Source organism: Eurosta solidaginis, chromosome 3 (genome assembly GCF_040869045.1).
Source record: "Eurosta solidaginis isolate ZX-2024a chromosome 3, ASM4086904v1, whole genome shotgun sequence".
NCBI lineage: Eukaryota > Metazoa > Arthropoda > Insecta > Diptera > Tephritidae > Eurosta > Eurosta solidaginis.
Window position 1 is genome coordinate 49879668 of NC_090321.1, and position 121896 is coordinate 50001563.

Genomic DNA, 121896 nt, shown 5'->3' on the forward strand with positions numbered 1-121896 from the left:
TAGGATAAGCCCTATCCATTAAATAATGTTAACTATTATATCATACGTCCGATTTTCTGAAATTTCAAAAGAATATATGGTTTTCACTGCGAGTTAAATGCGTTACAATATTTGACTAATTAATTTAATGGAAATGTAAATTTTACTTAGATTTGTTTATATTTAACTCTAACTGGTCGTATTATTGTAAAATAACTTTAAGGAAATAAATATTTTACGACTATCATTTTATTAAATGATTGAAACTATAATCGCCGAAATGTATGTCAAAAATCCCCATTTTCAGATCTATTCATTTTTGTTTAGAGTGGCATCATTGATAAATGTTATAAAAAATGTGCATTTTGACAGCACTCTCTCGAAACAAAGAGTTGCAAATCCATTCATCTATGATTTCAAGTTTACATTCATTAAAGATTGGGAATGGTTCCTACATTCACACTCTATATTGAATTATATTTTACCATTCAATAACACACACACTTTAGCTTTGAGTTGAAGTATTTTAAGCCATTCAGGAATGGAGATTTATAACATGCAACCAAAAAATTACAAATTTTTAAAAGAATGCTGAGAGAATGCACACTCAATTGGTTCAATCTTTTTACAGCTCTGGTTACGGGGTACCGTTATGCGAACAAAATTAATATACTCTCTGAGCTCTGCTCAGCTGAGTATAAAAAAAAAGGAAGATATAGAAGACAATGGAATAGATAGTGAAGAGGGAGAGCGTGGAACAGTATTTAAATGTAGGCAAACCAATTTTTGGGCAGAAAAAGGTACGATGTACTCATCACTCACCAAGATTGCGCATTCACGAGTTCAAAATTTGTTATGGTAACGCATTTACAGTGGAAGCAGTAAGGAAGGCGGTCGGCATGATGTGTTGGTGCACAGTGGCTAGTCATTGTCGGCTGGGGCGGGTCCTTGCCAACCTTACTGTTCCTGCGCCATAAGCAGAAAAAAGTTCCTACCATGCCTATCAAAACTGAAAGCTGTCAAAATCAAAACCCTGACAGAAGCGCAGAGATCGACTCAAAACGCTTATCAATACAAAATAAAACAACATCCGGCCGAACCGGATGTCACGGACAGACCGTTAACATTCAAAAATTTAAATTCAAATTCAAAAAAAAAACTGACGCAAAAAAACTACCGAACCGGACATGGCCGGTTACTAACGCTGAAAATCAAATTCAAAAAAAAACTGCTGAAAAATAAAATTGCAAAAAAAGAAGCTGAAAATTAAAATGAAAAATAAATGGGCCGAATATACAGAGGGGCGCCGCGGGTGTTGTTGCGACGCCCGATGCTTAGCCCACCCTCAAAAACCATGGCCACCGACGCACCTAATTTTCGGTGGCCCCTTACCTGTATGCCCTAAGTGCCTTCTAAACAAATAAATAAGTCAGCATTCCCATTTTAAATACAATTTATTTATAATTCATGGCAATTACTGCTTATTCCTTATGATTACGATTAAGTTTACATAAGTTTAAAGGTAGGTACGTTAAAAGTGAATGAAATGATGCCGTACAAAAAAAGAGATTCACCAGGAGTGATTAGTAAAATAAACACATATATTTATATTTCTTTCTGTTGACGTAAAACTTGTTTTAAATCAAGGTAATATTTACTCGTGTACTAAATTCAAGAATGATTAGACCATCACAACTTAAATGTATGCATGTATATAAATGGAAGCTTCCTTATACTTGCTCACTTCGTTGTGGGCATATGTAGAATATCATTGTTTTTATTTTTAAATTCCCTCCTTAATAAAATTTCGTAATGGAGGCAGAAAAAAAAAATTTCATTCGACAACTAAACTAATAAGGTCATTGTTAACTTTTGTTTCATTTAAGGATATGTGCAAGACTTATTATTAATACAAAATTAGATGTTAAAATTTACAGTGATGCTCACTAAACTAGCACTCTTGTTCTGTACATTCAAATTTATAGTAGTGATCACCGAAGCTACACTTTTTTTTATTCTTTACAACAGTCAAAACTTTTATCCAACTGGTATATTACTTTAATATAATAATGCCGAGCTGATAGCCATAGCGGCTAGTGCTCTTTTTGCGTTATTCTTAAAATTTATTTTAGACCTAAATATATAGAGATAATAATCGTAAAATAGCTAATGAAAAGTCCCAAATCTAGTTAACCGTATAAAGCTCGTAAACATACGTTGAAACCCATCTAATTTACGAGATTTCCATGGTTAATGATTAACTATCATATATATAATTTCGTTCCATACAACAATGAGAATTTTGCTTTGAAAATGATAAAAATTGCGTATCATTTTTGCTGCAATTTTATTGCTCGCAGGTGTATGTACGACATCCTACATTCTACGAGCCTTTACATATTACAATCTAACCCACGGTTCAAAACAATTTATCTAACCTTTTAACTCGGTCAAATATGTCGAATACAAAATCAAAACATTTACAAGCGAATTATCTAAATGTTGTACATAGTTTTGCTTGCTTTAGCTATATGACCATTTCATATAGGGTGGTGTGTATTCTTTGGTTATTCCTCATCGACCTGGTGCCGGTGGCAAACCTTCTTGGTTTCGTAAAAAAAAACTTGTAGAGCTATTCATAAATTCACTCAAACGTAGGCAAAATATAAAGGAACGGACTCACCGCTTTACCCGCTGATATTCACTGTCGCAGTTGGCCTGGCCGCAGGCCTAGGTTCGCTGCCCGGTGGTTGTCACGGTAGCCGATATATTGTAGCCCGTATGGTCGTAGCTGATAAAGATTCGGCTATATTGTTGTAGCCGTTACAGTCGTAGCTGATAGGATTGCGCTAGTATTATTATAGCCGTTATAGTCGTAGCTGATAGGATTGCGCTAGTATTATTATAGCCGATATGGACGTAGATGATGAAGGTGCGGCTAGTATTGCTGTCGGTGGTACCGCCTGTTGTAGGTGTTACATTAGTGGCCGCAGGCCTATGCTCGCGGCTCCGCTGTGTGCGTTGCAGCTGGCGGTGGCGGTACGTCTGGTGGTTGTGCGCTCGTGGTTGGCGCTAATGGATGGGTTGGGGGAGACACTACTGATGGTGACGCCCGTGATAATAGTAGGCGCCGTTGGTGTTGTCGAACGCTTTTCCGCAGGTGGTAGTGTTCTTAGTAAACGTAGAGGAAGAGGTTTATCTCGCTAAGTATGACTGCGAACGCCGACCTACTTCAACTGGACCTTGTATTCACACAACATAACCTGTACAGCGTTTATTATCACCCAAAATAGCCGCGTAAAGCGAGATTTATCGCAAAGAACTGTTTCGGTGCTTTGCGCTATTGACTATTTCCTCGTCTTTAGACAGTTCCTTGGGTAAGTGCACAGCCGGCGAGGATGTTTTTCGATTCTTAAAATTTTTACGTACCTCCACACACTTATCTTGCCGGAAACTCAATCCCATCTTTTTCGCTAGTGATGGCCGGTCTGTCTTTTCCTTGTTTTTCGATATTTTTTTATCGCAACTTTCGCCACATCGCTAGGTGTGTTCGCGTGAACACGCTCCCAAGTGGATCGTAGCCGTAGACCGTAGCAGCAGACCGTAACAAACCTGCTTCGCTTTGAAGACCTGACGATGAAGCGAACAGGAAACCGGATCATCTGTGGGAAGCCACTGCCAGGGATCTCCGACGACAAGCAACGTGGGGCACGACTCACCCCTGAGATAAGAGTCTCAAAGTCCTACTACGAAGCTAGCCGGGCAACATAGGTCCATCAAAAAAAACTAAGTCAAGTTGGGAATTAATTCTTTTTCCTAGTTTAAAAGGGCTTTGCGGCAATTAGACATTTGTTATGGAGAACTCGTCAAAACTCCGAAAGATGATTTCTAGTGGGTATCGCTCCCACAGGAATGCAAAACAAAAAGTGTAGACATTTTGATCTGGAGAACTCGTCCAAACTCCGAAAGGCTAGTCCGACCTAAGCGTGGACTGCCAGGGTGTGCACGGTCCTCGGTGAGTACGCGTGTGAACAACCTATGAGGTCATTGCTCGGGGAGAATACTGGGCGAGATGTCCCCGACCGCCAAAACGCCCAGACAAAAAAAAGTCCGATTGGTAGATAAAAAAAAAGATCCAATTGTAATTTAGCCAAAAAACGCCCTTGTTGGTTCATTGCGGACGAATATCCGAAGCATGGAAGCGATCTATCAATTTCCCGTTTAGGTCCTCGAGATCATACAATGCATTGCCTATTTTTCGGAGCACACGAGTCTTAAGGTATTTTGGCAGGAATTTGGCGTTAATACCCTGTTTAAAGTTACTTAAGGCAAAGTTTCTTCGGAAAACTTCCTGACCTTCCTTGTAGTTGACTTGCCTAGAGCGCTTGTTATAGGTGGTTACTCCCCTATCCTTGGCCTGATCTAAATTTCTACGGATCTGCTCACGGATATTAGTCAACTTGTCAGCTCTGCTTACTACCGTAACTTGGTCTTCCCGAAGGCTGCCGAGCTTCGCTAAAATTTTGTACGTTGCGGCATGTTGGACCATATTTTGGCCATATAATGCAAAGTATGGAGAACATTGAATCGCCGATGAAAATCACTTCTCAAAACTGATAAAATTTCGGGTATATGCTTATCCCAATCGGTGTGGTCAGGCTTATCCTTCAGGAAAATCCTAATCTTAGAAACAATTTCTCTATTGACGCGTTCGGATGCGTTCGCTTGGGGAGAATATAGCCCCGTCCTCACGTGCATCACCCCGTAATTTACTAAAAATTGGTTAATTTCCTTCGAGATAAACTGTTTACCATTGCCACTATGGATAAATTCAGGAACCCCTACAGTCGGAAAAATTTCGGAGGCGAAGTAATTTATAACGTTAACAGTGGTGGCTCCTTGCATGGGCTTTAGCCAAACGTATTTTGAAAGATGGTCTAATACTATAAAAAGAAATTGATTACGCCGCTTAGATCTTGGATACGGCCCTAGAAAGTCGCAATATAACCGCTGAAATGGCCTTTCGGATTCAAAGGTACTCCCTATAGGTGGTCTCGACTGCTGATTGGTGGGTTTTACCGTTTTGCAGGTGTCACAACGCTGGACGTAGTCCCTGACGTCCTTAGCCTGCTGCGGCCAGAAGTACTTCTGCCTAACACGTTCTAAGGTTTTCTGCCATCCGCCATGGGAACTCCGGTTAGCGTCGTGTGCCAATCTCACTGCTTCCTCAGTCAACCCTTTTGGCAACCATAAACGCCACAGCGAGTCTTCTTCCCCTTCCATCCCCTTACGAAACTTAACTCTTTTGAAAATTACACCGTCCACAACTCGTAAATCCGGAAGTGATTCCTCGTTTTCGGCGACGGTCCGAATCAAGTCTAAATACTCGTTGCTGCTAAATTCGGGAGAGACTAAATCTATTTCTCCGGGTGTGGTAGTGAAAGTTAACTCGTCAGCATCAAAACGCGACAGCGCGTCTGGTACTACATTCAGGGTACCTTTACGATGTTCCATTTTAAAGTCGTATCTTTGCAGTAAGAGCGACCACCTCGCCAACCTCCCGCTCAAGTCCTTTTGTGTCATTAACCACTTGAGACTGGAGTGGTCCGTGATGATACGAAACGGTAATCCCTCATCATAGGGTCGGAAACGCTTCACGCTGATTATGGCGGCGAGACATTCCAGCTCGGTTACCGTGTAATTGCGTTGAGCATTATTCAGTTTTTTCGACACAAACGCGATCGGATGCTCAGCGCCCTCGTCATCGACCTGGAACAACACTCCGCCAACACCTATTTTGGAAGCGTCGCATTGTATTACAAATTCCTTCGAAAAGTCTGGTTGGGCCAAGACAGGGGCCGAACTCAAAGCTACTTTTAGTTTTTCGAGGGCCTCTATAGCTTCAGGGGTAAGCTTGAACGGGCCTGATGACTTACGGAGACAGTCGGTCAAGGGACCTGCCAAGTCAGCAAAATTGGTAATAAACGCCCTGTACCAATTCGCCATGCCCACAAACCTACGCACTTGCCGAGGGGATTTAGGGATCGGGAAGTTTTGCATTGCTTCTATTTTTCCCGGATCCACTTTCAGACACCCGCTGCCTATCAAGTACCCTAAGTAGCGTATTTCCTTCTGACAAAATTTACTCTTCTTCACGTTTATTGTCAGCCCTGCGTCTCTCAAACATTGGGCCACTTCCGCTAGCAATTTCAGGTGGTCTTCAAAATTAGTGCTACATACCATCAGATCGTCCAGGTAGACAAAGAACGCGTCCTTCAGATCAATGCCACAAATAAAATGCGTATCTTTCAGTCTGCTCAATAAGCCGTTGATAAGAGGCAGGGGGTACGAGTCTTTCTTAGTCACTGCGTTGACCTTCCTGGAATCTATGCACAGCCTAACTTTACCTGGCTTCCGGACCAGTACTACAGGACTACACCACGGGGAGTTTGATTCTTCTATAACTCCTAATTCGAGTAACCTGTCTAGCTCGCTAAAAGCTTCGGCTTGCCTCGGTGGCGAAAGAGGGAAATGTTTGCTTTTTATGGGAACGGCATCACCGGTGTCGATGTGATGCTCCACTAATTTAGTTTGCCCTAGGCCTAACTTCTCGTACGAAGGAAACGTCTCGATGACCTTTTGCAATTCTAATTTTCGTTCTGGTGACAACTCATGGAGGTTAAGTTCCTCTTCCTTTTCAAGTCTAATATCTATGTACTCTACGCTTGGGAATATTTCGGGAGCTAACGCAAATGCTCTCCAAAAATCTACCCCGAAGTACGCTTCTTGGAGCAATGAGGGAACAAGGTAAAAACGAATAACTTTTGTGATATTTTTGAAGGTGACTGGTAGGGATACTGAGCCTAAAATTTTTTTGCTTGTTGCCGCCCACGGTATATACGAACGCATGTAAGGGCTGATAATCGAAGCCGTTATCCTTTAGGAATTCTAATCCATTTTTCCCTAAGATGGAGACGTTGGCTCCCGAGTCCAACAGCCCTACAAGAAATCTATCTCTAATTTTGACCTGTACTAGAGGCCTTTCATCCTCTGTAAGCGTTAACGTGGTGGCTTGCAGCAGTCTACGCTCCTGTACTCTCCTGTGGTATCTCTTCCTACACTTCAAAATATTGTCCGATACCGGGTATTGTTCGAAAATGGTATGTCTTATTTGTTCATACCTATGTTCCCTTTCTTCTAAGTTTGGTGGAAATTGCATTTGGCAAGCGACATCCCTATGCTGGCGTTGCAGAATTCTGGTCGGTTCGCCCATCGCGGATGAGGACGTTTGACTCTCGGATTCAGAACTATTCGAATTGTCCGTACTGTCGGGGTAAGTTATTATCACGTTTGAGGGCTCTCCTGCCAGGGTACTACTGCACCTCGGAAGCGTATCACCTCCATGCAGAGATTCACCCTCTGGTTCAGCGCACGGGACGACGCCTCGAGCACTGGCTGATGTGGGAGCTATGAAGCCGAACGAGATTCCCCCGCCTTCTCGCTCGGGTACTGGTTTCCCTGCCTGCGATGGTCCCTAGGGCATTTAGGAGTAAATACACCCTTATACCCACATTTAAAACAAAAAGGATTTTTTATGGGTTCCTCAAAATATATATAGGAGTGCCCTATTGCCTGGCAATTCCAGCATTGGATTCCCGAATAGTCCGGTCTTCTGTTGCGTCGATATTCCAGCGCCTCTATTTGTGGATCCATTTCGCCGTCCTCGCTTTCCCTCCTCATGTCTGGGGTTGTCGCGCGTGCTTCGTTTACATGCCGTCCTGGATAAGTGGCTCCCAACAGCTTGCTTTCTTTCAGCACTTGTTCACCTCTGCGTGCTACATCGCGTAGATCATGAAGGGTCCTTACATCTGCGTTGAAAAGCATCAGCTTAAGGCTACTGTTGACGTTTCTTTTTATTATGTCAATCAGTAGAAGCTCCGACATTGGCTCTCTTAAGCGCACGTTCAAGGAGACTATGTCCGTGTGAAACACGTCATAGCACTCACTTGCTTTCTGCTTCCGCATGGAGATCTCCATCATGATCTCGTGGTCAGTTTTCAAAGTGCCAAACTCTCTTTTCAATGAGTAGCACAAAAAGGCATAAGTCGCGTTTGGGTTTTGTTTCGTGAAAAGCCAGTACCATTCTTCGGCCCGCCCGGAAAGAAACAGGTGGAAACTAGCCATTATTTGTTCGTCCGTGCATTGTGTGCGCTCACACAAGGTGTTCAGTTTAAAAAGGAAATCGGCCCCGCTCCCAGTGCCGTCGAACGAGATTTTCCACTCCTGCGGTTTCACTGCTATGCTGCTTGGAGAGGGTACATTGGTGGTACTACCGTTGGCAATGGGTTCCTATCCATCCTACTTGCGTTCCTGTTTTGCTGGTTTGATTGTTGCGCGGATTCGAGAGCGGCGTTGAGCTTGTCCATATTGGTTCTAATTGACCTCATCTCTCTCCGCATTTCCTCCTGCGAAGCCTGGAACAGCTGGTGTAGCACGTCCAACCACGAGCCTCCACGAGTAGCTTCGTTCTGGATCCCGGGAGTATTCGTCCGGTCACTTGCAGCTTCTCTTATATTTCCCATTCAATAATTAGGTGGTAAAGCACAAGCGTAGGTCGACACATTGGTCATTATCCCCGAGATATCATGCGCGTTTACTAGGGGCGCGTTCAATTGACTGTTGCTTCCCGGTCTGTCCAATTTTTCGCGAGGGTCAGTCAGGTCCGGGCCCATATTCGGCCCCGCGGGATCTACATATGGTCCACCTACTGGGGTGTGCACCACCAAGGGACGCCTAGCTTTGGGGAAAGCCCCCCTATTACTACCGCCCCGCTTCTGGCTCCCACGAAAGCTTCCCGCACTCCCAAACGGAGTAGACCGGCCCGGTTGGCCGTACGACTGCTCGCGTGACATAATAATTAAAAAAATTTTTTTTTTGTTAGGTCGTAGTTTGTTAAATCCTAGTATTCGGAAAAAAGACTTATTTACTGCCAAACGTAAGGCCGTTAGGGGTTAGGTAAAAGGTCTGAACTCACCCCCCTTCCACCCTATATTTTAGGCGATGATTTGTCAAAAAAATGTGTATATATATATATGCGAAAAAAAATGTTTTTTTTGCGGGAAAAAAATCGCGCGAACAAGTAATATTGTCCTTTGTTTGACTATCGTATCGACAAAGAAATTCAAAGCTGGGAAAAAAGTAGTTAGTAAAATATACAATATAGGTGGTGATGGGAATACTGACATCCCATCATTAGAAGGCAGCAGGGCTACAGAATAAAAAAAAACACAGACACATTCATACATGTCCCTAGTGCTCCTAACCGCAATGCGAGGGGGTCTTAAGGCCCCCCTCCGAGACTGGTTGGGGCCACTAGGGTCCGCTCCAGGCACACACGGGTCGGTCTCAACACGCCCAGCCGCAACGCAGGGGCAGTCTCCAGGGGCTCGCCCCTGGGACTGGTTGGGGGTGTTGAGGCCGCTCGTCCATTCTTACCGGACACCCCTCCTGCCTCCGCCGCAATGGGTGGAGCGGTTTCGGAGCCGCTCCCCCAGTCTGGTGGGGCAAAAAAGGGTTCAAGGGGTTCAGTCACGTGGCTCCTTCGGCCACTGCCCCCGATGACCAGCCCGGACAACCTGGTCCGTCCAACCATCCCACCGCAACGTAGGTGGCAGCTTCTTTGGCTGCTCACTCGGACTGGTGGGATGGTCAACTTCACAGGTTGACCCGACTGACCCTCGCGGCCAGCGCCTCAGGCGCCACGTTGGGCGCCATCTGTTATGGAAACGCATTTACAGTGGAAGCAGTAAGGAAGGCGGTCGGCATGATGTGTTGGTGCACAGTGGCTAGTCATTGTCGGCTGGGGCGGGTCCTTGCCAACCTTACTGTTCCTGCGCCATAAGCAGAAAAAAGTTCCTATCATGCCTATCAAAACTGAAAGCTGTCAAAATCAAAACCCTGACAGAAGCGCAGAGACCGACTCAAAACGCTTATCAATACAAAATAAAACAACATCCGGCCGAACCGGATGTCACGGACAGACCGTTAACATTCAAAAATTTAAATTCAAATTCAAAAAAAACTGACGCAAAAAAAACCGAACCGGACATGGCCGGTTACTAACGCTGAAAATCAAATTAAAAAAAAACTGCTTAAAAATAAAATTGCAAAAAAAAGCTGAAAATTAAAATGAAAAAGAAATGGGCCGAATATACAGAGGGACGCCGCGGGTGTTGTTGCGACGCCCGGTGCTTAGCCCACCCTCAAAATCCATGGCCACCGACGCACCTAATTTTCGGTGGCCCCTTACCTGTATGCCCTAAGTGCCTTCTAAACAAATAAGGAAGTCAGCATTCCCATTTTAAATACAATTTATTTATAATTCATGGCAATTACTGCTTATTCCTTATGATTACGATTAAGTTTACATAAGTTTAAAGGTAGGTACGTTAAAAGTGAATGAAATGATGCCGTACAAAAAAAGAGATTCACCAGGAGTGATTAGTAAAATAAACACATATATTTATATTTCTTTCTGTTGGCGTAAAACTTGTTTTAAATCAAGGTAATATTTACTTGTGTACTAAATTCAAGAATGATTAGACCATCACAACTTAAATGTATGCATGCATATAAATGGAAGCTTCCTTATACTTGCTCACTTCGTTGTGGGCATATGTAGAATATCATTGTTTTTATTTTTAAATTCCCTCCTTAATAAAATTTCGTAATGGAGACAGAAAAAAAAAATTTCATTCGACAACTAAACTAATAAGGTCATTGCTAACTTTTGTTTCATTTAAGGATATGTGAAAGACTTATTATTAATACAAAATTAGATGTTAAAATTTACAGTGATGCTCACTAAACTAGCACTCTTGTTCTGTACATTCAAATTTATAGTAGTGATCACCGAAGCTACACTTTTTTTTTATTCTTTACAACAGTCAAAACTTTTATCCAACTGGTATATTACTTTAATATAGTAATGCCGAGCTGATAACCATAGCGGCTAGTGCTCTTTTTGCGTTATTCTTAAAATTTATTTTAGACCTAAATATATAGAGATAATAATCGTAAAATAGCTAATGAAAAGTCCCAAATCTAGTTAACCGTATAAAGCTCGTAAACATACGTTGAAACCCATCTAATTTACGAGATTTCCAAGGTTAATGATTAACTATCATATATATAATTTCGTTCCATACAACAATGAGAATTTTGCTTTGAAAATGATAAAAATTGCGTATCATTTTTGCTGCAATTTTATTGCTCGCAGGTGTATGTACGACATCCTACATTCTACGAGCCTTTACATATTACAATCTAACCCACGGTTCAAAACAATTTATCTAACCTTTTAACTCGGTAAAATATGTCGAATACAAAATCAAAACATTTACAAGCGAATTATCTAAATGTTGTACATAGTTTTGCTTGCTTTAGCTATATGACCATTTCATATAGGGTGGTGTGTATGCTTTGGTTATTCCTCATCGACCTGATGCCGGTGGCAACCCTTCTTGGTTTCGTAAAAAAAACTTGTAGAGCTATTCATAAATTCACTCAAACGTAGGCAAAATATAAAGGAACGGACTCACCGCTTTACCCGCTGATATTCACTGTCGCAGTTGGCCTGGCCACAGGCCTAGGTTCGCTGCCCGGTGGTTGTCACGGTAGCCGATATATTGTAGCCCATATGGTCGTAGCTGATAAAGATTCGGCTATATTGTTGTAGCCGTTACGGTCGTAGCTGATAGGATTGCGCTAGTATTATTATAGCCGTTATAGTCGTAGCTGATAGGATTGCGCTAGTATTATTATAGCCGATATGGACGTAGATTATGAAGGTGCGGCTAGTATTGCTGTCGGTGGTACCGCCTGTTGTAGGTGTTACATTAGTGGCCGCAGGCCTATGTTCGCGGCTCCGCTGTGTGCGTTGCAGCTGGCGGTGGCGGTACGTCTGGTGGTTTTGCGCTCGTGGTTGGTGCTAATGGATGGGTTGGGGGAGATACTACTGATGGTGACGCCCGTGATAATAGTAGGCGCCGTTGGTGGTGTCGAACGCTTTTCCGCAGGTGGTAGTGTTCTTAGTAAACGTAGAGGAAGAGGTTTATCTCGTTCAGTATGACTGCGAACGCCGACCTACTTTAACTGGACCTTGTGTCCACACAACATAACCTGTACAGCGTTTATTATCACCCAAAATAGCCGTGTAAAGCGAGATTTATCACAAATAACTGTTTCGGTGCTTTGCGCTATTGACTCTGTCCTCGTCTTTAGACAGTTCCTTGGGTAAGTGCACAGCCGGCGAGGATGTTTTTCGATTCTTAAAATTTTTACGTACATCCACACACTTATCTTGCCGGAAACTCAATCCCATCTTTTTCGCTAGTGATGGCCGGTCTATCTTTTCCTTGTTTTTCGATATTTTTTTATCGCAACTTGCGCCACATCGCTAGGTGTGTTCGCGTGAACCATACCCTGGGCATCCAACAGACATCTGATCCACACAAAATAACCTGTACAGCGTTTATTATCACCCAAAATAGCCGCGTAAAGCGAGATTTATCACAAAGAACTGTTTCGGTGCTTTGCGCTATTGACTCTTTCCTCGTCTTTAGACAGTTCCTGGGGTAAGTGCACAGCCGGCGAGGATGTTTTTCGATTCTTAAAATTTTTACGTACCTCCACACACTTATCTTGCCGGAAACTCAATCCCATCTTTTTCGCTAGTGATGGCCGGTATGTCTTTTCCTTGTTTTTCGATATTTTTTTATCTCAACTTTCGCCACATCGCTAGGTGTATTCGCGTGAACACGCTCCCAAGTGGATCGTAGCCGTAGACCGTAGCAGCAGACCGTAACAAATTGCTTCGTTCTGCGCATCTAAAACCAAAGCTAAAGGAAAAGGGCCAATTCATACATCATAAAAAACAGCTGATCTAATGTTTACATGCGCATTGAGCAATCTTCTGATGTGATTTGTGCCGAAATACACACGCATTTTAGAATTTATTAGAAGCATGTGTTAGGACCATAAGTCTCATGTTCCAATGAAAAGCCAAATTAAACTTCCTTAACCCTAACGCCATAGTCGTAACCATACCCATATCCATAACCATCACAATGTGATCGATTAATTGTGCCTTAACCTAAAAATCGTGAAAAGTTCATAAAAATGATGAAAACGCAAAAAATTACAAACATATTCCACAAAAATAAGTCTTTTAGACATAACGTATCCAAAACAATGAAGAAAATCTAAAAAAAGTTATAAAGTCACCAACTCAAATATTTTTAGGTTATGGATATGGCGAGAAACCAAAAACCAATTGATTGGCTATGGCGTTATCGTTATGGTATGGCACCATTAATCGATTACATTCCTTTCCATAAGGTAGGTTCGATCAGCTGATTTATCTGGTTATGGCTTTATGGTTATAAGTCACCATTAATTCGCCCTGAAACGTGATCCCGATATGGATAGAGATTTAACATGCAAATGCAACCATGATGGAATAATAGAAGGTGGCGCATTGCGCATGTAAACATTATCTTAAAGGCAATTTTTACGACATTTTCCTATAGCACTTGTTTTTTTCTCTCTTTCTTTCAGTCGCTGAAGAAGTCAAGTGTGACGTAGATGCGCAGAACGAAGCAATTTTGAGCTCGTGAATGCACAATCTTATGTGTGTGAATTGTGAATGCAACAACTATGTGATCCATTTTGATCAATTTTTTGTTGCATTTATATGTTAAATTTCTATCCGTATCTAGATCACGCTCCACTGGAACGCAGCAATTGGAACAAAACAATACTTCGTATTCATCGACTCTGTTATATGGTATCGCTCAATTATATGGTTAGCTGATCTCAACAGATATCAAGGCGAATCCATACCAGGTGGTTCAACCAATTCGCCGTGCAGAAGAATGTGAAGTGAAAAGAAAATTTTCATTCATTCCGATTAACTGACATTTTGTTGTACACGGCTTTGTATGGAAAATTATCAAGAAGAAGCCATCTGCTGTTGGGATAACACCACCTGTAATGTATTCGCCTTGTCAGCTATTTTTATTAATTCATTGCATAGTAGATTGGATTGTCAAAAGGAGATGGCAAACTCAAAATGAAACCAACACATAGCCAACATTTTCTTACAACATGCAAAAACTGCTAAGTTTTATGTTTCTATTCCATACCATTCGAGCCAACACCAACACGCAGATTTTGACAATCTGAACAAACATATTTTGTTTTTGTACACATGAACCAACTATATAGTTGAAGCATGATCCCTATATTGAATATCGAAATAATTCGATACTAAATTTGCATCCCTACTTTTTGCGAGTTTTGTTTAACAATTATTGCTTTGCATTTGCATTTCTCTGCAATAAATAAATGAAATGAAATGTGCTGTAAGTGGCTGCACAAGTTCTCACCAAAAAGGGGATCCATCTTTAAGCTTCCATCGTTTTCCAATAAACCAAACATTAGTTAAAGCCTGGGAAAAATTTTGTGGAAGAAAATGTGAGAAAAACTTTTCGGTTTGTAACAAACATTTTCGTAGAGAGGACTATGAAAATCTTCTAAAATATGAACTGGGTAAGTAATCTAAAGGGACTTTGGCACTCTTCAGCATTGGGCAGAGTGCACAAAAAATAAGGTAATAGTGTAGAAAAGGGTCGACTGCTAATACGCTACACCCAGCGGGTTAGGGGGTGTAAGAATATACCCGCTGTAGGTATGCCTCTCGTATGAGGCGACTAAAATACCAGATTCTAGGGGTTGTGTAGTGCAACCTTTTCAGGTCCAGCGCAATATATAGCTCCTCCGGTAATAGTCTAGTTGAGGGCTCGACTGCTAATACGCTACCAAAAATATCGAGAGAGGTGTCAAACGACGCGTCTTGACATCAGTATTAATAATCCGAAGGCGGAAAATAAAAATTTTAACTCGTTCAAAAGATTAACGAAAACCCGAAAAAGACCTGCGGGTACCTCCGAAACCGGGGGTGGGATCCATAGTATTTTTGCGCAAAACACCTTTCTGCGTTGGCGGCCTTCGGCCGCGTTTATAAAAAATAAACCTGGGCTACGCCATACTAAGTCCAGGTGTGTGGTATAACCGTGGCTACCGCCACGGTGATGCGCAATTTTTTTGTGGGTACAAACACAACAACAACCACATGAAAATCGCCAACTTCAACTGTAAATATCTCCGGACAGAGATAAAATGTTTCTTTTCCGCATCGGATTATTGTTCTCGAGATTAATATGTGTATTTTGACACCTCTCTCGATATTTTTGGTAGCGTATTAACAGTCGACCCCTCAACTAGACTATTACCGCCAATTGGGTTTGGCGCGTCTTGACATCAGTATTAATAATCCGAAGGCGGAAAATAAAATGTTTAACTCGGTCAAAAGATATTAACGAAAAACCGAGAAAAGACCCGCGGGTACCTCCGAAACCGGGGGTAGATCCATAGTATTTTTGCGCAGAACACCTTTCTGCGTTGGCGGCCTTCGGCCGCGGTTAATAAAAATAACCCTGGGCTACGCTATGCCAAGTCCGGGTGTGTGGGATAACCGTGGCTACTGCCACGCTGATGCACAATTTTTTTTTGTTGGTCCAAAACAACAACAACCACATGAATATCGCCAACTTCAACTGCAAATATCTCCGGACAGAGATAAAATGTTTTGTTTTCCGCCTCTGATTATTGTTCTCGAGATTAATACGCGTCTTTTGACGCCTCTCTCGATATTTTTGGTAGCGTATTAACAGTCGACCCCTCAACTAGACTTTTACCCAATTGGCAACCTCACCTTCAAGCGGCGAATCCCGTTCCACTAAAAGACGTAGCTCTGGCGACCCCAAGCTCCTCATGAAACTTTTAGGTGGGGAGGGAGGGATGGCCTGAAGGTTTAATGAGGCCATATAAATCGTTCCCGAGATGGTCGGGCTAGCACCTTAATGGAGATGTGTTACCGGAGTGTACCGGATCTGTATCCGGCAAAGGACCATCACATCGATAACACTCCACAAAGCCTTCGGGGAGTAACCTTATCGCAATAACAACAACAACAGCTGCTAATACGCTACCAAAAGTATGTTGTTGTTGTTGTAGTTGTAGCAATGCTCGCCCCACCTAATAGCCGCGACCGATCACAAATTGTCATCAATATCCTCTAACGGGAGTCCAAGGAAACTTGCCGTTTCAACAGGGGTGGACCATAAGGAAAGGTGTGTTAGAGGCGTTGGTTCCACATTACAATTAAAGAGATGGTTGGTGTCATGTGGGGACACATTGCAAGCGGGGCATACATTTTGTATGTCGGGGTTGATTCTGGATAGGTAAGAGTTTAACCTGTTACAGTATCCAGAACGAAGTTGGCCAAGAGTGACACGCGTTTCCCTGGGGAGTATGCGTTCATCTTCCGCGAGTTTTAGATACTTTTCTTTAAGTGCTGGATTTACCGGGCAATTCCCGGCATAAAGGTCCGACGCCTGTTTATGGAGTTCACCAAGGACCTGCTTGTGTTTTTTCGCTTCATACGGCTGGGTTCTCAGGTGCCATATTTCCTCAAAATGCTTACGGAGATGACTCCTTAAGCCCCTAGGCGGTGCTGGTTCATCAATCAGATGTCTGTTGGGATGCCCAGGTTTATGGGTATTCAACAGGAACTGTTTGGTCAGCATCTCATTTCTCTCTCTGATGGGGAGTATTCTCGCCTCATTATGCAGATGGTGTTCTGGGGACATAAGAAGACAGCCCGTGGCGATTCTGAGAGCAGTATTTTGGCAGGCCTGTAGTTTCTACCAAAAGTATCGAGAGAGGTGTCATCAGTAATAATACCAAGGTAGAAACAACGTTCAAAAGATATTAACGAAAGACCGAAAAATGAACCGCGGGTCCCTCCGAAATCGGGGGTGGTATCCATATAGTACACCTTTGTACGTTGGCGGCCTTCGGCCGTGTTTATAAAAAATTACCCTGGGTGGGTCCAACACCGGTTTGGATACCAAAACTATATCCGCGCAACATAAGTGCAACATAAGTGTTGTTCGCGGATATAGTTTTGGTCTCCAAACCGGTGTTGGACCCACACAGGGTAATTTTTTTATAAGCGCGGCCGAAGGCCGCCAACGCGCTTCCCAAGGCAGTCGGTTCTATGTACCGGAGCGACTCGGGATTTTTCCGACCAAGGACTGTCATTTCAGTGTGACCCCATTTAATTTGTTTCGTCCCTCCCACAAATTTTCATCCTCCCAGCATCTCCTTGCAGCAGGACTGCTCCATATTCTCTTACTCCGGGAAGGCATCGAATCCAATCCGGGTCCCTCTCCTGACCCCGGTCCTGAGGAATTCTTTTGCTGCATGTGCCGGAAAAGAATCTTTTTAGGACGGTCATACTCTGTTCAGTGTGTGTCGTGCAAGGGATGGTTGCATCGGACAGGTTGTTCTGGGCTTGATCCCAAAACCCGACATCCACGTAACTTTTATAAATCTTTTGTGGCTCCCTGCTGTACACGCCCAAGGGCGTCCCGTAGTCTACGCCTAAGCGCCCCCCTACCTTCCAGCAGCCCCGCTGCTCAGCAAGCCACAAAAGTACCCGCTGCTGCTCGCGCCCCACGGCGCCAACAACTCAAACAGCTGATTCCACTCATAACTACTACCTTCGTAGTAGATTTGGTAGCAATGCTGAGCATCAGCCCCTGCCCCCGTCTTCTCCCCCCTCTTTTCCTGCAGCAATCGTGCAGGTCAGGGAAACAGACTCTTAGTCCCTACTTCCGTTTGCACCGTCTGCCAGCACAGAATATATAGGTTTGCGACATCCGCCCAATGCAGCTCCTGCCTTGGGTGGTGCCACTTTCCTAGATGTTCTGGTCTCCGCGACGGCAACCCCCCGACGGGTTTCATCGCGTCATGTTGCCAGGTCGCAAACCCAAATCATCCGGGTACCCCAATGCTTGCGCAAGGACGCCCAGTCCCAGGGCCACAACAGCAATTGCGTCCTGGCCTTCCACAACCCAGGCGTAGTCACCCGTCACTTACCCCCAGAGTGGCGGCGTCTCCCCTTATGCACTTCAGAATTCTGCAGTTAAACTGTAACGGACTAACTGGGAAGATTACGGAGATAGTCGATTTCATGAAGCGGCCCAACATCCGCATTGCTGCGATTCAAGAGACTAAACTCACAGCAAGATCTGCATTGCAGACCTGCTCTGGGTATAATGTCCACAGGAAAGACCGCGAGAGCGGAAATGGAGGCGGTCTCGTGTTTATCATACACCACTCTGTGCAATATTATATATTTGATCCTGGCAGCGACCGCAGGGACAATGTCTTAGAACGTCAAGGCCTATCTGTCCGGTCAGGCGATGCAAACCTAGAAATCATCAACATCTACATCCCTCCTGCCACCTGTTGCCCCAGTGGATACCGTCCTAATATCAGGGCCTTACTGTGGTTGACAGTCCCATTAACTTTGGTGCGCTGACTCTATCAATTGAAGATATGGTCGATGGAATCCAGAATATTAAATCATCTACCCATACTGATGTTGACGGCTTATCGTCTTATCTTTTGAAAAATTGTTTGGCTCTGGCATTTCCCCTCCTTTTAATTTTCAACAAATCTTTAGAGTGTGGCGAATTTATTGATGCGTGGAAGATAACCTTCATCAGCCCTATTTTCAAGTGCGGTAGCAAGAACAATGTCGCGAATTATAGGCCCATTGCAAAATTATCATCTGTTTCAAAATTATTCGAGTACATTGTGAAACAAAAAATGTACTTTGCCGTCAAACCTATAATCACTGACAATCAGCATGGTTTTATGGCCGGTAGATCCACTGTAACAAACCTATCTATCTTCTCTGATTTTTGCATATCTTCTTTTAATGACCGTTGTCAAGTTGATACTGTGTACACCGACTTCTCTTCTTCAAAGGGTTGTGTAGCGCAATATATAGTTTCTCCAACCCAATTGTCAATCTCACCTTCGAGCGGCGAATCCCGTTTCACTAACAGACGAGGCTCTGGCGACCCCAAGCTTCTCATGGAACTTGGGGTGGGGAGGGAGGGATGGCCTGAAGGTTTAATATGGCCATATAAATCGTTCCCGAGATGGTCGGGCCAGGACCTTAATGGTGCTGTGTTACCGGAGCGTATCGGATCTGTATCCGACAAAGGACCATCACATCGATAACACTCCCCAAAGCCTTCGGGGAGTAACTAATCGCTACAACAACAACAACAACAACTTCTCAAAAGCATTTGATAAAGTTAGTCATTCTATCCTGATTTCTAAATTGACTCGCGTGGGCTTCCACTCGATGTTTTTATCATGGATTAAATCATACCTCCACCAGCGTAGCTGTGTTGTGGTTATAGACAATAACTCTTCAAACACATTCACAGCCACCTCCGGGGTGCCTCAAGGTAGCATACTTGGCCCATTACTTTTTGTAATTTTTATAAACGATATTTCCACCTGCTTCCAGCACTCTAATTTTCTATTATACGCTGATGACCTAAAGATTTTTAATACATACGACGTGATTAAAATGCAATCTGATTTAGATAACGTTGCTGTTTGGTGTCGTGCCAATAACTTGCTAAATGTTAGCAAATGATTTCTTGTAAGCTTTTCTAAATCACGTGGCCTCATTCCCACTTCCTACTCTCTCGATGGTATCCACCTCTCAACTCTTAACGAGATAAAGGACTTGGGTGTTGTCTTCGATTCGAAATTTTCTTTCACGACTCATATAAATTCTACTATTGCTAAGGCGTATTTACTTCTGGCTTTTATTAGGCGTTCCTGCACAGACTTCACGGATCCCTACACCCTCAAGTTATTGTTCACTGCACTAGTTCTTTCGAAGCTGGAATATGCCTGTTTTATTTGGAGGCCGTATCATGAATGCCATATTGTTAGGCTTGAACGTGTGCAGAAAGCGTTTGTTCGGTTCGCGCTGCGCTCGATGAACTTTTCTGAACCGATTCCATCTTATAAATCCAGGTGCTCACTTATCAAATTAGAGTCCCTGGAATGCAGAAGAACTGTCCTATCGCTCATATTTGTTTATGACATCATTAATGGTGTAGTTGATGCACCTTGTCTCCTCAGGAGTCTCCGATTCCATATCCCTATAAGGCCTCTTCGTAATATACCTATTTTCTATACGGATTGTGTCCGAACCCTCTATGCCTCAAACGCACCTTTGCTTAGAGCTATGACCGACTTTAATCGCATCTCTGATTCTTCAGCTATTGATTTTGCTCTTTCTAAGTTTACTTTTAAAACAATACTTACTGATATCTTTTCAAACAGATAAATGTGCTTGTCAATCTCTTCATAGCATGTAAGTTTTATTGTGTCTATCCTCAACTCATGTACTATACTATTAAATAATTATCTAATTTTAATTTAACATTGTTATCTAGTCTGTAAGGGCTTTAAATGCCATATACTGAAATAAAGAAATATGAAATACTCACTGGCAACAATCGCATTATCTTAGGGGATTTCAATGCCCATCATGATCTATGGCATTCAAACTTGCGGGCGGACAGTAGGGGTGAGATGTTGGCGGATCAAATAGAAGAAACGACGTTCTGCAAAATAAGCGGAGACGCCCCCACACGTATGGTAGGAAGCTGTCACAGCTCGCCAGATATCTCAATCGTGAGCGCAGAACTCGTAAACTGCGTCAACTGGCAGCCGATGGTAACATTGGCATCCGACCACCTGCCCATACTTATTTCGCTCGAGCGTGCCGCCGACTTCATCGTCACTGAAAAACGCACTTTCATAAGCTTCAAAAAAGGAAAGTGGGAAGAATATAAATCCTTTACAGACAACCGCTTTGCTGCCCTCCCTATCCCGACTGATGCCCGCCAAGGGGAGCGCGCCTTCCGTAAGGTCATTGAATCCGCCTCGGCACATTTCATTCCCGCCAGGAGAATTCCGGAAATCCGGCCCCACTTCCCGGCGGAGGCCGCAAACTTAGCGAGAGAACGTGACCTTATAAGACAGCTTGATCCAGGCGACCCCCAAATAAGGGATATAAACCAACGCATCAGATTGCTTGTGGATGAACACAAGCGGGCGAAATGGGAGGAGCACCTAAGAGGTTGTAACCTCTCTACCGGTGTGGGTAAACTTTGGTCCACCGTAAAGTCCCTATCGAATCCGACTAAGCAAAAAGACAAAGTTTCCATCGCCTTTGGCGACAAAGTGCTGTCGGACGCGAAAAAATGCGCGAGCGCTTTCTGCCGACAATATATAATGCATCCTACGGTCGACAAAGATAGACGGAGAGCCAATAGACACACACATAAACACAAATTCAGCGCGTCACCAATCACCATCACCACTAAAGAGGTTGAGGACGCCATTGGTCGTGCTAAACCATCCAAAGCAGTGGGCCCAGACGGCATAGCCATGCCGATGCTTAAAAGCCTAGGGAAAGAGGGTTTCAAATATTAAGCGCATGTCTTCAACCTGTCTCTTTCCACCTTTGTCATACCCGAGAAATGGAAAATGGCCAAGGTGGTCCCGCTACTAAAGCCTGGGAAACCAGCTAACATAGGTGAGTCGTATCTAGCCCATCATCAGCATGGCTTCAGAAAACTCCATAGCACTACCACCGCGCTAAATGCCATTAGCACCCAGATAAATTGCGGTTTAAATCAATACCCCCACCATAGAACAGTACTCGTAGCGCTAGACCTATCAAAAGCTTTTCATACGGTCAACCATGGCTCGTTACTGCAAGACCTGGAAGGGTCTACCCTTCCCCCATGTCTTAAAAGGTGGACCGCAAATTATCTGGGTGGTCGGCATGCATCGGTGCAATTTAAAAACGAAACATCAAAACCAAGGAGAATTAAACAAGGGGTGCCACAGGGTGGTGTCCTATCCCCACTTTTGTTTAATTTCTACATATCTAAGCTACCTTCACCACCGGAAGGAGTCACAATCGTTTCCTACGCCGATAACTGCACAATAATGTCCACAGGCCCAGGCCCAAAGATCGATGCGCTATGCAATAAAATAAACGGCTACCTCCCTGATCTCTCCAGTTTTTTCGCCTCGTGAAACCTGGCATTATCACCGACTAAATCTTCCGCGACCTTATTTACAACATGGACGTCCCAAATGTCGACCATTTTGAACATCCACGTCGATGGCACTACGCTACCGACTGTCCTACACCCCAAAATCTTGGGTGTGACGTTTGATCAGGATCTACATTTTGGTGAGCACGCAGCCGCAATTGTTCCGAGAATTCAGAGCCGTAACAAAATCATCAAATCCCTCGCTGGCAGTACCTGGGGAAAAGATAAAGAAACGCTCATGACTACATACAAAGCAATTAACCAGCCGATTACGTGCTACGTGTCACCCATATGGTCGCCAAGCCTAAAAATCACCCACTGGAAGAAACTACAGGCCTGCCAAAATACTGCTCTCAGAATCGCCACGGGCTGTCTTCTTATGTCCCCAGAACACCATCTACATAATGAGGCGAGAATACTCCCCATCAGGGAGAGAAATGAGATGCTGACCAAACAGTTCCTGTTGAATACCCAGAAACCTGGGCATCCCAACAGAGATCTGATTGATGAACCAGCGCCGCCTAGGGGCTTAAGGAGTCATCTCCGTAAGCATTTTGTGGAAATACGGCACCTGAGAACCCAGCCGTATGAAGTGAAAAAACACAAGCAGGTCCTCGGTGAACTCCATAAATAGGCGTCGGACCTTTATGCCGGGAATTGCCCGGTGAATCCAGTACTTAAAGAAAATTATCCAAAACTCGCGGAAGAGGAACGCATACTCCCCAGGGAAACGCGTGTCACTCTTGCTCAACTTCGTTCTGGATACTGTAACAGGTTAAACTCTTACCTATCCAGAATCAACCCCGACATACAAAATGTATGCCCTGCTTGCAATGTGTCCCCACATGACACCAACCATCTCTTCAATTGTAATGTGGAACCAACGCCTCTAACACCCCTTTCCTTACGGTCCACCCCTGTTGAAACGGCAAGTTTCCATGGACTCCCTTGACAATTTGTGATCGGTCGCGGCTATTGGGTGGGGCGAGCATTGCTACAACAACAACAACAAGGCCGCCAACGCAGAAAAGTACCGCTAATAAACAACCAAAGCAGTTTCTCCGGATGTGCTCCACTTAACGACCACTTATAGAGACAATTTTCAAAAATGTAGCGTGTGTAATTTAATTTAATTGTAAAGTTGGTTAGCGGGAAGACCTCCATTATCTATATAAATAAATCTACACCGAGTAGGTAAACTACTTTTCTGGCACACGCATGGTAAACCTCGCTACCAAAGACAAATACTCAACTTACGTAATGAAGAAACAAAACTTTTCAAAGCATTCTTAGCAGACGAGGCTCTGGTGGCCCTAAGTTCTTTGAGCAAAGATCTTAGAACGAGAAGGGGCTGTGGAATGACATGAAAGTTTTCATTTTGATGTCAAATCGTTCCCGACTTAGTTAAGCTGGTTCCATTGGGTAAAAAACCTTCGGGAAATACATAGTCAACGTTGATTTATACAAAACGTTATATAGTTTTCGTGCCGACTCTTGAGTGTCTGAGCATATTGCACATGGCTAAGTACTGTTGATACAACAACAAAATAAGAAAATTCGTAGGCAATGGTATATAATAGTAACTACTTTCTTATTTACTTAATTGGCGCTTAACCGTCTAAACGGTTATGTCCGTCCAACAAGGCGCGCCAGTCGCTCCTTCGCTACGCCAACCAGCGCCAATTGGTCACACCAAGGGAGTTTAAATCGTTTTCCACCTGGTCCTTCCAAGGGAGTGGGTGCCGCCCGCTACCTCTGCTTCCATAGGCGGGTTCCGATAGAAACACTTTCTTGGCCGGAGCATCATCTTTCATTCGCATAACATGGCCTAGCCAGCGCAGCCGCTGCGTTTTAGTTTTAATAGTAACTACGTAAGAGGATTATGTCCAAAGACTAAGCAGCCTTTCAGAGGAACTTAATTGTCGTACATATTAGTCTTAATTAAAATGGTGATATTTTCATTTTAGGTTTCACTGATAAACTAACTTTAAAAAAAGATGCTGTGCCATCGATCTACGAAACAGATGAGGAAAGTATTCAAAAAAAGCAACGTGAAGAATACAAAAAAATTGTTGATGATTTACTACGCCAACATGAAGGTAAATAAAAAAGTTTGTTTTTTGTAATAGTTATTTTTAATTCTAGTCCATTCTTGTTTATTTTTTTTTTTTTTTTTTTACAGAAGATGTGCTTTCTACCGAATTAAATTGCGATGTGAATTATGTTTACCAGGAAGCTAAAACAACATTGTAAGTTGATAAACGCCCAGTTGTAAATGTATGCATGAAACATCGAGATTCGACGAAAGAATTGGCGTTATGTATGCATGCCAGTAAAAATGCCCGTTTATTTCTTTTTAACACGTGTATTTTCTCTGTAGCATACACACTCTATTACTCCCTTTGTACAACTTTTGTATGCTTGTGGCTGTATTAATACCGAATGCATACAAAAGCACTAGAAAAACATGTATACATTCATACGTAGTACGTACATATGTTTCATACGTACGAAAGCACTATCCCTTCATTGATAGGAATTTCTTATTTATGTATGTAATAACAACAGCAATAATATTAATATGATGAAAGATGGCGCAACTTGGATTATATGGGATATTAATAGACGTACAATTCTTACCGGTTTGGTCAAACCCCACCGCCCTGAAATTGTATTCACAACAGTTCATTGACTGTGAAGCATTTTGAGCCAAGCGGTCGGCGGTCGTAATTAATCCTAGATATATTCCAAGTTGCCTAAATAATTGTTTGAAGTACATATGTACATTTCGCTAATATTTCAAAAATTATAAACCTTATATACTTTTTCATGCATTTAACACACGTACAATTTATTTCAACAGGGTGGTACATATATCGTATATCGTAATAGCAGAATACCAAAATAATAGCCCAGCAAACACAGTTTCTAACGTTAGAGAAATATTGTAATTTTACATTAGAATTCTAATGTAGTTCTCTAATGCAATTCGAATCAAAAACTAGGTTAGAGAACGATTCGAATAATACCAGAAATGCGGTGTTATGACTATCGATTATTTGCACGACATGATCACTCATTCTTAGTGTCATACAAACAAAATGAAAATAGTGGAAATATAATTGTGGGCTAAATCAGAAGCCCCGCCATAGAACAGTACTCGTAGCACTAGACCTATCAAAAGCTTTTGATACGGTCAACCATGGCACGTTACTGCAAGACTTGGAAGGGTCTACCCTTCCCCCATGTCTTAAAAGGTGGACCGCATATTATCTGGGTGGTCGGCAGGCATTGGTGCTATTCGGAAACGAAATATCAAAGCCAAGAAGAATTAAACAAGGGGTGCCCCAGGGTGGTGTCCTATCCCCACTTTTGTTTAATTTTTACATTTTAAAAAATACCTTCGCCACCAGAAGTAGTTACTATCGTTTCTTACGCCAATGACTGCATAATAATAACCACAGGCCCGGGCCCAAAGATCGATGAGCTTGGCAACAGTATAAACGGCTACCTCCCTGATCTCTCCAGTTTTTTCGCCTCGCGAAACCTGGCATTATCATCGACTAAATCATATTTACAGTTTGGACGTCCCAAATGTCGACCATTTTGAACATCCACGTCGATGGCACTACGCTACCGACTGTCCTACACCCCAAAATCTTGGGTGTGACGTTTGATTAGGATCTACATTTTGGTGAGCACGCAGCCGCAATTGTTCCGAAAATCCAGAGCCGTAATAAAATCCTCAATTCCCTTTCTGGCAGTACTTGGGGAAAAGACAAAGAAACGCTCATTACCACATACAAAGCAATTGGCCAGCCGTTTGCGTGCTACGCGTCTCCTATATGGTCGCCAAGCCTAAAAACTACCCAGAGGAAGAAGCTACAGGCCTGCCAAAATACTGCGCTCAGAACCGCCACGGGCTGTCTTCTTATGTCCCCAGAACACCATCTACATAATGAGGCGAGAATACTCCCCATCAGGGAGAGAAAGGAGATGCTAACCAAACAGTTCCTGTTGAATACCCAGAAACCTGGGCATCCCAACAGACATCTGATTGGTGAGCCAGCACCGCCTAGGGACTTAAGGAGTCATCTCCGTAAGCATTTTGGGGAAATACGGCACGTGAGAACTCAGCCGTATGAAGCAAAAAAATACAAGCAGGTCCTTGGTGAACTCCACAAACAGGCGGCGGACCTTTATGCCGGGAATTGCCCGGTGAATTCAGTACTCGTGGAACAGTACCCAAAACTTGCGGAAGAGGAACGTATACTCCCCAGGGAAACGCGAGTCACTCTGGCTCAACTACGTTCTGGATACTGTAACAGGTTAAACTCTTACATATCCAGAATCAACCCCGACATACAAAATGTATGCCCCGCTTGCAATGTGTCCCCACATGACACCAACCATCTCTTTAATTGTAATGTGGAACCAATGCCTCTAACACCCCTTTCATTATGGTCCAGCCCTGTCGAAACAGCAAGTTTCCTTGGACTCCCGTTAGAGGATATTGATGACAATTTGTGATCGGTCACAGCTATTAGGTGGGGCGAAACTTTGCTACAACAACAACAACAACGGCAATTTAATAGCAACAGGTGCGGCAGTGATAATCTTGGATTTAATCTGCAAGCCAGACACACTCAGGCTAGGATGAGAAAGAGTCCGCGTGCAGGAGTACATTCCAAATCCCATGAGGTGTCAAAACTGCCAAACGTTAGGACAGACGAAGAAATGGTCCAAAGGCGTGGAGGTATGCAAAGAATGTGCAGAGCCACCACCTCATGAAACTTGTCAGAAGAAATTCTGTGTAAACTGCAACAACGACAGACACGGTTCAAACGATCCCACATGCCCAAGCTTCCTTAAACATAAAGCAATAAATAAAATAAAAATTGAATACAGATGTAGAGTTAGGGAAGCATGGAAAACATACAATACTAATCCATCAGCCTTGAAAATAGCACCCTTTCAAAAAAACAACAAACAAGCCAACAACAACAGAAATCATAAAAAACCATATCTCTAGTACGAAAGCAGCAGAGAGATTAAACATAAACACCAACCTTACAACTCCGAACACTAACAAGTCAAACAATGAAAAGCAAAATGAATCAAAGACCAACAACAACAAACATACATCATCTACTTCTAACACAACAAGAAATACAGGGAAAAAAACGGTCCAAACAGAAAGCTACGCGCCATCGTTAGAAAAAACAATAACAAATACAAACGATACAAACAATACACGCATCGAAACCAATGACATTGAAAAGTCATCGATTGCAGAGAGTAGTGACATAGAAATTTCTCCATGCTCTCAACTTTATAAGCGATTTCCAGATCTCAAAACTATCATTACACCTAATACATATAAAAGCACCCTTCCAGACTCAAAGCAACAACAATAAAAACAATAAGCTCAAACATTCAATAAAACCTCAAACAAACTGTAACTTTTAACTCAAATTGATATTGGTATTAATTTATCAATCGTACAGTGGAACATACAAGGAGTCTCTTTCAATAAATTTGCACTAAAATATCTGGTGCATAAACATAAGCCAGATGTTCTTCTCCTACAAGAGACGCACATAGTACAAAAAAATCTAAGTTTTTTGCACTTACCAAACTATAAAGCATATCATCACAACGAACCCACACCATACGCCAAATCCGGCATAGCGATTTTGGTAAAAAAATACAATCAACACGTCCAACCATAGAACTTCCACCAACAATCTTCTGCATCAGACAATCACACTGCACGCCAATGCTGGAATTTACATTGCAGAACTGGCAGCCTTACGGTTCGCAGCTCACTATACTGCAACAAAAAGCAATGTTGTTGTTGTTGTAGCGATAAGGTTACTCCCCGAAGGCTTTGGGGAGTGTTATCGATGTGATGGTCCTTTGCTCCATGAGGAGCTTAGGGTCGCAAGAGCCTCGTCTGTTAGTGAAACGGGATTCGCCGCTCGAAGGTGAGGTTGGAGAAGCTATATATTGCGCTACACAACCCTTCATCAGAATTCGTTTTAGAGGTATGGTTCCTTCGGCAAAGTTTCTTATTTTGATCCCTAGAATATGATTTTCACAGAGCAATGGGCGATTTTTTTGCCTCCCCACAAATCGACCCGCCCTAGTGAACAGTATATACATATATCTCACAAATGGACTGCCAACCCAACCAAATATCACAGTGTTATGGATACCAGGACACGTAGGGATAAACGAAAACGAGTTAGCAGACGACGCCGCCAAAAAAGCAAATAAGTTGCCATTAATATCAGAAGTTCCATGTTTAAGAACGAGTATCACAAACTTTTACAAAAAACCCAGTAAAGAGAAAGCAAACAAAAAATTGTTCCTATCAGAATCTTTTTTAAACAAACTTAACAGCAACATCGATCGTCCAAAATACAATCAAAACTTCACCAGGAACGACTGAATCATCATAGCTCGCATGAGAGTCAGTGTAACAAAGTTCTCGTCAGAGCACCACTTTCTACAGTCACAGCCAAGAGAATGCACGTGGTGCGCAACGATCCTGAGCGTCGAACATATACTCAAATTTTGCACGGTATCAGGAGACCAAAATATCAATTTAACAAAAGCTCTAGACTACAGCCAAGAAAATACTATAAAACTTCTCAAAGACGCACTAAATGTTCACGAAGTATAAATCAGTTTTCCATGGGGAAATATGGCCTTAGTTGCCCAGCCCCAAAATATACTTTATAAATTTATTTATAAAGTATTTATAAAGTATAGAATAAATAAAACTTATTTTAAGAATCTTCTTTAATTTATATAAAAGCGAAATCAAAAAATACACAACAAATTTCTAAACAAGCACTTATCTGACACTACTATTTATAATTACAAAAATAAGACATTTTTGCACAATGCGAAAATAATTTATGCGGCTAGTACTGATCTTAATAAATTAGGAAGGAAAATTTAAAGTTTTTTTTGGGATTATAAGCCTAAGAATTTAATTTCAATTTACCGCAGCCATCTCAATCAGATTGGTGGCGTAAAGACTGACGACTTGCGGTGGATGGAGACTGGTTCGAGGGCTGCAAAGTGTCGAAGATGATGTTGTTGTTATTGTTGTAGCGATAAGGACACTCCCAGAAGGCCTTGAGCCTAAGCCCCCTAACCCGCTGGGGGATGTCATAGGGTATCAAGGTACCAAAAAAGATCCACAAAGAACATCAACAATAACTTCAAATGCATCTATTTAAACATAAAAAGCCTAGTAGCTAACAAATCAGAGTTGGAAGTGTTGGCGGAAGTTCATAGACCAAGCATCATACTGTGGCGAATATTAGTGACACTAAGTGATACTCACATCACTAGTCTGATGCTAAGTAAATGAAGCCATAACAACAATAAAGCAGGCAGTCACTTGTATCTACATAAACGAATCAATCATTATGTCTACCCATATGTACGTACACGCAGAGGAGAGAGACGCACAAACACATGCATATATGTTATCTGAGATACTCCCAAAAGTAGGCAATCGTCTGTCGAAGTATCACTCACATATACACGCGCATGGGCTATGCAAGAAGCTATAAAATTCGTGCATCTGTAGTTATAGCTGAAAAATTTATAGCTGGTAAACAAATAGCAAATTCTAGAAATAGAAACGCCTAGAAATATGTCAACGAGGAAACCAAAGAGTATAAAAGCAGCAGCTGAGGCACGACGAATCAGTTTGATTTTATTTATTCATTTATTATTTAAAGTCGATGACAAACTATGGTCGACTGCATAATATAAAAGATATATAAATATACAACTCAAAAGATAAAATTTAAGATATATCGAGATTTCAACAATGTTATATTACAAACAAAGAAATATTAATGAACATTACTATTTAATTTCAGAATATAATAATAATAAGAAATATGAGTAGAAATAAGATCTTATGCCGAAATCTTATACTGGCGGAATGCATCAGATTCCGCTCAGCATGATTTCGGAATGCAGTGGATTCCAATCTCCCTGTTGGAATGCAACAAGATTCCAATCAGCATGTCATGGGAATCCGGCAGTGCTAAGAGTAGTGTAATGAGGATACGCCATCACAAGGCATAAAAAAGTAACATGACCTGTGTTGTTGGAATGCACCGGATTCCAATCAGCTCGATGCCTGACCCATAAGATTATACTGCCGGAATGCATACGATTCCGGTCAGTGACTCGTGAAAAAGCATGTTTTTACGTTGTTGGAATGCACCAGATTCCAATCAACACAGTACTGTCTTGTTTCTTCTTAATGATACATGTTGATAAATGTTCCTCCATCCTTAAGCGAGATAGTTCCTGTATTTTATCGGAGGAATAAAATGCCGGCAAATTAAATTAGCTTGTATCTCTTAAATTAGATAGGCAAGTATTGCATTACGTATAGTGGCAAAAGTACATTCAAGCATCAGTCATTGTAGTGCATGCACTAGATAAGAAGAGGATTATTTTTAGCAAAGTTTCGTCGACAAAGGGGTAAATAGAAAGGAACGTAGTGTCTGGATACTCTAGGGGGACCCGCAAAAAACAAGCGGCTGAGGAGGTCCGCGGAATCAATTTCTCCAATAATGAGCTTATAGATGAACAATACCCCAGTAATATTCTCCGATTTTCCAGAGTGGGTAAGTTAATAAGAAGAAGTCTACTTCTGTATGGAGGAAGGTGGAGACTTGAGTCCCAATTAAGGCCGCGCAATGCAAATATCAAAAATTGCTTTTGAACTGACTCAAGACGCTTTATATGCTTTTGAGAAACAGGGGACCAAACGCATGAGCAATACTCGAGTATTGGACGAACCAGCGATGTGTAAAGAACCTTAGTGAGGTACGGATCATCGAACTCTTTAGCCCATCTTTTAACAAATCCAAGTAAACCCAACGCTTTGTTGGCTATAGATGAAATATGCATGTTAAAATTCAATTTCGGATCAAAAAGGACACCTAGATCATTTGCAATAGATATACGCTCCAAAGGCGTACCATCTATTACATAAGATTTCAATGCTGGCTTCACTCGGTGAAATGTCATATGCTTACATTTAGAGCAATTTAAAGCTAGTAAATTTGTTGTGCACCAACATTGGAACGAGTCCAAGTCGGCCTGAAGAAGATCCAAGGAACTCAAATCGGTAGGACAGTAAGTGTAGCAAAGTTTTATATCATCCGCATACATTATAGTATGGGAATATAATATTGTCTGTGGCAAGTCATTAATGAAAAGGGCAAAGAGCAAAGGGCCTAGATGACTTCCCTGGGGTACGCCGGAGGAAACTACGAACGATTCCGACAGATTGCACTTGAACAGGACTTTTTGGGTCCGGTTAGAAAGATAGCTTTTCAGCCACATTAATAGGTGAAATGGAAAGCCCAGTAAATCAAGCTTATGAATAAGCAACTCATGGTTGACGGTATCAAATGCTTTGCTGAAGTTCGTGTAGATGACATCCGTTTGCTTGTTCGCTAAAAATCCTTCCATAACTATAGAGGTGAATACAAGCAAATTTGTAGTGGTTGACCTTTGACGAATAAAACCGTGTTGGCATGCAGATAAAAGACTAGAACACTGATATTGCAGTTGAATGGTGACAATCTGTTCAAAGACTTTAGGAATGACTGAAAGTTTAGCAATACCCCTGTAGTTTTCAACTTTTGACCTACTACCTTTTTTATGCAGGGGTATAATAAAAGACTGTTTCCAAAGTGCCGGGAATGACGCAGATCCCAGAGATAGCTCAAATAATTTTAAAATAGGCTCATACATGTTTTCGGCGCAGTACCTAAGCACGCAACTAGGAACACCGTCCGGTCCCGGAGAAAAGGTGGGCTTCAAAGATTGAAGACTCTGAAGAACAATATTACCATCAATATTCCTAATGTAATTCGAGCTATCTAAGTGATAGGGATATTGACCGGAATGAAAACCACTGGATGAATACGTGGACTTAAAGAACTCAGAAAATAGTTCAGCAACGTCGTCATCAGTACAAGCTTTTTTACCTCCAAAGGTTAATGAGGAAGGATACCCAGAAGTTTTCCGCTTTGAATTTACGAAACTGTAAAACTTTTTTGGATTTCTAAAAAATTGGGATTTACAACAACTCAAGTAATTTTTATAACAAAGCTGATTAAGACGGTGAAATTTGGAACGTGCTATTAGATATTTAGAGAGGTCTGCAGATGCTCCAGATTTTACTAATTTTCTATTCTGCGTCACAAGGTCAACCCATCTACCGAGCTTCGTCGTTTTATCCGTCTTTGGTAATGAATTATCGCACTTTTTCTGTTTTTAGAAATTTTCGATATCGAAAAAGTGGGCGTGGTTGCAGCCCGATTTCATTCATTTTAAATAGCGATCTGAGATGAGCGCCCAGGAACCCACATACCACACTTCATCAAGATACCTCAAAATTTACTCAAGTTATCCTGTTTACGGACGGACGGACGGACGGACGGACATGGCTAAATGAATTTCTTTTTTCACCCAGATCATTTTGATATATAGAAGTCTATATCTATCTCGATTAGTTTATGCCGTTACGGATTGCCGTTATGCGAACAAAGTTAATATACTCTGTGAGCTCTGCTCAGCTGAGTATAAAAATGCAGCGGATTGGCATAACTGAGACTGAACTTAAATGGTTCCGCAATTCTTTGAAGCAGAGAAAGCAGAAAACAGTTAGAAATGCTGTGGCGTCTGATGAATTAGAGGTACCCATAGGGTTACCTCAAAGTATAGTATTGGCACCTATACTATTTCTTATATACATAAATGATATCGAACCCTACCCGCGAAAAAATGTTGATTACAGGAGAACGTTTTTTTTTACTTAGTTCGGCACTCAAAGCTGATTATTGTCTGAAACTCGGTACCATTCCTTTTTATTGCATTAGAAAAGCCATGCAATGTGTAAAATTTTTATATCAGTGAGATATCACAATTTTTTGTCGCTTATATTTTTTTCGCCGTCACCATAAATTGCTCGTTCTCAAAGATATGGCGGTTACCTTAAAATATAGACATTAAAAACACTATTGTTAGTATTTGGCAGTTATTTTAATTTTTTCATTTTTAACCAGTTAACAAAGTAAAAAAAAACATCTAAAAAAACTTAAATTATTTCATATAAATACATTCGTATAGGTAGTTTCAGTTCAATTTGAATTAATTGCACTTATGTATAGTAAAAAATAGGAACTTCATTTCTAAGTCTTAAGAACATTTTGGAACTTCAAAATAAATTATTTTACATTATCTTCCTCATCTGTTTCTGGTAGAATATCTCTAATATCTTCATCGGATTTCAGATTCAAATATTCCTTTTGAAATTTGTGTGGGATTATGTTCTTATCACAGAGGTCTTTCAAGTTTTTGTATTTAGCTAATGAAATACTAAGCTCCCTATTGTATAGTGGAAGAGGGCCATTGTTTAATAATGAAGAGTTACGTCTGGATCGTGGAATTGATTTTACATCATATTCTTTGGTTTCAGAGCATTCAAAGTATCCATATTTAAATTTAATAATAGAACTGTTTTTCTCGAATGAAGCGGAACGTAATATTTGGAAATTAATTCTAAATGTGGGTGGAAACATTGCACTTGCAAAACTTTTCCAATCCTTAAAATGAGAGTGATGCATGGCGATACACGTATAACTTGTTGGATTGGTTCTAGCACTACCAATCATGGTATACCATTCTGTTGGAGCCCAAACAGTTCTTTCAAGAATAAAATACTCAATAGTGCTATGAATCGAATCCACTGGCATCATGGTATGTCCAGGTAGCAAATATTTTATTTTGATATTTTTAACAAACACTGACTTCTCCAGGAAAAACACCAAGGCAGCGAGCATGGCTCTGTTCCGGTTTTGACCTGCACAGCTATCACAGTAAAGACTTATTGATTCGTGACTTTTTCTTTCATCTGTCAGTATGACGGAAATCACTTTTTGCTTCATTGTCCAAATATTTATCACGCACTTATCTTTTTTGGGCAAATGAAATCCGATATGAAATTCATTGTTGAAAATATTTCTGAAGACTCGCAAAGATAAATTGGCTGATGCTCTTTAAATGTTTAACATAACATTTATATAGCCCTGCTACATTACGAAACTCATGTGAAATGTACAGTTTATTGCTCTTATTACGGCAATAATGAGAAGGCACTGCAGGCAACTTTTCAATGAATGCTTTTACTATAGATACTTTAGCTATGTCTGATTTGTTATGGGGTTCCTTTCGTACCTTATTTTCCTTATTTTCAACAACATTGATCCCTCGCTGATATTAACAATGTTTGCGATATACTCAAAGTACTTAACAAAAATTTTTGGCACACGGAGTAATCGTAGCTAAACTTTTTCTTGGTACTTGTTGATCTCACCCTCTGGACATTCTTTCGTCTTATACATGAAAGCAGTCAGTCTTTTTGCCTTAATTTATTTCCGATACCCCAAAAGTGTTCATTTATGGAAGTTCTGTCGCTCTCAGTGAAATTTTTCATGCAATCATTTCCACATTTTTTGGTAGCACAGGGGTTTTGTCGAACTCCAGTAGACCGCTTTTTTCTAGTTAGGAGTCGCTTAGGTATTGTTTTTTTTTTTTATAGCCTCTTTTTCCAACACAAATTTCTTCTTCGCAATCGTCGGTTTGCTCCGTATCAGTATCGTATCCGAGTACGGTACAAGAGCGTCTTTTCCTAGCTGAAATTGAAGAATTTGCAAAATACATATATATATATATATATATATATATATATATATATATATATATATATATAAATATATGCATAAATACACTTACGTCTAGTTCCAAATGGCTCATAATGTATACTAATTATATCTAAACCGCGATAATTGCCTAAGCGCCAGCATAGAATAAAAAACTAAGCGCAGGCAGAAAATAAAATTGTAAGCGGATGCAGAAAATAAAAAGGTAAGCGACAACCGCGGTCAAGCACAATGTACACAAAATGAGTTTGGAGGTTACATTAAAATTCTTTCCGCTGCAACTAATTAACGGGAATTCCCAGAACTACAAAAATTTCCCAGAAGATTCATATGATTGTAAACTATCGATATGTGCAAAAAAATAAAAAGCGATAATAGTTTCGCTTACCTTTTTTTCGCGGGTAGGGCTCGATAGTCAATGCTATCGAAGGTTGTGAAATTAGAGTTTTTGCGGATGACGCATTAATTATGATTACTTACTTACTTACTTAATTGGCGCTTAACCGTCTAAACCGTTATGTCCGTCCAACAAGGCGCGCCAGTCGCTCCTTCGCTCAGCCAACCGACGCCAATTGGTCACACCAAGGGAGTTTAAATCGTTTTCCACCTGGTCCTTCCAACGGAGTGTGGGCCACCCTCTACCTCTGCTTCCATAGGCGGGTTCCGGTAGAACCACTTTCTTGGCCGGAGCATCATCTTTCATTCGCATAACATGGCCTAGCCAGCGCAGCCGCTGCGTTTTAATTCGCTGGACTATGTTGATGTCTGCGTATAGCTCGTACAGCTCATCATTAAATCTTCTTCGGTACTCGCCATCGCCAACGCGTAGAGGTCCACAAATCTTTCGAAGAATTTTTCTCTCGAACACTCCCAAAGCCGCTTCATCTGCTGTTGTCATGGTCCATGCTTCTACCCCATATAGCAGGACGGGTACGATAAGTGACTTGTAGAGTATGATTTTCGTTCGCCGAGAGAGGACTTTACTTTTCAATTGCCTACCTAGTCTTCAGTAGCATTTATTGGCAAGATTGAGTCTTCGCTGGATTTCAGTGCTGATGTTGTTGCTAGTGTTGATGCTGGTTCCCAAATAAACGAAGTCTTTTACTATTTCGAAATTATGGCTGCCAACAGTAGCGTGGTTGCCAAGGCGCGTATGCGCTGACTCTTTGCTCGATGACAGCAGGTACTTCGTTTTGTCCTCATTCACCATCAAACCCACATGAACTATATAACCATGCGCGGTTCCAGGGGGGAATTTTTTTTTTGTATTGACTGTAATGAAGTATATAATATTAATCTACATAGTAATTTCTTATCACACAACGGATCTTTACTAATTTTTAATTTTTCTTGCTTTTTTACGTTATTATAACATATATTTAAAACTCCCCCCCCCCCCCCCCCCCCCCCCCCCCCATATAACGTAAAAAAGCAAGAAAAATTAAAAATTAGTAAAAATCCGTTTTGTGATAAGACATTACTATATAGATTAGTATTATATACTTCATTACAATCAATACAAAAAAAAAGGTGCTAATAAAATAGGAGTCATGCAAAGAACAACTAAATTCATTCAAAAAAAATACAAAATAATTTTATATAAATCAATTATAGAATCGAACTTCGTGTACTGCCCGTCCTTTCTATTCATAATAGCGGATAAAGAAGTAGACAAGATCCAAAAGCTTCAAAATAGATGCATGATATTTATTCTTCAGAAACCTAGAGATACGCGAACGGCGGACCTCTTGAGACTGGTTAAGTGTGAAACAAAAGATTTTTTTCCACTCAATGAAATTCATATTTAATATCAAACATGGAAATGTATCTGAGTATTTAAATAAAAATATAGCATTGGTTGAGCAACTCTCACAACATAAATACGAGGAACAGAAATAATTTCAAATTGCCGTTTTTTACAACTGAAATTGATCAACAGAACATTTTCTACAAGGGTCTGAAAAGTTACCATGATCTGCCTATGGATATAAAAAGTTACAAATAACATTCTTTAAAACAAAAGTATATGAATATTGTAAAACCTTAGTTATAAGATAAAACACTGTAATATATTCAAATTTACGAATTAGGCTTCTGGCGGTAATAAATAAATAATATTAATAATGTCGAAGATCATGTTCAAGTCTTATGACATTAAACTGGCAACGTTTCTTTCTCTAAACATTGCTCACTCTGGGCTAATTATGAGAGTTCTTAAGGGGCACTTCCTTGCTGCATCATAGGCATATAAATTGGGTATAGCTGGTGACAACGGTGCTGGCTGTAGAAATAGACGCCAGAGAATGAATTAATGTATTGGCCGGTCGATGAAGAATAAGTTGGAATACGAAAAGCGTTGTTTTAGTTTTTTCCGGGCAATAATAAGAACTCGTGTTAGGTTTGTTTATGCAAATCAATATCACTTAACCATATTACATCTAACTGGTTTTTTCCAAGAAATTTTTATATTCTATTTCACTTATTCATTTAAGAACTAGTTTTTTTTATTTATATAGTATGTATACTTGATTATATTAAATTATTTTTCTTTAGGATAAATGAAGCATTATTTGACCACGAGGTCGATATTAAAACAGAAGATTATGCAGATGTTGCATTTTCCCAGTCAAACTACAATCAAAGCATCACTCCCAAAAATGCAAAAAGCAGTCAAACCGATGGAGCGTAAGTTTAAAACTTATTGATTTGTAAAATTCATATACATATGTAAGTCAATGTATATAAATTTTGTTTAGTTCTGGAGATTGTGTAAGCTGTGGATTTGTCAATATTACAAAAAGTGGCGAGGAAAAATATTTTAGTCTTCGTTGCTTTTATTGTGCAACTCAATATCCAATATATTATTGGTCTGAATTTTCAAATCATATCCTAAAAAATCATGGTTATTTGGAGAAACAGTTTGGTAAAGATGATCTCGAATGTGTTACAAGTGAACCTTATGAAATTATTGAAATAATGGATGATAGTAATGATGAAGGAAACGAAGAACAATTGTGCCCAATAAACTTTGTAAATATAGATGATATTGCGGACATGAAAGAAAATAAGCATAATACTAATTTGAAGAAAATTGTAAAAGAAGATTCTTCCGATACTTTTGATGCCGAAGAAACCTATCAAGAGAAATATGTGCCAAATAATGAGCATAATTACAGTCAAATGGGGTTAAATGTAAGTGAAATTAAATAAACGTATTATCATATATTGAAATTATTCCTAATTAAATTTGAAAACTGAGTTATGCCAATTTCACACAGAGACTTAATGAAATGATTGTGACGCGGTCTATGAAAAGGTGGCTTATGACTCAAAAAAGAAATTGCGAGAAACAGCTGTTTTTTTTTTGTGAGAAACAGCTGTTAACAGGTCTTTTTTTTGAGTCATAAGCCACCTGGAAGTGGGTGAAGCCGAAAAGGACCTCAAAAGCCTAAGGAAAAAAAGATAGGTGGAGGTAGCCGACGTCACCACGAAGGTGTTAGAAGAGGACCAACAGCCAGATGGTGCTGTGAGTCGCACAGAGGAACACCCGGCACAACAGTTACAAGAGGCTGAAGGTGGCTTCGAACACCAAAAGGGCAAGGGGAGGATGACGACGTCACGACGAAGGTTCTGAAGGGGGACAAACAGCCCAATGGTGCTGCGAGTCCTACAGATAAACCTCCAGCACAGTAAAGTGGCGTCGAGCGAACTCCTCCTAACCCTTGAGGAGGGTTCGTTTGACGTGGCGCTGATCCAGGAGCCGTGGCTCTCATCGGGAGGAAAGGTTTCTGGACTTAGCGCGCGGATTTGGCGTTTACAATGCGCAAGCGGAGGGACGGGTGCGAGCTGTAGTAATGGTAAGGAAACAGCTGCATTCATATATGCTGCCTAATTACACTACTGAGGACCTCGTAGTGGAGGCCGTTGAGCAAAGGAATAAGCAGGCACTTATCCTGGCATCCTGCTACATGGCCCATGCTGCGGAGGTTCCACCGATGGAGTGCAAGAGCCACAGTACAGGACGAAGGGCGCAAAGGGCGGTTGGTCATAGGCGCGGATGCAAATGCGCACTACAATGCGCGGGAAGGAGCAGATACGAACAGAGAGGCGAATCTCTATTTTGTTACATCCTGCAAACCAATTTGCAGATAGTCAACAGGGGAAATGTCCCTACATACATTGGTCCAACATCCAGCAATGTTTTGGATATTACACTGAGCTCCGAACGTGATATATCAAGGTATGATTGGATGGTTCTTGATAGACCATCCTTCTCCGAGCATGCGTATATCAGCTTCAGTATCCCCCTAAAGAGGGTAGAGAAGGGAGGAACCTTTAGAAACCCTAGGTCAACAAACTGGACCAAATTCCAGAAACAGGTAGAAACGAAACTGGGACAACCCAAAGAGGTTGCCAATGTTGAAGAACAGGCAGGCTTATGACTGCGTATAACAAAGCTTGCCCTCTAAGAAGATTCAGAGGAAAAGCAAAGCCGCCATGGTGGAGCAATGAGCTGAGTCTTCTAAGAAGACAGGTAAAAGAAATGTTTAAGCTAGCAAAGACCGCGGAAAGCGAAGCGTGTCGCGACGAGTACAGAGATTCACTGAGGATCTACAAGCGTGAAATTTCCAGGGCGAAGAGAATCTCCTGGAAAAGTTTCTGTACGGACATAGAGTGCCCCAGCGAAAAAGCACGGTTGAGAAAAGTCCTAGCAAGGGGAAAAACAGTCCAGGGACTAATAAAGAAAGAGAACGGGGAATGGTCACGTAATAGTGAGGAATCCCTTGAGGTGCTTCTCGATACATATTTCCCATCGGGAGATGGTTTAGAAGAGCCAGCACACATCACTCACACTTCGATCACGGAGCGGGTAGTGCCGGGCTTGGTGACCGATACCAAGATCGAATGGGCAGTGAAGGCGTTTTCTAAGTTTTAATCGCCGGGCCCAGATGGTATATATAAGTTACCATTAATTGGCCCTTTATTCCATAAATGAAACTAGCAGCTAAAATATTTCAATATCGAAAAACTTTAAACGCCGTTTTCTCATGCAAGCTTTAAAAACATTTTTGGGAATAAAATATTTCTTTATACCGCTGATAAACTTTACATGAGAAAAAGGCACTCAGGCAGGTAAATGTTAATTATGGTGAGAAAAAATAAAGATCAGATAATGTGATGCCCATATAAAATAATAACAAAAGCAATCAGTTACTTGTTAAAAGAAATAATTTTTCTTTTAAAAGTAATTTGAATTTTATTAGAATAAGGCCCACTTCCAGAACGGCATATTATATTGAATTAATTAAAAAAAAATTGTCAAAAAGTACGATTTCAACCCCTCATTCCAGGGTAACTCTGAGTTAAAAAGTTAACTTGCCGCTCTGCAAGTGCGCCGAAGTCTAAAATACATTTTTTTTTGTTTTTCAGAAGCCGTTTGATGAGGAGTCAGTAAGCGATGATGAAGACATAGATGAGGTAAGGAAATATCACGATGTGTGATGGAAATAAAATGTTGAATTTTCTTGAATACCTACCTTTTAAAAATAGTGGAGAATATTTATTATATGTGGCTCGGTCTATGAAAAGGTGGCTTATGACTCAAAAAAGAAATTGCGAGAAACAGCTGTTTTTTTTTTAGTCATAAGCCACCTTTTCATAGACCGGGTCACATATACTGTTTTAACACTATCTTCTTCTTGATATTGCTCTAGCAGTGATTCGCGCAATCCAAATGGGTGAGATCACTGACAAATTGTCATCGATATTCTCTTAACGGAAGTCCAAGCAAACTTGCAGTTGCCGTAATGAGGTTGTTCACATTACAACTGTAACGCTTGAAAACAATGCCGAGCGACGACGATATACGCCGCGTCGGGCGATGACATTATTCAAATTACGCCCAGACATTTCGTGTACTTAAAACACAATGCCGGGCGAAATTGACGCTGTTTTTTCAGAGTGGCCATTATTTAGAAATAAAGATGAAAACAATTAAATCTTTTTTAATTCTCTGCTTTAGCACTGGACTACTAAAATACGCCCAAAATGTTAAGAAATTAACAAAACAAAACAAAAATGTTAAGAAATTAAATTAAAAATTATATGTAAAGAAAAAAAATTTGTTTTTGGATATTAGGTTTTCTTTTTTATACTTAAAAAATTGAACAGCAGCAACCCTTGGGATGTTTGTCGTCATCGCCCGGCGGCGACGATAGAAATAAATCTATCGTCGCAAAATGACGTCGCGTGAATTTCGCTCTTGGCGTTCATTGTGTTCACCTTCATGTAATTATGGGGATTCTATTTTTGACAAGGCTATGTTCGTCGCGTTTATTTCGCGGCGTCAGGGCATTGTGTTTCAAGCTTAAAGATGGTTGGTGTCAACTGCGAACACAGCACATGCAGAAATTTTTTTCTTTTAAAATTTCGTCAACAAGTTTTGTTTTATTTTCGATTTTAAAGATCATGGTTCAATTACTAAAGGGTTTTTCTTCGATGACGGCAGAGCTTTGACACACCCAAATTGAAAAATCTGGACGTGTTGCTTTTACGAAGTAAGGAAAACGGGTAATAATTCAATCCCCTTTAGCGAAAATTGTAGTAGAAACGTACCTTTAGTAGTATATTAGTAGTGATAATAAATTTGTAAATGCCAACAGGTTTTGGAGGAAATAATTCATTTTCTACTAAATATTTCGTGAATTGATAAAGAGCTATGTTGGTTTAGAATTTTATTCAAAAATACGCTATATCAAAATTTTTTTCAAAAACTCCCTATATGAGCATAAGTTCAATGCATTTTGACATAAGAGGGAGTTAATGAAAAGCATTCAGAGGCGTTCTTCAATCTAATTCTAATATAGGGCGGTTTTGTGACAAATAATGAAATGGGAAGTTTTTGAAAAATATTTTGAGATATTGGACGATATTGAAAAGGCAGCCGACATGGTCTGACAAAAAAAAAAAAATAAAAGAAAACGGCTTATTGTCTTAGAACTTTATATTCCGGTCTTGACTTTGACAGAACAGTTCAGCTTTTATGCTACACAGGGAGTATTCACCTTTTTATTCTGAAATTTCGGAAAGCTCCTTTACGTTAAGTATTCATGGAAGTGTTCCAGATAAACCGTTAATTTAGAATATTTTAAACACGTTCATTTGATACTACCTCACGAGGTCCGAATATACATAATATTCAAAAATATAAACCGATTCCCTAAATTCTTAAATGGAAACGAATGTCCGGAACATACGGAATGAATAAGTTAACATGCTCAATGAGTACATTTCGTTATGGTATCTTCGTTATTTACTAATGTAATTTTTACGCGAATCGATTTACTAGTCGAGTTTTGGAAGTTGAACGATGAATTTTGAACTGGTTTAGGTTTCGTATGTTCATAGGTTTACGAAAGTGCACGATTCCTTGGTGTCCGTACTTTTCATAAAACCCATGTTCAGCCACACTAATAGATCATCGCATAGTTAATAAATTCATCATAAAATTAAAATAAATGCTCTAAGGAATTATGCAGCTCAGTACTTATCTGGTATTTGTAAACTGATTGCTTCCTATTTCTACTACAAATATTTTTCGAAAAATCGCAAAGAAACAACACAGTTCACGGATGTCCATTCGATTTGGGAGCAAAATGGCTGCAATTGTCAAAAAATTTGTCTGTCGAGCAAACCTCTTGTGAATGAATCATGTTTAAAGATCATTAAAATATATGGACTTTTCTGGCGCAATGATCTTAGAAAAAGTAAAGATAAAAATGATGATTTTACCATGAAATGAACGTAATTTATGTAATTTTTTATTAGAGTTAGCAAATGTCCGTGTACCTGTGATTTTGTCACAGCTACTGAAATATCACAGTACATTTCAGTGACAGGTAAGAAGGAATTACCGTGACAGATTGCCTGTGACAGCATTTATTACCCGTTGCCAATCACGCTTACCAATAAACTCAATCGCTTCTATGTTATACACCAATACAATGAGCGTATTATTTAAGCTGCGACTGAATAACAGTAGATGTCCCAGAAAATGATACAGAGGCGGCTGTAGAAACACCCTCCCTAACAGCAAAGATTAATCGAAGAGTAAAGATGTTGCAGGCGCAAATTTCGGTGGAAAGCAGCGGAGCGTAACAAAATTCTAGTAGGTCACTTCCACCACACCAAAAACTAACACAATTTTTAACATAATTTAAGCACAGAAATACACTGATTGGAGTTTTAGAGTGTAAAAATTAAAATTCTGAACACATTAGCTGAATAAAAAGTGTACAAATAATTATTAAATAACAAATTCAGACAGTGGTAGTTAACAAATTCTGCTGTGGTAAGTGGTGAATGTGACCTACTAGAGGTTTTGTGAAGCTTAAAAAAAAAAAAATGTAAGGCGCGATAACCTCCCAAGAGATCTAAGGCCGAGCTTCTCTTCCAGGCAGAAATACACCCGGAGCGCTTGCCAAACACTGCCGAGGGGCGACCCCGCTTAGAAAAATTTTCTTCTAATTGAAAAACCTTATTTCTAAAATTTTTGATGTTGCTTTGCCCGGGGTGTGAACCCAGGGCATACGGTGTGGTAGGCGGAGCACGCTACCATCACACCACGGTGGCAGCTTGCTTCACACTATTTTTCGTCTCTGCAACATCTTTACTCTTCGATCAATCTTTGCTAACAGCCCATATCGATAGTCGCAGTAACAGTAATGTTATGTATGCATATATCTGCTACTAGTGACTGCGTCGGCCTCAGGGCCGATTTCACCAACTCGACTTAACTTAGTTAAGTCATATGAGTTAACCGGGGATTGCCCGTATCGCTTTAAATGTATGAAAACATTTATTTCAAGCAATTTTTAATTTTATAATTTATTTAATAATTTGGGAAAAATTTAAACAACGTGACATCAGGACGGGCAAGGCGACAGCTGTTTCGATTATACCTTGTAAATCTCTTCAAAGCCTTTTCTTCCGGGAGTGGGAGTTGAACCCGCACTCCTACGATAGTTGAAATGGTTATAAACGCATTCAGCTACGTCATGCCTGTGTACAACGAATTAACCAAATGTTGTCTAGTTATATGAGTTAACGGTGATTGCCCGTATCGCTTTAAATGTATGAAAACATTTATTTCAAGCAATTTTGAATTTTATAATTTATTTAATAATTTGGGAAAATTTAAACAACGTGACATCAGGACGGACAAGGCGCTTCCCAAGGCAGTCGGTTCTATGTACCGGAGCGACTCGGGATTTTTCCCGACCAAGGACTGTCATTTCAGTGTGACCCCATCTAATTTGTTTCGTCCGTCCCACAAATTGTCATCCTCCCAGCAGCTCCTTGCAGCAGGACTGCTCCATATTCTCTTACTCCGGGAAGGCATCGAATCCAATCCGGGTCCGTCTTCTGACCCCGGTCCTGAGAAATGGTTTTGCTGCATCTGCCGGAAAAGAATATTTTTAGGACGGTCATACTCTGTTCAGTGTGTCTCGTGCAAGGGATGGTTGCATCGGACAGGTTGTTCTGGGCTGGATCCCAAAACCCGACGTCCACGTAACTTTTATAAATCTTTTGTGGCTCCTTGCTGTTCACGCCCAAGGGCGTCCCGTAGTCTACGTCTAAGCGCGTCTCCGCGACGGCAACCCCCCGACGGGTTTCATCGCGCCATGTTGCCAGGTCGCAAACCCAAATCATCCGGGTACCCCAATGCTTGCCCAAGGACGCCCAGTCCCAGGGCCACAACAGCAATTGCGTCCTGGCCTTCCCCAACCCAGGCGTAGTCACCCGTCACTTACCCCCAGAGTGGCGACGTCTCCCCTTATGCACTTCAGAATTCTGCAGTAAAACTGTAATGGACTAACTGGGAATATTACGGAGGTAGTCGATTTCATGAAGCGGCACAACATCCGCATTGCTGCGAGTCAAGAGACTAAACTCACAGCAAGATCTGCATTGCAGACCTGCTCTGGGTATAACGTCCACAGGAAAGACCGCGAGAGCGGAAATGGAGGCGGTCTCGCGTTTATCATACACCACTCTGTGCAATATTATATATTTGATCCTGGCATCGACCGCAGGGACAATGTCTTAGAACGTCAAGGCCTATCTGTCCGGTCAGGCGATGCAAACCTAGAAATCATCAACATCTACATCCCTCCTGCCACCTGTTTCCCCAGTGGATACCGCCATAATATCAGGGCCTTACTCACTGGCAACAATCGCATTATCTTAGGCGATTTCAATGCCCATCATGATCTATGTCATTCAAACTTGCGGGCGGACAGTAGGGGCGAGATGTTGGCGGATCAAATAGAAGAAACGACGTTCTGCACCATAAACGGAGACGCCCCCACACGTATGGTAGGAAGCTGTCACAGCTCGCCAGATATCTCAATCGTGAGCGCAGAACTCGTAAACTGCGTCAACTGGCAGCCGATGGTAACATTGGCATCCGACCACCTGCCCATACTTATTTCGCTTGAGCGTAACGCCGACTTCATCGTCACTGAAAAACGCACTTTCATAAACTTCAAAAAAGGAAAGTGGGAAGAATATAAATCCTTCACAGACAGCCGCCTAGCTGCCCTCCCTATCCCGACTGATGCCCGCCAAGGGGAGCGTGCCTTCCGTAAGGTCATTAAATCCGCCTCGGCACATTTCATTCCCGCCGGGAGAATTCCCGAAATCCGGCCCCACTTCTCGGCGGAGGCCGCAAACTTAGCGAGAGAACGTGACCTTATAAGACAGCTTGACCCAAGCGATCCCCAAATAAGGGATATAAACCAACGCATCAGATTTCTTGTAGATGAACACAAGCGGGCGAAATGGGAGGAGCACCTAAGAGGTTGTAACCTCTCTACCGGTGTGGGTAAACTTTGGTCCACCGTAAAGTCCCTATCGAATCCGACTAAGCACAAAGACAAAGTTTCCATCGCCTTTGGCGACAAAGTGCTGTCGGACGCGAAAAAATGCGCGAGCGCTTTCTGCCGACAATATATAATGCATCCTACGGTCGACAAAGATAGACGGAGAGCCAATAGACGCGCACATAAACACAAATTCAGCGCGTCACCAATCACCATCACCGCTAAAGAGGTTGAGGACGCCATTGGTCGTGCTAAACCATCCAAAGCCGTGGGCCCAGACGGCATAGCCATGCCGATGCTTAAAAACCTAGGGAAAGGAGGGTTCAAATATTTAGCGCATGTCTTCAATCTGTCTCTTTCCACCTTTGTCATACCTGAGAAATGGAAAATGGCCAAGGTGGTCCCGCTACTAAAGCCTGGGAAACCAGCTAAAATAGGTGAGTCGTATCGTCCGATATCTCTCCTATCGCCAGTGGCAAAGACGCTTGAAGCCATTTTGCTCCCTTATTGCCAAGCAAATTTGCAGCTAGCCCCTCATCAGCATGGCTTCAGAAAACTCCATAGCACCACCACCGCGCTAAATGCCATTAGCACCCAGATAAATTGCGGTTTAAATCAATACCCCCACCATAGAACAGTACTCGTAGCGCTAGACCTATCAAAAGCTTTTGATACGGTCAACCATGGCTCGTTACTGCAGGACCTGGAAGGGTCTGCCCTTCCCCCATGTCTTAAAAGGTGGACCGCAAATTATCTGGGTGGTCGGCAGGCATCGGTGCAATTCAGAAACGAAACATCAAAGCCAAGAAGAATTAAACAAGGGGCCACAAGGTGGTGTCCTATCCCCACTTTTGTTTAATTTCTACATATCAAAACTACCTTCGCCACCGGAAGGAGTTACTATCGTTTCTTACGCCGATGACTGCACAATAATGGCCACAGGCCCGGGCCCACATATCGATGCACTTTGCAACAGAATAAACGGCTACCTCCCTGATTCCTCCAGTTTTTTCGCCTCGCGAAACCTGGCATTATCACCGACTAAATCTTCCGCGACCTTATTTACAACATGGACGCCCCAAATGTCGACCATTTTGAACATCCACGTCGATGGCACTACGCTACCGACTGTCCGGCACCCCAAAATCTTGGGTGTGACGTTTGATCAGGATCTACATTTTGGTGAGCACGCAGCCGCAATTGTTCCGAGAATTCAGAGCCGTAACAAAATCCTCAAATCCCTCGCTGGCAGTACTTGGGGAAAAGATAAAGAAACGCTCATGACTACATACAAAGCAATTAGCCAGCCGATTACGTGCTACGCGTCACCCATATGGTCGCCAAGCCTAAAAATCACCCACTGGAAGAAACTACAGGCCTGCCAAAATACTGCTCTCAGAATCGCCACGGGCTGTCTTCTTATGTCCCCAGAACACCATCTGCATAATGAGGCGAGAATACTCCCCATCAGGGAGAGAAATGAGATGCTGACCAAACAGTTCCTGCTGAATACCCAGAAACATGGGCATCCCAACAGACATCTGATTGATGAACCAGCACCGCCTAGGGGCTTAAGGAGTCATCTCCGTAAGCATTTTGAGGAAATACGGCACCTGAGAACCAAGCCGTATGAAGTGAAAAAAACACAAGCAGGTCCTTGGTGAACTCCATAAACAGGCGTCGGACCTTTATGCCGGGAATTGCCCGGTGAATCCAGTGCTTAACGAAAATTATCCAAAACTTGCGGAAGAGGAACGCATACTCCCCAGGGAAACGCGTGTCACTCTTGCTCAACTTCGTTCTGGATACTGTAACAGGTTAAACTCTTACCTATCCAGAATCAACCCCGACATACAAAATGTATGCCCCGCTTGCAATGTGTCCCCACATGACACCAACCATCTCTTCAATTGTAATGTGGAACCAACGCCTCTAACACCCCTTTCCTTATGGTCCACCCCTGTTGAAACGGCAAGTTTCCTTGGACTCCCGTTAGAGGATATTGATGACAATTTGTGATCGGTCGCGGCTATTAGGTGGGGCGAGCATTGCTACAACAACAACAACAACAGGACGGACAAGGCGACAGCTGTTGACCTTGTAAATCTCTTCAAAGCCTTATAAGTCATATTTTTTAATTTGTCCGCTTCACCACCAATGGGTTTAGTAGCAAAGTTGGTAATACCTATATGACACTACTTTATTTTCGTGTATTTTTTCTTCTATTTTATCTTCAATTTTTTGTCGCACTCCCTCCTAATACGGCTTCAGTACTGGTGTAAGTGTGTAAACTATATTTCAAAAAGCTAACGAAATACAAGGAAAATACAATCTAGTTCATTAAAAACAAACGAGCCAGTTTGTATTTCGATAGGTTTTTTGACATTCGGCCGTTTTTCATTATTATACTCAGTTGAGCAGAGCTCACAGAGTATATTAACTTTGATTGGATAACGGTTGGTTGTACAGGTATAAAGGAATCGAGATAGATATAGACTTCCATATATCAAAATCATCAGTAAATAAAAAAAAATTCGATTGAGCCATGTCCGTCCGTCCGTCCGTCTGTCCGTTAACACGACAACTTGAGTAAATTTTATCTTGATGAAATTTGGTATGTAGGTTCCTGGGCACTCATCTCAGATCGCTATTTAAAATGAACGATATCGGACAATAACCACGCCCACTTTTTCGATATCGAAAATTTCGAAAAATCGAAAAAGTGCGATAATTCATTACCAAATACGGATTAAGCGATAAAACTTGGTAGGTGAGTTGAACTTATGACGCAAAATAGAAAACTAGTAAAATTTTGGACAATGGGCGTGGCACCGCCCACTTTTAAAATAATGTAATTTAGAAGTTTTGCAAGCTGTAATTTGGCAGTCGTTGAAGATATCATGATGAAATTTGGCAGGAACGTTACTCTTATTACTATATGTCTGTTTAATTTAAAATTAGCAAAAATCGGAGAACGACCACGCCCACTTTTTAAAAAAAAATTTTTTTAAATTCAAATTTTAAAAGAAAAGTTAATATCTTTACAGTATATAAGTAAATTATGTCATCATTCAACTCCAGTAATGATATGGTGCAACAAAATACAAAAATAAAAGAATATTTCAAAATGGGCGTGGCTCCGCCCTTTTTCATTTAATTTGTCTAGGATACTTTTAATGCCATAAGTCGAACAAAAATTTACCAATCCTTGTGAAATTTGGTAGAGGCTTAGATTCAAGGACGATAACTGTTTTCTGTGAAAAAGGGCGAAATCGGGTGAAGCCACGCCTAGTTTTTATACGCAGTCGACCGTCTGTCCTTCCGCTCGGCCGTTAACACGATAACTTGAGCAAAAATCGATATATCTTTACTAAACTCAGTTCACGTACTTACCTGAACTCAGTTTGTATTGGTGTAAAAAATGGCCGAAATCCGACTATGACCACGCCCACTTTTTCGATATCGAAAATTACGAAAAATGAAAAAAATGCCATAATTATATACCAAATACGAAAAAAGGAATGAAACATGGTAATTGTATTGGTCTATTGACGCAAAATATAAAGTTAGAAAAAAACTTGCTAAAATAGGTGTGACACCTACCATATTAAGTAGAAGAAAATGAAAAAGTTTTGCAGGGCGAAATCAAAAGCTCTTGGAATCTTGGAAGGAATAGTGTTCGTGGTATTACATATATAAATAAATTAGCGGTACCCGACAGATGATGTTCTGGATCACCCTGGTCCACATTTTGGTTGATACCTCGAAAACGCTTTCACATATACAACTAAGGGCCACTCCCTTTTAAAACCCTCATTAATACCCATATCGTACAAACAAATTCTAGAGTCACCCCTGGTCCACCTTTATGGCGATATCTCGAAAAGGCGTCCACATATAGAACTAAGGCCCACTCCATCTTAAAATACTCATTAACACCTTTCATTTGATACTCATATCGTATAAACAAATTCTAGAGTCACCCCTGGTCCATCTTTATGGCGATATATCGAAAAGGCGTCCACCCATAGAACTAAGGCCCACTCCTTTTTAAAATACTCATTAACACCTTTCATTTGATACCCATATCGTACAAAAAAATTCTAGAGTCACCCCTGGTCCACGTTTATGGCGATATCTCGAAAAGGCGTCCACCCATAGAACTAAGGCCCACTCCTTTTTAAAATACTCATTAACACCTTTCATTTGATACCCATATTGTACAAACAAATTCTAGAGTCACCCCTGGTCCACCTTTATGGCGATATCTTGAATAGGCGTCCACCTATAGAACTAAGCCCCACGCCCTTTTAAAATACTCATTTACACCTTTCATTTGATACTCATATTGTACAATCGCATTCTGGAGTCACCCTTGGTCCACGTTTGTGGTGATATTCCGAAAAGGCGTCCACCCATAGAACTAAGGCCCACTACCTTTTAAAACACTTGTTAACACCCATATTGTACAAACTCATTCTAGAGTCAACCCTGGTCCACTATTATAACGATATTCCGAAAAGGTGTCCATCTATAGAACTATGGCCTCTTCCTCTTAAAATACTCTTTAATACCTTCCGTCATACAAACACATTCCAGGGTTACCCTAGGTTCTTTTTACAACATGGTGATTTTCCCTTACTTTGTCTCCACAGCTCTCAACTGAGTATGTAATGCTCTCTTACACCCGAACTTAGCCTTCCTTACTTGTTTTTTTCTGACACATAAAAATTTTGTTTTTAGTTTGAAAATTTATTGCATAAAAACACAATTAAAATCAACTTTCTTGTGAAAAAATTGAATCATTTTCGCGTGTTATTTGCATTGTTTTTATTGTTAAAAGTGTTAATGTAAAAATAAAATGTAAAACATAAACAAAAACATGTCAAATTCACAAATTTTTGGGGAATAGTGGTCTCGCTTTTTCATGATAGAAATTGTTTTTGTGTTTTGAAGTTCCGATAAAGTTTCGTCAGTTTTTTTTAGCTTGAAATCAAAGCAAAAATAAAGTAGTGTCATATATGCTTAAAACCGAAAAAAAACCTAGCCTCAAGTCTGGGCTAACTAAAGTTGCAACTAAGTTTTTGCCTAAGTCGAGTTGGTGAAATCGGCCCTCAGTGGTTTTCTGCGACATCTGCTACTTATTCGCAACACAAGCTGTAGGGAAAAATATAAAACTGATTCCTGTTGTCGTTTTTGGTTTGTTTCAGTCACAGTCACGGGTAAAACTGACTGAGAGGTCACAATCACATATAACGTTGTTCCTCAAAAATCACGGGATCGGCCAACGTTATTTTTTATTAAATATTGAATTTATATATGACTAGTAAGTACCCGGCTTACATCGTTACGCCGCAAAAAGTAAATCTATTGAGTTTTTGCTATTTGGCTATAGTCTAAAAGAAGAGATACACATACATATGCCATGTAGAAATTTTTTCTGCTACGAAGGTAATAGTGTACTACCCTCTGTTGTATGAAATGCAAACACTTTTAAATTCGTTAACGTTATAAATGATTTATTAATTTACAACTTTATTAACAACTTTTATTAATGAAAAACTTTGAAAGAAAACAAAACTCAAAAAGATAACCATTCAAATAACATTAGGTACTTAAGTAAATCGACTGCTGAGTCTAATATCACTCTATTTCAAAATGCTTTTCAAAAACGCCACATCTCAAAACGCTTCTCAGAAACACCCTACATCAGAATTTTTTTTCGAAAACGCCCTATATGATTGAAGAACGCCCCATCTCACGGAAAATGTCGCTGCGTCGCTACCATTGTTGACATACTTATAAATATATTTTATTGCTTGCACTGAATGACAGTACTCTACATTTATGTTAGCGGAGAAACATCTGGAAAGAACGGGGCAATATGGAACGATCAATCGGTTGTCGACGTTGTACCCATTAGATAGTACATGGGTATAGCCACCGTCCGCTGGGGACCTTCGTCTATATTTTGGTATATCCATCTTCCCCGGTCTGCGTATGCTGTAGGAGCTCGCGTGGGTATCGTTTTGAACATTATCCATTCAACATACAGGGCGATGATAAATTATCAACCCCACATGGGCCGTGGATCATATTTTTAGTTATTATATCTTACAACATCGGATCTTCGTCTTTATTTAGAGTTTCCGCTAATATAATGCGATCCATGTAATCGGGAAGAATTTTATCCATTAGCCAAATTAAAATATGCGCGTGAGGTAAACTTCGCTTTCGCCATTCAACAGTAAACATATGGCATCCAACTTTTCCAAAAATGTCTTGTTTTGTAATTAAACTCATGAGTTGGTGTAGTTTGATATGGAATACTCTTGACACAATGATATGGCGCTCACTTGGTCGTTGATTATGCGTTTTTGATTTCACTCCACTGTGGCTTGCATGTGAATGATATAAATAATGATGGGTATATAAGAGAGCGTTTTATATACGTTCATGTAAATATCGAGGCGATCCAGTGAATGAAGATGGCAAAATTACTAGCTGACCAATATTTTCAGGATTGCAACCCTCGTTAACAGCATTCCTTAGATGTATGTGACTATTTGCAAGCAACGTCTCTTGGTGTGCTCTTATAAAATTCAACCTTTTGGTCATCATTTTAGCAGCCATTTCCACACAGTATCGGCTAAAGAGATATCAATATCTATGAAGAGCATGCAGCCGCAATTGTACCGAAAATCCAGAGCCGTAATAAAATCCTCAAATCTCTTGCTGGCAGTACTTGGGGAAAAGACAAAGAAACGCTCATTACCACTTACAAAGCAATTGGCCAGCCGATTGCATGCTACGCGTTCCCTATATGGTCGCCAAGCCTAAAAAGTACTCACTGGAAGAAGTTACAGGCCTGCCAAAATACTGCTCTCAGAACCGCCACGGGCTGTCTTCTTATATCCTCAGAACACCACCTACATAATGAGGCGAGAATACTCCTCATCAGGTAGAGAAATGAGCTGCTAACCAAACAGTTCCTGTTGAATACCCAGAAACCTGGGCATCCCAACAGACATCTGATTGATGAGTCAACACCGACCAGGGGCTTAAGGAGTCATTTCCGTAAGCATTAAGAGGAAAGCAGGTCCTCAGCGAACTCCACAAACAGGGGTCGGACCTTTATGCCAGAAATTGCCCGGTGAATTCAGTATTCAAATAACAGTACCCAAAACTAGCGGAAGAGGAACGCATACTGCCCAGGGAAACGCGAGTCACTCTAGCTCAACTTCGTTCTGGACTCTGTAACAGGTTAAACTCTTACCTATCCAGAATCAACCCCGACATACAAAATGTATGCCCCCCTTGTTATGTGTCCCACATGAAACCAACCATCTCTTTAATTGTAATGTGGAACCAACACCTCTAACACCCTTCTCATTATGGTCCACCCCTGTTGAAACTGCAAGTTTCCTTGGACTCCCGTTAGAGGATATTGATAACAATTTATGATCGGTCGCAACTATTGGATGTAGCGAAGCACTGCTACAACAACAACAACAAGCGCATTAAATCAATTTTCTCTAATCATTGTATATGCATAAAATTGCATACACGAAACTGGTTTTTTATGGGTTAGGTGCCTCACTGCTTGGAGAAGTTTTGGGTATATTTATGCTGTAACCGTCCTCACCATTTAAAAATATGATAGGGTATTGCGAGGGGTCATATGAACGATGAATTTCTGACACACGATGGAGAGTGTTATCACGGGACTGTAGAACAATATCGCGGAGACCAGCATTTTCGTCAACTATTAATACTGCGACCTCGCCTGTAGTCGGGACATTATAGCGGCCATGGTGTTCATTTATACGGCGTTTGTCGGCATGGATTACAACCCTATAGTTATTCGAATAAGATGGCATACGCTCCATAGAAGTCATAAAACTTCGAACATACACATTATTTTCAAGCAGAATTTCTTGAATTAATTTCAAAATATCTCTTTGAAGAGTGGGTGCAGCATTTTGGCGCAACGAAAGCCACTTCCTAAAAAAAAATAAACGTAAGGCGCGATAACCTCCGAAAAAATCAAGGCCCGAGCTTCTCTTCCAATTTGCGTCGTGCTCCTCTTGATTTTCCCTACAAACTGGCCGGATGGGACCTACATGTTTTATGCCGACTCCGAACGGCATCTGCAGGCAGATGAGTTTTCACTGAGAGCTTTTCATGGCAGAAATACACCCGGAGCGCTTGCCAAACACTGCCCAGGGGCGACCGCGCTTAGACAAATTTTCTTCTAATTGGAAAACCTTATTTCTAAAATTTTGATGTTGCTTTGCCCTGGGTGTGAACCCAGGTCATACGGTGTGGTAGGCGAAGCACGGTACCAGCACACCACGGTGCCCACTTCCTAGCCTTACAAAAAACGCAAATTTCACTTATGCGGCCAATGAAAAGTGGAGAATTTTCCATATAATTCAGATGTGGTCTGTAGTTAAATGCTGACTTCAGACCAATCGCTCTTTGCCTGTTGTTCAATGCTCGCAACCTTTCATTTTAACTCTCCCCTTTGTTCCAAAAAGCATCATACTTCGCTAATAAATATCAGAATTGAAAATAAGGTAAAGGGAGGTATCAAAGCAGATCACATTTTGGATTGTGTATTTCTAATCAACTTTACTACATACATAAGTACATATGGGTGATTCTCCGCGAGCTTACAGTTTAGTGTCTTTTCGAAATTTGAAATATATTAAAGCATTTCCTATGAATTAAATTATGTAATTGAGTTAGTTATGTTTATTTTAAAGTTGCATGTTGAATTTTATTGACTGGTCATGAGTTTTATCAAGTTATAGCTCATAATACCCTACAAATGTCACAACCATGGCATGTCCACAACCACATTTTTCTTAACATTTTAGGCGGTAACTTTTTTAATCTTTAATTACACGAGTAATAAACTGTTATTATATTAAATACTTGACTTAATCTGCAATATTAAATGTTGTTTAATTGATAACATTTCTGTTTTCGCTTTGTAATTTGGTTTTGAAAAATGTCCATTAGTTTTTGAGTAAAAAATATTGTTCAAATCGTTAGGTTGGTACTGCTTTATTGTACACTGGTTTGTGATATGTGAGTGTGAATTTTGATCAGCAAGTGTCCCCGCATATTTCCATGTTAATGTTTGCAGTCTTAAAATAACTAATATCCATTTTTAAACACTGAAGAACTGGAAAAACGGTACGTATCAAAAAATCGTGTCACAACCGTGGCACTTGTATCTTTGTAGTTTTGAGTTAAGTACCTTCTATTGTACCATTTTTGTTTAAAGTTTGCTGTTATAATCTTAAAATTTTACGGAAAATCTTGCGAGTCATACTAGCTTTTTTTAATGAGCAATTTATTGTCAAAATGTCAACCGTGGCAGGTTTGAGTATCAAGAACAGAAATTAATAGCTGTAACTCGTCCACTTTGGGAATGGTTTTTAGCTATTAAAACTCATAGAAAAATGATTGAAAATATTTGAAAATCGAATATTTTTTTTTCAAAATTTTGGGTTATTAAAACTGAGAGCTCGCGGAGAATAGCCCATATGTGTTGCTTTGTACGGAATTGACTGTTGTGATTTTCAGTGGTTATCTCAAAAGAATAACAAACCAAAAAAAATCGTGCATTTGCCAAGAGCGAAATGACGCACTCTCTTTGACTGTGAGTATATGTATCTCTTCACAAACACAAAGTTGTTTTTGTTGGCCCGTTATAGCTTGTGTGGCCATCGAAAAGTCTTACGCTTGCATTATTTGGGGGTTTTCATCAACTTTATCCTAAAAACAAGTAAAGATAAAGTTCGGGTGTAACCGAACATTGCATACTCAGCTGAGAGCTTAGCTGCGTTGGTTTCGTAGGGTTTCGTAGATGGTTTATTAGTGCTTTTAATGTGTGCAAAGCACGCTGAGTATAATAAAGGGCTTTAGTTTGTGAAAATGGAAAAAATTAAAGCGCAGGGTGGTTACTTGCGCCAATACTTTCTTTAAAAAAAAATTCATAAAATTCGGTTTAGTATTTCTTGAGATTAGCCGTTCCAAACATTTCCCATATAAGCATCTTTATATAATTAGTTACGTCGAAAGTAGCCAATTAGAATATGAGGATGATTATAATATTGTGACGAATATTACCATCTCTAAGTGTTCCCTATAGGGCGAATAGCGCATCGGAAGCGCTTAAGAAGCGTTTCGTAGATGCGTTAAAGCGCATCGCTCTTGTTTCACATACCGCATCTTTTACCATTGGCATGTCATTGGAAATTGGCGTATAACTTTCATGTGAATGTTGCGCGGATAATACGCTTCCCGAGATGATTGAAAGAGGCGCTTGTAACTGCCAACTAAAAATGCAGGAGTGATGTGCATCGACTACGCGACTAATACTGCGGAATAGAGGCGCATCTAAGAATGAAGGATATGTGCATCGAATATGCATCTAACTATGCTGGAGTGAAGCGCACTAAATGCGCGACTAATAGGTACTGCGGTGTAGAGGCACACCATTTTGTTATCCAATAATGCGAGAGAGATGCGCATCGACTTTCCTGCATTTCTATGTACTTACATTGAACTAAATCAAAATTTAAGTTGCTATACTGTATTGATAAATATATAAATAAAAACAATACTTATTGTTTTAGTTTTATTTAAATATCGGCCTTGACCCCAATAAAATTACAAAATACTTTTAACTAAATTTACCGAAGAATTTACTTCTGTATTTTGTTACAAAAATCAAGTGAATGAGATTCATATAAGATATTATGTAGGTACATATATATATGTACATATGTGTTTCAAAATAAATTTTTTTTTACATAAGCACACTGGAATTCATTTTAAAATAAGGAAGTTTTCATTACGTTACATTAACGTTTATATATGGTTAACATAAAAATGGTAAAAAATGTGATTAAGGTTGACTTTTACATACAAAATAAATACTTCTAGCTTTAGATAATTAAGGTTGGTTGGATTTGTTTTTATACTTTTTGTTTTTCGCGGATCGGATCCCCTTCCGCATTTCACTGTCAAATTTGGAAAAATCCATATCGGGACCTTGAACTGCACCTGTTATATGAAAGTAAGATACATATGTAATAATACTTCGACATTGAGTATATATTTGTGCAAATATCTTACGAAAAACAATTTCGTTGAAAAATTTGAGAGATTTGATTGAAAATCTTTGGTGACGACCATCCCAATTAATCAGCCCTATTCTGCATTTCGACTTGGATTGGAATTTTTTCGATTTGGCAATTTTGGTATTCTGTGTTCCAATCTCTTTCGATCCAACTTCGAATCGTTCGATTTTTTGTATTCTGCATTTCGATCGTAGTTCCGTTTTTCTAAGTTGCAAATTAGTAGGCGGAAAAATATTTTCTTTTTATTTTTTTTATTAATTTATAACAGAATTTTAACAAAAATGTAAGTAAAACTTCTTAAGAAACGTAAAAAGCTTGATGATGATTGTTTTTTATATGTTTCCAGGTCAAAAACAACATGTCGATGCCGAAGTCCTTGGACGTATTTGCCTCGCAAAAGTATCTAACACATACTTGAAAGCATCCTTGTTAAGTCGAAAGTTTTTTTGAACCTAAATAAGAAAATAAGTCTTTAAACTTTACCACTTTTAAGTTCAATTTCTTACAATTCATCACTCATCTCAAATGGATTACACAAATCTCGCAATATTTGCCTTTCCATTCTCGCCTGGCAATTTTCGTATGCGTTGCTTTCCAACTCCATGAATAATGCCGCGGCTATTGATTCCATTATAATAGACAGCTATAATTTTTGTCTGTTCGTTGGGTCGAGTTATATGCCAAAGCAAGCTGCCGGCCTAGGGGAAGGTGAAGCGAAAGCGAAAACGTAAACAATCCTTGCGGAAAGAATAAATAAACCTTTATAAAGTACTTTAGGCCAGTGCAATGAAATTAGCATCCTTAAAATTCAGAAAATGTCAACTATATTCGTGCAGGAATTCGTTTTAACAAAACTCGGTGGCCACGGCAGGGATTTGGTCAAAAGAACGACAAAAACACACTTACAATTATGAAATCACTTCACTCAAAAAAATATAACACTGCGGCAATATATTCTATTGCTTTTTTTTGTACAAAATGGCGTGGATAATAAAATATAAACGTTTTTCAGCGTTTTTTTACAAATTTTCTTTAATTTATTTTGTTCCAATGTTCACACTTTCCGTACCAACAGCTGATTTCGAAAAATCATTTGCTTTTCCTCTTCTCTTTACGATTCCGTCGTAATGCAGAATACCAAACTACGATTAAAGCGGAGCGTAGAACGGGAACGTAATCGAAATGCAGAATAGGGGTGAATGAAAGGCATAGTAGATTTATACTGTTTTCACACAGAAACTTAATGATCTCATTTCACCTGCTAATGAAATCGTAAATTTTTTGCTTTCACACAGAAGTAACTGCTCGATTAGTATGAATGATGAGACAGACAATCATGGCGGAACGATACAAGGTGGGAGCATGGTGACATACCTACAAACAAAAAAAATTCCATCTACTTGTAAATTCGATGGACAAATGTCAAAATCGTACTGCGCCGGTAGTTGATGTATCAAATCAAATAAAAAAGGTTATAATCAGCTGTTCGATGCGGCCACCTTGTATCGTTCCGCCATGCACACAATGACATTTGCTTTGACAAATGACATTTTTAAGCACTGAACACACCAAAAACTAAGAAGCGGAAACGGAAGCGGAACGCTGCCAACAGAGTTGCATTGTGCTTTTGACTTCATTAGGCATTCGATTAGCTACTAATGAAATAATAATAGATTCGAATTTTGTAGGGAAGATTGAGCTCAATAAGCGTCTTAATGTAGAAAACTGCCATTATTATTCAATAAGCCGTCTGTGTGAAAACAGTATTAGCAAATAAGAAAGGAACAATTTTTCTTATCGGAGTAACACCTACAATATTGCGTACGTATGTGACCTGGAATTATAATAAATATCTAACAAGTTAATAGTTCTGATATGACAAGGTAAACGTTAAGCAATACCAAATATACCAAAAATATTAATGCAGACTTAATCTCTTCAATCGTTTTGAACGGCAAAATGGTTAAATTTGATGTTTTTGGTAAGACCTTCTGAACTAGTTTTTCGAGAATCACACCTTCGCTTGCTGTACTTTTTTTATTGTTGATACATCTGTTTTTAATTGTGAGATATCTGCTTTTAGCTCTTCCAGGAACTTAGTTTGCTCCTCGTTCTCAAGTTCTGCCAAAAGAAGTATACAATTTTAATAAAAATTAGGTAGTGAAATAAAAAGGACCGTAATGATACTTACCAAGTTTTTCACATTTTGCTTTTAACTGATTGTTCTCCTTATCTAAATTGCACAACATTTCCTTTTGCGCTGCCTTCGTTAAAAAACTCTTCTTCATGCCCTTCATTCTTCAAGTGGTCACCCTTTTTTAGAAATAATGTAAAATTGGTACAATGACTGCCCTCTCCCCTATTGGCAAAAAAATACATTTGCTAATCAAGTTTGTGATTGGAAATATTTCTTCATTATCACTGAGATTGCTTACATATGCCATTCCTAAAGACGACATTGAGTCCACAGGTTCAGTGAAAAAACTACTTTTATTAAGAAAAACCCTTCCTAAAATATATTCTTGACCTGCCTACTCGTTGAAAAAACCACAAATTTTTATATGCACAAATGGTTTGAAGTAGCAATAACAATTAGGTGCATCGATACTCAAAAAGAATTCGTTGAAGTTGTAACTTGTATATAAAGGGGAATTTGAGTACGCAAACCTATGAGAAACTATTTTCTTCCTCATGCCGATTCTATCTTTAATTGATACTTCCTTTCGTTCATTAATTCTATTACAAATTTGTTGTAATATAAAGTTAGGCTTTCGGAAATCTTTGTTAAGTACTTGGAGATAGTTTTCATACTTGTAGGCTGAAAAAGAATTAACATTTCCAAACAGTTGTACACAACTTGCAATATGAAACAGATTATTCACATTATAGCTTACTTTGTTTTCGCAATAAATATATTGAAAATTATGAACAAATACCTCTAACATACTTTGCACACAATCTAAATTAGCTTGACATTTAGTAGATGAAATCAGTCTATAAGAAGCATGAAGTAGAAGAAATGTGTGTACAAGGTATCACATAGAAAGTTTTTAAAAAGAACATGTCCTATATATAGAACTACTAGCCTAAACTCTGTAGCCTTCTAGCGGCATATCTCATTGAAGGAACGAGGTTTCCTTTGGACCTCCTTTGGAATGCAGTTTCTTAAAGATAAGAAAAAATTATCCATATCGTATTGTAACGAATTTTACTTGCAAATCCTCTTATTTGCAATCCTCTGCTAAGTTCGAATCACTAAACTGTTGAATAAATAACTCCAATATTGAATAATGTAAAAACGGCCTTTATTAAAGTACTTCACAATGACACTTATACTTTGCTACTCGCTGGCTTAATAACCAAACTGATTGATAACTCAAATTGAACTCTACTATTGGCCGCCAGATCGCGTGCTTAATCAATAACTGATTGATTGCTCAACTCAAACTGAATTACAGCGCCTCTTCATCTGTTGCCTTTTATACCCTTTGGTTTCCTCGTTCGCATTTTTCCAGAATGTACTAGCATTGTCCATGAGCTCTCAAACTTCTCAGCTATAACTAAAATTGCACAGTTTTATACATCTTTTAGGCGCTTCCAGAATCTACTAGTCCAGTAGCTCTCAAACTTCTCAGATATATGCATGTGTTTGCGCATTGACTCTCCGCTGCTCGTATTCGTACATGGTACATATGTGTAGACGCAATTATTTATTCGTTTATGTAGATACATAAAGATTGAATTATTGATGTGAATGTTTGTAGTTTACAGTCTCTCGCGCGCACATAGGCGTATAAGTAAATGCATCTGTGTGTGACATATCTCTGGGCTGCCTTATATATGTGTATACTTGATTTGATTATTAACGTAAATACTGCTTGGCATGGCCTTAGCATCGCCTTAGTGATGGGATAACTTAGTGATGCTAATATCCGTGACAGTATTTTCTTTCTTTTGAAATCTTCTGAATCTTTCCACTACATAGTTTATCATTCCATATCAAAAGTAGCATTTTTCTAACAACCCCCAAGTCAATAAGATGCATCACGTCCAAAGGGAACTGACTGATCATTTAATATTTAACTTTTCTAAAATATGTTCATTGTGTATAAACATTTTTAAATGGAATTGTGGGTCCCTTCTTGCCTTGAAGTCGTCGTCCGTTCTTAAACACTCAATTGTTGCGCTATATGTCAAGCGTTTCTTTTTTTGTACAGTTTGTTGTGTGCAATTGGAACATTCACTTTTTTGCATAGCCTGTCGAGTGCACTTGGAACATCCACTGGCAGAAGTATGACCTACTGTTCCGCTAACGAAAGCGCGAGCGGGAGCATCGCATATAATTGCTCGTAGCTTAATGAAAACTGTGGAGCATCCCAGCTCAATACCTCTTTCCTGTAATACCAAAAACTCCTTGACTAAATCAAATAGGAAATCGTTAATATCTGCAGGTTTTTTTCCCAATGTAACACCCAATTAAAAATGGAGATATATTGGTGTGGTTTGCTACTGATCCAAGAATTGGCCATAAGGAATTCGAAGAACTTTTATATAGAGGAAGCCCATCAATACCAATATCTAATTCTAAAATGTTTTGACCCAGAGGAACTTTCAACTGTAAACATTTTTTAATGCCCTGCTCTAACCCATAATGAAAATATTCTCCAGGTTTTACTTGACGCGTACAAATCGCTTGTTTCTCGAAAAGACCACTTGTCGAAATGGGGACATTAAGACCAGATTTGTTTAACAAATCAAGCATATCATTAGCAGCAGCTCGTCTAATTTTGTGCTTCACCATCCATTCTTTAAATCCCGAAATAATATCGAATGACGGTTGCATTAAAGGCATAGGAATCCTCTCGTATTCTGGATTTTCCGGAACAACAATTTAATGGACTTCGACATTTTTGGTATCGTTGCACAAGTTAGAGCGATTTGATGAATCTTTCGGGGCTTCCTCTTCAACAGTTTTCGAACCATTCAGTTCTTTGGCTACAAGCCGCTTAAAATGTCTTTTGCTATAGCTCAAAAGCGCATAACTCATTTTACCTTTAAAATCTGGACAGTTTCCACTTCTATATTGTATTCAATGCAATGAGTTTACTGCCAAGTGAATATTTGTCTACAAGATGTAAAATAACTATAGCAAATGGGATATATTTATACCTAATTTATACTTCAATCGAAATACACTGTACTCGCCTTGAAAACGCCAAGCCAACAAGAATTGGAAAAAATCTGGAAAGTTCCCACTTCTATATTGTATTCAATGCAATCCAAACCAACCTGAATTTGAGAATTTAGACTTTATTTAATACTTTGTATATTTATTAATAACCACACGTATTTCATTGCCATTTCAATGTATTTACCTATTTTTATTAGTTTATTTATTCTGTAAGTCGCTAGAAACACGCACGTGCAGAAAACTGAACTTCGCAACGCAAAAAATGAAAACAAAACAAGTAAGGACGGGACTGTCTTCGGCTGTGCCGAAGACTTCATACCTTTCATGAATGGGGCTGAACAATAATCTTATCCCGTTCGTAATCTCCGAATAATCGGATGTATAAGATAAGATATATCTAGTGAACAGATCTACATACCTAAACGATATTTAAGATAAATATAAAATAAAAAATACGTAACTATTTGATGAAATGTTTTGAATTTTGAAGCTTCTAGCCGTAAAAAAGGGGCAAAAAAATACAGTTTATATGGGGTATATAATATATGTACCACCGATCTCTATGATTTTTTCAGACAACAATATATGCTATATACGTAAGCATTTGGTGAAATTTGAAGCTTCTAGCTGTTAAAACGGGGCAGAAATTGCGCAAAGTTTCTTATCTGAACAATCGGTTGTATGAGATATATACTATATATACCACCGATCTCAATGATTTTTTCAGACAACAATATATACTATACACGTAAGCATTTGGTGAAGCTTGAAGCTTCTAGCTGTTAAAATGGGGAAGAAATTGCGCAAAGTTTCTTATATAAACAATCGGTTGTATGAGATATATACTATATATACCACCGATCTCAATGATTTTTCCAGACAACAATATATACTATACACGTAAGCATTTGGTGAAATTTGAAGCTTCTAGCTGTTAAAATGGGGAAGAAATTGCACAAAGTTTCTTATCTGAATAATCGGTTGTATGAGATTATATAAGTTAAATTACTAAAGGTTATTTAGTTGAAAAAAAATGTTTTTATTGGGAGCTATGGCTCCTTTATTACTCAATGTCAGAATTAGAACTAACTTTTACAAATATTATTTTCTTACAACTAACTTATTTTGTCGCCGCTCTACCGACTGCGCTGCTGTTGCCGCTTTGTGAATTCGCTGACGATGCGCTTCCCACCGCTTGCTGCATTTCTGCTTATTTTCGTGATGTTATGACTTGGTTGAAATGTTGACGATGCATTTCTCACCGCTTGCTGCATTCTTAGTTATTTTCGTGGTGTTATGTTTCGTTATGGAATTTTGTTTACCAGCTTGTGCAACAAGTGTCTTCTTGCTTTATTATTTGGCGTGCGTCGTGCTAACAGCTCCCCCCCTGAAATTCAAACGTCCGCGTTTGAGGTGCTGGGTTTTTGAAATATTTGATTTAGCCCCTCTATTGCAGCCTCTGTCAGTTCGATGGGCTGCTGCTGGTTAACCTTTTTGAGGGGTAATCTTGACCTTGTAATGGATATAATAATGATTATAGCTACCAGTGCGATACTGATATTAGTGGCATAGTTGAAATGATTTGCAGATTTTGTGTATTCTATTAGTTTCGTGTTATTTATGTTTATCTGCTTTAGCATTTTTAGGGACAATATTTCTTCGGTTGTATTTGATTCTGAAAATGGTTGAAGTACAGCGGGTAGGGGCTTGCTTGTGCGCTTTTCTGTATTGGAAAATTTTTTCCCGTTGATTATAATTGTAGCGTTGTTGTAGTGTATTATAAATGTGCCGTTAAGGGATGTAGTTTCTTCGTTTATTACGATTTCTCCTTTAAAGTCGTTCAAAAATAGGATGTCTGTTGAGAGTGCTTCAACTTCCGGTATGTGTTGACTGTTGGTCACTGTGCAGTTCGGCAAGCGGCTGTTTAGGAGATTACTTATACAATAGTCCCTACTTAAATCTAACAAATTATTTTTTGAACATATTTGAATTGAGTTGTATTGTTTACATTCTTTTTGTATGCCATAAAGGTTTCTTTCACAGGTAAGTATTGATTCGAAATTTATTTTATTAATCTTATTGTTTTTCTTTATTGCTCTAATGTCTATTGTTTTACAAGTTTGTTCTTCTACCGTGGGTAAACTTATGATATAAATGATAATTTTGCCATTTGTTGCTATTTTAATTTGTGAAAATTCTAAAGCTTCATTCAAATTTATAAACGGAATATTATCTTTTTCGAAAATCTGTTTGGCAATGTCTACTTCTTCACTTGACATAATATATGAGTTTACTATATTGGCTTTCGCCCAATTAATAGCATATGCTATATTTATGATTTCTTCCTTTAAAATTTCTAATTTGTATTTCAATTTCAAAAATGCTTCTATTTCCCTGCTTTTGTCATTTTGCAATTCCCTGGTAATATTGTTTGTAATATTTGTAATTTCATTTATCTTCTTTATTGTTATTTAATTTATTTAAAACTATTTCATGATCCTCGTGGTCTGGATTTCCTGCGATCCATTTCCACGCACTACCTATGAAATTTAGTGACCTTTTCGATCTTCCTTCTATTTTTAGATTATTTAGATGAGCCTTAATTTGTGATATGAGAAGGGGTAAGAAGGGATAATTGGGATTTTTATAGAGTTCTTCTGCTTGTGTTTTCAGTTCTATATGCTCCAGGATTTCGTTGTATTTGTCAATGTCGATTTCGTGTATTATTCTAAATGTTCCGGTCTGTAGTTTGGCTGTTTCTTTTTCTATTGTTACAAGTTGGGAGTTAGAGTAGTCGAGTATTTGTACCTCTGCTAGGCAGAGCGGTATGAAAAATCTGCAAAGAAGAAGTTTTACACATCGTTTAATTAGTTGCGTATTCTACTTTTGTGTACTATTTGTCCTTTTTCGGTAATTACTGTACTATTTCGATCCTCCTTAACTATTTCCTTAGTATATGGCTTACTTAATTTAGTCCCTAACCTCCTGTTTTTCTTGACGTAAATGATTTGACCTGGTAAATATGATTTTACGTTATGTTTCTTTCTGTTGTGGTATTCTATGTCCTTTCTCTGTTTAAGTGCCAGTTTCTCTAAGTTACTTTGCCTACTTCTTTCTATATCTTCTGGAGTAAACGTAACGTTTCTACCGAAATATAAATCTACTGGCCTCTTTTTAGTCACAGAATGGATAGTATGATTGTATTCCGACACAGCTCTTTCTAGGAGCTCGTCAAAGTTCCTGTGTCCTCCATTCTCTTTGAGGCAACGCATTATTTCCACCAGAGTAGAATGGAACCTTTCTACTTGCCCGTTTGCCTGGCTTTTGTATGGTGGTGTTGTAAAAACTTCTATTCCCAACTCGTCCGTCATCATAAATTTAATTGAACTAGAATTCAATGAAGGTTCGTTGTCGATTACAATCAGTTTTGGCACTCCGAAATAGAAAATCAAGTCTCTTAAAGGACCTCTAACGTCTACTATTGCCCTGCTTGAAAGCTTCCTTGTTTGTGCGTATTTCGTAAATTTGTCCAGGGCAGTCATAATTACTTTACCTTCTGTTAAAAAAATGTCTATGTGGACCGTGTGTCCGGGATATGTGGGTAATGGCGTCTCGCCAATTTTGGGTTGGTTGGGATGGCGTTCGTATTTGTTTTCTTTGCAAGTTGTGCAATTAGTTACAATTCTTTTTATTTTGCTGAGCATTCCTGGGAAATAGCTTTTTTCCAGAATCTGTACTTTGTTTTCAACTGCATTTCTGTGTGCGCGTTTATGGATGTCTAAAATGGTGTTTTCCTGGTCCTGTTCGTTGGTGATGTCGTCAACAAATTTTTGGGTATAGCGTATCTTATAGTTACTAAAATGTAGTGGATAGATGTTTTGGATCATGCCCATTATCCTTTCATCTGTATTGATTCCGTTGATGACGGAGGGGTTAAGGTATCGTTTTAGGTGCGTAGTGAGAATTTGATTGTCATATTGGGGTTCTGTAATTATGTGACGATGGATTGTTGGAAATATTATTTTAAATTGATATGAAGATGTTTCGTCTTGCTTGAAAAATATTTGATTTTTAAAAACGTTTATTGGGGCCTCTGTACATGGTATGAGGTTATGGCTTGAGCTCTCGTCACTGTGGATTGTGGGAGTGAGGGAATTTATTTGGGGAGGTATCCTTGATAAGGCGTCTGCGATCAAGTTGGAGTACCCTGGTTTATACTTCAGTTCGTAATTATATTCCTGCAGGATTGCTTTCCATCGTTTCATTTTGCTATTCGTATTCCTTGTACTTAAAGCGTATGTAAGCGGTTGGTGGTCGGTAAATATATTTACTTTTCTTGACCCGTACAAGTAGTTCCTTAAGGAGCTTAAGGACCATATAATGGCCAGCATCTCCTTCTCATTGGTTGCATAAGATTCTTCAGTTTTGTTGAGGGTTCTGGATATGTATGTTACGGGTTTTTTATTTTGTGATAGTACGGCGCCTATTGCGAAGTCGGATGCGTCCGTGGTCAGTTCGAAGTCCTTTTCAAAATTCGGATGGGACAGAACGATGTCCGGTGAAGTAAGGGTGTTTTTTATTTTGTCGAATGCATTTAATGCTTCCTGATCTAGGGTAATGAATTGCTTCCTTGATGCGTTTTTGGAAATATTTCCAAATTCGCCTCGCAAAATGGCCGTAAGTGGCTTGGCGATCTTGGCAAAGTCCTGAATAAATCTTCTATAATAGCCTACCATGCCAAGGAACGAACGAAGTTCCTTAAGATTTTTAGGAGGAGGCATATTAACTATGGCTTCTACCTTTTTTGGGTTTGTTTTTATTCCTTCCGGGGTAACAACATACCCCAGGAATTCTACTTCCTGTTTGGCAAACTCGCACTTGTCTAGCTGTATTTTCATGTTTGCACTCTCTAGGGTTCTGAACACTAATTCAATATTTTTTAAGTGTTCCTCTTCGTTTTTCCCAAATATTATTACATCATCGATGTAGACGTAACATCTTACACCGATATGTTGCCGGAGGATATCATCCAGTGCCCGTTGAAATGTGGAAGGGGCATTCTTAAGCCCAAATGGCAATCGGAGAAATTCGTACTTTCCGTTGTTTACGGAAAATGCCGTTTTCTCGATATCGGACTCACGAAGTGGAATCTGATGAAATCCGCTTTTAAGATCAACAACGGTAAATAGTGAATTATTTCCGAGGTTTGCAAGAACCTCATTTATTTCTGGTATAAGGTACTTATCGGGGATTGTAATTGAATTGAGCTTTCGATAGTCGATCACCATCCGGTATTTCTTTTTTCCAGAGACGTCCAACTTTTTGTCGACTATCCAGACTGGTGAGTTATAGGGGGATTTTGATCTCCTAATTATCCCATTATCTAGGAGTTCCTCTATTTGCCTTTCTATTTCCTCTTTAAGCGCCATTGGATAAGGATAAGGCTTGGAATATACGGGTGTGTCGCTGGTAGTGCGGATTTCGCCCTTTACTAAAGTAGTATATGTTAGTTTTTCGTCGGGATCCGAGAACAGATTGGGACATTTCCCAATTATGCCATTAATTTTTGATTGAATTTCGGCAGAAAGATGTGGTATTTTTATTCCTACATTATTCACTTCTTGTGACACCCTTTGTTTTAGAGGGATAACTATATTTTCGAAAATTGTCATCATATTTTTATCAGTGTGGATTGTTGCTTGCAGTTGTTTGAGCGTGTCGTTACCTATTATTCCGTGAAAGGAGTTTAATGTTGGTAAAATGAAAAATTTAATTTTGCCTACGCCGTGTCCGAAGATATCCACGTACGTGTGGTGAGTGATCTCTATGTTTCCTGCGACAGAGTTAACTTTAAAAGTATGCTCATTAGGAATTGGATTTCTTATCCTCGAGGATTGTATGTAATTTTTATTCGAGCCGGTATCTATTAGAAAGTCTAGTCCATCTCCGCTCCTAGCAATGAACTCGTAATAGGGGAGTGAAGATGGAGTTAGTCTAAAAAATGAATAGTATCTAGTTCGGTGCAATCCTGCCCGTTCAGGGCCGGATTATTGTTTGTGATTAAATTAAGGTTACTTTTTGGTATGTGGTCTGGTTGATTTTCATTTCCATAATTAGTTAGGACGGGATTATCCTCGTAGATTTGGTGAGGACCTACCTGATCGTAGTATTCATCCGGTTTAGTGTAGTCCGTATTGGCGTAAAAAGTTCTTTGCATTTTATTTGGTGCGTGAGGATGTTGGGTAGAAAGGGGACGCTTCTGCGCGAAGTTGTTTTGGTTATTCTGCGGCCGGTTTTGATAGTTGACCTGCCTGGAATGTATGGACTGGTCTACATCCATTGGTACTGGTGGTTTTGGTGGTAGATTATTTCTGTTATTATTGGAGTAATTATTTTGATTGTTGTATCCTGTTGGGTTCGAACGGAAATTTGGGTTATACTGGGGATAATTGGTTTGGCCGTAGTATCCCGTGCGGAATCCTTGGTCATATCCGGGGTAATTGTAGTTGCTAGGACGATTTGTCTGTGGAATGAATGGATTATTTGGGTACCTATTTGGTTGTCGATTAAACTGTTGCAACCTCGGTGCAAAACTAGGTTTTGGTGCTAAGGAATAAGTCAGCTCGGGATAGAAGGGTCTGTTATTGTTATAATTTGTGGTATTTCGTGGTAGTCGTGGCGGTCCATAGATAATTGATCTATTCACAGTGTTCGCGTGGTTCATTCGGAAGGACATGTTATCAAGTTTTTGACACAGGTGCAATGCCTGTGGCAGGGTGGTTGGTTCACGGATACTGAGGAGACGGGGTACGTCTCAGCTTTCTCTCTGTAGGAGTTTGTCATGGCTCTGATGGACTCTTCGCCCAAGTCGAGACAGGAAATTTTGTCAAGGATTAGTGAAAGATGTTGATAGACCTTCTGATAGAAGGTAGAGATATCATCGTGGCGCTGGGCCAGTGTGGTCATTTGGTATTCTAAAGTACCAATATCTCTCTTGTCGGAATAGTGCATCATGAGGCACTTTCTAATATGCATCCAATCTAGTGGAGTACTATAGGATTCGAGAGCCGTGTCGGCATCGCCCACAATTTTGTGTCTGATTGTATGTAGTATGGCGAAATATTTAGGTGTGTCTTTCAAAGATTCATATGCTTTTAGTATTCTGTCGACACTTTTTCTCCAGGAGCTAAATTCACCTGGTCGTCCTGAGAATTCTCTCAGGCATTTTACCATATCTGGTACCCTATCTAGATCGTTTATATTTTGCGCATTTAATGTAACACTATGGTCTGGTGGCAAATCATTAGGGGAAGTCCTATTCATTCTATCCAACGCTTCTATAGCTGCTGATTCTACTGCCGTCGTATTAGAGACGGGAAGATTTCCCTGACGGGTATTTCCGTATTCCAACCTAAGTTGGTTCAATTGATCAAAGAGTTCCTCCGCGGATCCTGGCATTTTTCTAAAGTTTTTTTTTTTTTTTTTTTGTATATATTTGATTGCTAATTTCTTTTAGTTCTTCTTTTATTTCACAAGGCACAACTCTGTTTACTTTTCACAATGATTTCTGTATAATATTTTCTTTAGATTTTATGGATTTGTTTCCTAATTTCTAGTTAATTTTTCTTTCACAAAAAGCAATTAAATTTACTTTTCACAATAATTCCCTTTTCTTTTTGTTTCACGAGCGCAACTCAATTTACCTTCTCGCAATGATTTCTGTGTAAATTTTTATCTTTGATATTATGGATTTGTATGCTAATTTCTCTTTTAATTTTTCTTTTTCTTTCACAAAGTACATTTAGATCTACTTTTCATAATAATTTCTTTTTCTCTTTTTTTCAATTGTTATTATTATTTTTGTTTTCAATTATTTACTTATTACTATTTAATCTTACGCTAGTATCATGTCCAACGCTGGATGTGGGGTTTTCGCCGCTTCGGTGTTCGTCCTTTTCCCTCCTGGTACTTGGGTACCTCGGTCGTACTGCTTATTCCACTTCCCGGTGCCGCTGTAGACGCGTGGCCTTACTTGTTATTTTTCAGGCACTTTTAACGTTTTTTTTTTTTTTATATACGTCACTCGCGTGGCCTTACTTTTTGATTTTCAGGCACTACTACTTTCCGACACTCGCGCTGGTCCCTGCTCGGGCGCCAGTTAAATTACTAAAGGTTATTTAGTTGAAAAAAAATGTTTTTATTGGGAGCTATGGCTCCTTTATTACTCAATGTCAGAATTAGAACTAACTTTTACAAATATTATTTTCTTACAACTAACTTATTTTGTCGCCGCTCTACCGACTGCGCTGCTGTTGCCGCTTTGTGAATTCGCTGACGATGCGCTTCCCACCGCTTGCTGCATTTCTGCTTATTTTCGTGATGTTATGACTTGGTTGAAATGTTGACGATGCATTTCTCACCGCTTGCTGCATTCTTAGTTATTTTCGTGGTGTTATGTTTCGTTATGGAATTTTGTTTACCAGCTTGTGCAACAAGTGTCTTCTTGCTTTATTATTTGGCGTGCGTCGTGCTAACATATATACCACCGGTCTCTATGATTTTTTCAGACAACAATATATGCTATACACGTAAACATTTGGTGAAATTTGAACATATCTAAACGATTTTTAAGATAAATATAAAATAAAAAATAGGTAGGTACTTTGTGTGAGGATGCAAAGCTTCACGTTTTTTGCGGTCTGCGTGTAAAAACTATGACTACGAAATACGTATTTCAAAAATATATGAAGTAAACGTAACTATTTGATGAAATGTTTTGAATTTGAAGCTTCTGTCCGTAAAAAAGGGGCAAAAATGACAGTTTGTATGAAGTATATAATATATATACCACCGATCTCTATGATTTTTTCAGACAACAATATATGCTATATACGTAAGCATTTGGTGAAATTTGAAGCTTCTAGCTGTTAAAACGGGGCAGAAATTGCGCAAAGTTTCTTATCTGAACAATCGGTTGTATGAGATATATACTATGTATACACCCGATCTCAATGAATTTTTCAGACGTCAATATATGCTATACATGTAAGCATTTGGTGAAATTTGAAGCTTCTAGCTGTTAAAATGGGGCCGAAATCGCAAAAAAAAATATTTATATACTATATATTGTCACGGATATTACCATCACTAAGTTATCCCATCACTAAGGCGATGCTAAGGCCATGCCAAGCAGTATTTACGTTAATAATCAAATCAAGTATACACATATATAAGGCAGCCCAGAGAGATGTCACACACAGATGCATTTGCTTATACGCCTATGTGCGCGCGAGAGACTGTAAACTACAAACATTCACATCAATAATTCAATCTTTATGTATCTACATAAACGAATAAATAATTGCGTCTACACATATGTACGTATACGAGCAGCGGAGCGGCAATGCACAAACACATGCATATATCTTATCTCAGTGGTCACAAGAAAGGGCAATAATTTGTGCGCGTAGTTGTGGCTGGCGATTTTGTAGCCGAAACAACTAGTAAGTTCTGGAAATCGAAGAGCCTAGAAGTATGCAGCGTAAACTATAAAAGCGGGGCAAGCGAGTAAGAAGGAATTCAGTTTGATTTGAGATTTCGATTAAGCACGCGATTGGAATTGATGTGGAAGAGTATGTCTTTCATCTTGATAGCGAGGAGACAACAAAAATTGAAGAGAAAAACGAAACATCGCAGACGGTTACCAGCACAGACTTGAACATGATTTTAGCTGCAATATCTGCTCAAACATCGACAGTGTCATCTCAACTGGAAGAGCAGAAGACATATATGGCATCACAACTAGAATCGCAAAAGACAGATATAACATCCAAGATTGAAGCACAAGAAACGCGTATGTCAGAAATGTCGACACAGATTACATCGAAGATTGAAGCACAAGAAACGCGTATGTCAGAAATGTCGCCACAGATAACATCTAAGATGGAATCCCAAGAGACACGTATAACATCAAAGATTGAAGCACAAGAAACACGTATTTCGGAAATGTCAGCACAAATTTCAGCACTGATATCATCTCAGATCTCCACACAACTAGAAGAGCAGGAAGCCCGTATATCATCTAAACTGTAAGCGCATATGGAAGAAAAACTAACCCAGTTTCATGAAGGCTTCAGTGGTCGACAGGATAAAATCGAGGCCGAGGTGGATGCTTTGAGAGGACGCATCGAGCAGTTACACCTAAATCGTCCAGCAGTTTCAGCGAGTAATCCAAAGGTAAAAACACCATCCTTTGACGGTTCTGTTCCTTTCCAGGTCTTTAAGCTACAGTTTGAGAAGACCGCAGCAGTGAACAACTGGAATGTGGAAGATAAAGTTGCCGCACTCTTCGTAGCATTGAAAGGACCAGCTGCCGAAATCTTACAGACTATTCCAGAGTACGAACGGAACAGTTATGACGCATTGATGGCTGCTGTGGAACGGCGATACGGAAGCGAACACAGGAAACAGATATTTCAAATAGAATTGCAAAACCGCTACCAAAAAGCTAACGAGACTTTGCAGGAGTTTGCTTCGGACATTGAAAGATTGGCTCATCTTGCAAATGCGGATGCACCTGTGGAATACACGGAAAGAGTGAAGATTCAGAGCTTTATAAATGGCATAAGGGATGTCGAAACGAAGCGAGCCACATACGCGAACCCAAAGCAAACATTTTCTGAAACGGTATCCCATGCATTGACTCAGGAAACGGAGTCATTATTGAGTAAACCAGCATACAAAGCTCATCGTGTGGAAGTAGAAAGGCCAGAGTGGGTAGATACTATTTTGGAAGCTCTGAAGGGATCACAACAGAAAAATGCCGGAGTTATTAAATGTTTCAAGTGCGGCAACCCAGGTCATATTGCACGACATTGCAGCCCCGGTCCCAATAGCTCCAACAATGTGGGTGGCCGTAAACGCAGAGCTGAAGGAGATGAGCAAATATCCAAGTCCACTCAATCGTTAAACTAAAGCGAGTCAGCCGCAAGGGGCGACAGCTGGCTCTCTCAATTGAATGCCCCATAATCTCTATCTCACAAATTGGAAGAAGGTCAAACAATCTTACTGTCGGAGGACATGTGGATGGAAAGGAACGTTTACTGACTGTAGATACGGGTGCATCTCATTCCATCATTCGAGCGGATTTAGTCAACAAGAAGATAACACCATTGCATGGAGCAAGATTGCGTACAACCACTGGAGAAGACAGCACGGTTCTAGGAGAAGTATCATGTGAAGTCGCAATTGGGAACGTCACGGTAGTACACAATTTTATAGTGGCAGAGATTGTTGATGAAATCATAATTGGAGTGGACTTCTTAATCGACCAGGGCATCAAGATCGACATGCAAAGCAAGACGATGCGATATAAGAACATAGATGTACCACTTAATTTCGGCTACGAGAGAGGCTACAGCAGTAAACGAGTGCTGGTGGAAGAGAGTCAGCGAATACCACCAAAATCCGAAGCAGTCATCTGGGCAAAGGTTGATGGAGATTGTGGGACAAACAAATTGTGGGTTGTCGAAGCAGCAAACAAATCAGCACTGAACATACTTGTAGAGAAAACCCTGGCTATGACAAAACAAGATGGACGTATTCCGGTAAGAGTACTCAATGAGTTCAATTCACCACTCAAACTGACTAAAGGAGCTATTTTGGGAAGATGCCAAGAGGCTGAAGTAGTTATTAACTGTGAACAGCTCCAGGAACACGTTTCAGCTAGTAATACTAATCTTTCAAATGACATCACGGCATGGACGCAGGGGCTAGAGGAAGCATATCAGAGTAAGGCAAAACAACTGCTCCTAAAGTACGCGAACATATTTGACCAGGATGGTTCTAAACCAGGCCGCACCAACGTTGTGAAACATCAAATTGACACTGGAGATGCGAGGCCGATCCGTTAAGCTCTACGTAGTGTTCCACTGGCGAAGCGGGAAGTTGTGAGTCAAATTATACAAGAAATGAGCGACAGCGGCGTCATCGAACCATCAGCTAGTCCCTGGAGCTCACCGGTAGTACTTGTAAAGAAGAAGGATGGAAAAATGAGGTTTTGCGTGGACTACCGGAAGTTGAATGACGTTACGAAAAAGGATAGCTACCCATTGCCAAGAATTGACGACACTCTGGACTCGCTCTCTGGTACGAAATGGTTTTCCACACTGCACTTGAAAAGCGGCTACTGGCAAGTGGAGGTAAAGGAGGAAGACAAAGAGAAAACAGCCTTCAGCGTCGGAGATGGTCTTTGGCAATTTACAGTAATGCCCTTTGGACTATGTAATGCACCAGCTACTTTCGAGAGACTCATGGATCAGGTATTGAAAGGACTACATTGGAAAACATGCTTGGTGTACCTGGACGACATCATCGTATTGGGCAAGAATTTCGATGAACATCTTAAGAACTTGGAGGAAGTTTTTCAAAGAATAGCTGGCGCTGGTCTGAAGTTAAGTCCCAAAAAGTGTGCGCTGTTTAAAAAGGAAGTAAATTATTTGGGTCACAAGGTAACGGCAGAGGGCATCTGCACTGCGAACGAAAAGATAGAGGCTGTAAAAGATTGGCCAAGACCACAGAACCTACATGAATTAAGGAGTTTCCTTGGGCTGTGCACATATTACCGCCGATTTGTACAAAATTTTTCCAGCGTAGCCCATAGCCTCCATGAGCTTACAGGAAAAAATAAAGCTTTTGAATGGAAGAAGGAGCAAGAAGTGGCTTTCCAAACATTGAAGGAGCGTTTGTGCACTGCCCCAATGTTAGCATATCCGATTCCAGGAGCAACATTTATTCTGGATACAGATGCGAGTGGATATGCTATAGGAGGCGTTTTATCACAACTGGTCGATGGACAGGAGAAGGTAGTTGCATATTACAGCCGTTCGATTGGAAAACCAGAGGGGAACTACTGTGTTACGCGGAGAGAGCTGTTGACATTGGTAGACTGCATTAAACATTTTCACAAATACCTCTACGGCCAGCGATTCCGTGTCAGGACAGATCACGCAGCGTTGAAATGGCTTCTGCAGTTCCGTAATCCGGAAGGACAATTGGCACGGTGGATCGAGCGACTACAAAGCTACGACTTTTCCATTGAGCATCGAAAAGGTAGTACCCATGGAAATGCTGATGCAATGTCACGAAGACCATGTAGTTTGGAATGCAAGCACTGTTCAAAATCCGAGGCTAAAGAAGACATTATAGATGTCCGGCTAATGAATATAACATGTACAGATGAATGGGACTAGGAACAGCTAAGAAAGTGCCAGCTAGAAGATGCAGATCTGTCACGTGTTATGCAAGGGCTCGAACGAAATGAAAGAGCAAACAGAGAAGAGATGTCAGCAGAGAGTCCCATTGCGAAGTCATATTGGGCACAGTGGAACAGTTTAGAATTGATATCCGGTTGCCTTCATCGACTATGGGAGAGTGAGGATGGTAAATACAAGAATAAACTGATAGTTGTTCCCAGAAAGAGGATTCCTGACGTGCTCAGCGAGCTGCATAATGGTCCAAGCGGAGGTCATCTTGGAATCACGAAGACGCTCGAGAAGATTAAACAGAGATTCTATTGGGTTGGTTGCCGTCAGTCGGTCACTCAGTGGATTGCGAACTGCGAGGTTTGCAGCAGAGCGAAAGGGCCCAGAACACGAAGTCATGGCCAGATGAAGCAATATAACTCAGGTGCGCCATTTGAAAGGATCGCCATGGATGTCGCAGGTCCATTTCCTACTAGTAACCGCGGAAACAAATACGTACTGGTGGTTATGGATTATTTCAGTAAATGGCCAGAGGTATACCCAATCCCAAACCAAGAAGCAGAAACAGTAGCAGAAGTGGTTAAAAACGAATGGGTTGCAAGGTATGGTGTACCAATGGAGTTACATTCTGACCAAGGCAGGAATTTCGAATCAGCTGTGTTCCAGGAAATGTGTAAGTCATTGGGCATTCGAAAAACACGGACAGGGCCGGATTATTGTTTGTGATTAAATTAAGGTTACTTTTTGGTATGTGGTCTGGTTGATTTTCATTTCCATAATTAGTTAGGACGGGATTATCCTCGTAGATTTGGTGAGGATCTACCTGATCGTAGTATTCATCCGGTTTAGTGTAGTCCGTATTGGCGTAAAAAGTTCTTTGCATTTTATTTGGTGCGTGAGGATGTTGGGTAGAAAGGGGACGCTTCTGCGCGAAGTTGTTTTGGTTATTCTGCGGCCGGTTTTGATAGTTGACCTGCCTGGAATGTATGGACTGGTCTACATCCATTGGTACTGGTGGTTTTGGTGGTAGATTATTTCTGTTATTATTGGAGTAATTATTTTGATTGTTGTATCCTGTTGGGTTCGAACGGAAATTTGGGTTATACTGGGGATAATTGGTTTGGCCGTAGTATCCCGTGCGGAATCCTTGGTCATATCCGGGGTAATTGTAGTTGCTAGGACGATTTGTCTGTGGAATGAATGGATTATTTGGGTACCTATTTGGTTGTCGATTAAACTGTTGCAACCTCGGTGCAAAACTAGGTTTTGGTGCTAAGGAATAAGTCAGCTCGGGATAGAAGGGTCTGTTATTGTTATAATTTGTGGTATTTCGTGGTAGTCGTGGCGGTCCATAGATAATTGATCTATTCACAGTGTTCGCGTGGTTCATTCGGAAGGACATGTTATCAAGTTTTTGACACAGGTGCAATGCCTGTGGCAGGGTGGTTGGTTCACGGATACTGAGGAGACGGGGTACGTCTCAGCTTTCTCTCTGTAGGAGTTTGTCATGGCTCTGATGGACTCTTCGCCCAAGTCGAGACAGGAAATTTTGTCAAGGATTAGTGAAAGATGTTGATAGACCTTCTGATAGAAGGTAGAGATATCATCGTGGCGCTGGGCCAGTGTGGTCATTTGGTATTCTAAAGTACCAATATCTGTCTTGTCGGAATAGTGCATCATGAGGCACTTTCTAATATGCATCCAATCTAGTGGAGTACTATAGGATTCGAGAGCCGTGTCGGCATCGCCCACAATTTTGTGTCTGATTGTATGTAGTATGGCGACATATTTAGGTGTGTCTTTCAAAGATTCATATGCTTTTAGTATTCTGTCGACACTTTTTCTCCAGGAGCTAAATTCACCTGGTCGTCCTGAGAATTCTCTCAGGCATTTTACCATATCTGGTACCCTATCTAGATCGTTTATATTTTGCGCATTTAATGTAACACTATGGTCTGGTGGCAAATCATTAGGGGAAGTCCTATTCATTCTATCCAACGCTTCTATAGCTGCTGATTCTACTGCCGTCGTATTAGAGACGGGAAGATTTCCCTGACGGGTATTTCCGTATTCCAACCTAAGTTGGTTCAATTGATCAAAGAGTTCCTCCGCGGATCCTGGCATTTTTCTAAAGTTTTTTTTTTTTTTGTATATATTTGATTGCTAATTTCTTTTAGTTCTTCTTTTATTTCACAAGGCACAACTCTGTTTACTTTTCACAATGATTTCTGTATAATATTTTCTTTAGATTTTATGGATTTGTTTCCTAATTTCTAGTTAATTTTTCTTTCACAAAAAGCAATTAAATTTACTTTTCACAATAATTCCCTTTTCTTTTTGTTTCACAAGCGCAACTCAATTTACCTTCTCGCAATGATTTCTGTGTAAATTTTTATCTTTGATATTATGGATTTGTATGCTAATTTCTCTTTTAATTTTTCTTTTTCTTTCACAAAGTACATTTAGATCTACTTTTCATAATAATTTCTTTTTCTCTTTTTTTCAATTGTTATTATTATTTTTGTTTTCAATTATTTACTTATTACTATTTAATCTTACGCTAGTATCATGTCCAACGCTGGATGTGGGGTTTTCGCCGCTTCGGTGTTCGTCCTTTTCCCTCCTGGTACTTGGGTACCTCGGTCGTACTGCTTATTCCACTTCCCGGTGCCGCTGTAGACGCGTGGCCTTACTTGTTATTTTTCAGGCACTTTTAACGTTTTTTTTTTTTTATATACGTCACTCGCGTGGCCTTACTTTTTGATTTTCAGGCACTACTACTTTCCGACACTCGCGCTGGTCCCTGCTCGGGCGCCAGTTAAATTACTAAAGGTTATTTAGTTGAAAAAAAATGTTTTTATTGGGAGCTATGGCTACTTTATTACTCAATGTCAGAATTAGAACTAACTTTTACAAATATTATTTTCTTACAACTAACTTATTTTGTCGCCGCTCTACCGACTGCGCTGCTGTTGCCGCTTTGTGAATTCGCTGACGATGCGCTTCCCACCGCTTGCTGCATTTCTGCTTATTTTCGTGATGTTATGACATGGTTGAAATGTTGACGATGCATTTCTCACCGCTTGCTGCATTCTTAGTTATTTTCGTGGTGTTATGTTTCGTTATGGAATTTTGTTTACCAGCTTGTGCAACAAGTGTCTTCTTGCTTTATTATTTGGCGTGCGTCGTGCTAACATATATACCACCGGTCTCTATGATTTTTTCAGACAACAATATATGCTATACACGTAAACATTTGGTGAAATTTGAACATATCTAAACGATTTTTAAGATAAATATAAAATAAAAAATAGGTAGGTACTTTGTGTGAGGATGCAAAGCTTCACGTTTTTTGTGGTCTGCGTGTAAAAACTATGACTACGAAATACGTATTTCAAAAATATATGAAGTAAACGTAACTATTTGATGAAATGTTTTGAATTTGAAGCTTCTGTCCGTAAAAAAGGGGCAAAAATGACAGTTTGTATGAAGTATATAATATATATACCACCGATCTCTATGATTTTTTCAGACAACAATATATGCTATATACGTAAGCATTTGGTGAAATTTGAAGCTTCTAGCTGTTAAAACGGGACAGAAATTGCGCAAAGTTTCTTATCTGAACAATCGGTTGTATGAGATATATACTATGTATACACCCGATCTCAATGAATTTTTCAGACGTCAATATATGCTATACATGTAAGCATTTGGTGAAATTTGAAGCTTCTAGCTGTTAAAATGGGGCCGAAATCGCAAAAAAAAATATATATATACTATATATTGTCACGGATATTACCATCACTAAGTTATCCCATCACTAAGGCGATGCTAAGGCCATGCCAAGCAGTATTTACGTTAATAATCAAATCAAGTATACACATATATAAGGCAGCCCAGAGAGATGTCACACACAGATGCATTTGCTTATACGCCTATGTGCGCGCGAGAGACTGTAAACTACAAACATTCACATCAATAATTCAATCTTTATGTATCTACATAAACGAATAAATAATTGCGTCTACACATATGTACGTATACGAGCAGCGGAGCGACAATGCACAAACACATGCATATATCTTATCTCAGTGGTCACAAGAAAGGGCAATAATTTGTGCACGTAGTTGTGGCTGGCGATTTTGTAGCCGAAACAACTAGTAAGTTCTGGAAATCGAAGAGCCTAGAAGTATGCAGCGTAAACTATAAAAGCGGGGCAAGCGAGTAAGAAGGAATTCAGTTTGATTTGAGATTTCGATTAAGCACGCGATTGGAATTGATGTGGTAGAGTATGTCTTTCATCTTGATAGCGAGGAGACAACAAAAATTGAAGAGAAAAACGAAACATCGCAGACGGTTACCAGCACAGACTTGAACATGATTTTAGCTGCAATATCTGCTCAAACATCGACAGTGTCATCTCAACTGGAAGAGCAGAAGACATATATGGCATCACAACTAGAATCGCAAAAGACAGATATAACATCCAAGATTGAAGCACAAGAAACGCGTATGTCAGAAATGTCGACACAGATTACATCGAAGATTGAAGCACAAGAAACGCGTATGTCAGAAATGTCGCCACAGATAACATCTAAGATGGAATCCCAAGAGACACGTATAACATCAAAGATTGAAGCACAAGAAACACGTATTTCGGAAATGTCAGCACAAATTTCAGCACTGATATCATCTCAGATCTCCACACAACTAGAAGAGCAGGAAGCCCGTATATCATCTAAACTGTAAGCGCATATGGAAGAAAAACTAACCCAGTTTCATGAAGGCTTCAGTGGTCGACAGGATAAAATCGAGGCCGAGGTGGATGCTTTGAGAGGACGCATCGAGCAGTTACACCTAAATCGTCCAGCAGTTTCAGCGAGTAATCCAAAGGTAAAAACACCATCCTTTGACGGTTCTGTTCCTTTCCAGGTCTTTAAGCTACAGTTTGAGAAGACCGCAGCAGTGAACAACTGGAATGTGGAAGATAAAGTTGCCGCACTCTTCGTAGCATTGAAAGGACCAGCTGCCGAAATCTTACAGACTATTCCAGAGTACGAACGGAACAGTTATGACGCATTGATGGCTGCTGTGGAACGGCGATACGGAAGCGAACACAGGAAACAGATATTTCAAATAGAATTGCAAAACCGCTACCAAAAAGCTAACGAGACTTTGCAGGAGTTTGCTTCGGACATTGAAAGATTGGCTCATCTTGCAAATGCGGATGCACCTGTGGAATACACGGAAAGAGTGAAGATTCAGAGCTTTATAAATGGCATAAGGGATGTCGAAACGAAGCGAGCCACATACGCGAACCCAAAGCAAACATTTTCTGAAACGGTATCCCATGCATTGACTCAGGAAACGGAGTCATTATTGAGTAAACCAGCATACAAAGCTCATCGTGTGGAAGTAGAAAGGCCAGAGTGGGTAGATACTATTTTGGAAGCTCTGAAGGGATCACAACAGAAAAATGCCGGAGTTATTAAATGTTTCAAGTGCGGCAACCCAGGTCATATTGCACGACATTGCAGCCCCGGTCCCAATAGCTCCAACAATGTGGGTGGCCGTAAACGCAGAGCTGAAGGAGATGAGCAAATATCCAAGTCCACTCAATCGTTAAACTAAAGCGAGTCAGCCGCAAGGGGCGACAGCTGGCTCCCTCAATTGAATGCCCCATAATCTCTATCTCACAAATTGGAAGAAGGTCAAACAATCTTACTGTCGGAGGACATGTGGATGGAAAGGAACGTTTACTGACTGTAGATACGGGTGCATCTCATTCCATCATTCGAGCGGATTTAGTCAACAAGAAGATAACACCATTGCATGGAGCAAGATTGCGTACAACCACTGGAGAAGACAGCACGGTTCTAGGAGAAGTATCATGTGAAGTCGCAATTGGGAACGTCACGGTAGTACACAATTTTATAGTGGCAGAGATTGTTGATGAAATCATAATTGGAGTGGACTTCTTAATCGACCAGGGCATCAAGATCGACATGCAAAGCAAGACGATGCGATATAAGAACATAGATGTACCACTTAATTTCGGCTACGAGAGAGGCTACAGCAGTAAACGAGTGCTGGTGGAAGAGAGTCAGCGAATACCACCAAAATCCGAAGCAGTCATCTGGGCAAAGGTTGATGGAGATTGTGGGACAAACAAATTGTGGGTTGTCGAAGCAGCAAACAAATCAGCACTGAACATACTTGTAGAGAAAACCCTGGCTATGACAAAACAAGATGGACGTATTCCGGTAAGAGTACTCAATGAGTTCAATTCACCACTCAAACTGACTAAAGGAGCTATTTTGGGAAGATGCCAAGAGGCTGAAGTAGTTATTAACTGTGAACAGCTCCAGGAACACGTTTCAGCTAGTAATACTAATCTTTCAAATGACATCACGGCATGGACGCAGGGGCTAGAGGAAGCATATCAGAGTAAGGCAAAACAACTGCTCCTAAAGTACGCGAACATATTTGACCAGGATGGTTCTAAACCAGGCCGCACCAACGTTGTGAAACATCAAATTGACACTGGAGATGCGAGGCCGATCCGTCAAGCTCCACGTAGTGTTCCACTGGCGAAGCGGGAAGTTGTGAGTCAAATTATACAAGAAATGAGCGACAGCGGCGTCATCGAACCATCAGCTAGTCCCTGGAGCTCACCGGTAGTACTTGTAAAGAAGAAGGGTGGAAAAATGAGGTTTTGCGTGGACTACCGGAAGTTGAATGACGTTACGAAAAAGGATAGCTACCCATTGCCAAGAATTGACGACACTCTGGACTCGCTCTCTGGTACGAAATGGTTTTCCACACTGGACTTGAAAAGCGGCTACTGGCAAGTGGAGGTAAAGGAGGAAGACAAAGAGAAAACAGCCTTCAGCGTCGGAGATGGTCTTTGGCAATTTACAGTAATGCCCTTTGGACTATGTAATGCACCAGCTACTTTCGAGAGACTCATGGATCAGGTATTGAAAGGACTACATTGGAAAACATGCTTGGTGTACCTGGACGACATCATCGTATTGGGCAAGAATTTCGATGAACATCTTAAGAACTTGGAGGAAGTTTTTCAAAGAATAGCTGGCGCTGGTCTGAAGTTAAGTCCCAAAAAGTGTGCGCTGTTTAAAAAGGAAGTAAATTATTTGGGTCACAAGGTAACGGCAGAGGGCATCTGCACTGCGAACGAAAAGATAGAGGCTGTAAAAGATTGGCCAAGACCACAGAACCTACATGAATTAAGGAGTTTCCTTGGGCTGTGCACATATTACCGCCGATTTGTACAAAATTTTTCCAGCGTAGCCCATAGCCTCCATGAGCTTACAAGAAAAAATAAAGCTTTTGAATGGAAGAAGGAGCAAGAAGTGGCTTTCCAAACATTGAAGGAGCGTTTGTGCACTGCCCCAATGTTAGCATATCCGATTCCAGGATCAACATTTATTCTGGATACAGATGCGAGTGGATATGCTATAGGAGGCGTTTTATCACAACTGGTCGATGGACAGGAGAAGGTAGTTGCATATTACAGCCGTTCGATTGGAAAACCAGAGGGGAACTACTGTGTTACGCGGAGAGAGCTGTTGACATTGGTAGACTGCATTAAACATTTTCACAAATACCTCTACGGCCAGCGATTCCGTGTCAGGACAGATCACGCAGCGTTGAAATGGCTTCTGCAGTTCCGTAATCCGGAAGGACAATTGGCACGGTGGATCGAGCGACTACAAAGCTACGACTTTTCCATTGAGCATCGAAAAGGTAGTACCCATGGAAATGCTGATGCAATGTCACGAAGACCATGTAGTTTGGAATGCAAGCACTGTTCAAAATCCGAGGCTAAAGAAGACATTATAGATGTCCGGCTAATGAATATAACATGTACAGATGAATGGGACTAGGAACAGCTAAGAAAGTGCCAGCTAGAAGATGCAGATCTGTCACGTGTTATGCAAGGGCTCGAACGAAATGAAAGAGCAAACAGAGAAGAGATGTCAGCAGAGAGTCCCATTGCGAAGTCATATTGGGCACAGTGGAACAGTTTAGAATTGATATCCGGTTGCCTTCATCGACTATGGGAGAGTGAGGATGGTAAATACAAGAATAAACTGATAGTTGTTCCCAGAAAGAGGATTCCTGACGTGCTCAGCGAGCTGCATAATGGTCCAAGCGGAGGTCATCTTGGAATCACGAAGACGCTCGAGAAGATTAAACAGAGATTCTATTGGGTTGGTTGCCGTCAGTCGGTCACTCAGTGGATTGCGAACTGCGAGGTTTGCAGCAGAGCGAAAGGGCCCAGAACACGAAGTCATGGCCAGATGAAGCAATATAACTCAGGTGCGCCATTTGAAAGGATCGCCATGGATGTCGCAGGTCCATTTCCTACTAGTAACCGCGGAAACAAATACGTACTGGTGGTTATGGATTATTTCAGTAAATGGCCAGAGGTATACCCAATCCCAAACCAAGAAGCAGAAACAGTAGCAGAAGTGGTTAAAAACGAATGGGTTGCAAGGTATGGTGTACCAATGGAGTTACATTCTGACCAAGGCAGGAATTTCGAATCAGCTGTGTTCCAGGAAATGTGTAAGTCATTGGGCATTCGAAAAACACGGACAACTGCATTGCATCCTCAATCCGATGGTATGGTAGAACGATTCAATAGAACATTGGAGGAGCACTTAAGGAAAGTAGTAGACAAGTACCAAAAAGAATGGGATACCCGCATACCATTATTCTTGATGGCTTACCGATCAGCAGTGCATGAGACAACGGGCCAAACCCCTGCAAAAGTAATTTTTGGCAATGACCTTAGACTGCCAGCTGATTTGAAGTTTGGGATAGATGCCAATGCGGAGAGAAATGTCAGGAAATCCCCTAGTGATTTGGAAGAAGAGCTAAGAGAAATACATGATCTGATAAGGCAAAGAACAAAGATTATGAGTGACAAGATGAAAGCCAGATACGATAAAGCAATTAATTCAGAAGGTTTTCAGGAAGGAGATTTGGTGCTGTTATACAACCCACAACGTAAAAAAGGTTTGTCCCCGAAATTGCAGTGTAATTGGGAAGGCCGATACAAAGTTGTAAAACGGATCAACGATGTAGTGTACCGCATACAAACCATCGGTAAACCACGAACCAAAATGAAAGTGGTCCATTTGGAAAGGCTGGCAACGTTTAGATCGAGAGATTTGTCTGATCCCATCACTAAGGCGATGCTAAGGCCATGCCAAGCAGTATTTACGTTAATAATCAAATCAAGTATACACATATATAAGGCAGCCCAGAGAGATGTCACACACAGATGCATTTACTTATACGCCTATGTGCGCGCGAGAGACTGTAGACTACAAACATTCACATCAATAATTCAATCTTTATGTATCTACATAAACGAATAAATAATTGCGTCTACACATATGTACGTATACGAGCAGCGGAGCGGCAATGCACAAACACATGCATATATCTTATCTCAGTGGTCACAAGAAAGGGCAATAATTTGTGCACGTAGTTGTGGCTGGCGATTTTGTAGCCGAAACAACTAGTAAGTTCTGGAAATCGAAGAGCCTAGAAGTATGCAGCGTAAACTATAAAAGCGGGGCAAGCGAGTAAGAAGGAATTCAGTTTGATTTGAGATTTCGATTAAGCACGCGATCTGGCGGCCAATAGGAGAGTTTAATTTGAGTTATCAATCAGTTTGGTTATTAAGCCAGCGAGTAGCAAAGTATAAGTGTTATTGTGAAGTACTTTAATAAAGGCCATTTTTCCATCATTCAATATTGGAGTTATTTATTCAACAGTTTAGTGATTCGAACTTAGCAGAGGATTGCAAATAAGAGGATTTGCAAGAAAATTCGTTACAATATATACTATATATACCATCATATATATATTATATATATCACCGATCTCTATGATTTTTTGACACAACAATATATATTATATACGTAAGCAATCGGTGAAATTTGAAGCTTATAGCTGTTAAAATGGGGTAGAAATTGCGAAAAGTTTCTTATCTGAACAATCGGTTGTATGAGATATATACTATATATACAACCGATCTCTATGATTTTTTCAGACAACAATATATGCCATATACGTAAGCGTACGGTGAAATTTGAAGCTTCTAGCTGTTAAAATGGGGCTAAAATTGCGAAAATATATATATATATACTATATATATATACTATATATACCACCATATATATACTATATATACCGCCGATATGTATGATTTTTTCAGACAACAATATATGCTATATACGTAAGCATTCGTTGAAATTTGAAGCCTCTAGCTCTTAAAATAGGGCAGTAATTACGAAAAGTTTCTTATCTGAACAATCGGTTGTGGGGGATATATACTGTTACGAATTTACTGCAAATCCTCTTATTTGCAATCCTCTGCTAAGTTCGAATCACTAAACTGTTGAATAAATAACTCCAATATTGAACAATGGAAAAATGGCCTTTATTAAAGTACTTCACAATAACACTTATACTTTGCTACTCGCGTGCTTAATCAAACTGATTGATAGCTCAACTCAAACTGAATTACTTCTTACTCGCCTGCCCCGCTTTTATAGTTTACGCTGCATACTTCTAGGCTCTTCGATTTCCAGAAGTTACTAGTTAGTTTCGGCTACAAAATCGCCAGCCACAACTACGTGCACAAATTATTGCTCTCTCTTGTGACAACTCAGATAAGATATATGCATGTGTTTGTGCATTGCCGCTCCGCTGCTCGTATACGTACATATGTGTAGACGCAATTATTTATTCGTTTATGTAGATACATAATGATTGAATTATTGATGTGAATGTTTGTAGTTTACAGTCTCTCGCGCATACATAGGCGTATAAGTAAATGCATCTGTGTGTGACATCTTTCGGCTGCCTTATATATGTGTATACATGATTTGATTATGACGTAAATACTGCTTATCGTGGCCTTGACATCGCCTTAGTGATGGTATAACTTAGTGATGTTAATATCCGTGACACTGCCCTCCACCTAAGTCTGATCGTCCCGATCAGACAAATCTCCCGATCTAAACGTTGCCAGCCTTTCCAAATGGACCACTTTCATTTTGGTTCGTGGTTTACCGATGGTTTGTATGCGGTACACTACATCGTTGATCCGTTTTACAACTTTGTATGGGCCTTCCCAATTACACTGCAATTTCGGGGACAAACCTTTTTTTCGTTGCGGGTTGTATAACAGCACCAAATCTCCTTCCTGAAAACCTTCTGAATTAATCGCTTTATCATATCTGGCTTTCATCTTGTCACTCATAATCTTTGTTCGTTGCCTTATCAGATCATGTATTTCTCTTAGCTCTTCTTCCAAATCACTAGTGGATTTCCTGACATTTCTCTCCGCATTGGCATCTATCCCAAACTTCAAATCAGCTGGCAGTCTAAGGTCATTGCCAAAAATTACTTTTGCAGGGGTTTGGCCCGTTGTCTCATGCACTGCTAATCGGTAAGCCATCAAGAATAATGGTATGCGGGTATCCCATTCTTTATGGTACTTGTCCACTACTTTCCTTAAGTGCTCCTCCAATGTTCTATTGAATCGTTCTACCATACCATCGGATTGAGGATGCAATGCAGTTGTCCGTGTTTTTCGAATGCCCAATGACTTACACATTTCCTGGAACACAGCTGATTCGAAATTCCTGCCTTGGTCAGAATGTAACTCCATTGGTACACCATACCCTGCAACCCAATTGTTTATAAACACTTTTGCTACCGTTTCCGCTTCTTGATTTGGGATTGGGTATACCTCTGGCCATTTGCTGAAATAATCCATAACTACCAGTACATATTTGTTTCCGCAATTGCTAGTAGGAAATGGACCGGCGACATCCATAGCGATCCTTTCAAATGGCGCATCTGAGTTATATTGCTTCATCTGGCCATGACTTCGTCTTCTGGGCCCTTTCGCTCTGCTGCAAACCTCGCAGTTCGCAATCCACTCAGTGACCGACTGACGGCAACCAACCCAATAGAATCTCTGTTTAATCTTCTCGAGCGTCTTCGGGATTCCAAGATGACCTCCGCTTGGACCATTATGCAGCTCGCTGAGCACATCATTAATCCTCTTTCTGGGAACAACTATCAGTTTATTCTTGTATTTACCATCCTCACTCTCCCATACTCGATGAAGGCAACCGGATATCAATTCTACACTGTTCCACTGTGCCTAATATGACTTCGCAATGGGACTCTCTGCTGACATCTCTTCTCTGTTTGGTCTTTCATTTCGTTCGAGCCCTTGCATAACACGTGACAGATCTGCATCTTCTAGATGGCAATTTCTTAGCTGTTCCTTGTCCCATTCATCTGTACATGTTATAGTCATTAGCCGGACGTCTATAATGTCTTCTTTAGCCTCGGATTTTGAACAGTGCTTGCATTCCAAACTACATGGTCTTCATGACATTGCATCGGCATTTCCATGGGTACTACCTTTTCGATGCTCAATGGAAAAGTCATAGCTTTGTAGTCGCTCGATCCACCGTGCCAATTGTCCTTCCGGATTACGGAACTGCAGTAGCCATTTTAAAGCTGCGTGATCTGTCCTGACACGGAATCGCTGGCAGTGTCCATCGACCAGTTGTGATAAAACGCCTCCTATAGCATATCCACTCGCATCTGTATCTAGAATAAATGTTGCTCCTGGAATCGGATATGCTAACATTGGGGCAGTGCACAAACGCTCCTTCAATGTTTGGAAAGCCACTTCTTGCTCCTTCTTCCATTCAAAAGCTTTATTTTTTCTTGTAAGCTCATGGAGGCTATGGGCTACGCTGGAAAAATTTTGTACAAATCGGCGGTAATATGTGCACAGCCCAAGGAAACTTCTTAATTCATGTAGGTTCTGTGGTCTTGGCCAATCCTTTACAGCCTCTATCTTTTCGTTCGCAGTGCAGATGCCCTCTGTCGTTACCTTGTGACCCAAATAATTTACTTCCTTTTTAAACAGCGCACACTTTTTGGGACTTAACTTCAGACCAGCGCCAGCTATTCTTTGGAAAACTTCCTCCAAGTTCTTAAGATGTTCATCGAAATTCTTGCCCAATACGATGATGTCGTCCAGGTACACCAAGCATGTTTTCCAATGTAGTCCTTTCAATACCTGATCCATAAGTCTCTCGAAAGTAGCTGGTGCATTACATAGTCCAAAGGGCATTACTGTAAATTGCCAAAGACCATCTCCGACGCTGAAGGCTGTTTTCTCTTTGTCTTCCTCCTTTACCTCCACTTGCCAGTAGCCGCTTTTCAAATCCAGTGTGGAAAACCATTTCGTACCAGAGAGCGAGTCCAGAGTGTCGTCAATTCTTGGCAATGGGTAGCTATCCTTTTTCGTAACGTCATTCAACTTCCGGTAGTCCACGCAAAACCTCATTTTTCCATCCTTCTTCTTTACAAGTACTACCGGTGAGCTCCAGGGACTAGCTGATGGTTCGATGACGCCGCTGTCGCTCATTTCTTGTATAATTTGACTCACAACTTCCCGCTTCGCCAGTGGAACACTACGTGGAGCTTGACGGATCGGCCTCGCATCTCCAGTGTCAATTTGATGTTTCACAACGTTGGTGCGGCCTGGTTTAGAACCATCCTGGTCAAATATGTTCGCGTACTTTAGGAGCAGTTGTTTTTCCTTACTCTGATATGCTTCCTCTAGCCCCTGCGTCCATGCCGTGATGTCATTTGAAAGATTAGTATTACTAGCTGAAACGTGTTCCTGGAGCTGTTCACAGTTAATAACTACTTCAGCCTCTTGGCATCTTCCCAAAATAGCTCCTTTAGTCAGTTTGAGTGGTGAATTGAACTCATTGAGTACTCTTACCGGAATACGTCCATCTTGTTTTGTCATAGCCAGGGTTTTCCCTACAAGTATGTTCAGTGCTGATTTGTTTGCTGCTTCGACAACCCACAATTTGTTTGTCCCACAATCTCCATCAACCTTTGCCCAGATGACTGCTTCGGATTTTGGTGGTATTCGCTGACTCTCTTCCACCAGCACTCGTTTACTGCTGTAGCCTCTCTCGTCGATTAAGAAGTCCACTCCAATTATGATTTCATCAACAATCTCTGCCACTATAAAATTGTGTACTACCGTGACGTTCCCAATTGCGACTTCACATGATACTTCTCCTAGAACCGTGCTGTCTTCTCCAGTGGTTGTACGCAATCTTGCTCCATGCAATGGTGTTATCTTCTTGTTGACTAAATCCGCTCGAATGATGGAATGAGATGCACCCGTATCTACAGTCAGTAAACGTTCCTTTCTATCCACATGTCCTCCGACAGTAAGATTGTTTGACCTTCTTCCAATTTGTGAGATAGAGATTATGGGGCATTCAATTGAGGGAGCCAGCTGTCGCCCCTTGCGGCTGACTCGCTTTAGTTTAACGATTGAGTGGACTTGGATATTTGCTCATCTCCTTCAGCTCTGCGTTTACGGCCACCCACATTGTTGGAGCTATTGGGACCGGGGCTGCAATGTCGTGCAATAGGACCTGGGTTGCCGCACTTGAAACATTTAATAACTCCGGCATTTTTCTGTTGTGATCCCTTCAGAGCTTCCAAAATAGTATCTACCCACTCTGGCCTTTCTACTTCCACACGATGAGCTTTGTATGCTGGTTTACTCAATAATGACTCCGTTTCCTGAGTCAATGCATGGGATACCGTTTCAGAAAATGTTTGCTTTGGGTTCGCGTATGTGGCTCGCTTCGTTTCGACATCCCTTATGCCATTTATAAAGCTCTGAATCTTCACTCTTTCCGTGTATTCCACAGGTGCATCCGCATTTGCAAGATGAGCCAATCTTTCAATGTCCGAAGCAAACTCCTGCAAAGTCTCGTTAGCTTTTTGGTAGCGGTTTTGCAATTCTATTTGAAATATCTGTTTCCTGTGTTCGCTTCCGTATCGCCGTTCCACAGCAGCCATCAATGCGTCATAACTGTTCCGTTCGTACTTTGGAATAGTCTGTAAGATTTCGGCAGCTGGTCCTTTCAATGCTACGAAGAGTGCGGCAACTTTATCTTCCACATTCCAGTTGTTCACTGCTGCGGTCTTCTCAAACTGTAGCTTAAAGACCTGGAAAGAAACAGAACCGTCAAAGGATGGTGTTTTTACCTTTGGATTACTCGCTGAAACTGCTGGACGATTTAGTTGTAACTGCTCGATGCGTCCTCTCAAAGCATCCACCTCGGCCTCGATTTTATCCTGTCGACCACTGAAGCCTTCATGAAACTGCGCTTACAGTTTAGATGATATACGGGCTTCCTGCTCTTCTAGTTGTGTGGAGATCTGAGATGATATCAGTGCTGAAATTTGTGCTGACATTTCCGAAATACGTGTTTCTTGTGCTTCAATCTTTGATGTTATACGTGTCTCTTGGGATTCCATCTGTGATGACATACGTTTTCTGTTCTTCTAGTTGAGATGACATATACGTTTTCTGTTCTTCCATCTGGGATGTTAAACGTGTCTCCTGCGATTCCAGCTGAGATGCCACTGTCGATGTTTGAGCAGTTATTGCAGCCAATATCATGTTCAAGTCTGTGCTCGTAACTGTCTGAGATGTTTCGTTTTTCTCTTCAATTTTTGTTGTTGTTTCGTCCCCATCAGGATAAAAGACAAACTCGTCCATATCAATTCCTTGCGACTCCATTACCTCTCGTGGCCGTTCTTGAAGTTCGATCTTATTGCCAGTTGTATTAATCCACGTTTTTCCAACTCCTTTTTCAGTTGCTGGATCTTCAATTCACTGAACTTTGCCATGTCCAAGTTGTATTCCCAATCTTCGGAATTTATTCAACAATTCCTCTTCTGACACCAATTGTTACGAATTTACTGCAAATCCTCTTATTTGCAATCCTTTGCTAAGTTCGAATCACTAAACTGTTGAATAAATAACTCCAATATTGAACAATGGAAAAATGGCCTTTATTAAAGTACTTCACAATAACACTTATACTTTGCTACTCGCGTTCTTAATCAAACTGATTGATAGCTCAACTCAAACTGAATTACTTCTTACTCGCCTGCCCCGCTTTTATAGTTTACGCTGCATACTTCTAGGCTCTTCGATTTTCAGAAGTTACTAGTTAGTTTGGGCTACAAAATCGCCAGCCCCAACTACGTGCACAAATTATTGCTCTCTCTTGTGACAACTCAGATAAGATATATGCATGTGTTTGTGCATTGCCGCTCCGCTGCTCGTATACGTACATATGTGTAGACGCAATTATTTATTCGTTTATGTAGATACATAATGATTGAATTATTGATGTGAATGTTTGTAGTTTACAGTCTTTCGCGCATACGTAGGCGTATAAGTAAATGCATCTGTGTGTGACATCTTTCGGCTGCCTTATATATGTGTATACATGATTTAATTATTGACTGCTTATCGTGGCCTTGGCATCGCCTTAGTGATGGTATAATTTAGTGATGTTAATATCCGTGAAAATACTATATATACGACCGATCTCATCAATTTTTCCGGGCAACAATATGTGCAATATACGAAAGTATATGGTGAAGTTTGAAGCTTCAATCTGTTAAATTGAGTAAGGTATTACAAAAATCCTCTTTTTCTGAAAAATCGGTTGTATGGAGGATATATGCTATAGTGGTCCGATCCGGCCGGTTCCGACAAATGTCTAATCGGACACCTAAATATACCTGCTCACCAAATTTTATCAAGATATCTCAAAAATTGAGGGACTAGTTTGCATACAAACAGACAGACGGACAGACAGACAGACGGACATGGCTAAATCAACTCAGCTCTTCATTCTGCTTATTTCGGTATACTTAATGGTGGGTCTATCTATTTTCCTTTAAGGACTTACAATTTTGGGTTTCGTGACGAAATTAATATACCATTTAATTTTCATGAAAGGTATAAAAATAGGTAGGTACTTTGTGTGAGGATGCAAAGCTTTACGTTTTTTGTGGTCTGCATGTAAAAACTACGACTACGAATCACGTATTTCCAAAATATATGAAGTAAACGTAACTATTTGATGAAACTTGATGAATTTTGAAGCTTCTATCCGTAAAAAAGGGGCAAAAATGACAGTTTGTATGAAGTATATAATATATATACCACCGATCTCTAAGATTTTTTCTGACAACAATATATGCTATATACGTAAGCATTTGGTGAAATTTGAAGCTTCTAGCTGATTTTTTGACACAACAATATATATTATATACGTAAGCAATCGGTGAAATTTGAAGCTTATAGCTGTTAAAATGGGGTAGAAATTGCGAAAAGTTTCTTATCTGAACAATCGGTTGTATGAGATATATACTATATATAAAACCGATCTCTATGATTTCTTCGGACAACAATATATGCCATATACGTAAGCGTTCGGGGAAATTTGAAGCTTCTAGCTGTTAAAATGGGGCTAAAATTGCGAAAATATATATATATACTATATATATATTATATATACCACCATATATATACTATATATACCACCAATCTGTATGATTTTTTCAGACAACAATATATGCTATATACGTAAGCATTCGTTGAAATTTGAAGCCTCTAGCTCTTAAAATAGGGCAGTAATTACGAAAAGTTTCTTATCTGAACAATCGGTTGTGGGGGATATATACTATATATACGACCGATCTCCTCAATTTTTTCAGGCAACAATATGTGCAATACACGAAAGTATATGGTGAAGTTTGAAGGTTCAATCTGTTAAATTGAGTAAGATATTACAAAAATCCTCTTTTTCTGAAAAATCGGTTGTATGGAGGATATATGCTATAGTGGTCCGATCCGGCCGGTTCCGACAAATGCCTAATCGGACACCCAAATACACCTGCTCACCAAATTTTATCAAGATATCTCAAAAATTGCGGGACTAGTTTGCATACAAACAGACAGACGGACAGACAGACAGACGGACATGGCTAAATCAACTCAGCTCTTCATTCTGATTATTTCGGTATACTTAATGGTTGGTCTATCTATTTTCCTTTAAGGACTTACAATTTTGGGTTTCGTGACGAAACTAATATACCATTTCATTTTCATGAAAGGTATAAAAATAGGTAGGTTCTTTGTGTGAGGATGCAAAATTTCAGGTTTTTTGTGGTCTGCGTGTAAAAACTATGACTACGAAATACGTATTTCAACAATATATGACGTAAACGTAACTATTTGATGGAATTTGATGAAATTTGAAGCTTCTAGCTGTAAAAAAGACAGTATATATATATAATATATATACCACCGATCTCTATGATTTTTTCAGACAACAATATATAATATATACGTAAGCATTTGGTGAAATTTGAAGCTTCTAGCTGTTAAAATGGGGCAGAAATTGCGCAAAGTTTCTTATCAGAACAATCGGTTGTATGAGATATACACTATATATACCACCGATCTCAATGATTTTTTCAGACAACAATGTATGCTATATACGTAAGCATTTGGTGAAATTTGAAGCTTCTAGCTGTTAAAATTGGGCAGAAATTGCGCAAAGTTTCTTATCAGAACAATCGGTTGTATGAGATATACACTATATATACCACCGATCTCAATGATTTTTTCAGACAACAATATATGCTATATACGTAAGTATTTGGTGAAATTTGAAGCTTCTAGCTGTTAAAATGGGGCAGAAATTGCGCAAAGTTTCTTATCAGAACAATCAGTTGTATGAGATATACACTATATATACCACCGATCTCACTGATTTTTTCAGACAACAATATATGCTATATACGTAAGCATTTGGTGAAATTTGAAGCTTCTAGCTGTTAAAATGGGGCAGAAATTGCGCAAAGTTTCTTATCTGAACAATCGGTTGTATGAGATATTTACTATATATACCACCGATCTCAATGATTTTTTCAGACAACAATATATGCTATATACGTAAGTATTTGGTGAAATTTGAAGCTTCTAGCTGTTAAAATGGGGCAGAAATTGCGCAAAGTTTCTTATCAGAACAATCGGTTGTATGAGATATATACTATATATACCACCGGGGTCTATGAATTTTTCAGACAACAATATATGCTATACACGTAAGCATTTGGTGAAATTTGAACATATTGTTACGAATATTAGCAAAACTAAGGAGTGCTGCCAGCTCTAAGCCAATCTAAGCAGTGACGTGAATGCACATCAATAATTCAATCATTATGTATCTACATAAACGAATAAATAATTGCGTCTACACATATGTACACATTCCGACGAGCAACATTTACATACAAGGCAGCAAGAGATGAGATGTCACACACCGATGAATTTACTTATACGCTTATGTGTGTGCGGGAGACTGTAAACTACAAACACATGCATATACCTTATCTGAGTTGTCACAAGAGAGAGCAATAATTTTGTGCACGTAGTTGTGGCTGGCGATTTTGTAGCCGAAACAACTAGTAACTTCTGGAAATCGAAGAGCCTAGAAGTATGCAGCGTAAACTATAAAAGCGGCGCCAGCGAGTAAGAAGTAATTCAGTTTGATTTGAATTGTCAAGCAGTTACGAGTAAGACGATATCTAGCGAGCAATAGCACTATTATTTTGAAAGTCAGTTTCCTTTAAGATATCAGTTTGGTTATTAAGCTATTCGTTGCACAGTTTGAGTGTTATTGTGAAGTACTTAATAAAGGCCATTTTTTCCATCATTCAATATTGGAGTTATTTATTCAACAGTTTAGTGATTCGAACTTAGCAGAGGATTGCAAATAAGAGGATTTGCAGCAAATTCGTTACAATTGGTGTCAGAAGAGGAATTGTTGAATAAATTCTAGAGGACAACAAGGACATGGCAAAGTTAAGTGAATTGAAGATCCCGCAACTGAAGAAGGAGTTGGAGAGCCGTGGATTGAATACAAGCGGCGTTAAACTCGAACTTCAGGCACGGCTACGAGAAGCAATGGAAGCAGAAGGAATTGATGTGGAAGAGCATGTCTTTCATCTTGATGGCGAGGAGACAACAAAAATTGAAGAGAAGAACGAAACATCGCAGACGGTTACCAGTACAGACTTGAACATGATTTTAGCTGCAATATCTGCTCAAACATCGACAGTGTCATCTCAACTGGCAGAAGAGCAGACATATATGGAATCGCAGGAGAACCGTATAACATCCAAGATGGAAGAACAGAAGACATATATGGCATCACAACTGGAATCCCAAGAGACACGAATAACATCGAAGATTGAAGCACAAGAAACGCGAATGTCAGAAATGTCGACACAGATTACATCCAAGATGGAAATGCAATTGGAAGAACAGAAGACATATATGGCATCCCAACTGGAATCGCAGGAGACACGCATAACATCAAAGATGGAAGAACAAGAGGAGCGCTTATCATTGCAGGTGGCACAAATGTCTTCACAGTTAGAAGCACAGGAAGCAAGGGTAACATCAAAGCTGGAAGCGCAGGATGCAAAAATCGCTCAATTTCAGGCAGAAGTCGATGATTTGAAGGGTCGTATGGAGCAGTTACAATTAAATCGTCCTGCAGTTTCAGCGAGTAATTCAAAGGTAAAAACACCATCCTTTGACGGTTCTGTTCCTTTCCAGGTCTTTAAGCTACAGTTTGAGAAGACCGCAGCAGTGAACAACTGGAATGTGGAAGATAAAGTTGCCGCACTCTTCGTAGCATTGAAAGGACCAGCTGCCGAAATCTTACAGACTATTCCAGAATACGAACGGAACAGTTATGACGCATTGATGGCTGCTGTAGAACGGCGATACGGAAGCGAACACAGGAAACAGATATTTCAAATAGAATTGCAAAACCGCTACCAAAAAGCTAACGAGACCTTGCAGGAGTTTGCTTCTGACATTGAAAGATTGGCTCATCTTGCAAATGCGGATGCACCCGTGGAATACACGGAAAGAGTGAAGATTCAGAGCTTTGTAAATGGCATACGAGACGTCGAAACAAAGCGAGCTACATACGCAAACCCAAAGCCAACATTCGCAGAAACGGTGTCACAAGCTCTGATTCAAGAAACAGCGTCGCTTCTGTGTAAGCCAGTTTTCAAAGCACGCCGTGTGGAAGTAGAAAGGCCAGAGTGGGTAGACGCAATATTGGAGGCGCTGAAAGGATCGCAAAAGCGGAGTGAAAAAGTTATTAAATGCTTCAAATGCGGGAAGTCCGGTCACATTGCACGTCATTGCGATCTTGGCCTTAATAGTTCCAACAATTTGGGTGGGCGTAAACGCAAAGCTGGAGGAGATGAGCAAGAGCGAGTAAGAGGTAGAGAGTTAGATCCAGCTATTGAATGCCCTGTGATATCTGTGTCGCAAATTGGTAGAAAATCGAGCAGTCTTACCGTCAGAGGGAATGTGGATGGCAACGAACGAATACTGACTGTAGATACGGGCGCATCTCATTCCTTGATCCGATCTGACTTGGTCAACAGGAGAGTAAAACCGTTACCTGGAGCAAAGTTGCGTACGGTCACTGGCGAGTATAACCAAGTTCAGGGAGAAGTGATATGTGAAGTATTGATTGGGAAGGTCATGGTCCTACACAAATTTGTTGTGGCGGAGATTGTTGATGAAGTTATATTGGGAGTAGATTTCTTGGTTGACCATGACATCAAGATCGATATGCAGAGAAGGGTGATGCGTTATGAGAACCAAGATGTGCCACTTAACTTTAGTTTGGAAAAAGGGTTCAGCAGTAATCGGGTACTGGTGGAGAAGACTCGACAAAGGCCACGGAAGTCGAAGGCAAAGGTTGATAGATCGAATGGGCCAAATAAATCAAAATCAAAAGTACCTGCGAGAGAAACACTGGCATTGACAAAACCTAAAAGACGCAGGAAAATGAAGCAACGAATTTTCGAGAAGGAATGCGAGGGTAGTTTCAATCCAGAGCGCACTACTGTGGGGAAACGTGGGAACGATACTGATTATGCAAAGCAAATCCGTCCAACGCAAGCTCTACGAAGTAGTTCATCGGCCAAACAACAGAGTGTAAAGGAACGAACCAGGGTATTGAGTGGTACGATGAAACACAGGTACCATGAGAACAATAATTCGAAAAGTTTCTTGGCGGGAGATTTGGTACTGTTATACAACCCTCACCGGCGGAAAGTTGTTCCATCCAAATTTCGGTGCAGTTGGGAAGGCCCGTACAAGATTGTGAAGAAGTTCAGTGATACCATCTACCGCATACAAAGCATTGAGATACCACGGAGTAGAAGAGTGGTACATTTGGCGATGCTAGCAGCGTTTAGATCGAGAGATTTGTCTGATCGGGACGATCAGACTTAGGTGGAGGGCAGTGTTACGAATATTAGCAAAACTAAGGAGTGCTGCCAGCTCTAAGCCAATCTAAGCAGTGACGTGAATGCACATCAATAATTCAATCATTATGTATCTACATAAACGAATAAATAATTGCGTCTACACATATGTACACATTCCGACGAGCAACATTTACATACAAGGCAGCAAGAGATGAGATGTCACACACCGATGAATTTACTTATACGCTTATGTGTGTGCGGGAGACTGTAAACTACAAACACATGCATATACCTTATCTGAGTTGTCACAAGAGAGAGCAATAATTTTGTGCACGTAGTTGTGGCTGGCGATTTTGTAGCCGAAACAACTAGTAACTTCTGGAAATCGAAGAGCCTAGAAGTATGCAGCGTAAACTATAAAAGCGGCGCCAGCGAGTAAGAAGTAATTCAGTTTGATTTGAATTGTCAAGCAGTTACGAGTAAGACGATATCTAGCGAGCAATAGCACTATTATTTTGAAAGTCAGTTTCCTTTAAGATATCAGTTTGGTTATTAAGCTATTCGTTGCACAGTTTGAGTGTTATTGTGAAGTACTTAATAAAGGTCATTTTTTCCATCATTCAATATTGGAGTTATTTATTCAACAGTTTAGTGATTCGAACTTAGCAGAGGATTGCAAATAAGAGGATTTGCAGCAAATTCGTTACAATATTTAAACGATTTTTAAGATAAATAAAAAATAGGTGGTACTTTGTGTGAAGATGCAAAGTTTCTGGTCTGCGTGTAAAAACTATGACTACGAAATACGTATTTCAAAAATATATGACGTAAACGTAACTATTTGATGAATTTTGAAGCTTCTAGCTGTAAAAAAGGGGCAAAAATGAGAGTTTATATGGGGTATATAATATATATACCACCGATCTCTATGATTTTTTCAGACAACAATATATGCTATATACGTAAGCATTTGGTGAAATTTGAAGCTTGTAACTGTTAAAACGGGGCAGGAATTGCGCAAAGTTTCTTATCTGAACAATCGGTTGTATGAGATATATACTATGTATACCACCGATCTCAATGATTTTTTCAGACATCAATATATGCTATACACGTAAGCATTTGGTGTAATTTGAAGCTTTTAGCTGTTAAAATGGGGCTGAAATTGCAAAAAAATATATATATACTATATAAACCATCATATATCTTCTATAAATCTTATAAAATAAAGTCGCTAAATACCATGTATGCACATAACTTCACACAGAATGCTCCGATTTTAAAACTGTTTTTTGCATTTGAAAGCTTAGCTACGTGAGATGGTACAGTTAATATAATTTGAAAGTATATATTATAGGGGCGTGGAAAATTGCCAAAATGTAGTAAAAAATCATAAAATTTTTGTTTACATAGCTATAACTCATAAACGGATGGATGGATTTAAAAAATTCTACTTTTCAGTAAAACTTTGAAATATTTACCTTCGATCTGCATCAAAAAAAAAACTTGATTCCTTTCTTATATCAGCCAAATTGTTTAAACAAAAGTAACATTTTTATCAAAAAATGCGTATGTGTGTTTGTTAGCTGTGAACTGTCCGCGCTAATCGCTTTTGAGTGAGGCTTGATGCGACACATACATACGTACATATATAGCATTCGCTGCGTTATTTAACTTCGGGCGTAGGTTTATAGGTATGTATGGATGTACATCACTACATAGTATAAAACAAAGTCGCTTTTTCTGTCCCTTTGAATGCTTAAACCTTTAAAAATACGCAACGGATTTTGTTGCGCTTTTTTTAATAGATAAAGAGTGATTGAAGTAACGGATGAACATATTTGGCTGAAAATTAGTGGAGGGGTAGCTTAGTACCAGGAGACAGACATAGGCTAATTTTATCCCGTTCTGGATAGTGTCTTGAGATCAAAACGTGGACCTGGGTAATCCTGGGATATGTTTGTACAATATGGGTATCGAATGTAAGCTGTTTATGAGTACTTTGATACGGGGTATTTTTCGTACCCGCGTGTAACTAGGGTCTCGAGATATAAGCGAAAACGTGGACGCAGGTACCCCTAGAATGTGTTTATAGAATATGGATAACGAATGAAAGCTGTTGATGAGTGCTTTAGTGCAGAGTAATTTGTATACCGCTGGGTGACTATGGTCTCAAGATATGGGCAAAACCTGGACCCGGATACCCCTAGAATGTGTGTGTAATATGGATATCAAATGAAAGTTGTTGCCGAGAGCTTTAAAGTAATTTTCATTGTGATATTCGATTTAGTTGCATTAACAATCGGTTGGTGGGGGATATATACTATATATACGACCGATCTCATAAATTTTTTCAGACAACAATATGTGCAATATACGAAAGTATATGGTGAAGTTTGAAGCTGCAATGTGTTAAATTGAGGAAGATATGCCAAAAATCCTCTTTTTCTGAAAAATCGGTTGTATGGAGGATATATGCTATAGTGGTCCGATAAGGCCGATTCCGACAAATGTCTAATCGGACACCCAAATACACCCGCTCACCAAATTTTATCAAGATATCTCAAAAATTGAGGGACTAGTTTGCATACAAACAGACAGACGGACAGACGGACATGGCTAAATCAACTCAGCTCTTCATCCTGATTATTTCGGTATACTTAATGGTGGGTCTATCTATTTTCCCTTAAGGACTTACAATTTTGGGTTTCGTGACGAAATTAATATACCATTTCATTTTCATGAAAGGTATAATGACAGAAAGACATGTTTGTTTGAGTATGCTCCAAATAAGCGCTTGCTGATTTTCTGCGCATAAGGTAGCGTATACGAAGCACTTTGCAGTAATCGTTTGGTTCAAAAAAGCCGACGATAAACGACACAACCAAGTGTCTATTTTTCAGCGTGTTTGGAAGTGAAAAGGTAGCGCGTCAAAAGTGAAGTTTAGAGAAGCGCTTGCATAAATTCTGCTGGGTTTACTAAGTAAATAATCACGCAACAACAGAAAAAAAAACATTGAAGCGAGCCACACATGTACATGTACGTAAACAAATCAATCATCATTTACACACATATGTACATACAAGGCAACGAAGAGATGCTCGCAAACACATGTAATATCAGCCGAAGTAGTCTCACGCATACACCTGCATATGGCTATAAGAGAGACATAAACTACAGATAGGTATACATGTATATAGCTACTAACCAAGCAAGGGATACAATTGTTCTGGAATACAGTTTCGCGAAATGACTAGACCTTAGGAGTAATGGATGAACGAGAAAACTGAGAGTATAAAAGCAGCACAAGCTGAGGAATCAGTAATCAGTTTGATTTAAACACGCTATCAGTTGCGAAGTATAATTGTGAAGTATAATTGTACTACTCCCAAAGTAGGCTAATAAAGACCATTTTGCAATACGTAATATTGGAGTGATTTATTCAACAGTGCGGCCACCGTGGTGTGATGGTATCGTGCTCCGCCTATCACACCGTATGCTCTGGGTTCGCACCCCGGGCAAAGCAACATCAACATTTTAGAAATAAGGTTTTTCAATTAGAAGAAAATTTTTCTAAGCGAGGTCGCCCCTCGGCAGTGTTTGGCAAGCGCTCCGGGTGTATTTCTGCCATGAAAAGCTCTCAGTGAAAACTCATCTACCTTGCAGATGTCGTTCGGAGTCGGCTTAAAATATGTAGGTCCCGTCCGGCCAATTTGTAGGGAAAATCAAGAGGAGCACGACGCAAATTGGAAGAGAAGCTCGGCCTTAGATCTCTTCGGAGGTTATCGCGCCTTACATTTATTTTTTTATTTATTCAACAGTTTAGCGATTCCAACGTTAGTAGAAGGTTGCAAATAAGCGGAATTTCCCTAAATTCGTTACAATTGGTGTCATAAGAGGAATTGTTGAATAAATTCCAGAGTTGCAGAGCACAACAAGAACATGGCAAAGTTGAGTGAATTGAAGATCCAGCAACTGAAGAAGGAGTTGGAGAGCCGTGGATTGAATACAACCGGCAATAAAACCGAACTTCAGGCACGACTACCAGAGCTTATGGAGTCGGAAGGAATCAATGTGGAGGAGTATGTCTTTCAACCTGATGGTGAAGAGGCAACAACAAAAATGGAAGAGAAAAATGAAACATCACAGACAGTTACGAGCACAGACTTGAACATATCTGGACAAACGTCGACAATGGCATCTCAACTGGAAGAACAAAAGACAAATATAACATCCCAACTGGAATCACAGGAGACACGTTTAAGGAGAACCGTATAACATCCAAGATTGAAGCACAAGAGGCACGAATATCCGAAATGTCGGCTCAAATTTCAGCACAGATATCATCACAGATCTCTGCGCAACTGGAAGCGCAAGAAGGACGTATTTCCTCGAAGTTGGTGGCGCAGGATACAAATATTTTACAACTCGAGGACAAAATCGATGCCGAGATTGAAACATTCGAGAGATCGTATACAGGAGTTGCAACTAAATCTCCCAGCAGTTTCAGCGAGTAATCCAAAGGTAAAAACACCATCCTTTGATGGCTCTGTTCCTTTCAGGTGTTTAAGCTTCAGTTTGAGAAGACCGCAATAGTGAACAACTAGAATGCTGAAGGTAAAGTTGCTGCACTATTCGTGGCATTAAAAGGACCAGCTGCAGAAATCTTACAGACTATTCCAGAGTATGAACGGAACAGTTATGACGCATTGATGGCCGCTGTCGAGAGACGTTACGGAAGCGAACATAGGAAACAGATATATCAAATAGAATTGCAAAACCGTTACCAAAGAGCGAATGAGACTTTGCAAGAGTTTGCTTCGGATGTTGAAAGGTTGGCTTATTTGGCAAATGCGGACGCACCCGTGGAGGGTAAACCGAGAGGGTAAAAGTCCAGAGTTTTATAAATGGTATACGGGACGTGGAAACGAAGCGAGCTACATACGCAAACCCAAAGGTAACATTTGCTGAAACGGTATCCCATGCATTGCCTCACGAAACAGCGTCACTTTTTATTAAGCCCGCATACAAAGCTCATCGCGTGGAAGTGGAAAGGCCAGACTGGGTAGACACAATTTTGGAAGCATTAAAAGGAACGCAGCAGAAAAACGATGGTGCCGTCAAATGCTTTAAGTGTGGAAAGCCAGGGCACACTGCACGTTATTGCAGTACTAACCCAAATAGTCCCAACAATGCGGATGGCCGTAAACGCAGAGCTGAAGGAGATGAGCAAATCTCCAAATCCACTCAATCGTTAAACTAAAGCGAGTCAGCCGCAAGGGGCGACAGCTGGCTCCCGCAATTGAATCCCCCATAATCTTAATCTTGCAGATTGGAAGAAGGTCGAGCAATATTACTCTCGAGGACATGTGGATGGAAAGGAACGTTTACTGACTGTAGATACGGGTGCATCTCATTCCATCATTCGAGCGGATTTAGTCAACAAGAAGATAAGACCATTGCATGGAGCAAGAATGCGTACAGCCACTGGAGAAGACAGCACGGTTCTAGGAGAAGTATCATGTGAAGTCGCAATTGGGAACGTCACGGTACTACACAATTTTATAGTGGCAGAGATTGTTGATGAAATCATAATTGGAGTGGATTTCTTAATCGACCAAGGCATCAAGATCGACATGCAAAGCAAGACGATGCAATACAAGACCATGGGTGTGCCACTTAATTTCGGCTACGAGAAAGGCTACAGCAGTAAACGAGTGCTGGTGGTTGAGAATCAACAAATACCACCAAAATCGGAGGCAGTCATCTGGGCAAAGGTTGATGGAGACTGTGGGTTGTCGAAGCAGCAAACAAAGCAACACCACACGTACTTGTGGCAACCCCTGGCTATGACAAAAAGGATGGACGTATTCCGGTAAGAGTACTCAATGAGTTCAAGTGAACACTCAAACTGACCAAAGGAGCTATATTGGGAAGATGCCAAAAGGCTGAAGAAGTTATTAACTATGTACAGCTCCAGGAGCACGTTTCAACTAGCAAGACTGATCTTTCAAATGACACCACGGCCTGGACGGAGTGGCTAGAGGAAGACTATCAGAGTAAGGCAAAACAACTGCTCCTAAAGTACGCAAACATATTTGACCAGTATGGTTCCAAACCAGGCCGCACCAATGTTGTGAAACATCAAGTTGACACTGGAGATGCGAGGCCGATCCGTCAAGCTCCTCGTAGTGTTCCACTGGCGAAGTGGGAAGTTGTGAGTCAAATCGTACAAGAACGACAGCGGCGTCATCGAACCATCAGCTAGTCCATGGAGCTCACCGGTGGTACTTGTGAAGAAGAAGAATGGACAAATAAGATTTTGCGTGGACTACCGTAAGTTGAACGACTTTACTAAAAAGGATAGCTACCCATTGCCGAGAATTGACGATACTCTGGACTCGCTATCTGGTACTAAATGGTTTTCCCTACTGGACTTGAAAAGCGGCTACTGGCAAGTGGGGGTGAAGGAGGAAGACAAAGAGAAAACAGCCTTCAGCGTCGGAGATGGTCTTTGGCAATTTACAGTAATGCGCTTTGGACTATGTAATGCACCAGCTACTCTCGAGAGACTCATGGATCAGGTATTGAAAGGACTACATTGGAAAACATGCTTGGCGTACTTGGACGACATCATCGTATTGGGAAAGAACTTTGATGAACATCTTAAGAACGTTGAGGAAGTTTTCCAGAGAATAGCTGGCGCTGGTCTGAAACTAAGTCCCAAAAAGTGTTCGCTGTTTAAAAAGGAAGTAAATTATTTGGGTCACAAGGTAACGACAGAGGGCATCTGCACTGCGAATGAAAAGATAGAAGCTGTAAAGGATTTGCCAAAACCACAGAACTTGTATGAATTAAGAAGTTTTCTTGGGCTGTGCACATATTACCGCCGGTTTGTACCAAACTTTGCCAGCGTAGCCCATAGTCTCCACGAGCTTACGAGAAAAAATAAAGCTTTTGAATGGAAGAAGGAGCAAGAAGTGGCTTTCCAAACATTGAAAGAGCGTTTGTGCACTGCCCCAATGTTGGCATATTCGATTCCAGGAGCGACGTTTACTCTAGATACAGATGCGAGTGGATATGCTACAGGAGGCGTTTTATCACAACTGGTCGATGGATAGGAGAAGGTAGTCGCATACTACAGCCGAATAATTGGAAAACTAGAGAGGAACTTGCGTTAAACGGAGAGAGTTGTTGGCATTGGTAGAGTGCATTAAACATTTTCACAAATACGTCTACGGGCAGCGATTCCGCGTCAGGACAGTCACGCAGCGTTGAAATGGCTCTTGCAGTTCGGTAATTCAGAAGGTCAGTTGGCACGGTGGATCGAGCGACTACAAAGCTATGACTTTTCCATTGAGCATCGAAAAGGTAGTACACATGGAAATGCTGATGCAATGTCATGAAGACCATGTAGTTTGGAATGCAAGCATTGTTCAAAAGCTGAGGCTAAAGAAGACATTATAGATGTCCGGCTAATGACTATAACATGTACAGATGAATGGGACAAGGAACAGCTAAGGAAGTGTCAGCTAGAAGATACAGATCTGTCACATGTTATGCAAGGGCTCGAACGAAACGAAAGACCAAATTAAGAGGAGATGTCAGCAGAGAGTGCTCTTGCGAACTCATATTGAGCACAGTGGAACAGTTTAGAGTTGATATCCGGTTGCTTGCATCGAGTATGGGAGAGTGAAGATTTTCATGAAAATGATGAAAAAGAGGATTTCATCATTTTTGTCGAAATAGATTTTTAGTCCGATCTTGATGATTTTTTCAGACAACAATCTTTGCCCAATACGTGGTAAAATTTGATGTTGCTTGCTGTTAAAATGAGGCAGAAATGGCGAAAACTCTCTTATTGAACAATCGATTGTATGGGAGGTATATGCTATAGTGGTCCGATCCGGTCGATTCCGACAAATGTCAAATCTCCCATCAAAATATGCCTGCTTACCAAATTTCATCAAGATATCTCAAAAATTGGGGGACTAGTTTGCGTTAAAACAAACGGACAGACGGACATGGCTAAATCAACTTAGCTCGTCCCCTGATCATTTTGGTATACTTATTGGTGGGTCTAACGGAAACATATACATAAAAAATGATTTGGAGCCTTGAAAATGAAAAAAAAAACTGTTAATGCCAAAGTTTTTATCGCATCATTTTAAGTGGGATAGGAACTATGAGACAAATTTGTTTTCATCGGCAAAACTTTTGCACGTTTCTGAAGAAACCCTTAAAAAAAATGGCGAAAAAATAAATTTTTTCACCAAAACACTCCTCAAAAGCAAAAAAATATTTTTTTTTTTTTAAAAAAACTGTTATCGCCAAAGTTTTTAGCGGACAATTTTGAGTCGGACAGGGTATACCTACATGAAAATTTTAAAATCAAATGAAAATTTTTTAAGTAGGTCATGAAAAAAGCCTTAAAAATCAAAGAAAAAAGTCAAAAAACTCAAATTTTGCAGGCTCGAAAATTATTTTTTTGGGTATGCTAAGTGGAATTTTTTTTCTGAGCCCAAAACCTATCGAAAAATCGATGGCGCGATATGGGTTAACTTTCGTCCATGCAAATCAACCCAGCTTAATACCCAATCCCAAATCAAGAAGCGGAAACAGTAGCAGCAGTGTTCATAAACAATTGGGTTGCAAGGTATGGTGTACCAATGGAGTTACATTCTGACCAAGGGAGAAATTTTGGATCAGCTGTGTTCCAAGAAATGTGTTAAACATTGGGCATTCGAAAAACACGGACAACTGCATTGCATCCTCAGTCCAATGGTATGGTGGAACGATTCAATAGAACATTGAAGGAGCACTTAAGGAAAGTAGTGGACAAGTTCCATAAAGAGTGGGATACACGCATACCATTATTCTTGATGGCTTACCGATCGGCAGTGCATGAGACAACGGGCAAAACCCCCGCAAAAGTAATTTTTGGCAGTGACCTTCGACTGCCAGTTTAGTTGGAGTTTGGGATAAATGCCAATGCGAAGAGAAATGCCAAGCAATCCACTGGTGTCTTGGAGGAAGAGATGAAGGAAATACATGATCTTGTAAGACAACGAACCAAGATTATGAAAGACAAGATGAAAGCCAGATACGATAAAGCAATTAATTCGAAAGGTTTTCGGGAAGGAGATTTGGTGCTGCTATACAACCCACAACGAAAAAAAGGTTTGTCACCGAAATTGCAGTGTAATTGTGAAGGCCCATACAAAGTTATAAAAGGACCAACGATGTAGTTTACCGCATACAAACCATTGGCAAACCATGAAACAAAATGAAAGTGGTTCATTTGGAAAGGCTGGCAGCGTGTAGATCGGAAAATTAGGTGGAGGGCAGTGTGACGAATATTACCATCTCTAAGTGTTTACTAAGTAAATAATCACGCAACAACAGAAAAAAAAAACATTGAACAACCCACACATATACATGTACGTAAACAAATCAATCATCATTTACACATATATGTACATACAAGGCAACGAAGAGAAACTCGCAAGCACATGTAATCATCAGCCGAAGTAGTACTCACGCATACACCCGCATGTGGCTATAAGAGAGACATAAACTACAAATAGGTATACATGTATATAGCTACCAACCAAGCAAGGGATACAATTGTTCTGGAATACAGTTTCGCGAAATGACTAGACCTTAGGAGAAATGGATGAACGAGAAAAATGAGAGTATAAAAGCAGCACAAGCTATCAGTTGCGAAGTATAATTGTACTACTCTCAAAGTAGTCTAATAAAAACCATTTTGCAATACAGAATATTGGAGTGATTTATTCAACAGTTTAGCGATTCGAACGTTAGTAGAAGGTTGCAAATAAGCGGAATTTCCCTAAGTTCGTTTCAATATTATCACGAATCCAGATCGGAGTTCAGCTAGAGTGATGCGAGGAGGTTACTTTCATCAAATGCGAATTTCAGGTATTGCCATTGAAAACGGGCATTAATTGGAGACGAGTTCTTAAGTCCATGGGATGTATGTTGGGATGCATTCAGCATTTCGTTTATCACCTTTATAGGGAGTATTCGCGCCTCGCTAGGTAGATGGTATTCCGGTGATAAAGAAGACATCCCGTAGCAGTTCTGAGCGCGGTATTTTGGCAGCCCTGCACTGTCTTCCAGTGTATTTCTTTTAAGCTCGACGACAATATCGGAGACGCGTAGCATACGTAGAAGCTTGCCTCAACTCTGCCAGCGTGGAACTTGAGGATTTTTTTACTGCTCTGAACTTTAGGTACAATTGCGTCTATATGCTCGCTCAAATGTAAGTCCTGATCGCTTCATATTTTTAGGTTTAGGACATTCGGAAGGGCGATGCCATTGACGTAAATGCCCAATATTGCCGACATTTGCCCCGTCCACGTTGTATCTAAGGTTGACGAGGACTTGATCGGTGGCGGTGCCAAATTTCGCAAGGTTAAAAAACCTGGAAATACTAGAGAGATTGTGGTTAATTTCATAGTAAAACCTATTAATAGAGGGGCTAGGACCTTTTGCTATTATCGCGCAGTCTTTCGCTTAGGGCACAATGGTAACTCCTTCTGGTGGGAAAGGAACTTTCCATATGTAAAGATTAAGGATAGGACACCACCTCTTGATTAATTGTTCTTGGTTTTGATGTTACGTCCCTGAACTGGACCGATGTTCGGTGCACCTTTTGAGACCAGGAAGAAGGGTAGACTTTTCCGATTCTTGCAGTAACGTGCTGTGATTGACTGTGTCACAGTCTAGCCCTTTGAGTACTGTTATTTACTACACTTTATCGCCAAAGGCGATGAATGGTCTATCGTTGTGCTTAGTCTGGTTTGAGAGGAAATTTACGGTTGACCATTTCTTACCAACACTGCCAGAAAGTTTACAGTTCTTTAGATGTTCAACCCATTTCGCCCGTGTGTTTGTCCAAAGGCTTTCTAATGCGCAGGTTTATGTCCCGGATTTGGGGGTCGCTGGGTCCTTTCCGGTGGAAAATAGGCCAGATTTTCAGAATTATTCCTGCTGGAATAAAGCGAGTCGACCGTTATCCAATGAACTTGCGAAAAGCACGTTCCCCTTTCCGGACATCCGTCGGAATCTGGAAGGCAGCAAAACGTTTTTCTGTGTATGCTTTATTTTCTTCCCACTTTCCTTTTTTAAAGTTGAAGTCGCTCAGACTTGATGAGTTCGGCTGATCGTTCAATCGAGTGGATTATGGGTAGATAGTCGAATGCCAATGTTGACATCGGTTGCTTGCTGATGCGGTTCATCTATTTGATCCGCTTAAATTTCATGGCGCTTAGGCAATTTAAAGTTAAATTAAAGATAGTAATATTTTTCTGTAGGAATACAACCAAGTAATTCTAAAATGGGAAAGTGTTAACACATATCAGATTAAAAAACACTAGCTGGCTACCAAGGCGCAAATGCGTTGATTCTTTCTTGCATAACAGCAAGCACTTCGTCTTGTCTTCATTTTCCGCAAGACCCACTTCACTGCCCCTTTATCAAATTCATAGAAGGCAGAGCTTACGTTTGCCATATATGGTAGAGCGGTTTAGTTTCGCTGCTGACTGGACCTTATCAGTGCGGCTTCAGACCTGGCAAATCTAATATCGACCAAATTTTCATTATGCGCCAAATCTTGGAAAAACCCCGAGAAGAAAGAATTTACAGACATCACCCCTTCGGTCGATTTTAAATTTTAAAGCCGCCTTCGACAGCACGAAAGGGAGCTGCTTATATGCCGCTATGTCTGAATTTGAATTATACAGCTATGCAAAATTACATTGAACAACATCATCACCTCAGTCAGAATTGGCAAGGGCCCCTCCAAGCCGATCGAAACTAAACGAGGTGTCAGACAGGGCGACCCCCTATCGTACGATTTATTTAATTTGATGCTGGAGAGAATAATACAAGCTGCAGCATTTAGCAGCTCTGGATCAAAATTCTATAAAAGTGTGCGACGTTTGATATTGTAACGAATTTCGGGAAATTCCGCTTTTTACACCTTCTGCTAACGTTAGAATCGCTAAATTGTTGAATAAATAACTCCAATATTCAATAATGCAAAATGGTCTATATTAGACTACTTTGAGGGTACTTCACAATAACACTTATACTTCACAACCAATAGCGTGCTTAAATCAAACTGATTGCTTACGACTCAGCTTTCGCTGCTTTTATACTCGGTTGCCTCGTTTACCCATTACTCCTAAGGTCTAGTAACTTCGCGAACTTCATGCTTGGTTACCAGCCATATATGTACATGTATATTTGTAGTTTATAGACTCTCCCATAGCCATATGCGTGTGTATATGTGAGTACTACTTCGGCTGATGGTGAGTATCTCTCTGTTGCCTTGTATGTACATGTGTAAATGATGATTGATTTGTTTACGTACATACAAGTGGCTGCTTAGTATCGGATTAGGGATGCTAGTATCACTTAGTCATGTGAATATTCGTCACAATATTAACGCGGGCGCCGTAAGTTCTGCTCACTCCAAACTAGAAAAGAAGGGGAGAAGATAGTTTTGATGGTGAAGGGCAAAACGACATACCAGCTGTCATCAATCAAAAAGTCTGAACGTTTGCGCCTTGACAAACACGCCACTATTGGCAGCCATAATTTCGAAATATTAAACGACTTGGTTGATTTGGATACTAGCATTAACACAAGCAATAAGATCAGCCTTGAAAGCCAGAGAAGAATCATTCTTGCCAATAAATGCTACTTGGACTGAGTGGACACCTGAAAATTAAAACCGTCCCTCGTCAAACGAAAATCATGCTCTACAAATCACTTATCGTACCCGTCCTGCTATATGGTGCAGAAGAATGGATAATGACAACATCAGATGAGGCGGCTTTGGGATGTTCGAGAGAAAAGTTCTTCGAAAGATTTACGGACCTCTACGCGACGGCGAGTTCCAAAGAAGATTTAATGATGAGCTGTACGCAGATATCAGCATAATACAGCGAACTAAAACTCAGCGACCACGCTGGGTAGGCCATGCAGTCCGAATGATAGATGATGCTATGGCTAGGAAAGTATTTTTATCGCAACTCGCCTACGGAAGCAGAGCAAAAGGGCGATCCCACTTCATTGGAGGAATCAGGTGGAAAGCGGCTTAAATTCCCTTGGTGTTACCAATTGGTTAGCACAGCGAAGCGGTTAAGCGCCAATTGTGTAAGTAAGTTCCGCTGCTCGGGCTGCTCTCCAACAAAATTCGCACGAAGAGAGTCGCTTTGTTCGAAACGTCGTTTGGTCTCGAACGGATCGGAGAGGTTATTTCCAATACTAGCGTGTTGTTTGACACCCTTTGGTGTCACCGAATTTCTTTTGATACAATTTCTCCAAAGCTTACAAATTCCCTTTGTTATGCACAGTGTAGATTCTTTAATAACCTGTCAAACCGAAATTATTTAAACCGAACGAATTTTACATACTCGCCCTGAATATAGATTAAAAATACTATATTACTCTGGATTTGTATACTCAGTGTGCTTTGCACACAGAGTATATTAAGTTTGATTGGATAACGGTTGGTTGTACCGGTGTAAAGGAATCGAGATAGATATAGACTTCCATATATCAAAATAATCAGTATCGAAAAAAATTTGTTTGAGCCATGTCCGCCCGTCCGTTAACACGATAACTTGAGTAAATATTGAGAGCTTATCTGGACCCAGAATAGATTGGTATTGAAAATGAGCGAAATCGGATGATAACCACGCCCACTTTTTATATATATAACATTTTGGAAAACACAAAAAACCTGATTATTTAGTAAATAATACACCTAGAATGTTGACGTGTGGACTGATATTGAGACTCTTGATACAAATTTGAAAAAAAATTTTAAAATGGGCGTGGCACCGCCCACTTGTGATAAAATCTATTAATATTATAATAAATAATATTATTAATCATAAATCAAAAATGGTTAAACCTATCGTAACAAAATTCGGCAGAGAGGTTTCCTTTGCTAAAAAAATGCTTTGAAGAAAAATTAACGAAATCGGTGAAGGACCACACCCACTTTTATATAAAGGATTTTTAAAAGGGTCGTGGACGAATACAATAAGCTATATCTTTGCAAAAAAGAGGTTTATATCAATAGTATTTCATTTCCCAAGTGGATTTATAACAATAAATAGGAAAACTTCAAATTAAAAAAAATGGGCGTGGCAACGCCCCTTTAATGACTAAGCAATTTTCTATGTTTCGGGAGCTCTAACTCGAAGAAAAATCAACGGATCGTAAAAAATTGGGTACAAATTTTCCCTATAGCAGGAAATATTTCTAGAAAAAATGGACTAGATCGGTTAAATACCACGCCCACTTTTATATAAAATATTTTGAAAAGAATAATAAGCTATAACTTAGCAAAAAATAGTTTTGATTCACTTATCAAGTTTTATTATTCTAGTTTACGACCCTTTTAAAAATCTTTTATAAAAAAGTGGGCGTGGTCTTTAACCGATCTTGTCCATTTTTTCTAGAAATATTTTCTGTTATAGGGAAAATCTGTGTACCCAATTTTATTACGATCCGTTTATTTTTCTTTGAATTGTGGCTCCCGAAACATAGAAAATTGCTTAGTCATAAAAGGGGCGGTGCCACGCCCACTTTTTAAAATTTAAAGTTTTTCCTATTTATTGTTATAAATCCACCTGGGAAATGAAATACCATTGCATATTTTTGCAAAGATATAGCTAATTTTATTGGTCCACGACCCTTTTAAAAATCTTTTATATAAAAGTGGACGTGGTCCTTAACCGATTTCGTTAATTTTTCTTCAAAGCATTCCTTATATTAAAGGCAATCCCTCTGCCGAATTTTGTTACGATAGGTTTAACGATTTTTGATTTATGATTAATAATATTTGTAAAATTGATTTTATCACAAGTGGGCGGTGCCACGCCCATTTTAAAATTTTTCTTAAAATTTTTATCAAGAGTCTCTATATCAGTCCGCACGTCAAATTTCAACATTCTAGGTGTATTATTTACTAAAAAAATCAGGTTTTTTGTGTTTTCCAAAATGTTATATATATAAAAAGTGGGCGTGGTTATCATCCGATTTCGCTCATTTTCAATACCAATCTATTTTGGGTCCAGATAAACTCGTGTACCAAATTTGGTGAAGATATCTCAATATTTACTCAAGTTATCGTGTTAACGGACATGGCTCAATAAAATTTGTTTTTCGATACTGATGATCTTGATATATAGAAGTCCATATCTATCTCGATTCCTTTATACCTGTACAACCAACCGTTATCCAATCAAAGTTAATATACTCTGTGTGCAAAGCACGCTGATTATAACAAGAGAAAAGAAAAAGCTCTACATTACAATTCCTAATAGAGCAAATATTTTTTAGAGTAATATTTTTTTTTGGTCTCGCTTTATACAAATAGCATTTCGTTGCGAGCTTTTATTCTTTCCTACAAATGGGCGGGACGGGACATACTTGTTTTATGCCGACTCCGAACGGCATCTGCAAGGCAGATGAGTTTTCACTGAGAGCTTTTCATTGCAGAAATACGCTCGGAGTGCTTGCCAAACACTGCCGAGGGGCGACCCGCTTAGACAAATTTTCTTCTAATTGAAAAAACTTGTTTCTAAAATTCCGATGTTGCTTTACCCGGGGCTTGAACCCAGGATCTTCGGTGTGGATGGCGGAGCACGCTACCATCACACCACGGCGGCCGCCATACTTCACTAATAGCGTGTTTAAATCAAACTGATTACTGATTCCTCAGCTTGCGCTGCTTTTATACTCTTGGTTACCTCGTTTGTTCATTTCTTCTAAGGTCTAGACGTTTCACCAGCATTCACCTTCTAGAACAGTTGTGTCTCATGCTTGGTTATTTAGCTATATACATGCATTAGGGTGGAGTGAATTTATTTTTTTGCCTTTGTAGACCAGAAATAAGGTTGAAAATTTGTATTTCACTCATCGTATGTTTAGAGGTGCCCCAACGCAACTAAACTTTGAAAAAGAAAAAAAATGTTTTTTTTGTCATTGATTTACTTTCGCTTGTTGTTATTGTGCTCATTGATTTCAAAGCCTACTGATTTTCATTGCGTACTATGTGCCTGTAAAACTCTTACTTATACACTTGATTAGAAACATACTATTATCAACAAAAAAGTGTAAAACACCATTTAAAATTTGTCGTTTTTAGTTATAATATGTAATTTTACTAAAGTTAAAAAAAAGCTATGTATATTAAAAAAGAAATAAAATAAATATGTAAATTATGAGCTTTGTAAAATCGCGATTATTTTGCTCAACTTTTTGGGGGCTGGGGGCACCTTAAAACGCCATCCTACGAAAATAATATTTGGTGGTTTTGGTTAACTCTTATAAAGACAACTTTTCATTGCTAGGCCATTACAAAAAAAACAAATAAGGAAGGCTAAGTTCGGGTGTAACCGAACATTACATACTCAGTGCTGTGGAGACAAAGTAAGAGAAAATCGCCATGTTGTAAAAAGAACCTAGGGTAAACCCTATATAGATGGACGCCATTTAGGGATATCGCCATAAAGGTGAACCAGGCCTGACTCTAGAATTTGTTTGTACGATATGGGTATCAAATGAAAGGTATTAATGAGTATTTTAAAAGGGCGTGGGCCTAAGTTCTATAGATGGACGCCTTTTCGAGATATCGCCATAAAGATGGACCAGGGGTGACCCTAGAATTTGTTTGTACGATATGAGTATCAAATGAAAGGTGTTAATGAGTATTTTAAGAGGGCGTGGGCCTTAGTTCTATATGTGGACGCCGTTTCGAGATATCGCCATAAAGGTGGACCAGGGGTGACTCTGGAATTTGTTTGTACTATATGGGTATCAAATGAAAGGTGTTAATGAGTATTTTAAAAGGGGGTGGGCCTTAATTCTATAGGTGGACGCCTTTTCGGAATATCGTTATAAAAGTGGACCAGGGTTGACTCTAGAATACGTTTGTACAATATGGGTATCAAACGAAAGGTGCTAATAAGTGTTTTAAAAGGGAGTGGGCCTTAGTTCTATGGGTGGACGCCTTTTCGGGATATCGCCATAAACGTGGACCAGGGGTGACTCTAGAATGCGTTTGTACAATATGGGTATCAAATGAAAGGCGTTAATGAGTATTTTAAAAGGGCGTGGGCCTTAGTTCTATAGGTGGACGCCTTTTCGAGATATCGCCATAAAGGTGGACCAGGGGTGACTCTAGAATTTGTTTGTACGATATGGGTATCAAATGAAAGGTGTTAATGAGTATTTTAAAAGGGCGTGGGCCTTAGTTCTATAGGTGGACGCCTTTTCAAGATATCGCCATAAAGGTGGACCAGGGGTGACTCTAGAATTTGTTTGTACGATATGGGTATCAAATGAAAGGTGTTAATGAGTATTTTAAAAGGGAGTGGGCCTTAGTTCTATAGGTGGATGCCTTTTCGAGATATCGCCATAAAGGTGGGCCAGGGGTGACTCTAGAATTTTTTTGTATGATATGGGTATCAAATGAAAGGTGTTAATGAGTATTTTAAAAAGGAGTGGGGCTTAGTTCTATATGTGGACGCCTTTTCGAGATATCGCCATAAACGTGGACCAGGGGTGACTCTAGAATGTGTTTGTACGATATGGGTATCAAATTAAAGGTATTAATGAGGGTTTTAAAAGGGAGTGGCCCTTAGTTGTATATGTGAAGGCTATTTCGAGATATCGACCAAAATGTGGACCAGGGTGATCCAGAACATCATCTGTCGGGTACCGCTAATTTATTTATATATGTAATACCACGAACAGTATTCCTTCCAAAATTCCAAGAGCTTTTGATTTCGCCCTGCAAAACTTTTTCATTTTCTTCTACTTAATATGGTAGGTGTCACACCTATTTTACCAAGTTTTTTTCTAAAGTTATATTTTGCGTCAATAGACCAATACAATTACCATGTTTCATCCCTTTTTTCGTATTTGGTATATAATTATGGCATTTTTTTCATTTTTCGTAATTTTCGATATCGAAAAAGTGGGCGTGATCATAGTCGGATTTCGGCCATTTTTTACACCAATACAAAGTGAGTTCAGATAAGTACGTGAACTGAGTTTAGTAAAGATATATCGATTTTTGCTCAAGTTATCGTGTTAACGGCCGAGCGGAAGGAATTAAAAAAAAAAAATTTTAAAAAGTGGGCGTGGTCGTTCTCCGATTTTGCTAATTTTTATTAAGCAGACATATAGTAATAAGAGTAACGTTCCTACCAAATTTCATCATGATATCTTCAACGACTGCCAAATTACAGCTTGCAAAACTTCTAAATTACCTTGTTTTAAAAGTGGGCGGTGCCACGCCCATTGTTTAAAATTTTACTAGTTTTCTATTCTGCGTCATAAGTTCAACTCACCTACCAAGTTTCATCGCTTAATCCGTATTTGGTAATGAATTATCGCACTTTTTCGATTTTTCGAAATTTTCGATATCGAAAAAGTGGGCGTGGTTATTGTCCGATATCGTTCATTTTAAATAGCGATCTGAGATGAGTGCGCAGGAACCTACATACCAAATTTCATCAAGATACCTCAAAATTTACTCAAGTTATCGTGTTAACGGACAGACGGACGGACGGACGGACATGGCTCAATCGAATTTTTTTTCGATACTGATGATTTTGATATATGGAAGTCTATATTTATCTCGATTCCTTTATACCTGTACAACCAACCGTTATCCAATCAAAGTTAATATACTCTGTGAGCTCTGCTCAACTGAGTATAAAAATCCATAGGGTATCACTCCACCCTAACATGTATATCTGTAGTTTATGTTTCTCTTCTAGCCATATGCGTTTGTATGTGTGAGTAACAACTTTTGCTTTTAGCTGCTGGCTACATATATATATATATCTGTAGTTTATGTTTTTCTTCTAGCCATATGCGTTTGTATGTGTGAGTAACAACTTTTGCTTTTAGCTGCTGGCTACGTATATATGTGTGAAATATTCTCTTCGCTGTCAGCTTTGATGTTTACATGTACAAATATTTGTTGTTGTGCATTAGCAGCACACAGTGTTTCGTGTAGAACAAGCTAGCTGGACAAAATTATTTTCTGATAGTTTCAGTTTCATATGTAGTCATTTATTACAAGTATAATATTTTTTTAGTCATATGTGCCTCTTTTCTTATTTTTTTTCTAAAATTTTACTTCTTTTTACTTTACTTTACTACTTACTGATCAAGGAAAAAGTTATAGCGTAAGTTTTCTTTTATAATTATGTTACCATTCATTATCGTCACTGTCATTCGATAAGTCACTTGTGGAATAGCCATGAGCATCATTACTGTGAAAGCTTGAAACAACTGGGGTATTTATTGACTCCTGAACATTATCGGAGGACAGTAAATGTAAGGCTCAGGCTTTTAAATTTTTTCTTGGGTATGTCCCTTAAGCTGTTAACTAAGGGATCCGATGTTATAAGTAACATATTCATAAGATCTCTATTCGTGGCTACACGCGACGGCTTTTGTGTGTTATCATCCCTGAATCGTCTCAAATCTTTGTTACGGGCTTCTTGTGCTTCTTCAGAAAGTTGGCCAATGGGCAAAATTTCTGATTTTATAATATCAGTACTATGCACTAAGATTTTATGAACTGTAGCAGGCATATAAAACCACGGATAGAGATCAATGTATAGTTTTTTAGTTTCACTCGCAAATATCTCAAATCTTCGGATATTATACCCAGATGCTATTGCGCGAAGGAGAGTATCGAATCTTTTGATGAGCGTTACATCCAATCCCGTAATCTCAGTACTAGCCTCAGAATTTTCGAAAAACCTTCGAGCAGTATTACCATCATTGGTATTACCGAATCCTGGTTTTGGTTGATCTACTATCAATCCAAGTTCACTTTTAAATTTATTCTGAATTTCGTTGGAACGTTGCTTAATACTCTCTTTATCTACCTCATTCCCAAGTTGCCATTTTTTTACTTCGAGGCGATAACTTGTGTGAAGCAAGCATTCAAAATATCTTATCCAGGCATGGAGAGCAGACAAGCCAAAACCAAGATTATCTCGGTTAGGCATAAAAACCAGTGTGTCATCATTCATATCTATTGGAGTGGCACCACAAATATAACACTTTTGTGCGGAAGATGTTTCAGTCAAAGCATTGCAAACTTTTCCGTCAATCATTGTTAGGAGCATGTTGTGATTTACAGAAACCTCGCATTCTTCGAGAAAGTTATTTGTTGACAACAAAGCATTTACCTCCTCTAAAACTTTGTTCGTTTCAGAAACAATTAAATCTTTTGTTTCCTTAGAGAAAATAAATTTAATTGGACGACAATACATCGTAGAAGAAGATCGAGGATTCTGCCAAACAATGTTACCCTTTTCGTCCTGTAACTGAAGAGGAACGAAAGAAAATATAAACAAAAACTCATCAGTGTCAGCACTGCATGTGAATTTTTGCTTATATGTACTATGACCAGAACTTCCATCGCAACCCCACTTGCTGATTAAAGTAAATGACAGAGATGTAGGTAACAAACTAACGAGAACTTCTTGATTTGCTAAAATTAAACGTTCAACAGTTTTATCTAATACGGCTTGAACTTTAATTTCAGCACTTGTTTCACCCACATCAATCTCATTTGGGTAGCATTCTCCCTTAGCTTTTCTTAAAGTATAAAATGATGGATAAACCTTATGGCCTGCCTTGATACTCCACTTCCGAGTCGTTTTGTACCCATGAGTCGTCGACTTGCTGTCTACATACTATGCCAAAGCTTCTACACTGCTCAAGCATCTTGCATCTTGCTCACATGTTACCTTGGTCGTTGTTTTTTTTGTGGTTTTTTGTGAACTTTTTATAATATTAGCAATATTCCTGTTGCCAGGCGTGTTGATACTTCTGCCGCATAAACTAACTCATCAGCACTTCTGGATTGCGGTAGGTCGTTCACTCGACGACGTTTGGTTTTTTGACTGGAAAGCAGAAAGTCCTTCTGTGGTCTTCCGGGTCCTGGGTTACCTGAAGACGAAGCTGGTTGCTCTGATGGCAACCTTGAATCCATCGTAATTGTAAACTTGAAATCTGTTCCCGAAAGCCACTCGAGAGTTTTTATTACAAAATCGCTCCCGATGTCTTCCAGAGCTGTTCCATTTCTCATCGATGTTGGACGAATATTTTGAAATTTGTTGACTTAAATTTCTTAACGAATGCTCAGCTACTTCTCTTAAATCAGCCTTAAGTAAAATACAACTCAATAACTCCTTATTTCTCGATTCTTTCGAATATTTCAACCAAATTTCAAAAAAAACTCCATTCTTGGTATGGTTAATACTAAATCTACAAAAAAAAAATTAAAAATAGATGTGCAAAGAATTCGCGATGGTTTTTTCTTTCGACTATTAGAAAATATTTGGGACTATAACATATGTAACATTTGGCGCGGGTACACGCGGGTACATATAACTTTTCCCTTTATAAAATTAAAAATGTAGGTAAAAAGTACCTTTTCTTCCTAATAACGGAATCTTAAATATATTAAAAATATTCTAATTGCGAAAAGATTACTATTAAAAAATTCAACTTACCTTCGAGCTTAGAATCCATCACAAAAATTATGTAAAAGTGTTTAATTAAAAGTATTATGAAAAGTAATATTCAACACTATTTTTGTAAATTAATCAACGCAAATTACGGCCACTCCTGCTTACTTACTTCAATTACTCAAGATATAATAAGCGAAAAAAAAAATGTGTGCAAAAATCCTGTTATTTTGTTGTTTTCTTTCATTTTCCATTACAATATTCTTGGAATAAAAACTTTCTTTTTGTCCAGCTAGCTTGTTCTACACGGAACACTGTGCAGCAGCAGCATAGTGATGAGCCGAAATGCTAATATTCGGCACACTATTTTATGCTACAGCTCTGCTTTATGCACTGTTCGTGTGCAGAGCCGGAGTAGCAGCAGAGCAAATTTTGCGCTGCTCCAGCTTCCTTGAAGTAGCAAATGCAAATATCAGTAAATCCTCTCGAAATTTCTTATCAAAATAACTTAATTTTTTACAGATATGTTTTGGAAAAACACCATATACCATTGTAATGGATTTTTTGGACCATTTAAAGGGTTTGCAAAGCTTATGGCGCGATCGAAACAAAGATTATGACAACTACGATAGAGATCTTACAAGTCTTAAAAAAATAATGAAAATTAAATGGGAACTTAATCTGACAATGAATTCGTTACATGAACGATTAGAAAATATTAAAACTTGGTTTTACAATATAAGAGCAGCAATGGATATTAGTGGAAATAATAAAATACATACTTTTTTCCATGAATATTATGAAAAATGTGCCGAATTTTTACCATTTGGCAAAGGTAACACTAGACATACTTTCAAATGTGATTTGTGCAATTCTTGCCATGTTAAGCTCATAAAATTGCAAGCGCACAAATATCGCAAACATGGTATAGGTGAATTACCTTTTAGTTGTAGTAAATGTTGCAAACGTTTTAGTCGTATCGAAATTTTGCTTAATCACGTAAAAAGGCATTTACTAAAACGGCCGTTAAGGAAGAGAAACGAGAGGCTTGTTAAGGAAAAAAGAATAAAAGGAAACCAAATTATTGAGAAACCACTACAGTCTGAACTAACGTTCAAATGTTATATATGCGATAAGAGTTTTGAATGTGCAAATGAATACAAACTACATTTGGATATACATCCAAAAGGCGATCGCAAATACGCTTGTGAGGAATGTGGAGGACGCTTCAAAGATTTAGCTTCAAAAGATAAACATAAAAACATTCACAGTGCTCTTGGACATCAATGCGAATATTGTGATATGAAACTTGCGAGTGCCGTTAGTTTCAAAGCTCATATGAATGCTCATAAAGGTATTTACGAATATATTTGTGAATGGTGTGGTGAAAAATGTGTAGATCGCAAATCTTGGAAGGAACATGTTCAATATGCACATTTGGGTGGTGGTATTTGCAAAATTTGTAATCGTGACTACAAAAGGCGATCTATACTTCACAAACATTTAAAAAACTTGCATAGACCAACATTTGGTACAGTCGAAGAACTATCGCTACGCTTTCGTAAACGTAAGAACAATAAGAGAAAGTGTAAAAGTAACAAATATGAATACATTACAGATCCTGTGACAAAATTACGTCGCATCAAATGTCCAAATTGTGATAGAAGTTTTCGGCAATATAAAAGTATTCATAGGCATGTTCAACAAGCACACAATTACGATATACTATTGATGCAAAAAAAGAAAAAACTGCCAAAATTTAAAAAGCCGCGAACATATTTTGGGAGGCGTCCTTTCAGAATTCTTAATGAGATGAGTTGTAAGGACGAAGAAACCGAAGCAGCAGTTAATACTATTACAGAATGTTCTGGCATGAAATTGGAAAATTCTGTTAACGTATCAAACATTTGCTTAGTTACCGATATAGAAGATCACATGCCACGTAATCAACTTTCCGTAATGGAAATGAATAAATTTGAAAGTTATGAAAATGTAGAAGAAATCTCATTGGATAAGTTTTTTAGTATAATTACCACAAATGATAATTTTACAATTCAATCTCCAAGCGAATCATTACACATGGACGACGTTCAGCTGGTGGAAAAAGTCGACACTTCATTGATCACGAAAGAGGAAGATTTTGAATGTTTGTATTAAGTACGGATAGTACGATTGTTTCAAGTTTCGGAGCATTTACCAAATTCATAGCGGTAATATGATATAAGTATGTATGTATGTATACAAAAGTATTTGGAAGAAAATATATTAAATTTAATAATATTGTAACGAATTTAGTGAAACTCCGCTTATTTCCAGCCTTCTGCAAACGTTCGAATCGCTAAATTGTCGAATAAATAACTCCAATATTTAGTAATGCAAAATGGTGTTTATTAGAATACTTTAATGTACTTAACAATAACACTTATACTTCACAACTAATTGCGTGTTTAAATCAAACTGATTACTGACTACTCAGCTTTCGCTGCTTTTATACTCTCTGTTGGCTCGTTCACCCATTCACGGTTGCCACTTTTGGTCCATTTGAACCAAAAATGGTCCCTTCCAACCCCATTTGGTCCGCTGGTCCCCTTTTTTTCAATTTTGGTCCTTTTTAGGCAGTAGCCACGATTTTGGTTCTTTTCTTACTTTTTCAC

At 39.8% G+C, this 121896-nt stretch overlaps 1 protein-coding gene across 1 annotated transcript; it reads left to right on the plus strand.

Moving 5' to 3' along the window:
- The first annotated feature begins 14312 nt into the window (after window positions 1-14312).
- Window positions 14313-121681, plus strand: LOC137243686 (protein suppressor of hairy wing-like). The gene is made up of 7 exons (XM_067771650.1): window positions 14313-14589; window positions 24086-24217; window positions 24301-24367; window positions 37451-37582; window positions 37654-38089; window positions 40328-40375; window positions 119765-121681. The coding sequence occupies exons 1-7, from the start codon at window positions 14391-14393 to the stop codon at window positions 121397-121399; spliced, it is 2649 nt and encodes an 882-aa protein (XP_067627751.1). The 5' UTR covers window positions 14313-14390; the 3' UTR covers window positions 121400-121681.
- The last annotated feature ends 215 nt before the right edge of the window (window positions 121682-121896 follow it).

Excerpts from the sequence above, each read along its gene's own strand:
- LOC137243686 (XM_067771650.1), top strand. The coding sequence starts at position 14,391 with ATGAAATGTGCTGTAAGTGGCTGCACAAGTTCTCACCAAAAAGGGGAT. Across the intron at positions 14,590-24,085 it reads TCTTCTAAAATATGAACTGG|GTTTCACTGATAAACTAACT; the intron begins GTAAGTAATCTA and ends TTTTCATTTTAG. Across the intron at positions 24,368-37,450 it reads CAGGAAGCTAAAACAACATT|GATAAATGAAGCATTATTTG; the intron begins GTAAGTTGATAA and ends ATTTTTCTTTAG.